Below are 140763 nucleotides of genomic sequence, written 5' to 3'. Positions count from 1 at the left end.
ATCGAATGGAGTTGACCCTCGGGAGGTCACGAGACCCAAATGCTGCTGCCCTCTATTTACTTTGATAGCAGCCATTGTTCCTGTGGGACGGAGGGTGGTGCTCATCTCCCCTGATGGCTCACTCGAGGGTGACGGTTTGGAAAGTCCACTTTGACCCTTACCGTTGCAGCTGAGGGAGTGGACCGTCCTTGCACTCTCCTTCATCCTCCGAGAAGCTCTGACTCTGCTTGTTTGACCTTTCAGGTGAACTCTGGACACTGTCTATGTCAGTCATGTCTTGACTAATTTAGGCTGAGGACAGCCACAAAATCAAGCTCATGTCTTCTCCCCCCAAACATCACTAAGTCTTACAGTCACATTTGTGATCAGACAACAGCTGCATTAACAGATTAAACAATCCTGATTTACAGAAAACATCTGGAATCCATTAATCAAGCTGTTCATACGTGTTTAAGTTGAATTCAAACATATTTATTAATAATAGCTCACCGTCTGCTCCTTGTTCTTTTAACACCAGTTTTCCACAAGTAATTTAAAAATATTACCTAATTGTTGTAGTAAAACCTTTACAAATATACACTTTTCAGGTAACGGCTTTAGGATATACATTTCATAGATCTATAGCACCTCCTGAAGCATCCAGAGGACACTGCCGCCTCAAAAACAATTTAAAATTCTGCAAAATTTAAACATACTTAAACAATATACATACATTTTATGTCAAGTTATGGAAGCAATTAGATACAGCTTTATTTTGTAAATAAAAAACAAAACTAAATACAATATTCCAAGAAAACTTACAAGGAGTGACTGACAAAAGATTATTATTGGAAAACATGTACATTTATTTTACAACTCCTGCTTTTAAACAGCAAAAGTACAGTTTCTGCCATAAGTATAAAAAAGTTTGTATTTGGTCCTTATTGAAACTACCTAACATAAAAAAATATTTACATGCTGTAAGCTCACTGCTTCACTAAGCTGCAACATGACAGTCCATGTCCACCATCTAGAGGCGACTGCAGAAACTGTCCAAGCACCAAAAATGACTGAGGTTAAAATTGTAAATAACCATGAAATTGTGATCAAAGAAAATATTAATTCAAATTCATATCTGGAATGAAGACATTTTTTTATTATATATTTTATTATCAATTAGAAAAAAATCCTTATTTTTTTTAGAAGTTTGAACACAAAAACTTTTGTTTCCAAATATTGGTGACCATTGTTACAAGCAGATTTTAGTTATTTCTTTTTTTTTAAAGCTGTATGTTGAAAACAACTCCATTTTTTTTTACTCCATTTTAACTTTAACTCAAAAATACAGCTCCATCATAAGCACACACAAAAAAACAATCACTTTATAATATGAGGACAAAAGCTGCCTAGAAACCTGTACATTTTTGTTTTTTGTTAACAAAAATATATAATACGACTTAAAGGTTTTATCAAAAGAATTTAAAGTTTTTAATATCTATACTGTACAGTAAACAAATCATGAACAGCTGCAGTCAGAATGGGACTGGGGATCTTCCCGATTTCAGCTAAGCAGAGTATTGTGAATCTTTCTGACAATCTTCGTCAAAAGGTTCTTGCCTGGAGTGAACGATGCCACGATTTCCTCAATCTGTTGCATCCTACAAAGAAATGAAAATATTAAACATACTTTGTGTGCATGTTTGTTTTTCTAACAGGCTTTAAAAGTAATTTAAGTGATGCTTTAAAGTTTTTGAACCCTTTAGAGTTTGCTATATTTCTGAAAGGTATTACAAAACAGATCAGATTTTCTTGGCGATCATAAGGTCAACAGAATGGGTCCAAATGTTAATTTTATATTTTGAAGAAGAGGTTTAATGCTTCAGTACAGCCAAACCAAGGTCCCTAAATTCATTAAAAATGAATGTGGAGGCATCTGAAGAGAGGGTATCCACCAGCTTCCAATGCTGAAGTCGTTCTCTACAGATGAACTAGACAAAGTTCTTTCAAGCTGAAGTTCAGGACTGATGGCGGTTAATAGAAATGCTTAATTGTAGATATTTTGAAAGATGCTACTGCAATGTGTTTTTTTTTGTAATGTTTCATTTTTCTCTTAGACCATGATTCTGTAGTAAATCTTTGAATTAAGCTCATCTATTTGGACTTTTCTGATAACCTGAATAATGTATCAGATCATGTGTGTGAAGAAAACTGAATGGTTCCCAAACTTTCAGCATCACTGTAATGCAGATTGAACATTGCTGAATGCTGATAGAGTACAAGCTCACTTATTTCTAAGCCGAGTTCTACTTACGTCGTGCTTCCAATCATGTTCTTGAAACTTTCTACATGAAGGACACAGAGTTGGTCGATCAAACTGGTGGCAAAGACCACCTCAAACTTTGAACATTTCTTCAGACTGCTGAAAACGATGTGCAATCTGAAAGAAAAAGAATGTGTAATATTACTTTCTTTTTGACACAATGTAAACTTACTAAAACTGCACAGTAGAAAACAAGTAACCACTAAGCACACACACACGTTTCTTAATACAAGTCCTAATAAATGTTTAGCACCACAAAATGTCATAATATTCTTCACACAGGAGAACTATATCACACTCTATGGCTTTACTGCCAAAGCTGCAAAGTCAAATCCCAAATATTCAACAAAAACTCAGCTGAAGTAAAAATGAGTGCCACAGGTCAGTGCTATGGATTCTTCTGTGCATGGATATTTGATGGGGGGGTATTAACCACCTTCTGTGGAAACAAGTTCTTACCGAGTGTCCATGCAGCTGATGTCGAGTATATTAAGCCGTAGACCCCCCCACATTTTCAACAAACGCAGCTCCTCTCCCAGCAGACGACAGCGACTTACAACTAAACTTACATCACGGAGCAGCTGAAAAAAAACGAGGGAAAAAAAAAATTAATTAATTAAAAAAAAAAACACAAAAAAAAAAAACAGATGGGCTCAAAGTTTCTATTTGACTTTTTTTTTTAGCAAGAAATTTTTTTTACTCATATATGCATTACTTCTATGCTACTTGCATGCTTCTATTTTCTTCAGTCCATCATTAGTGGTGCACCAGCTAGTATTTTACACTGGTGGACTACAGTCAAGTTGTATTTTGTACATATGTTAAGTTTTCTGCAGTTTATCATTTGCAATCGCCGAGTAAAGGTTTCCAGAAGAGATCAACCTTAAACAGGCTTGAACATAAGCTGTATATCATAGCATGCTTCTGCACATATGCATTACTCACACCTACCTTTGGAACATGCCTTTGTGTTGGGTATTTCTCCACCCAGGCTGATTCTCTTTCAATGAACTTGGAGACAAGTTTGTGAACAAGATGGGCATAGAAGTCTGACTTCTCATCTGGTTAAAAAAAAATAATAAATAAGTGTATAAAAAAATAAATAAATAAATGTGCAGAACCATTTAAAATTTTCAACACACTTTCCAATTGAATCTAATGGGAAATTGTGTCCAAACTTTAATTCTCTTACCGTCAAGTTCCAGTTTGAAGGCAATGTCTGTAACTTTCTGTTCAGATCCCGTGTCTGCCAAAAGAGGAGGACGTTTAAATGTAATAGTCTTAAAATGAAAAAGACATCACAAGTGTTTAAACTCTTTCCACACTGTGCCTAATATTGTTACAAGGTTTGTGTGGAGAGCAAGCCCACTGACAAAAGACATGAATGCCATCCCTAACTAAGGTGTTGTGAAGTACTTAGAAATCACCAATTCGGATGTAAAAATCATACCATCTGCCTTTTCAAACACCAGCTGCAGAAGCATAGTCTCATGAAGAAAAGCGTAGACTGTACAGTTTTCCCTTTTTTCTCTTAACTTCCATTCGTTCACCCTGAGGTAAATATACAAACATGGTTTCATGTTAAAATGTATTTTGCACTCAAAATAGGCCTCAAGTTGCTGAAAAAAAACCAAAAAACAGTGAACAGAGAAACTGACATATTGAGCATGTTGATGTGACTCTCCAGGTTCATCGTCTCAGCTTTCAGTCTATTAAGTTTACTTAAATTCTGCGTTTTCTGCATCTCCAGTTCAGATATTTGTCTGAAACAATAAACAAAAATAATCATTTACATATTTATATCATTCCTTTATATCTAGAAACACTCCAATCAAAAGTGAATAAAAAACTACTTTATAGTCTCAACACACCTGCTCTTGTCAGCCAAAGCTTCAGTAACGTTGTTTGTTTCTGTTAATACAACACAAAAAATGTCAAATTAAAAACTTATTTAGTTCATGACAAAACAAAAACAAAGCAATTGAAAGAATTATGCTGTATTGCAGAGCACCTTCCTGCAGTGATGCCAGACTTGGCTTTTCTTCACTACCGTTTTCTTCAACCGCAGCAAGTTCTAAATAAAGGAGAAAAAAATAAAGAAAATAAATTTCTTTAAATCAGCTGACAATCTAAGTTATTTAATCCAGTTAGTAAAAATCTTACAGAACAGGCTAAAATCACAGAGAACACTTATTTCTCCACTGTAACCATACCCGCTTCTAATTCACAAATACACTCGTCCAGACTTTTTATCATCCCGTCTGCCTCCTCTATTGTTCCTCTCAATTTCTGCTGCTCCTCCTAAAAGAAAAAAAAAACAAAAAACAAACCTAATTTAAATTTCAGACTGATAAAAAGAAAGGGCTCAATTTCAGTATTCTAGGGACTTACCTGATTAGCCCTCACAAGAGTTGAGTAGAGGACCTCCTTCATTTCATGAGACTGAATTTTGCTTGTTTTTCTGAAGAAGTTATTTTGCTCCTTTAGTTTAGCACCAAAAGATTTCATCTGTTGATTCACACAAATGCAGGGGAAAAAAAAAAGATCTTAACACAAGTTAATTAACAAGGGGGACCAGCTAAATCTAAATAGTCATACACTTGCTTTTTTTTCCACTGGATACAAAAAATGTTTTTGTTCTACAATCAACACAACATTTGCCCATCTGACAGTTAATATAACATGAAATAAATAAGAATTATTTATAGTTTTAGAAAAGGTATTCTTTAATACCTCTTTCTCCGAAGAACGCCTCATTTCCTCCCACAAATGCCTGTTAACAGTCTTAAGAGGTTTATCAAGATCCCTCATTCGAACCTTCAACCTGGAAAGAAAATAAAACAAACTTTTTGAGCCTTAATTCTATAAATTGTATTATTTTTTTTATTTTCTATAGTTAATAAAGGTGGAAAAAACAAACTTTTTACCTGGAAACAAACCAAACGTTTAGACAAACGTCCTTACTTATGAAGAGTTTCATTCTTTTAAATCCTAAATAAGTTATAAGACCTGAGGTGTACATACCCTTCAACCTTTTCTGTGAGGGTCTTGATGTCCATCTTATAGACCAGCTGTTTAGGAAGGCTTATATGCCTGCCTTTTAATAAATCCAGGGGTTTGGTATCTGTGTCAGACTGAAGCTTGAAAACAAAACAAAACATGAAGGTAGTCCATTTATTTAAAGCAAACTGTCAATATGCATTTTTTTGTATTTTTATTTGAGTGAAGAATAACCTACTTTGCCAGCAACAATACTTTGGCGAGGATTATGGATGACAAAGTCTATGTTGAAGAGTTTGAAGAACTCTAAAACCGTAATTGTGCCGTCTTCCAGTTTCTGTAATCAAACATTTAAGTGAGTCAGATATGAGACATGGAAAACAAATTTCCCCAATTTTTTAAAAATGTAAATAAAAACAATGTACGTTCTGAGCATCACTGTCGTAGTCTTCTATCTGGGATTCAAACAGACTGTTTTTAATAGCTGGAAAGAAAAAAATATATAATAGTTAGAAAACACCAATCAAATAATGACCCTAAATATACCCACTAATTTAAAACCATGACAACTCACTTGATTCACATGCAGCTTCACATCTGCTGGCTGTGTGGCTGGTGCTGGAGAAATCAATGGTGTGTGTGGTGGTGCGAGTGGAAGCTTTATCCCTGTCAAACTCAACAGCATCCGATTGAGGGGTCTGGAGAATAATAAAGCAAGTACAATAAAAAAAATAAATAAGTGAAGTAAATCTCTAAAAGCAAGAGACATTGTAATGTGGAATAACTTTTCAAATTAAAGCTGTACCGTACAACCTGCTACTTTTTATTATTATTCACTTCTTTGTTTTATTTATGTAAATAATGCTGTTTTTTTTAAACAGAAGGATATAGTGACCATTAATGAACTTTATACAGGCGTTATACGATTTATATTTAGAAGTCTACTATGAATTCATAGGATTCAGTTATTTGGGTCAGGTGGAGGTTTTTAATTTAAAACATCAATGCTGGAAGAGCTAACTTTAGTTACGTAAACCCTACCAGCAAATTAAAGTACAATTACAGCAGTGGAAATGCAAATTATTCTGATTATATCTAAATTAAAAAGGTAGTGGCTTTGACTTTACATTAAATGGAAATAAAACCCTGAAATGTAACAAGTAAATAATGATGAAAATGTACAACAAAATAAGGTCATTAAAGGAACTTTGTGTATATCTTATAATTAATGACAAGTTAAGCTTTTCTTTTAAAAACAACTTTACAATATATAGTTCTCACACTTCATTCATGCATAAACTTCAAAACTGACCTACCAGTTCAGTAAACTTAGTGGATGCTTTCAGTCTCTTCTCATCTTCCTTATTGTCTTCATCTTCTGGCAGAGATCTCTTTTGTCCATGGACAGTCCTAACAGACTCTTCCTCAAAGACGTTTTCCTCCAAAGGCTCAAACATGTTGAACTCATAGAAAAGACCCTCCTTTTCAAAGTTTTTGTCAGGACTTCTGGTTTCCAGTGTTTCTGATATATCCTCATAGCTTCCCAGCTCTTCATCATAAATATCACTGACGTTGTCAGAGTTATTTAGCTGACTGGTTATGTTGACAGTGACTGTCTTTGTAGGTTCCCCAGATGTCATCTTCTTTGTTCTTTCTGTGTTGTCTCTCTGGGGAAGTTTTGGCTTAAATCCTCCAACTGAGAGTCTTGATATAAGTGTTTTTGTCTTCAAATTGAAAGGGGTGGCAGTAGATGTAGCACAGAGTTGTTCTGCTTGCTTGAGACCGAAAGCTTGTGTGTTATCTTGCAGGTTTACCATTTCAAGCTCTAGTTCCACTTCTGGTAGAGATGTGGTTTCATCATTTGAGTTTTTATTCAAGTCCTGGTTCAACTGAGGCAAAGGAGCTGTGCAGCTATCAATGGCCATAGCATCTGGAGCTGTATTTATGATGTGACTCAAACGTCTGACTTTTGACTGGAGATTAGCTAGACTCATTCGTCTAGATTTCCTTGAACGTGAAGCGTCACCATCTTGGTCAACAGTGCTTGGTGAACTTCCCATTTTCTGGGACTGATAAGCTGTAGGTGCTGGTTCGTTTTCTTCTATGGTCTCAGTTTCATTTGAGTCAAGAGAATCTGGAGGGTTTTTGATTTCTGCATCATCAGAGATGGGGGATCCCAGTGCTCCATTGTTCTGTGAAGTCAACTCTGCTTTCAACAAAAGATCAGAAGTGGGGCCTTGTGCAGAGGAAAGACTTTGAGAAGTATCATCTGTGCACATTTGTTCCAAAATGGAGCATGTTTGAACTTTAGTCATGTCCATATTTACGCTGATTTCTGGGCAGTCTGTCGTTTTATTTACTGTCTTTTCCATGACAGGTAAAACCAAACTTGAAGCTTCATTTTCAGTACTCATGTCAGGTTTAAGCGGAACCAAAACAACATTTGAATCCGTTTCTTGAGGAAATAGAGTATCAGCAGCCTCTGATGTTGTTTTATACAGCGAGTTGTCAAATTCTTGATTTACACCGTATGCTAATGAAGGCCTATTTGAATGCGGAACACAGGTCTCATTGTCTGACTTCTTTACACCAACAGGGAAATTCAAATTTTCACGGTTGAGCGGAAATTTTTCAGAAGTTAAAACCAAGCCTGACGCAGAATTACTTGCAATATTAACAGTAAGGCTGCGGGTCATATCCATAGTTGCGTCATTTGTGGTGGATGTGGTTCTCTCCCCACATGTAGGAACAAAATCCATATTTTGATATAACTTTGAGTCAACATCGGTCATCATGTTTACAGTTTGACTTTGTGACATAATCACAGACGTGTTACTTGCAGTTAATCTCACAGGTTTCTCAGGGTTATTGGGTAATAATGCCACATTTTGGCTCAACTTTGGGTCAAACTTGGCGGCGATGTTCACTGTGTGGCTTCTTGTCACATCCATGGTTTCATCATTGGCACTGTACCTGTTTTTTTCTCCATTGGTAGATAATGGAAGCACATTTTGATATGACTGCAGATTTAAGTCAGTGGACGCATTTACAGTGGGACTTCGTGTCACATCCATGGCATCTTTCTTTGCCATTTTCTCTCTGTTAGCACTTATGAGGTTCAAATTTTCCTCTGATGGTGCATTTATATCAGTGGCAATGTTTACAGTGTGACTTCTTGTCACATCCATGGTTGCGTCATCTGCAGTCAACCTCACGGTCTTCTCTTCATATGCAGGCCTGTCCACACTTTGGTATGATTGCTGTGGTAAATGACTGACAATGTTTAAAGTGTGACGTTTTGTCACATCCATGGATGTGTCATCTGCAGGGAGTCTCGTGGTCTTTTTTCTGTTGGCAAGTAAGAGGTCCACATTTTGATGTTGCAGCATATTTAAATCAGTGGCAATGTTTACAGTGTGACTTCTTGTCACATCCATGGTTGCATCACCTGCAGTGAACCTCACGGTCTTCTCACTGTTGGCAGGTATGAGGTCCACATTTTGATGTTGCAGCATATTTAAATCAGTGGCAATGTTTACAGTGTGACTTCTTGTCACATCCATGGTTGCGTCATCTGCAGTGAACCTCACGGTCTTCTCTTCATATGCAGGCCTGTCCACAGTTTGGTATGATTGCTGTGGTAAACGACTGACAATGTTTAAAGTGTGACGTTTTGTCACATCCATGGATGTGTCATCTGCAGGGAGTCTCGTGGTCTTTTTTCTGTTGGCAAGTAAGAGGTCCACATTTTGATGTTGCAGCATATTTAAATCAGTGGCAATGTTTACAGTGTGACTTCTTGTCACATCCATGGATGCGTCATCTGCAGTGAACCTCACGGTCTTCTCACTGTTGGCAGGTATGAGGTCCACATTTTGATGTTGCAGCATATTTAAATCAGTGGCAATGTTTACAGTGTGACTTCTTGTCACATCCATGGTTGCGTCATCTGCAGTCAACCTCACGGTCTTCTCTTCATATGCAGGCCTGTCCACACTTTGGTATGATTGCTGTGGTAAACGACTGACAATGTTTGAAGTGTGACGTCTTGTCACATCCATGGATGTGTCACCTGCAGGGAGTCTCATGGTCTTTTTTCTGTTGGCAAGTAAGAGGTCCATATTTTGATGTTGCAGCATATTTAAATCAGTGGCAATGTTTACAGTGTGACTTCTTGTCACATCCATGGATGCGTCATCTGCAGTGAACCTCACGGTCTTCTCACTGTTGGCAGGTATGAGGTCCACATTTTGATGTTGCAGAATATTTAAATCAGTGGCAATGTTTACAGTGTGACTTCTTGTCACATCCATGGTTGCGTCATCTGCAGTGAACCTCATGGTCTTCTCTTCATATGCAGACCTGTCCACAGTTTGGTATGGCTGCTGTGGTAAATGACTGACAATGTTTAAAGTGTGACTTCTTGTCATATCTATACAGGCGTCATCAAAAGTAAACCTCACAGTTTTCTCTTTGCCTTCATCTTCAGCATCAAATGTGACCTGATGAAAACATTCAAGAGGAAAGCAAACTATTTTAATGGAAATATTTCCTAGCCACTATCTGTAAGAAATATAATAATAAAAAAGTCTGCAATGCATAAAAAAAGGCAAATGTTTATTCTTACCTGTCTTTGCAGTTTTGTCTTTAAAGACGTCTGCACTGAGGTTTCCATAGCTAAACATGGAGATAGAGAAATGAGAAACAGTTCAAACATAGCAGCTTCCTGATTATAATTCCAAACATTCAGTCATCACAGTAAATTGTCTCTTGCCTTATTTTATATACCACAGGCAAAAATAAATAAAAAGACAGACTGCAGAACATAAAAAATGGTTTTTAAAATCTGCTAATTCAAAGGTTAGAAGTTTTAGTGTTTCTACTAGAGTTAATTAAATCAGGTTTGAAATTTCTGTACCTTTATACTTTGATGTCCCAGTGGCTTCATTGCTTTGCTGCTGTGAAGTCATCTCTGTTTTCTTTAAGTTAACACTTTGAGGGCGCATGCCTTTGGTGGTCAAAAGACACTGAAGAGGATCATCTGTACCTAGACCTTCTGCAATGTGAACTTCAGTCATATCTATGCTTACATCATCTTTAGGACAGATTGCAAATCCATCATAAGATTTTACACTTGGTTTTGATGTATTTGTCAAGGGGTTACTAAATCTTGAGTCAGAATGGTGTGTAGATGACGATCCATGTTGAGGTGGACCACAGGTCTTGATTTCTTGTTTCCTCACAGAAGGGACTGAATCCGACACTAAATTGCTGTCTATATTGACAGTGAGGCACTGCGTCATATCCATTGGCGCATCATCTACAGTGAACCTCACAGTTTTCTCCCCGCATGAGGGTGCCAAGTCAACATTGTGGTATAACTGTAGTTTTAAATCAGTGAAAATGTTTACAGTTTGACTTTGTGTTACATCCATACAGGCATCCTCAGCAGAAAACCTCACTGTTTTCTCTTCATGGTCATCTTCAATTTCAGGTTTTTCCTGTGGAGAAGACCAGACATCTTGAGTGTACACTCTGTATAAGCCTTTCCAGTCCATAATTAAAACAAATAACCCTCTATAAATAAAACACACGCCCAGAAAAAAAAAAAGAAAAGAAAAATCAATTAATGAAGCAGGGCTCGAAATACCATGTGCATGTTTAAGTTTGTGCGTGTGAAATAGAAGTGGTGTACCTAATTTATGAGCATTTGTGCACCTGTGCAAGTAAGGAAAAAGCTTGTAACTTGCTGTGTTGCAAACATCGTGACTCCGTCGCTATACTTTGAGAGTATTTCGAACCTTCTAGTGACTCTTTATTTTAACTTATTTATTTTGTTAAGAGACTAACTACAACAACCCAGCAGCATATTCACTTCAGCACCCAGACTAACAATGAAACGTGCATATGTGAAGCTGCTGCCAGCTGATCCGCCCTGCCTTACAGTAAGATATCAATGTCTATTAATGTAGACAAAAACATTTAAAACGTTAAAAATATGTTACCGCAACATGCTGTGCTACATTAAAAATGGGGCTGGACACGTTGTTGTGCTATCGCTTTAATGCATTAATTAATTGATTTTACCACACTTTGCAGCATATTTAAATCTGTGGCACTGCTGCAGTGATCACCTGACCCAGTTACTATCAACAACTCCACACAAGTAAAACAAGTGCATATGCAATGAAAACTCACTCCTAAGGTACTGCGCTTGTTTCATGGAATTACTACACTTAATTATTTTTGTATTAAGATTTTTAAAAGTTAAATATCCTTGATACAGGCTAAACATCTCATCACCTTATTACTGAGCAATGTCCCATCATCTCCTGCTTATATGTCATAAAGGCAATTTTAAACAAAAATTCCGAATTGTATATGAACTGAATATTTATACAAGTTTGAGGTCTTTATTTGTGTCTCTTAACCATCACTTATTTCCACACATTATATACAATCTGAGTTAGTTGTTTTGTTTTTTGTCTGTTCCGGCAGGAACACACACCTGATGGCTGAAATTCACTATTGGATATTGTTTAGGAGGAAGGCAGCTTTACGCAGTTCTGACTTGTCATCTTTTAACCAATAAATATGAAATTTTCATCCTTCTTTGTCATACATTTTTAATTTAATTACATTCAATTTTTAAATTTACAGGAAATATTTTAAGAAAGGAGAACACTGTTTTTAAAAATCCGCTATTTTTTGGACAAACAAGTGCTTTTAAAACAAAATTTACTGTACTTTTGTTTATATATATGTACTTTTAATATAAAAGTTTGCAATATAATAGATTTAAATCATCACTGAATTTTGGTCTGTAGCAGTATGATTAATCGTAACTGAAAATCTTAAATTGTTACGCACACTAATAAAAACCAAACCAGCCTTGAGAAACTAAAAAACTAAAAATAAATAAATAAAACATTTATATGTGCGTTTTTAGTTTTTTTTTTTTTTTTAAGATTTTTATATGATTTTATAAGATTAGATTTAAGATTCATATTTCACAAATTTGGATTTTTGCACCTAAATTATTTTTGGTGCGAGTAATTTGTTGCCATGTAAACCAGCTCCCCTTTACTCTAAAAATGTATTTCAAGCCCTCTGAAGGTAAGTTAATTTTCACCCTCACCTGTTGTCTTTGTAGCTGTAACTTTACAGATGGCTTTATTGAGGTTTCCATGCCTGTAAGTGAAGATGGGGAACATAACAAACAAAGTAAGAAATCAGACCATAGTTCTCCTTTTAATCATTTACTCTGCAATGTCCCAGTGAGAGCAATCATGTAAATAATTCCCGTATCTGTATCAGGAACCGCAAACATAAAGACATCACCATCATTGTAATAATCCATTTCATCACAGCTTACAGAATTAAACCAGTTTCACTGTAAAATATATGGGAAATTGACCTGAATCTGACAGGAGCAATTAGTATACTAGACTTGAATCAAAATAAACTGGAGGGTTTGTGGCTTTCATACCTTGATGGTTAGGGAATCTGAATCCACTGCTTTGCTGTCTAGAAGTCACATCTGCTTGCTTCCGACTTTCACTGAGAGGGTACACGTCTTCTGAGGGAATGAGAAACTGAAAAGGATCGTCTGACCCAGTGAGTCCTGGGACGCGCCCTGTTTGCGTTTCTGTCAGGTCCAAGCTTGTATCATCTTTAGTGCCAGTTATGCCTCCACTAAATGGTTTTCTAATGCTCCCACTTGTATTAGACAGGCAGTTTTCTTTACCGGCACGTGGTCTTGGCGTTTTATGCTGTGACAGGGAACTATTTGCATCGTTGGTTGTTTTAGAGGTTGGTGAGGTGATAGGTTTTCTTCTGTGAGTGTCAGGATTTCTGCTGGGGTCACTTGGTCTGGAAAGACTTGCAAGAAAGTTATTAAATCCTGCATCCAAAGTATTTGCAGAGCTTTGCACTGGAGCTAATGAACTGCTGGCAATGTTCACTGTGTGACTCTGAGTCATATCCAAACACTCATCATCTGCAGTGAAGATGATTGTTTTCTCTCTGCATTTATCTTTTGGATCAGAGATGACCTGACAAACAAAAAGACATCAGGTTAAAGCATAGCCATGAAACCTTCATATAAATCAGGACTGTTGAGTTTTTCCAAAACATAACATGTTTTTATACATGTAGTTTAAAAAATATAAAAATAAAATAATGTCAGTCATTCTTAAACTCACAATAGGTCTTTGATGTGGAGCATGAAGAAGTGGGTTTATGAAGGATTTCTTCTCTGAATGTAAAAAATGAGAAAATTATTAGGATCCAAAAAGTTATAAAAGTTTCATTTAATTTTGTTAGGATTCCCATTAGAGGCAGCAAAAAGCTGCAGCTATTCTTCCTGGGGCCAGTCATGTCGAATTATCATTCATACAATAAGAACAATAATCATACAAAAACAACAAGTAATGTAAAGACGTATCATGATAATACAAGACAATGAATACAGGTGCTATACTAATAAACAGGTAGGCATGCACACTATAATAATATAATAATGATAATACCAAAAACCACCATTGTCATCATAATATAAATAAAAACAGCAGTAGCTTTGGAAATGCATAACAGCATGCACGGCACTAGCATCAGTACACTAATATACAAAAATATCGATAATTACAATAATAATAAAAGCAAAGCTTAAAACAAATCCATATAGCATAACAGCAAATTCCAATAATATACGACCTTGTAATATTATAATGACAATAGAAAGTACTGTTTAAGTAATAATTTGAAATTGTATTTACTGCTAGAAGATTAAATATTTATTGGAAGTGAATTCCATTAATACAGTTCTCTAAATAAAACAGTTCTTTTAATAAAATTACTTTTTACAGTAGATAAAAGTGCAATTGGCAACAGCATGTCTAGTCATATAATTATGTTAATCTTTCCTAAAGTATAAATTCAAATATAGTTTAGAAAAGGTCTTAGTTACAATTGTGTTCCTACAAAATACTAATGAATAAAGTAATCTGTTTAACAAATAACCAGTTTAAATTTTATATGCATTACTGTAACATTTGACCTGTAATTATAACCTAGTGCCGTGCGTGGTGCTCTATTCTAAACAATTTGAATTTCATTTATTAAATCAGACGAAGCACTGGTCCAGACTGCTGGTCAATAGCCAAGATATGATTATATTAATCTTTGGGTCATTTGTTTTGTCACGTTAACTGTCAAAAATAGAGCATTTCTTTTAAAATGCTGCGTAAAAAAAGTTATTAGACACTAAAAACACAACATAGTGAATGGGGCATTCAAATGCTGTCAGCCCAGTTAGAATAAGATGTGTGACTAAAAAGAGACAGATCATGAAAAGAAAGACAAACTCCTCCTGAACAAAAGAAGACTTTAAACCACAATGAAAAGGTCAATTAATACTTATCAGCAACAATAATCTGACCTTGACCTGTATATACTGTGGAGTATCTCCTAAAGTAAACTCAGTCAAGTAGTTCATTACAATGCTGAAACACTTTCATAAAAAGGGATTTCATACCTTTTAGGTCAGATGATCCCAACATTTTACTGCTCTGCTGCTGTTGAATCTCTGTCATCTGGGATGTTATTTTGTCCGTGTGGGCACACATGGCTTCAATGGGGAAAAGACACTGAAAAGGATCATCACCAACTCCAAGAATACGGCCTGTCTGAGCTTCACTGATGTCCATGTCCACATCACCTTCTGGACAAAAGGCATGTCTTTCAAATGATTCGCCAATCTTCCTGCTGGAATTATGGGACTTCGGAACCTGATTTTCTTTGTCCACATCAGCTCTTTGAGTTTTATTCTGGAACAGGGAGCTGCTGGTTTCGTCGGAGGATGGCTCAGCAAAAGGAATCATCCTGGTGGTCACAGTATCGGTGCTTGGTTTGGAAAGACTTGCAAGGAAGTTCTCAAATCCAGGATCCAAACAAGGTAATTTTGAAGATAAGTTTCTCTTCTCTACACTTAGATCTGAGCCTCTGCCTGTTGGTATTGGTACTGACCCACTCTTCATATTTACAATATGACTCAGGGATACATCTGTGGATTGATCCACAGTCACTTTTCTGTCTTCACCAGCAAGTATGTCATAGTTTTGCATGGATATATCTCCAAGTAATTCTGCATCATTGGCGATGTTGATGGTGTGACTATGGGTCATGTCCATGACTGCATCCTCCATGGAAAACGTCACTGTTTTCTCCCCAAAGTCATTCCCAGTGTCAAAATTGACCTTGTGAAGATGCATAACATTATATTAATGCATAGTCACTTAATTTAAAATACAAACAAACAATCTACTAAAAAACAGAATTGAACTTTTTTTTTTTTTTAAATCACTTCAACCATAATACTGGAAAAACAAAGTGACATCATACTCACCACATCCCTTTGTTGAGAAGCATGAAGAGGAGCATTCAGTAGGTTTTCTATACCTAAATAAGTTCAGATAAATTTAGTAGCAGTGATTTTACACCATATCAGATCGTGTTTGCTGTTCAGGGGAAAAAAAAAGAAGAACGAAACAATATTCCTACCCTTGATTTGCTGATTCCCATCTTCTGGTTCCTGGAGCCTTTTGTACAAAAACAATTTAAATTGAGACCAATAGATTTGACGGGCTCAGAACTAAAATCCTAATATACCTGAAATATGATTTCAGTAGAAGAGCTTTACCTATTTTGTGTTGTTGCAGCAGCTGCAAAACAACAAAGGTGGACAATTATAATGCTGCTTAAAACCTAAAAAAATCTCATCTATGCATATATAATGCATATAATACGTACCTGCTGCCATTAACTCTTGCAGAGGACTTCGAGCAGGGGAGGCATTCTTGGCATCCCTGACAAGGCAAAAAGAGAGAAAGTAAAGGAGTGGGTTAAAAAAAAACAAAAAAAAAAAAAAAAAACGATAAATGAATTAATGCGTGCTGATTAAGATAAAATGACAGCATCCCTATATGAAAATGAAGCCCAAGTTTCTCATTTTTGACTCACTTTGCAAACAGTAGAACATCATTGGCAGGGGCAAAACTGACTCTCCTTGAATTCCTCTTTTCCAATGGTCTGGTATTTTCCACCTTTAATAAAAATAAGAACAATATAGGAGCTAAATTACATAGACATTAACATTTGATTGTTTGTATTTTCAAAGGGGGAAATAATACTAGGTAATATAGTGGTATGTCAGTATTATCACTGTAACATAACTTTACAATTACCTTATTTTCCTGTTGCTCTGGGTCACGACAGATGGTTGACTTCCGCGGAGCTTTTAAAATCTGAAAATGAGAAGTGCAATTTTACATTTCAGGTTATTGAATAAATGTACTTTGTCCTTTAAAATATTTGCGACACAAACCGAAGAAATGCGCCGCTTGGAAAATCCGCTGCCTTCACTGTAACATGAAATACAAAACAGCTTTCAGCAGATGTAAACAACAACATTTAGGCAAAGAAAAAAAACAAATAAATTTAAAAAATAAAAACATTTATCATCTCTCAATATTGCTATTTTAACTCACGCATTCTTGGCAGGATCCAGAGGCTCCATGTTTAACTATGAGAATATATATATATATATTAAAAGAAATGCAAAATCAAAGCGACTACAAACATTAATGCTAAGAAGACACATTTTTTGTTATGGGATATTGATCAAATTTCACTGGCATACACTATGTGATTGGCTAGAGAGCATTCTATTAATTGTATTTATCCATTTACTAATTTTCATTATAACACTAAAGTGAGCCGCAGTAGCCACCTAGCCTGACAGTTTGCATTAGAACATAAGGTAACATCGGGAGACATGACTATAGACAAGATACAAGCCTTTTTAAATGTTTGGTCAAACTCAATTAATTGCAACATATATCTGCACAATAAGACCTCTTATCGGTGTTTCCTCTGTTAACGCAAGCTACTTAATCCAATGAAAAACATATCCTAAAAATCGAATAAATTACGTTAAAGTGTTAGCTTGCTAACAACAAAATTGACCAGACAATAACTAAGCACATAAAGAAACATGTCGTCACGTACCTCGCAGTAGCTGTGAGCTAAATGTCTCCTTTTACCATCGATACATTGGTGTTAGTACTTGTCAACTAAATGAAAACAGTTCTTGTTATATGTGTATTTAGCAGTGGATAAATGCGCTACAACCCGAAATTAACATCGACGAGTTTAAAAGCTAACGTCTTGAGTTTTGAATTTAGCCGCCCTCACGCATGCGCAATGGGTTTCTGCATATTAGATTCCTCTTACGTTTTCGTCTGTTCTTTACTCATTTTTTTAATCATCAATATGTAGTTTCTCAACAACATATTTCTTATTAAAATTTTAATAACGTTCATCTGCTACTGATGTAGAAATGCAAAATTACAAGATCTATGAAGACCAGAAATGGTCGATAACCCGGAAGTTATTGTAGAGGGCGGGACGTTTTTAAATTTCGTGGACCAGTTTGACTGTTGACTAAGGGTTGTTACAAAGGTAGGGATAAAGTCTGACATTTTCTAATCTTTTCGTTTTCACGAACATTTTTGTTGTTGTTTTGGGGTCTTAACAAATGTAAGTTGATTGGACTTTTATCAGACAATGAGACAAATCCGTAGTTGTAAAAACTTTTTGTATTGAAGAAACACGCGAATCAAATAAAAAAAATAACGATGATTTTAACCTGCGGGTATGATTTGCGTGTTTAATATAAACATTTCCTACCTAACTCAGTCACAATCAGTGATTGATTTGGTGTAGGTTATTGGAGAATGTATTGAGACATTCAGTTTACTTTGTTATGACGCTAGTTTGTCTTTTATTCATACATTTATGGTCACAAATATTATGTTTGATCTGATTTAAAAAATAATTAGAAAATCAGATTTCTATAGGAAATTTAATATAATGCAAACCCACAGAAATTGTGCTTTACTTTTAAATGTAATTCTTATCCAGTTAAACTTGTTTTCTTTTTTTAAATCAACACACTTGGGTCAAAATGTTCCTCTTATAGCCTTTTGTTAGGTGATTTTACTTTTTGGAATTTGCATGGGACAATGAACCCATTGACTTTAAAGGCTAAGATTTGTTTAATCACTCTCAATTCTCCCTAGGAGTGTGTGTGAGTGTGAATGGTTGTTTGTCCCTATCTGTGTTGGCCCAGTGATGGACTGGTGACCTGGTGTACCCTACTTCTCACCTGCTAAAATGCTGGGATAGGCTCCAGCTTATCCCAGCATTTGTCCCTATACAGGTGTCTTATTTACAGGTGTGTTACAAACAGTGGAAAAAGGCATGTTTTCAAAAATCCCAAGAGGTGAGCTCATTTATTTTATCTCATACTTTCCTCATGATTTTAAATTTTCTGCATTAGTTGACTAAAGCTGTTGTATTATAAAAAAATATTTCCAGGTTTCAATTTACCAACAGAAGCTAGGAAAAATGACCATAAACTTGAATCCAAAGATACAGCAACTGTATCCACAGCAGTGAATGCTGTCCATAAATCAGATGGTAACCTTAAAGGCCAAAAAGAAAATATGCCAAGGTAAGGAACAGATGATTTCCCCCTATTGTCACTTTGGTAAATTTTTTTATGGTGTAAAGAAGAATGTTTGGGATAATCTGTACCCATTGGTTCTGCCTTTTTGCTTCATAGCTGCTAAATTTTCTTTTGTCTTTTAGGAAAAATGTTGCTCCCAAAGTTATAAAAGGGTATGTTATACATGATATTACATAACCTGAACATTCAGTGGGATTAGCCTCTTTTTGTCTTTTTGATTTACTGCAACTTTATCACATTTGTTCATTTTCTGTAGGGTCTCCTCCAGGTACGGGCATCAGGTAGAGCTGAAGGAACAAAATCAGCACTTGATGGCTGTAAACGAGGACCTGCAGAAAAACCTGTCAGAGACACAGGTAAAGAAAGCAACAACTAAGAGCATTCATTTTTATTTATTCAGCATTTGCTAAAGTCATTTCACATTGCAGCAAAAAGTTTCTGAGCTGGAGCTGCATGTCAGTGAGCTTAAAAAGGAGAATGCAGAGGTCCAGAAACACCTACAGGACTGTCATGTTCTGTTAGTGTCTGCCAAAGTAGACCCAGGTAAAACCAAATATGATTTATACAAAGATCCCCAAGTGTGTCGTGTTACCTGAGAACTGAACACCAAACCTTTTTCTTAGTTTTAGGAGAAAGAGTTGGAGATGCTGCAAAGCAGAAAGAAGACCAAAGGAAAGAAGTTATGGTACATTTATTTATTTATTTATTTTTGCCTTACATGACTCTATATATACAGTCATACTTAATTTGTAATAAACATTAAATCAAACTCACACGTGGCTACAAACTGGAATACAATAAAAATTAAAAACTCATATTTGTTTTATGTCATAACTATATAAAAGAAGAAAAACATGCATAGTGGATTTCTATTCTAGACGCACACATTGTTTTGGCAGTCACAGACAGAGCTGCCCTCTTAACATCTTTATCTTTATTTCAGAGTATCTCTACAGACCTGCTAAAGGAATTAAAAGCTTTTGGTGACGCTGCATCAGTGCAGCGTGCTCAGCTAGAGGTGAGTCAGACTCAGCTTTATTGGTGTCTTGCTTTAAGTGATCAAATTCATTTCTTTGTTTTACCATGGTTGATGTTTTGCTGTGCCACATTAAATTTCAGGAAATCCAGGCAACTATGGTAAACTTCACAGAAGCACGAGGACACATGAAACAAGAAAGGGAGAATTTTTCACAGCAGGCGGCTGAACTGGAAAAAGCTCTGACAGAAGCAGAAACACTCCTACTGTAAAAGTGTGCAACAATTCTCAACAGAAAAAAGAAATTTTGTATATATTTATGTGTATAATTAGATATAATGCGTGATGTGACCCAAACTTAATAAAGAATAATTTAATGGGTTCAGCATCTGTATGTATTTTAAACAGTGATATAAACACACACACTTAGTAAGCTCTTGGCTTGAAAGAATGTAAAGTCACTTCATTCAGTCATCTCTAACAGGAACTTTTGTGTATAAGTTTGTCCACCTCTTATTTCTTTTTAGAGGAAGAGTTCTCATAGGGATTCTCAAAGGTATCCATAAATGTATTAAGGGTGCTGGTGCTGCTGGTGCTCTGTAAGTTCTTGTGGTTGCTCTCACTGGCATTTGTCCCACCTGCATGGCTGGTTTTGTAGTAGTAGATGAACAAAAAGAAACCTGGCAGATGGAGAGAGGCGGTCAAAGATGAGGAAAGAAGTTCTAAAGTGTCAGTCTAATTCTTAAAATAAATACAATGAATAATTAACAAAATATGATTTAAATAACATTAAATTCATAAACTGGTGCTGAAGCTGCAACTCAGCTTCTAAATTCTGTTTTTCCCTTACAGTAAATCATTCACAAGTTCTTAATAGGGTTGAAGTCATGTGAGGGGAGAGTATTATCCAGTCATCTTGGCACCCTCTACTGGCAAACCAAGAAATGAATACCTGGAAGTATGTGGTGGAGCATTCTTGTATTGATGTATGAAAAAGTATCTGGTTGCAGGTTTGAGCGTTAATTCAGGTTCTAGCTAATCCTGATCCTGGGTAATATTGTAAGTAGGGACCCAACATGAGCTAAAGTCCCTGCAGCGTTTTATGCCAGTGTTGACTGATTAAAATTTTAACCAACTTAGCATATGGTGACATCAGTTGGTCATTTGTTCTTCTTAGCTTTATTTTTTTTATGTTTTCTGCAGTTTATTTACATCTTTTATTACCTGTGTACTGTTTGCAAAGTTATTGTCTATTTCAGAATTTCTTTTGTGACTCATCTTAGCTTTAATAATGAAGTTGGATGATAATTATAGCTTCATATAAGCTATTAATCACTAGTTATACAGCTACACGGAGTCAGTTTTTGAACACACTTGTTCAGTCTTATAAATGGGTAGATGCGACCAAACTTTTCAATTGTACTGTGTCAGGGATGTACAATATTGCATTTTTGCTGATATTCAATATGCTATATATATATATATATATGTGTATGTATAAACCAATTGGCAAAGCTGATACAGGTGGTAATATGATATTAAAGTCTCCCCTGACTGAATTGAGATATTAATTATGCTTTTTTATGATGGCCCAAATTTGAGACACATAGCAATCCTGTAATTGGTGACAAACAAGCCAATTTTGACTTCATTTGCATGTCATGACTGATGCAATACTAAAATTTTAAGTATTTGTTGGCCAATACTAGTGACATGCTTATAAAATCATGCATCTCAATTTTGTATCTCTTAACTGTGCTTAAATCCAATTAGCATTGATACCAAATAAAGTTTGCAAATGTGCATAAAAATAAGGCTGTAGAAGTCAGTTGTCTTGTACATGCTAACAAATCAAACCTCTAGTCATTTTATTCAGTTGATAATATTAATAAATATCTTTACCTTGTGTGGAAAGTATGACATTTAAATTGTACTTGAGGATAATTGTTCAGATTATTTAGATCTGTTAGTCAAAGCTTAGATACCTTGGAAAGAATTGAGGATTGTGAAAATGTAGAGGGCAGGCAAACGGAAGGCACCATAGGCCAAAAAGGCAAAACCCCATGTGATACCCAGCACACAACACAGGCCCAGGATAATTACGATATTTTTGCCAGTTTGGCTTTCTTGTGTGCCACTCGTTTTGGATCTCTTGAGCCAAAAAAGCCAGGTTATGATGAAGATGGCCGTAGAGAAGGTGACGAGGAAGACCAACACATAGTAGCCTATGTCGACAATGTAGTGGACGGCATTGTCATTTATCCAGCACCTTGGAGAATAAAAATGAATCAGTCTTTTCTGAATTTTAAAAATAAACATGATGGTATGGTATGCAACATTATTTTCTGTCTTACATAGCCGCATTGTTTTTAGGGTCATCAGCAGAGATGGTCTGTTCACCGTATTTTCCTAAGATGAGCAGGACAATTGCAATCGTACCCGGTAGTACTGCAAAAGCAAACGGTAAAAACATGTTGCAAAGGCCATGTCCACTGTCATGTTAAACGTCAAAAAGTTTGACTTAATCTCTTTTTAAACATAAAAGAATATCAGCATTTACTCACACCAGGTAAGAACCGAGATTTTGAGTATGTAGTGTTGGATTACAATTCTTCCCCCCTTGTATATCTGCAACCAGAGATGGACGGCCTGCGCAGCAAACCAGCTGAAGGTGGCCAGCATAGAGTAGTGCATGACAGCCGCCATGATCGTACAACCCACAGAGTTCTTTAGGCCTGCTACAAAGCTGTTTATCAGGAAGGTAAAGTTCAGCAGGAACATGGACATGGCCAGTTGGATGAGGATCATTGTGGCTTTACCAGCCTTAGTCTTCCTGTTAGGATGGATAAATGAACAGAGATTATACACATTTAGTGTTAACATAATGTAATCATTCCTCTGCAGACACTGTTAAATAGATTTTTAAGCAAACAGTGTATTATAGATTATATGTTTTATTCTATTATTATATGTATTATATACATTATGTCACAAATGCAAAATATTTACTGTTTTCATCTTGTTCTCTGACATGAAGTACAGGTGAAAACAACAAGCAAGGTCAGATAGGAAAGAGATTACAAACAACTTTTTTCACTATTGTCTTTCAGAGCTTCTATATTAATCAAGGTTAATCTGCTTTTATAGAGGACAGCTTGGTTCGTAATGACTGAACAAATTTAAGGCTTCAAGTGGCTTCTTAGAAATATTGTAATCCATCATTTTGCTAATGGGGACAAATCAATTATTGGTCAACAAGATACTGATTAAGTTGGCACATTTCATCAAGATTTTTTTTGTAGTTCTACGTGCATTATGCATGCTTTAAAAATGGACTTGTTGAAACTTACATTTTATTGTGTGTATTATTAATTTTTATTTCGTGCAATAAAAAGTAAATCACTAATCCAGTTTTGTGGATATTTTTTGCCCAAATTTGTAATGTTGTTGAAATGGTTTTTGATAATTTAATAGCAACCCTCAAGGCCAAATTTCAAATAAAGCATTTATTCATTTGTTCAGAAAATTTAATGATCACTTAAATTTAACATAATCTTTCACTGTTTTCACATATTTTAGTATTTATAGAAATCAGAAGGTGCAGAAAGTAAGTTAAATAGTGTTGGTGACTCTTGACTTACAACTTTAAAGTAGCAGTATATAAGTTTCCGACCCTAAAACTGATGATTGATGGCACACTGACATTAATTATGCACATTCCTGGAGCTGTTGTTGCCTTACAGCATCTCAGGGCTGAGAAAGCTCACATTTTGCTTTATGACGCTGTCTTGCACACTAGTAACTTTATATCAACACACTGGCCATTTTGAAAGCGCATCACAGTTGATTTAACAATTAAACACAAGAAGATATTACCATAGGAAACAAGAAAAAGAAAGCAAAAAAGTGAGTATTGGACTGTATTTAACTCCCTGAAGAGAGCTCAGAGAAGGCACAGGATGCAAGATGGATGCCAAATTAGCCTTCATTAAGGGGCGCCAAAGTATTAAAATCTGCCAAAATTCAGTAGTGCTGCTTTAAACTAATTTTATTTCCATTTTAAAACTCAAGTCATAAGTGGTTTTATTTTGTATATATAATTAAGAACACTATGTGTTGCATTTCTAAGCAGCGTTTGTTACGTTTTTGACTAAGCTGACGGAAGCTGACAGGTGATGTATTTGCATGAGGCATCACCTGGATGCCTTACAGTTTTTTCCACACTCAAACAACAAAGCCACGATTCAACTATGTAATTTTCCTACTCTAAATATTCTTTTACATAACCTGACCACAGTGTGCTGCTTGAGCTTATTTACGTGAACTTACGGAACAGTAATTTTCCTAAAAAAGCAAGGGTGTTTTCTAGCTGAATTTATGATGGCTTCTGTGCAGAGCTTTATAGAATATTTCTCAGACATTTTCCTCTTTTTCTTAAAGATAGAACTAGCTTTTTGTCACTGATTTATTACACATATAAACCCTGATTGTGGTAGCAGAGAAAAGCAAAGCCTTCCTTGAATAGGACAGAGTTTTAACTAAGATTTTCTGTGCATTTATACAGTCATACAAATAAATAAACTTCATTTATTGATACCTTAAAAGGAAGTGCCTGAAGAACATCGCGGCAAGGAAGAACATGGACAAGCCACAACCGGTTTGTGTGATGATGGTAAGTGTGTTCAAGTCTGAACTTGAGATGGTTTCATTAAGAGGGGTCTGAAAGTAAAGAAGAAGTAGTAGCTTTCCCATTAACCATAACAGGTAATTGCAATGTTTTTATAGAATTCCTAACAAAGAAAGTGGAAGTGGACAGTGTAGAGCAGCACGTACCAATAAAATAGCAAAGAATGTCAAATGTGAACACTGGCATATAATGTTGCCTTCGTTTGTAATAGTTTCACATCCTTCATCTGTCCAGTTTGGTTTACCTCCTGTAAGACAAATAAAAAAAAACACAAGCATCACCTTTGCTCAAGCATCATCAAGAATTCAAGAGCAGAAACAAAAAACACAGCAGTTTAGAAAACATAACAAAGCAGAGAACTCACAAAGTGAGATTTATGAGTTATTAAGGTATGATGGGCCTAAATGTGGAGTTTTTTTTATAGCCATGTCTACATATGAACACTAAATACATTCTGGAAAATGTTATGCTGGAGACCAAAACATTTCAATACGCCAGTGCATGTTGTGTTATGACACCATGGTAACTGATGCTGACCATAGGCTGCTCTGCATGACCTTATCTTCAGTTTAGATCTATATTTTCTTTTAAAATGTGCTACCTTTTCATCGGTATCTGCTAATATTTCAGCCAGCAAAATTAGACTGAAATTAGTATCAGCTTGCAATGATCAAAGTTGAATTATTTGTTTGTTTTAACCATAGGTGACAGTAGATAAAGTGATTCACCTGTCTTGTTTCTACAATTTTTGTGTGTCCTTTACTTTAAAGGACACACAAGCAATTTAATTTACTTTACTAACAATTCATGCAACTTTATTGCAACAATTTGCTGCTCGTGAGTGAATGAAATGGTGAAAAATCGATGTATTCAGTGTGGAATCGTTTTCAAATTAAATGAAAAAATCCCATTTTGGGAACGCACACAGAACATAAATAAGATATCCTGGCTCTGACCACCTTGCTCTAAAGTACTCCCCTCAGAAAATACAACAAAAGACAAGCGCCTGCAAGATTTCAGAAAATGCAGAAGTTGGGGGGGGAAAAAAAAGGTGTTCTGTCAATTGTTTTTTGCTCCTCGTGGCCACTGTAGCTTTTTAAAGGACAACAACACACTTTCACAGCTGCAAATTCCTACACTTCCCTGTTTATTTTAGATTTCCATGATTCAAACAAAACAGATGCAAATTAGCCAAAGCTTAGTCTCACTTTTTGTGACCACAGGCTATTTCACCACATTTGTTTCTGTTTCTATCACCATGGCAAATAAATAAATAAAGAGAAAAGATCAAAGCCAAAATATTGCTTCAGACTAGACACCAATTTTTATCAGTTAAAGCTGGAAAAATCATGTAGAAAGTCCAGTCTAAGTAATAACGTCACAAGAAGACTTCAAATGCAACCCTTTTCTACATAATGACTAAAAGGAATTCAGACTTATCTGTTTACAGTCAGGAGATTATAAGAAATGCATTTTAAACTCTCTTTAAAAATAGAAATAAATAAAACCTTTAAAGTTGGGATTGGGGTCAGACAGCAGAGTATAGTGAGAAGACAATAGTAAGAATAAGAAATCAGAAGGATGGTGAAAAGTAGAAGTGGCTGTATGTGCTTAGGGGAATAACAGTATCAGATAGATGGGGCAGAACAGACATTACATGATGCAAAGCACCCTGAGAGACCTCAGTTGCTACTGCTTGTGCGAACTATACTTCTCTTAGTGCACATGTAGAGTTGTCACATATCATATATTACACAAGGAGGCTGGATTGGGTTGTTGAGTGGCATAAATTAAGTATCTTGTCAGATTTTTGTTCACCAAGTCTTTGCAATTTACCTCCAAAGGGCTGGAGAACAAAACCATCACAGTGGTCTTGAGGGAGAATCTCTGGGGACAAATTTTAAATTCTATATTGGAAGATTAAACAAAGTGCACACTACCAGTTTTACAATGAAAAATGCAGAGTGTAGCATGACGTCCCACATCATCTCTCTGTGTTGATCTCCCACCCAGGATTTACCAGCCGGTCCGACCACACGTTCATGTGCATTTATGTGAATCACCGCCCCCACACTCCTCTCGCCCTCCCTATAAAAGGCTAAAGCAAGCGAGCAATGGCAGCTCATATTTTCGAAGCAAAATGGCCGATAGCAGAATGAAATGTTCCCCAAATAAAAAAAATAAATAAAAAAAAACCTACAAAACTACAGTCATAGGTGAAGAAGTTACATAACCTGGATTATACTGGCCCTGAATTTCTAAAGATGATTGCACTGTGGAGGTAGCTCTTCTCCTGGACAGGTAAATAACAACATAAACCTTTTAAATTACTTCAACATGATCTTCAAAGTGGTGATAATGTGATGCTCGTTGTGTTCCCTCATGCAGATTCTTTGCAGACGGGTTGTGGGTGTAGGAAGAGGTAGAGGGAGGTGTTGTTCATGACACACTTTATTTTGGTCTTCAGGTCGTGCACAACAGCAAACCTCACAGGAAAAAAATTTAGCTTTTTGCCTCTTTAAAGACACAATCCGTAACTTTTCGACCTTAAAACTTTTCAAACTGGTTTGATGGCACAGTGACATCTATAATGTGCATTTCTGAAGCCCTTACTACCCATATGTTGCAGCTGAGTTTCGCTTTGCACATCCATCTCTTGCTAGCAAGCAGATGTAAACAAACTGGCCACTTTGAACACACACTGTTGCTGATTCAGCAAAGAAATGTTATAAGACATAATCAGAGGAAGAGGAAACAAAATAGAGTCAGTCAGAGCAAGAAATGAGAAAAGAGTCAACATAAGACTGTTTTCTACTTTCTGGAGAGAATTTACAGTACAGGTAGGAGGCAAAATGGATGCTGATTTAGTCAATGATAGGGGGCAAGTCACTAAGATAATGGTAAAAGTTAAGTAGTGAATCTTTAAAGGGGATATATCATGAAAAACCCACTTTTTTAGCCCTTAGATACAAACACTATTAGTGTTTATCAATGCAGAAAATTTAAATATATTCTCTCCTGATGCTGTATAACTTTATATTCTTTTTGGGTCATATTTTTTAGTCTGTTTAGTTTTCTTTATTCTCTATTAAGTTTTCTTATCTATTACGTCACAGTATTTGCCGTGGGTCTGCTAAATAAGGTCATGGACTTTCAGGTATCCAATTTTGTGATTTTTTTTTTTTTTCTTTTTTTGTTTTCTCCTCAAAGCGATTCTGTAGTCCACGTTTAGTTATGCCGCAGTTACCAGTAGACAAGTCAAAATGTGCGGTTGTTTGGTGTATCAAGCCACACAATTCCTTACATTGCCCCCCGGCATCAGAGCCTCTTCGAAGTGCCTGGTTGCATTTAATTTTTCACAGAAATGTACCAACATCAGTGGGGAAAGTTCTTTTTGTTTGCAGGAAGCAATTCAAGGATGAGTGCTTCAGCAATCTCTGCCAGTATTAACATGGATTTGCAGTAAGACTGCGTCTGAATGAGGGGTTAGTTCCTTCTCTCTATGGAAACTACGGACACAGCAAAGCAGTAAGCTCCAAATAACACTAAAATTACGTCAAGCTTTATTTTAGACGTGCATTTTGTCTGTTGATATGATGTACCGGCCGTTGTTTTGATAGTATTAGCGTTGTGCATTCTGCTTCTGTTAGTGCTGTGTGCTAACTTTCAGCTTCCTACCTGAGGATATAACTGTATGTGAGCCTTGAATAAAATTATTTGGCTTTGTTATTTTGCCTTGTGTAGGGGAAACCATGATCCAAATGCATTCATTGACTTTTTTGACGCTCGCGTTAGCTAACACCTTAACAATGTCGAGGCCTTTTTTTATCTTATTCACATTGTGGTAGTAGGAAAAGTAGTGTTGGGGGTGGGGGGACAACAGCTAGTAGAGACTGCATGGGATGATAAAAAATACATGGAAGTGTATGGGGAACTTATCAGAGAGGGACGAACAGAAAGGGAGAGAGGAGGACTCGAATATGTAAGGATGGACGGACATGTTTTCCGTTGTTGACATCGCTAGTAAACTTGCCGATAGAAAGTTTCTCTGCCGGTAGATAATCGTGCTGCTATCAAACTACAAATATGGCCGAATGGGGTGGAGGGGAACTCTCTGCGACCTGGAGGGAGGCGGGGCATGAAATGACTCATTCACATTTAAAGAGAACGGATCAAAACGAGTCGCTCTAAAGGTGCGCCTCAGACCAGGGGTTCACAAGGGGTGTGTGGAGCTAGAATAACCAGGAATTCAGACCAAAGCATTGATTTACCTGTGAAAAGGAAGAATTTAAAAGCATGATATGTCCACTTTAACAAATGAAATTACCTGTACCATTCCAAGACTGACATTGTGGAATCCCATTCTGTGAATGAAACAAAGATGGACTAAATATGTGCACTTCACTGATCTTGTTGAAATATACATATATATATCTATATATATAGATATATATATATAAGTACAAAAAATTTATTTCATGGGACTCACATATTTAAATTTGTTGAAAGTGATGTTTATTTTGTCAGTAAGATTCTTAATGGCTTCTCCCATCTCAATTGCTACAACTTCATCACCTAAAATGGTGCTGTTGGCTTCATCCTTTAAAAAAAAAAGTAAAACAAACACATAACAGATTAAAAGTAAACCCAGCATTTAAGATCAAATTGATAACTGAATTTTTTTCTTGTACCTTAGTCAGATTTAAGAATCGAAAGACAGCTGCAAATGATGTAGAGGAGTTTGGTCCCATAGCCTTTATAAAAGCTTCTTTTGACACTGTGACAGTTCTTGAAAATCCACCCAGCTTGTTTCTATCTCCTATAATCTGCAGGAAAGAAAATAACAAGGGTGCTTATTTATTTATTCATTTATGAATTGCAGAGTGCACAGCACTTGTAATGGAGAGGGCAGGAAAGATGGGTCAACAAGCACCATTAATACATTAATATAAACCAGGGACATTTGCAGAAAAAGAAAAAGAGAAGCACAAGTTAAATACAATAATAATTTTATATTTTCATACTTTGAGAATAAAGAGCAAAGACAGAAATGTACAGAGAAATGTCCAGTGTATCATGGTGTCCCCCCCAGCAGTCTAATATGGCACTGTAACTAAAGGGAGGGCTAAGGGTCACCCAAACCAATACTAACTATAAGTTCTATTAAAAAATAAAGTTTTAAGTCTAATCTAAAAGGTAGAGAGGGCATGTGTTTCCTTGACTGGTAGCTGGTTCCATTAAAAGAGGGTCCTGTTCAGAAGACTCTGTCTCCTATTTGAATTTTAGAAACGCTGAAGTGAGTCTACAGCCTGAGAGCAAAGTGTGCCATTGAGAAAATACAAAACTATCAGATCTTTAAGATATAATGGAGCTTGGACATATGGAAGTAGAATAACTTTTAATCCTATTCTGGATTTATTATGAGGATAAAGTGAAGCTAAAATCTATTGAACACGATCTCTCTTGATAATTTTCATCAGAACTGCATCATTAAAGCATTCAAATCTAAACTCATTAATTCCTTTTCAGAAGTAGTTCTGAACCACGTGTGGCCATATTCTTTTTGCAGTTTGTGCATACCATCTTTTTTTTTTTTTCGTTAAGGTTGCAGCTCATGTGTTTAATTCCTGGTAGGGTTGCAGAGTTAATGTACACTACCACTACATGTTTGGACACAGTGGTGCATAACGTTTGAACACAAAAGTTTGGATAGACTTTCCAATTAAATATAATGGGAATGTCTGTCCAAACTTTTGACTGGTAGTGTATATAGCTAGAGGTATAGATTATCTTTGTGTGTAACAGGTTGTCTCTTGTTCTCAGCTACTGTATATAAGTGGTAAGATTAGTGTTCCACTTTGATAAAATCACGTAAAACAGGTGCTCAAGGCAAACTAATGTGAAAAAATGTCATGTATTAAGACTCAGATAAATGAGATTTTCCTTTGGGGATTGTGAAGATTTTAAAAGAATAGCACAGACACTGATAAATGTCAGCAGAAATGGGTTTTTCAAGTAAAATCTGCAGACAAAAGTTACCCACAGGATTGTATGAAGGTTTGGACTTTTTTTTAAGACATAACTGCTGTAAATTACATTTTATTTCTTTAAAATTTTAGACTTTGTCTTACCTCCTTATATCTGGACTGTATGCAAAAACAAACAGGAACTCTAAGATAAAAATAAGACTTCTTGGTTTATCATTTTGAACTAGGAAAAGTACTTATAAATAAACACCCCAAGAAGATGGATTTCCTAGTGAGTAATTTTTGTAGGGGTTCACTTAAAAGCAGCCTAAATGTAAAACAAACAAAAAAAAGAAATAAATTTTGTTTATTTAAGTATTGATACAAAATTGTAACTGCAAGCTCTGACATCCCATTTTTCACATACATCAAAAGCAGCTTCAGGGGAGAAAGGACCAAGCCTAAAAGGTTGCTTTTCCAAACATTATCAAGTCAAGAGCCAGAAGTATGTCTTTAAATCCAGATATTACCAAGATTGTTGAGTCATGTTTGCTGGTTACTGAGAAAATCCTCATATTCAGAAGATATTGAAAATTACACAGCATACATATTTCAGTCAAATGAAATTAAAGTAATGAACTCACTTTTAGGTCATCAGCGTCAGAGTTATAGGCAAAAGACATTTCACCCTCATCTTTGGGGTTTGTATTTTTCACTAGGATTCCTTCAATTTCTGGTCCTAATGATAATGAAGCTGATGTTCCATTCATTTTTGAAACAATGTTGTCCATGCCCTTTAATAATTCACTGTTGACAGAATGAAAGATATTATTTCCCATAAATCTGAGGCAGTTATTACAGATTCACCTTTTTGTAGTTGTACAGATGCCATACAATGGAAAGAAAATGTTTATCAGTGTTTAACCTAAAGTTTGCAGGCAACCCCGCTATGATATGATGAGGACGAAGCAGCATACAGAAGGGAGATGGACACTTTGTTGACATGGTATGAGGAAAACAACCTCACCCTCCACAAGAACAAAAACAAGGACATGGTAGTGGACATGAGGAAGAGGAGAAGCCCTCATTCACCACTGCTGATCTGGGGACAGGGAGTGGAGAGGGTGAGCAGCTTCAAATATCTGGGGGTCCACACAAGTGAGGACCTCACCTGGACACTAAATATCACACAGCTGGTGAAGAAAGTTCAGCAGTGGCTGTGCTTCCTGTGGAGGCTGAGGAGGTTTGGCATGTTGCTAAAGATCCTCAACAACGTCTACAGCTGCGAAGTAGAATCTTTCCTAACCCGCTGCATCACCGTGTGGTATAGCAGCGCTACCATCATGGACCGCAAACGCCTGCAGTGGTGAGACTGCAAGACCATCAGGACTCCCATGCCCTCTCTGCAAAGTATTTACCAACTCAGAGTCCACAAGAAGGCTGCCTCCATCCTCAAGGAACCCACCTACGCCCAACCCAGACTGTTCACCCTCCTCACTTCAAGGTACAGGAGTGTGAAGTGCAGGACTTCTGGTATTAAGTGTGGATGGCAAAGTAAGATATTCGCTGCACATGTGTTTCATTGTACATATGACAATAAATGTTTTGGATCATGAATCTATATAGGCCTAATAAATGAAACATGCTAATTTGTATTTTTTATGTGGAAATACATGATACAATCTGTTTCAGATGTCCACATCATGCTCAGGAATTACATTCAGTCTTATTGCACTTAAATCTGACAGGCAGGTTATTCTATTGAATATGGCATGCTTTAGATATGATGATAATTTTTTTTGCTTTAAGGTTTTTTTTTCTAAACTTATTGATACACGTAAGAAATTTAAGGTTTTTACTACAGAAGCATTTTGCTGCCACCTAAGGAAAAAATGGGGCCTTATCACATTATAATGTGATAATTGTATATAGTAGGAAAGGAAATTCCTCTCTCTAACACACTGCTGTGATTACTGTGGTCACATTAGAGATATTATTACTTGGATTATCAAGTGCAAATATTTGCAAAAAGAAAGATCTATAGAAAGGTAAGTTGGTTGTTTTGTGTGGCTACAGCTCCACATTGGTATCAGTCATTCAGTGCGGGGTCTGTCTTGGTCTAATCTATGTCCGTCTTCTAATCAAAGTAAGACTGGTTCCAGGGTATATTTCTTCACATTTTCATGCCAAAGCTTACTTTAAAATCAACTACCAGCCTTGATAGCCTCCTGTTTAAATTAAACTGGATCATGTGGCTCTAGCTTAGTCAGCATTTAGTAACGCTGATACTGAGGTACTCATTGAGCATTTTTATAGACTATTTTCAGCTATTATATAAAAAATCTTGACTAACTGAATGGATGTGTTGTATCTAAATCCACTGACTGAAGATATAACATGGTTTTTATCTTAAAACAAATCTAGTGCTACCACATGACTAGATTAGCACTGCTATGTAGCTTTATGCTAAAATTAAGTCAATAGCCTTATAATATCAGTAGCTGTACTTCACAGGGATAAAATCGTTTCTAGAAATGTGCAGCCACATGTCAATATCTTTAAAGGATGACTAGTTTGGAGACCACCTGAAAATTTACTTAAAACTGGTGTAGTGAGACTGATGATCTGTACGTGTCTGGAAAGATGTCTCGATACTCCTCCTCCAGTGACCTGTAAATCACTGCTGCCAACTTCTCAGTAAGAAAAGCAGCTATTTGCTTTCTTAAATGTTGCTAGAAGTCACTAAATTAAATCATGATCTAATTTGCATAATCAACCTAAATATAATGGACACTGCAACAGAGAGGAATAATGTAATGGGAGAGGCAAAAAGTGAAGAAAAGACCCTAAATATATGTTTAGAACAGCATAAATAAATAAACTGTTTTTAGCTATAGTTTGTATTAAGTCTAGTTTTGTTTTTACTTAAGAGCCAATAACTCGTAACAGTAATTTTAACTTTTTAAATGTTTTGATGACCATAGTTTTTTTAGAGGTAATGTCAGATCCGGCTGCTTTTCGTTCCACTCTCCTCCATTTTGCTTCAAAAATATGAGCTGCAGTTGCTCGCTTGCTATAGCCTTTTATAGGGAGGGATGGTCGAGGGCTCCAAGAGGAGAGAGGAGGTGGTGATTCGCTTGAACGTACAGCCGGTAAAACACGGAGCTGAAGATCAACACAGAGAGACGGTTTTTGACGTCATGCTATACTCTAGATGAAATTATACCTGTAGTTCTTCACATAGCCATTTTTTCATTTCTGTCAAATGGCAGGCTAAGGTGGGAGCAGCCAGTAGCAACTGTGTATGTTTCAGTTTTAGTCTGGGCATGGAGCAGAGGGTAACATCTTCTCATCTTCTGCTCTGACTGCAGCTGGGGGCTGGGACTGCTGTTTCGTGAGGGCCGACCCTTTTGTTGATGCTTTTGGAAGGGGGAGTGGCTTGCGGCAGCACCTGCTGCTCATTGAGAAGAAGTAAGCGATACGTGACTTAACGTCAGTCTCAAAAGTCTTCAAAAAAAGCAGGAAAAGTCACTAAATTAGTTGCTCGTTGTTCGCTACAGGGGTCTGAAAACCAGCTAAATATAGTAACAATGTCACAAAGCTGGCAACCCTGATCACCTGAGGCTGAACTTGGGGTGTCCAGTCAGATTTTACAGGTGGCCAGTGCCACCCTGGTCACCCTTCTCGCACTGCTTCTGGTATTACATTTTATGTTTCACATTTTACTATAAAACTATAATGTTATGATGTGGTTAGGTCCAAATTTTATACTTTCTTAGGGGGCAACAATATGCTTCTGTATTTTACATCTTTGTATTTCTTGGTGACATTAAGTGAACCCTTGACTGACGTGCCTGTAATGTGTAGACTGAATGATTCTGTGTTTTTATCTACTGAGTGCAGATGTACACAGAAACCAGGAGTTTGTTTAAACTCAGAGAACAAAAGGGAAAACACTTAAAAAAATAGTAGAATTATTCCACTGAACGGGGCTTACTTAGCTTGATTTGCATTGACTTCTCCATGCTCAGATGCAGATATATTTAGAATTCCGTTCAGTTGTATTTTCTCATCCGGCCCTTTCACTGGATTGTCACAGTTGACACATTTTCCCGTCATGTTTATTATATACTTGTCATTGAAACCTGGGGTGGAAAGAGAGAAACATATGATTTAGTCTAAAGCACATGCTAACATTATTTTACACACATTTCAACAATAAAGAGACTTAAAGGGACATTGTGTAAGAATTAATGCCATCTCACGTTGGAATCGTGTATCGCATTCTAACAAATAGCACATTGTAGCATCTCACTTTCTCAAACACATATTGCAACAACAGTAGTCAGCATCCGTCAAAAAGCCTCGACAACACTGATGAAAGCATGTCATCAGATGAAGAAGTTCCCTCTGGGTCATAATTGGTCAGGCGGGAAACATCTGGTGGATGGAAATTCACTGTCAGATATTGTTTCTATGTGTTTAGAATGAAGAATGGTTCTCACAGGGGGAGCAGATCTCCATGGGGAAACTGGCCTCGACACAACGCCAGCTTATAAAGCCTTCCCACCAGCTTTTAGTCCAGCTTTGCCGTGACTGAAAGTCAGTGTTTTTCGTGACTGTGAAAGTGATTTTAAACCACATAAACATACACTTCTGTACCAACTAGGCTGGTTTATTTTAGAAGAAACTATTTTTATGCTGCCATGGTAACGAGCAACACTGTCTAAGAAAACCGAATGAAAAAGTTAGATTTATGCAACTTGAACATCCCTTTTAAAATCTTTCTCTTACTTGAGCTCCTTTCACCTGGGGAAGGCTAGCTCGCACAATGCTGATCTACCTTTTAGTATCGTCTGGTCGCGCTGTCTTTTAAGTCCCCTTTGTTGTTATTTTGGTGATGGTAAAACGGGTTCCATGCTGCTGCAGCATGTGAATAGTCCTGCATTTTTGTGAAAAGCAATATAACAGATTTTCTAATCTCCTCCTGTGTCTCAATCACTGTGCACTAGCTTGCAGGGATTCCGCATTCATGCTATTTGTCCCTTGCTGGCGACTGTATTTTTAAGATGGCAGACTATCATGGCGCTGCCCTACTGGCCCACTCATCATATGTGTGCACAAATCTAAATTTCTTCGTTTACGAGAATGTTTCAGATCATTACCGGAGGTCACAATCCACCACTTATACGTGCAGACATCGATTTTGGCCAGTAAACAAGAGAAAATGTTACACAATGTCCCTTTAAGCATTGCTTGTTAAAAGTGATTGTCACTGCAATTGGGAGAGTTTCACAAAATATCAGGAGAGTATTTTTCTGTGCAAATTATTTTTGTGTAGACATGTACAAATAATAAAAAGAAAGTCATTTCAAAGCATGTGTATTGATATATCCTGGTTTCTGACACTTTCAAGAACATTCATGAGACTGTGTTGTACCATCACTAAGTCAAAAGTATATGCAGCAGTACTTTTTGAAGAAAGTGTTCACAGTATACTCAACAGCAAGTAAAAATAGTCAGTTAACTTGGAAACCTGCAGAAGTAGATCTGTTCACTCAGATGTTTTCTTTCTGTGAAGGTAACTCACTTGTTGTATTGCAGGATGCGTCATCATACGTTGACTTGGTACAGATGCTTGTTTGCACAGTCTGATTCTTGCACTGGTCTGTTTCAATTCAAGGAAAAGATGTAAGCATACAGATTTAGTTTGAGACAAGCATACAATCTAAAATGATGGCAAAGCCTAGACGTAAGTTGGTTAACTGAAGAGTGTAAAGTATGGAAAATGCAGCCCTAAAACTGATCTGCGTTGTTTGACTTTTTAGATGCAAACATTTTCGTCATATGCACTGAAAAGTTAAAGAAAGAAAAGCAATAATTCTGCTCTGTTATGTCACCTGAAGATTTTGTTGTGCAGTTCTGATGAGTATACCAAGTTATATTCAAGCCATCCTTTTGGGCCAGGTTTTTTGGAATGTCAAGCTGGAAAAAACCATTCACGTTCTCTACTTGAGGCCAGTTTTTCCACAGGGTTTCTGTTATTCAAAAACAGAAATGTACATTTAAATTTGCTTAAAAAGTTTACATAAACTGTATTAAATCATGTATATTTCCATTGTGAAGAGGCAAGCTGAACTCACTCCATATAGTTTTGTTTTTCTGCAGAAATATTATGCAGTAGTCTCCTGTTAAGAGATGAAGAACTTGTTTTTACATGTTTTTACAGCATTTACTCAAAGACATTAGTCACAAACACAAATTAGCTAAGAAATATCTAGTATAATATATAAATAAAGCTTATTGATACACCAGTCCTGTTGGTAATGAGAACATGACACGACCACATCCCAGGATCAGCACTAGGAGTGCTGATAAAGGAAGTTTATCATCTAAACATTTAAACAAACATTAGTTAGTTATTTAGCATTTTAGCCATGTATTAAAAGAGAGCCATTGTGGAAGTTTCAGAGAGCCACTCCGCAGGTTGTAAACCCTTGGTATATGTTTTCTAAAGATTAAAATAAAAATCTCGAAACATTTTTCATGTACAAAGGGTAGAACCAAAAATCAAAAGGACAACTGTTTTCTCCCAAAGGTTCGGCAGCGGATCTGATCAGTTCAAATATTTAAAGCTGCAGTTAAAAGAAAAGAAGGTACCACACAGTGGTAAACATTACCCTGTCCAGCCATTTTTATTTTAGACATGTTGCTCAAATTAAGTTAAAGATCAGCTAAAGTCCATAAAAGAGCTAAATATTTCATTCTTTTTAAACATTTGATGTTTTCTTTATTTTATGAAACATAAGCTTAACAAATCATTACATTACATTATGTTTTCATTTAAACTCAGTAACAGTGAGGGTTGCATGAAGAACTTTTTGAGAAGAACTGCTCACTGGAAAAAGTGGAATGGGATAAAATCATGTTTGTAAAGTGAACATATCTTACCTAAGACACATTTGTAGGATATAGCAGATATACACCCATAGAGTCTAATGGTTTTCTATATTTGAAACCACTCCAACAAATGCTTATGTCTTAAAATTATATTTCTGTTTTTATTTAAGTTTTATTTGTACTGCATGAAAATGGTTTCACTTGATGTTGTGGCAGCAATTTGATAGGGCATATTTTACCTCAACCACGATCTTTTCCTAACCCAACCAAATAGCTTCTGTGTCTAAACCTAACCAAGAAATAATCACTTAACCATAACCATATTGTGTGTTTGGGTAAGAGCAGATGATAAATAGACAGTACTTATATAGCACTTTTCTAGTCATGCTGACCACTCAAAGCACTTTACACTCCGTCTTATATTCAACCATTCACACACACATTCATACAGCACTTCTACTGTTTTTGCTCTGTCACACACATTCACATCCCAATAAACACATTGGGAGGCAACGTGGGGTACAGTGTCTTGCCCAAGGACACTTTGGCATGTTGTCAGGGGAAGCCTGGAATTAATCCACCGGCTTTCAGGTTGGGAGACAACTGCTCTGCCTCCTGAGCTACAACTATTAGGTAGTTCATATTTGATATGTGAAATAAAATTGAAGCAATTGGGAAAAAAACTGATGCAACAAAAATATAGAAAAACAAAGAACTCATTCAAAATACTTAACTTTGACACATTAAACACACCTGTTATAAAGATACACATTTAGCTTACCTCTGCTGTTGTTCCAAAGTGATGCACTGATGAAGCCGTAGAAGTTATCAGGAACAACCAAACATAGATTTTTCTGAAAACAATCTGTGGGTCCCACTTGATACCACGTGGAGTCTGCTGCTGATGAAAAATCTGAATAATATAAGAAAAAAAAGTTATCCTTAAATATAATATTGTTTCATATCATATTTCACTTGTGATGGACTGGCGACCTGTCCAGGGTGTACCCTGCTTCTCGCTTGCTAATTGCTGGGATAGACTCTAGCCCCCTGTGACCCTAAATTGGACTAAGTGGTATAGAAAATGAATGACTTAATGGATTGGTGACCTGTAATAAGCGGGTATAAACACTGGATGGATAGACAGATCATATTTCACATTGACATTAAAATGGCCAAAATAAATCAAATTATTCTACCACTTTTAAATTTCATTCTACCATTCAGTTTGATTTAATTAAACAACAGCACATATAACATCCAAACTCAGATACTAAGATTCTAATCAAGCTACAGATTATATTTACTTACAAGAACCCGTCCACAAGAAGCTCACTGACACAAACTGAATGAGCCAGCAAAGTCGGGTCATGATGTTCTGATGGATTTAAGTCTCAGCCAGTATACGTGATCCTTTAACAGCCACTGTGGACAAATAACGTGAACAGCATTGCTACAAACTACTGCTTCATTCAATATTTTTCAGCCAAATGTTTTCTGATTCCTACCGTTGTCTGGTTGAAGTCAAAGCAGTGGTTAGGAGCAGTGATCAAGAGCAACTGAAACTTTTGGATAAATGATGTTTTTAGACTTTGCATAGATATATATGTTATAAATATTTTGTCTTGCAAATTTTTTTTTTTTCCTGGGTATGTCATGGAGATGATATGTTATCTATGCAAAACAGGAAAATAAAGAGCTTTGTGCTTGATCAGGGCTGATGACAGATTTAGAAAAACATGAACTACTGTATTCATCTTGATCAGTATACCTTTTCTTTTTTATGATATATTTCTACATTCATCCACTTTAATAATTACATAAAATGAAGCACTTTTAAGATTTATTTTAGAACCTCACCAAACTTACTTAATGACATTTTAATATACTCTGACTTATAAAATAATTTCAGCACGCATTTCAGACCTTATTGTTTTTGTTAAACATTACAATTAAACACACTGATCTTGCAGATTGGTGGTAAAATCATATAAAATAGCTTATTTCAGAAAATTGCTTAATGAGAAAACTATATATATATATATATATATATATATATATATATATATATATATATATATATATCAATCATGCTCCCATAAAATGACTCAGAGCGTGAGCTTTCGTTAGGATCCAAGTTACTTAAAAAAAAAAAAAAAACAAACAAACAAAAAAAACTATTGATATTATACCTATGTGAGCAAAGATGAGGCAATAAAATAGATATAGAAAGCCTGAAATCGTACTGGTAAAATCAACTATTTAACCACTATTCCCAAACTGTAGCAACAATATTCAGTCAAAAGGTTGAATGCAGTTTTTCGCTTTGCATCCATGAACAGATATTTGCAAAAGAACTTCTATTTTTCTTTGCAAATGTCAACCTTTTTTTTTAACAACCACATAGATCCTCTTCTACACGTTAACAATCTTGAATTTGTTAGGCAGATTTTCTTACAGGGTGACCTAAATCGATTTTAAAAAATACAGGTTGAAATAATATGCAAACACAAAATCTTCATGACTTTAAATTGAGCCCACACCAGTTGCGTTTAGCATACACAGCAAAAATTCAGAAAAAAATATTTTGTCAAAATTCAGCTAAGAGAATTAAGATAAGAAATCTTTTCTCCTTACCTCACTTTCCTTATGCGGTTCTACAGGTTTAGAATATTTCCATGTACCATCACCTGATTAAAATTAAATGGCTTTACTCAATAGCTTGTTGTCAAGTTTTGCCAAAGCGGGCAGACCCCTCAATCTGATCCAAGTGCGCTGCAGTAGAAACATCCAAAACCTGCAGCACAGCGGCCCAAAAGGACCGACTTTGGACACATTTCTGTAGACGCTATGCTGTTGGAGTGAAGTTATCCTTCTATTAAAGAAATGAATGACTAACGCTGCGCTTTCTGGCTTGTCCACTAGATGGCGCGCTACACTTCTTATTCACATGTAGTTCCATTAGACGAAGAAGAGAATAGCGGAAGAAGAAGGGGTAACAGTCACCCTGCAGCCACCGAGTGTAAATGAACGACGTTCATCTACTGTGAGTTTAAAGCAAAAACACAACGAAATCACAACCTGAGGCAAATTAATTGCTGTCGCAAGCTGTTAAATTGGCGCAACTGTCTGATCTGCGCGTTTTAGATCGTTCATAACAACTAATATGAATATTTCTACAATATTGGTCACTGTGTTTTTCAGCCAGTTTGCAGTGCCTGTGTTTAGGATTGACAAGAGGCACACCCAGGATAGAAAATAGACTTTCTGGCTCATGTGCCATGTTTCTTCTCTTACCAGCTGTAGATTTACGGTTGATTATTAGTGGTGGTAGTAGTGGTGGTAGTAGTAGTGGTGGTAGTAGTGGTGGTGGGGGGGGGGCAGAAAACCAAAACATATTTATCATTACTATAAAAATAGACACAATTTTCATTAACCAAAGCCAATGAATGAAATTATTGCACTTTATCCTCCTTACTCATATTTATACTATAAATACTGTTAAACTTAGTTAAAATGACTTTTTATATCGGTTTAATTGTCTGTCAAACCTTATATTATGTTCCTTTTTGGATCTTGTCCACAGCAAGTAAGTATAACATTTAAAAAATATATATATTATGGATTAAAAAAGATGTATGCACATATTATGCCTGGCTGAGTGGATTTTAAAAATGACAGAAGATGACATTGTGTCAGCAATTTGGTTTGCAGCAGACATGTACAATCATATATCACATTTTTAAATCATTAGACATAAAAAAAAAACATAAAAATATATAGGTTATGAGCAGCTAATTAAAACAGATGTGCCAAGTGCTCAGTCCAAATAATCTAAAAACAAGGTACATAATAAAAAAATGAATAATCAATAAATAAAGGTGCAGAGTAATTGAAATACAGAGCAGCTACCTCGTCATCTCAATTGCACTTAGAGCCTGGATGGAGAGCAGCACAAGGGAGAACTTGTATCTATTTTTATTAGCTGGAGGAACAGACAGGCAGAAACCAGAAGGTGACCAGTAAGGTAATCTCCAAAGAGCTACTTGCTGAAAACTTGGCATAACTCAGCGTTGTGTGTAGTGTAGTTTGTAAAAAAAAATGTAGATAAAACTGGCAAAAAGTGAAAGAAAAAAGATGAAGTGACCTAAATAACTATCTACAGCACCTGAACAACATCCAGAAGATATATTCTTTAGAAATACTAAAAGAAAATCTACTGAAGACCTGACACAAGACCTGAGATCTACTTCTCACTGAAACTTCATCATAAATTGTCTCCATGGAATGGTGGCTGACAAAAAAAAAAAAAATTCTTAAGGAAGTGAAACAGGGAGAAAATGTTAAGGTATGCTAAATGAGAACTGGACCGGAAATCAGTGGCAACAGGTCTACTGGAGTGATAAATCCTCCCCAGAGCCTGGATTTCAACAATATTGAAGCAGTGTGAAATCATCTGTACAGAGAACAAAACAAAAAGGCAGCATCCAGAATGAGCTTTAAAATGTCCTTCAAGAAGCTTGAACAACTATTCCTGCCTACTTAGAAGAAATTGCAGGAAAACCTTTGCCTTAAATACGCTTTTTCTATTTATGTTTTCACTTTTCAGTAAACAGTTGGACCTGTTTCCATTTTCTGGCAATACTTAAAGATATGAAGAGTAGCTAAGGACTACTACAAGTTAGACTCTAAACTCATGGAGTGATTTTATGATAAGCATCATGCATAACCTATAAATTACTTTATTCTATATAAAGCAAGTTTCACATGATCACATCTTCTCTTTTTAACCAGGATATGTCTGCAGGTTGTGTGAAGTGGCTTCTAAGTCACACAGTGAAAACTGTGTCCAGCACCAGGCCTGGCTACTGGACACCAGCATCACAATTAGCAATATGCTATAAAAGACATAACCTCATCGCTGCCTCATGGAGATGGTCACCTTTTTCCACAGAGGTTGAAGGTACAGAGCAGACGCCTGCACCAAAGAAAAAGAAGCAGGATCCCCGGGCTCGTGTCTCAGTCAGCAGTGTTGGCCGAAAGATCCCTCAGCGAGAGATTCAGGTGATCAGCGAAACTGGTGAGAATCTGGGCATCATGCATCGAGCTGATGTAATCAAAGTCATGGATGAGAGGAGTCTCAAATTAGTACTACTGAGTGAACACAAAGACCCCGCGGTTTACAGACTGATGAGTGGCAAGCAGATCCACGAGGAGCAGCTGAAACTGCGAGAGAAAAACAAGGCGAAAGCAGGTACCCGAATCAGTTAAATGCAGCTTCTCTTCTTCATGAGTTAACTTGCTTGCACATGTGACAGTGAAAATCTTCTAAATGTAGTTTTGAATTAGTCCAAACTGCATCACTCTGCAGAGAAAACCATCACGTTTTGTCTGTGTTCTTTGCTCAGTTCCTGTGCAGGTGAAGGAGCTCACCTTTTCAGCTGGCATGGCAGCTCATGACCTCACCACCAAACTGAAACAAGTAGAGAATTGGTTGAAGAAGAACCACCACATTAGGATCACTCTGCAGGCAAAAGGTGCAAAACCCGCTGTTGACCTGGTGAGGATAAAATCAAAAATTATATTATAAGCTGATTTTTTTTTTTTTTTTTTTGCCTCCCTAATTGTCCTATTTTCTCTTTGTGCCCTTTTCCAAAAGTGCATACTTGACTTTTCACTTAATGGCATGCTTGATGATGTCAAAGTAGGAAATATTCCCGAAAAGAATTAAACCATTTGGGTTTTTTCTGCAGGACACGGCTCTGGAGCAAATGGTGGAACAGATGGAGGTAATGGTGGGGTTTGTTGCCAAACCAAAAGTCATAAGAGATGGTCAAGCAGCCACGTGCATCCTCAGACCGCCGTCAGCGAAAGAACTGTCACAAAAAAGGAAAAACAAAGCTGAGCCACAGTCCACACAATCCCCGTCTGAGGCACATCAGAGTCAAACGCCTCCTGTTAGCAGCACAGACAAAACAACAGTAATGTGATAGAAATAAAACTTTTTCACAAAATGAAGTTGGTGCCTAAATGTCACAACCTGGTTCAGCACTTGGACTTATGTGAAAGGGCTGAACAAAGCACATGGATGGATGACTGGATGAGGGTAAATGTGAGTGGGTTGCTGGAGGGAGGGTGCATGGGGGTGGGTGAGGGGAGGAAGGAGGGAGTGGGTGATGGTGCCCTAGTTCACGGGCTGTGCAGCTGGAACATTGGGGTAAGAGCTGGCTGGCTTTAAGGCTCTTGGGGCCTAGCACTCATCCCTCTCTGGATGGTCAGTAACGGCGAGTGGGGCTCTGGCTGAGGCTTTCCCCTGCCACCTTCTGGGCAGTTCCAAGGTCGTCTTGGTGGTGGGGTGGCTTGGGTTTGTGCTCCGGTATTGCTGCCGATTGCCCGGGTCTATGGGCCGCTCTAGTCTGTCTCTAACCTTCGTAGAAGCGTAGTCATATTTGCATGATCACACTCATTTTTGAGTCCTCATGCTCTGCATCTGACAGTCACTGCATTGTCCTGTAGGGTTTGTTGCAAATATTTTATAAGCATTTTGATTCATTTACTCATTTAAGCATTCTTATTCATTTATTCATTTACATTTTATCCTTAGATTTTAGTAACATGCATTAGGCTCTGCTTTTAATTAATAGAGCTACATTATTATATTGTGGTTGTTATTCCTTCACAGCTCACAGATAATGCATTCACAAACAGGACACAAACTCATATAGGGTTACTGAGTTCAATACTGACAAAAGAGCTAAGAGCTAGCGGCCTTGACAATGTTCTGGATGGCCAGTAGGGAGTAATCGTAAATATTGTTACATCTCTTTGCTTATCGATTCACTCCTAGCAGAACGGAATTTCCCAGTAACTCAGAAATCATTAAAAGAACAGCCTTTGTGTAAAACTGTGGGAACAGGTAGAAGAAAGTCAGCAAAAAAAAAAAAAGGCAGACAGATAACAGGGCAGAGTGAAGCATCTTCTTTCAGCTCTGACGTACCCCAAAAGGAGGACCTGGAGGAATCAAATTCCCGGAAGAAGGAAGGACCACCTTGCAAAATACACATTCACATGAATGCTCACCACATGCACGCAGATAGCCACAATGCTTTGTATCACTATAAATGAGGAGGATAATTTAGTTAGGCGGGTCTTTTGGCTGAACCGAAGGGTCCAGACACTTTGTGTATTAGTGATCAGAAGCTAAGCTAACAGGCCTCCTTATCGAGAAGATATGTATTGTTTTCTTATTACTGGCTTAACAAAGAATTGTCAATTCTACTCAAACTCTGGTGTTTTTGCCTTCTTTTAAAAATGTGGATTTTTGAACACTCTTCCTTTCTGATTTACAGGTGGTTAATAAATCTTTAAAGCCAACAAAGAATATTTTAAAACTTCAGTTCATACACTAAGAGCTGCTTTTGTTTTTTGGGGGTGTGTTTCTGGCACTCTGATTTTTGCTGTGATACATGTTTGTTTTTTCCAGCTTGCTCATCTCTTATAGGTGCTCCTGATGATTGTAAGCTTAGTTTCCTGTAAAAGCCGTAGGAAATTCTCTGTTTCAGTACAAGTGTAGCATTTGGTTGTCTGGTGTTTGGATTGAAGGGTCATAGCCTTCTCTCTGTTATTTCTTTTTTCTACTTTTCATTTCTGTTCATGCTTCTCCTTTTTTTATTATTCAAAATAAATAAATAAGACTTTAAATAAAAAAAATCAGTTTATCAAGACAACAGACAATAAATGAAAATGAAAAGTAACAGATAACCAAAATGCCCTTATCCTGTGGGGTGAAGTCTGACTGGTACCCCATGTGCCACACCAAAATTAAACCATCATATTCTAACAAACATTCAGTGTAGACCAACTTGTACACGGGTGAACCTCAGTTTCTCAAGTGCAAGTGAATGCAGCATGCATTGTATGTCGTTCTACATCAACACTACCAAGTTTGTGATCATCTAGCATAATCTTGCTAACTGCCTAAATGGGTGATATTTGTCTTTCCATACAATTTCCAATTTATGAAGATCATTGTAAAAGTAAAAAAAAACACCATATTTGATGACTCTGCAAAAAAAAATGTTTGGACCTACCCCTTCCTGCCTTTTGGTGATTAAGAGTGCAGTTCTGTGTGTTGGAATCAACCTATCATGGCTCATCACACACACTATCTTTATCTAAAAGTATGTGAGATGTGAGGAACACATCAAACAAGCATCAGTGTGAATATTTCTCTTTATTCAAGGTTGTTTTTGGTAAAAAATAAAAGCAAATTTGGCATACGGATACATTCACTTGTCACAGATAAACGTGTTTGCTCGACTTAAAAGTCATTTCAACACTTTATCAACACTTCTCTCAGCAGAGATACTGTTTTGGAACAGTTTTCTTTTAATCAGAGCCATTTTCATTAAAAAAAGGAGAGAACTTAAAATGATAAAAACCACCTTAAGGCCCCCCAAAACAAAAATTCCTAGATTGTGTTAGACATAAAAAAGAATAACAAAAGCAGCTCAACTAGCATGCATTAAAACATTTGTCAATAAGCCTCAAGCACTTTGTAGGAGGAGAAGGGTTTAACAAAGTGATAGTCCAGGTTGCCGCAGTGAGGGCACTGCTGGACGTTGCTGTACTCGGAGAAATACTGCATCCCAACTCGAACGTCCACCACCGGCTTCCCGCAGTGCTTACAGTTGAGACGAGCCTGAGGACACACGGGACACAGGTCAGTGGAGTTAAAGTTGACATAACAATGTCAAGCCAAAGGTTTGACAACATCTCATTACCTGGTGAAATCAAGGTGACAGTAACAGACTGAGCATCTAAAACAGACATTTTTTTCAGCACTTTTGAAACAAGTTGTTTGCACTTGATCGAGTACTTAAAGTCCAGGGGCCTTATTCCTAAAGGTTCTCAGCACAAAGGAGCCAAATTCTAAGAAAATTCTTAGAATCATAATGTTTTCTTGGAATTTCCCCTAAAAGTAAAGATTCAATCCTAGTTAAGATAAAAGGTATTCCTAAGAAGAGGAAACAATGTCAGACATAAGAGGTAGGATTGATATTATCCAAACAATGGAAGACAGTGAACTAATTAGACGCTACAGATTGGATCTTGCAGGAATCATATTCATGGTTCATGAAATCTACATGTCGAATCAGTTTATGCTCAATGGACAAATTGAGCCAGGAGCAAACACTGTTCATCTGGCCATTTGGGCTTCCTTCTCCTTTTCTTTTCCATTGCTGTTCACTGGTTTGTGGTAGATTTGAAAGCCAACCATCACTGCTTCTTATAGGCTGGTCAACAATCACAGACATTGATGGAAGCTGAGCCATTTTTCCCTCATTAATATAAGTGCAAAAGCTACCAGCAGTAAACAAATGACAAATAAATGTAAGCAAATAAATTTAACTATCAGCATGTGAATACTGTGCAAGTGGGCCTGAGTTCCCACACGGTCTGTAGGAGTATTTAAGTATAGCTTAATATTATTTTAACAGATTTTTTATTTAAAATATTATTTATAATTACACAGTCTTCATAGAGATTAGATTCTATGATTGAGTCTGTATTTGATGGTCCATTGTATGCCCATTATCACCAAAAGTGTATTTATATATAGCTTTTAGGATCAACCAATCACAGCTTTTGAAATGATAACTCATATATAACAACAGGGTCAACCACACCTCCCTAAAACAGGAGTTTCTATCCATTCCTTGGTCACAGTTCTCTGATGTCCTAGAATCACTCTTACGCTAAGACTCCTTACTGGGGATTTTTAGGCTGAGTTAGGAGCTCTCTGAGAGGGTTCCAAGAATCTCTAGGAATACGGACCCCAGTTCTTTATACTTCTACTGCTCTAAAATTCAGAGACAAGCCCATTTGCTCTACATTTATTTGCTTTGTTTGTAGTAACTTTGCAGCTTCAGTTCAAAAAAACTGCAAACTCTAGTATGTCCATAATTATTCATGGAATAATTTTTTTCCCCTCAGACTTTTACAGGTCAACATAATTGTCTTTTTGGTTTGTTCATTTTTTTTTATTTGTATCTACTGTATTGCGCAATAGCATTTAACAACTTTCACAACAATGTAACAAGGACCAGTACTTCCAATTACGAAGTTGTTTACATTAGCTGAAGTAGTGACATGAAGTCTGGGTCTGGGGTACCTAGATTTTACTTAAGTGTCTAAAATTAATTTTTACCTCTTTATACTCCTGCGGTGCTAAATATAATAGACATGCTTTGACATATAGTTTAAAAGAGGGATATCGTTTATGCTTGTGTTTGACACTCAGGCACAGATAAGCAAAATTTAGATAAAAAAAAAGCCACAGATGTACGACTGGCACCTGATTTACACCAAACTGACATATGCACACATACTGCAGTGAGATTCTGAATCCAGTGGTGTTCCCATATTTCTAGAATCCAGGACCTAAAGCATGAGGAGGAGGTACCAAGCTGTGGCTGTTTATGGATCTTTCACAAACAACTGAGGTCCCTGACAGTGTAAAAAAAAATATGTGATGTTAATCCCTTATTATTGTGGGAGGACAGAATCATCCAACTCGCGAAGAAACACGGAACAAAAGCGCATACTAACAGAAGAATATTGCAGGGGATTGTTAGGGGCACTAATGGAATTAGCTGAGTTGCTCATTCCACAGAAGCATGATTCTTACAAGTTATACCTGGTTGTAAAGGTGACCAACAAAGCTTTTCAACAAAGTATAAAGCAACACCAGCTGGTATTATTACAGGGGAGATAACTGTGTAAGACATTCTCTATTTTTTTTTTATTAATGCGCTTATCAATGACCCTCAGAGATCAGAGTGTCTACCTGGCAACACGGCGAAGCAGCTAGTATATCGTAGGTGTACATGGTTCCCAGCTGGTGCCAGCTTCCATCCCAGCGTGACTTGCACTTTATACACACAATCTTGTGGACACCCTCCAGACAGTCCACACAAATGGCGTAGAGATGCATTAACCGACCTGTTGCAAGAGGACAAGGAACAATTAGATTACTCAAAACACAAGATCAGTTTTTTATTTTAATTGATTCATTTGTGCAGAATGCAGACCAGAGAGCTACTTAAACTAAATACCTTCATTATTGACTTTTGTTGAACTTTTATTTCAATATCCAAATGTCTTTAATTTTGTGACATTATTGCTTGCAAACTTATTTGATTTTTTTAATTCATTAGAAAACTTCTTGAAACTGTTTGAGAGGAGTTTAATTAAACTTTTGTGAACATTCAAAGCTTGAGTCATCATCTGTTCTGTTGTTTGTTGCTGCATTTGCTTATTAGGACCACAGTACATGTGCAATCCAATTTTCTGAAGGTGAAATTAAGCTCAAAACGTCAGTGGAAATTTGAATATATGGTAAAAACCGCTCTGTCTAAATTTGTTTATTCAAACCTTATTTTTAGATCTGTACAAGACCTTTAACTCTTCTCCTTCTCCTTCATTTCTATTATGCCAAATAGAGAAGAATAAAAAAAGACTGGGTATATCTTTATTCCATATTTATGCATATCAAGGATACAGATATCAAAGCTTGCAGACTAGCACATCAAAGATGCTCTATGTTGCTGCTGTACTAATTCACATTCATGCTGGACTGTGCAGAAGCCAGCAAAAACCCTTTCATGTCTATAAACACAGCATGGACTGGGCTCACTGATGGATGCATTTTCCTTTGTTTGAGGAAAGATACAACACAGAGGGGATTTATTGTGAGATACATTTTTATTCTGGGACTCAACTGCAGTGGATTTGCATGAGAAAAATTCTTTCAAAATCTTTATTTCTTACTTCCTGTTATGATGCCACTCATTGACAGGTTTGTCTGAAAGAAAGAGCTCCTGTCTCTTAAAATGTTCCACTCCCTGAAAGCCTGTTTCCAGTGCCAAAGCACCAGCTTTACAATCTTACTGGTGATCCAAAAACTGTAAATATACCAAGTAACTAAACGCTTTGCTACTGATTTCAAATCCAGCCAAGTTCCAAAATATTCTGCATGGTTTCACTTCATAAAACATTTGTTTATTTTCTGTGGCAGATTCAGCTTGTGTCATTTTTCATGTTTGTTTAGATTATTGATAATCTCAGACAGGTTTGATAATTAGTTTCCCAGGTGAGTTTAACTAAAAGGAAAATGTTCAGGGGGGTTGTTGTATTAAGTAAGTCCCAGTTTCCATGCAGGAAAAAGACGGATCTTTCTGCACATGAAAGATGTGAAATAATGCAATGCTCTGTCAAAAGGAATGAAAAAAACACACTGATGAGCAGCAAGCACATTTTTTAACCTGCTGGTGTCTCTACAATCCTAAGAACCTTCATGCAGGATACTCCGAAAGCTGCAGTTGTGCATCAAGTTGTATTTCGGCCACCCTCAACCAATGTTCAAAAGAAGAAATGTTTACAGAGGGCTCAGAAATACATAGACTCATTTTGAAACAGTTTTGTTCACTGAAAAATGCCATGCCACACTGGATGGATTTCTGAATGGTTGGTGGATAGTCACCATGTCCCAACAAGGCTGCCACATGGTGCAGAGATGTTGTGAGCTGGAATAATGGGGGATTGAGATTGTAGGCCTATTTAGGGTGTCTGGGGTGTCAAAATAACCTCCGCTTAATGTGTGCAGTTTCTATCTTGCATTGTGTAAAATAATGTTAGATTTAGTTTTAAAAAAAACATTTCTACAACTGTGCTTGACAATAGAGATGCTGATTGGGTAAAAAAAAAGGTGATGTAACTTTTAAATGACACTTAAATGACACTACCTCCCTGCATCTGTATGTAGCTGTATTCTAAATGTTTGCAATACAGCATAAGTAATGTATAGAGTTTTTTTTTGTTTTGTTTTTCATTTTAGTAAGACCAATGTGTTTCATTTATGCGTTGTGTTTAATGCCATAATTTAAGATGTTGCTCTTAAAACCTGACCTTGAAGGTGGCAGGGCACATCATACTCAATTTCATCGTGGCGAGAGGGGCTGAGAAACAGCGTCCCATCCACCAGAGGAAACTGTTCGAACACAGGTAGTGATCGGTGGCACAGCGCACAGTTGACCACATTTCTCTGGCTTGCACTGAGAGCAGACAGGATAAACCTAAAGGAAAAGATCAGAGTAAAAGATCATCATAAACTCACTTCAAATGAACAGCAATGGTAGATTTCAGTAGTTATTGTTTTATAGGACGAATATTACACTTTAAGCAATGTCTTGTAATATTTTATATTTGTTAGACCAAAACAATGATTCCTCACATATTAAAAACAGATCAGTGAATACTGGTGCACAAGGACATGTTTACTGATGGACATGAAAACACAGTAAACTTTGCTGTTTGAGTGAAATGAAAAATGCATTCATAGGTTTGCATCATAAAAAAGAAGAAATGAGTCGAAATCACTGCAGACTAGTTAGACTAGTTATGCTAAACTGGAACATGTTAACTTTCTCCTCAACCCTGAGTTTATACCTTTTCACAAGTCACTTTAAAGACTATTTCCTCAGTATCTTCTCCAAATAGGGATTGAACCAGCAACTTTAACATTTAATCACAATATTCTGATGCAGCAATTTTTTTTTAAACTAATCATAACTAATAAATCATAACTAACTATACATTTCCCAGAAGCCTCACCTGCGCAGCTCCTCTCCCTGGCCTGCCTGGGCATCATCCTCCATGCGAACGTGGTACGTGTTCAGTTTGTGGCGAGGAATGTGGGTGAGGAGCTCCGAGAGGTCCAGCCTCCTCAGGAACTGCACTGGGTGCGAGTGGACACCATCACCTCCACTCCCAGGGGGCAGCCGGTGATGCAGCGGGAGGGCAAAGGGGAGTTGGAGTGGAAGAACAGACCCGGGGTCAAGGTGAGAACCACTAGCTGAAACGCTAGGGGCTCCTAAGGAGCAGCCACCCCCCCGACCCAGAGCTCCTCCAATCAGGAGGTGTTTTCTCTGAGGGTCCATGTGGACGGCTGATTTAAGGAACTCTCCCAGCTGACGGGAACCCCGCAGACCTGCTCCTACACCTCCTGGTCCGAGGATAGGAGTTGGGGAGAAAGGGAAACAAGTCGGAGGAGACTGTCCTGGGGAGTCACACGGAGACTTCTGAGAAGGTACCAGGGGAAAAAAACCCCCTCCCCCTCCAGCTGCTCCTCTCTCTGTAGAGTTCTGTCGGTCCAATGATTGTCTACGAGGTAACTCCTGACTGGAGGCCCTGTGAGCTAGTTTGCCTCCTCCTGCTCCTGCTCCTGCTGTTGGTTTGCTTTTCTTGGGCTCCTCAAAAACACCATCCCTAGAGCTTGTGGCCCCTCCACTGGCCCCAGTCCTGCCAGTACTTCTCTCAGACGGCTTTTTCTTGCGCTCATCCTGCATGCGTTTGACCTGATACCAGTCGGTGTCCTTCTTCAGATGACCCTGTCCACACCGGCAGGAGCAGAACCTGAAGGCCAGGTCATAGCCCTTCTTGGTCCACATGTTCTGCCGACACTGCTTTTCGTTCCAGGACCGCGCACGGCCGATGCAGTTGAACTGGACGAGGATGGAGCTCTCCCACTCGTAGAAGCACTGCAGATGCATCCAGTTGCCGTAAGGACAGAGCTCGTTGTTGCAGAGCACCCGCTGATAGTCATCCTTCTCCAGGTCGATGGAGCAGCCGAAGCTGCAGCCCAGAGGAGTGGCACACTGGGCCTCTGAATGACAACAGGTGAGACAGGAAAAGGGTTATTATGTTCTGTTATCACAAAGAATGAAATATCATTAACTGGTTACAAGTCTAGACTTTAACCAGGACTGTTTTACCACAGAGCCATGCTGAAAATGTTCAGAATGTAGTTAATGGGTTTTTTTTAAATAAGAAATGCTTTGGTTTAAATCATTCAACATTAATGTTTCCTTCCCAGATGTGCAAATAGCCTCAGACCATAATAGATGCTGGCTTCTTAAGTGTATAGCAAAGGATACAGCACTCATAATTTTAATAAGAACAAAAAAGGAAAATTAAAATAAAATATAATAAATAAATAATAAAAAAAATAATTATAAAAGATTTTAGGCTGGCTTTCACACATGCTGCATCTCTGACCTGCAATCACCAGCAGTACCATCAGAGCGGTCTGCCTGGCATCAGCAATAGGTCTGCAACTGAGGATTTTTTTTTAATTTATTATTAATCTACAAGTTATTTTTTACCTTTAATAGACCAAACTTGATCTAACTAGTACAAGGTGGCGGCTTTAAACTGAAAAAAAGTTAAAAAAAAAAACTCAAAATTATTAAATCTATAATTATATTCACAGTAATATGATGAGAAGTGGTATGAAAGCTAACTGAGAAGCTGGAGCCAGGAAATGTTGGTCATTTTAGCTTCATCAAAGACATTTCTGATACTTTCAGCTTCACATTTTTATGCTGAAAGTTTTGGTATTTTACAGAAACTTTGCGATCTGCAGTCTGATTATTAGTCTCTGCTGTAAAATTTGGAACAATGTGCAAACAAAAGATTCTCATTTTTGGTGATATTATATCAGCAAAGCCAACTGAAGCAGACAACTGAGTCTTTACAACAGTTTCTTCATCAAAAGTGTCATATCAACAATCAATAGATGAGGTGAAAGTGTAAAGCAATGTCTTCAGAGTCTTTATCTGCATGTATTTACGAAATTCAACTGGGCCATTCAAGCCTATGATAAACTCTATTCAAGTACTGCCAGCTATTGACGCTGGATGTGAATCAAACAAATGTGGGCACACAGTTTCTACAAGGAGTAGCTCATGGTAATACACTGTGGGTGTGTGGGGGGGATGTTTCCTCCTTCCTTTTCCGGTGCACTGTCAGCTCTCTGTCTTTGTAACTCACCACAGAGTGGAGAAAAATGTACATTTTTAGGTCTGTGTCACAATTTACTGTAAACAGCTTATGGCGTACAGCAGAAAGTTAAAATATCAGCATGAACTAATTTGATCACAACTCTCGAATGCAACAATTGTCACAAACCTTCATATATCAATTAACCTTACAATGACTTATAAGAAAATGCATCAAACTACCACATGTGAAAGGCTGAAATGATCTAATGCTAGGCGTTTCTGCTTAAATTTGACTCAGCGTTTAAATCTCAGCAGCGCTTCACAGAGATATTGAGGCTGAAAGCTAAATATATAACAAGTAATTATGACTTTTGCCATTACTAAGACTCTTTATAAGTCCCCTGTATAATCAGATAAGTGCACTGATTTGTTATTTTTATTAAGTGATATAGATCTTTACAGTAGTGTCAGGAAGAAGTTTTATTCAGCTGACCTGCAATATTGCTCTCACCTAAACATGAGTGCATTAGTCATGCTGTTAAGTTTGTTTAAAGCTATATTAGTTCAGTTTGTATGAGTGCAAATAGCCCTGCAGGATGACTTCTCCAGCTGTTGTCAGACTCTACGGGTTGAAGTTGAATTAGAGTATTACTGATAAGAAAGAAGGCCACAAAGTGTGTGGAAAAGGTGCGCGTCAGGAAAAAGCTCAGCCTCGCAGGAGAGCCTAACTTAATAGAGTGCAGGAATCTGTGAGAAATATGACACATCAAGCAACGCCTACTTTGACATGATTTCAACTGGTTTCCACAACCTACTTCTGCCAAAACAAAGCACAGTGGCCTTTAAAATTAGTCACCAACTGAGGTTTCAGCGCACTTCAGCAACTACTACTAGCTGATTCATGAAAACACAAATCAATAAATGTATAAGGCCTTAAATCGATCCATGAAGTCAGGGTTTCCCAATCTATTTTTTAGCCTTCATGCATGAGTGTAGAGGGGTGCGAATATTTGCAGCGTCGCAGTGCATGCATGTTGTAGTCGTGTAGACATTCAGGGCTTCCCCTGGCAAGAAGGTAGCATCTCCAAACTTCACCACATCTGCGCCTGCTTCCCCTCTTACCACTTGAGCGCTCGTTCCTGGGTGCAGCAGCCGCGGCCGCGCCTCCTGCTGCGGCCGCACAGGCTCCATTTTCCTGCTCATCTCCGCTACTGTTCGTGCGTTTGCTTTTCTTTCCCTTGCTGCTCTTCTGGTTGGGCATTTTACAGGATTCGGATGTCGGTGTTATTTTCGACCTCTATCAACGGCTTCTGTCAGCACTGTCTGACATTTCCGTGGACTCCATTTCTCCAGTGGATTGGTGGTGCGTTCGACTTGTTGTCTTTGCGCGGTCGCTTTTAGTTTCCTTGTGGACGACAAGCAGGAGGGTTGGTTTTTGCACCAGGTATAACAAAAAAGCTGCTATAACCTTTAAGAGCGAAGGCGTGTCCGTCTCTTGTTTTGATTCCTGCTCTGCTGTTTTCTTCCACATCTGACGTCACGTGGCCCCGCCCCCGGCAGTGAGTGTCAACCATTAATGCGACATTCAAGTATCGTGGGAAAAATATTACAGTAATAAGCGTGCAATAAAATACAAACGTGTGAAAGAATTCAGTTATGATAATTAACACAACTTAATTCAAATACAAAAGTAAACTTTGAAGTATGAAGGACAGTGGTGATACTTAAAACAATATTTGAATATATACATATCCATTGCGTGAATGAATGAATGAATGAATGAATGAATGAATGAATGAAAATTCTTGACACCTCTAGCAGAGGTAAACATCTGCTCTGACTGTAGCTGTGTGTTCTTTTGGACGGGGGAGGGGCCTGAGTCGGCACCGAGAAGAGTGTTGCGTGCTTTCACGTCAGTCTCCAAAAGTCTCCACTAACACCAGAAAAAGTGGCTAGATTTGTCGCTAGTCGCTTCTCTGAAATAGAGTCAATATATGGGTCCGAAAACTCACTAAATTTAGCGCCAAAGTAGTTAAATTATCAACACTGCTTTAGCTGAGCTCTGCCGTGTGCATTGCTCTAATTGGTGTACCGGAAATGGTGCACAGATAAACGTTCCGTGTTGTTTTGAAAGGAAACTGAGTTGTGTGTGTGTGTGTGTGTGTGTGTATATATATATATATATATATATATATATATATATATATATATATTCTCTGTATTCACAAGTGAATTGAATTTGACTTTCTCTTGAATGCTGAAGTTCAGGGATTTTTATAGATCCACGGTGATTTGTCAGTTGTAATGAATTTAAATGAGTGAATATAAATAAAAATACAGAATAAATTAAACATGTAAATAGAATAAATAAAAAATAAAAATAAATCATAACAAAATACATAAAAATTTTATATAGATAAAATATAAAATAAAATGTATAATACATTTAATATATATATAAATAAATGTTCTAAAAAAAATTGTAAAATTGATTCATTTTGTAAATACATTTTAGATTTTCTAAAAATTCCGTAGATGTATATATAATTTTAAAAAGAATATAAATAAATAGGAAAGATTAGATATATAATGTATATAATAAGTAAATAAATAAAAAATAAGTGTTTGGCTTCAATAAAGTTTTTCAGTAAAGTTCAGTAAAGAAAGAAAGAAAGAAAGAAAGAAAGAAAGAAAATTTAAGAGACACAGATACACCATGGACCAATTCTTAACACATGCACTGACATAAAGTAAAGACACAGTTATAAGGCTGAATGAAAACCAAAAGAGCAACTAAAACAACTAAAAGCTGCATCCACTTACCAGGACTATTTGGTCCTTACCTGAAAGCAAAACATTCAGGTCATATGGGTTTTTATTTATTTATTTATTTTAAGACATGATTTCAAATTTTAAAAAGCACAAACAACAAATGAGTTTCAAGGCTTCAAGTGTAAAGATTTTATTCCTCAGAGTGTATTCTACCATAAATGAGACCTTTTTTTCTTTTTTGTAGCAATGTTATTGCCAGTACAAAATACAGTAATGATGCACTTGAACACATCATGCAGGCATCCCAGTAGCTCACAGACATGGCTTGAGGTATTGGCACCATTCTCATACAGACTAGAAAGTCCCCTGACTACTCACTTCAGAGTAACAGCAGGATATTTGTGACATCTTCATTCCTCGCTCTAATTTTTCTGCGTCATTTCCACAATTTCTAAGACTCTTCAGTTGCAGCCCGTCTGTTTTACTTAATTTCAACAACGTTTTGATCCATTTTTGATGCATGCAGACAGTCACACATTTCAAGTATTAACAGCCAACATACAATACTTTGTAAGGTTGACAAAACAGCAGTAAAATGTGTCTAATAAAACTTGTGGACCAGGCTTAGCTTCAGAAAGATCATTTGCTTCATGAGAAGCAAATAATGTGTAGAGGTCCACACATGGGTCATTTTAATTAGAAATTGTATAAAGTTACTTATGCAAATTAGTAATACACATACCAATTAGAACATATGTCATTCAAACTAAAAGTTAGGGATGGTTGGTCCATCAGGTGCACTCATTCAAACATCGGCAATGACATTTAAAGTAAGGTGGCCCAAAGTGTTCCAATTTAGCCTAATTAAAAATACATTATGTAACAAATTGCACAAGCAAATAATGTATAAACATTAAATAAAACCATTAAAAGCTTTAAAACTGCTTTCCTGTTGCTATTTATATTTTAACAGAGAAACTCATTTAAGAAATGTTTTCATTAAAATTCTGACAAAATGGACCAAATCAAATGCAGTCCATGGTGTGGTATTTGTAAAAGTCATAAATTAGCTTACATCCAAACTTTTAGAAAATCTACATGATAAAATTCTAATTTTTGTGCATTGTCTACCACTGTTGATATGCATGCATGCTAACCACCACTCCACTGTGCACCCACTTTTTGTAATATGTCAAGATTATTCCAAATTTTCTGTTTTCCATTTGCAGCCTGAAAATGATGCACCACATAACTTTCTTATTCCCAGCTGCTTTTTAAAAGTTGTTATTAAAACAGGAATGTATTTTTCAACTATTGCTACAAGGAAGGAGGCACAGATCATCAAGCAGGAAGTTTCTCTCTGACTGAATCAACAAAGATTTAGTTTACTTTTTTGTTTAATTTAAAACTTTAATTACTTAGTAGACATTGCTTTATCTATTTTATTCATTTTGTCAGCTTGGGCTACCATATAAGGCTCGGTGCATTTTTTATATTACTTAATATGCACAAAAAAAGACAAAAGAAGTCACCTAGAAGTGAGTAGTTTTGATATTAGGAAATCTGAAGATGTGGTTATGCCTGATCTGCGAGTTTCATCAGACCTACAGTACAGAATTAAACATATGTACAGTAATAATGATAAAACACAGTAAACTAAATTAAGCCACAGGACAGTCGATAAACATATTTTGGCTGTGATTTTGGTCCTGAGAATGATTAAAAATCTAGTTTTGCATTTGCACCAATCACCCTGTAATTCCACAACGATAAAAATTGCACAAAAAATACATTCACCATTTGTTCGTCAGGTATTTCCATGAGGAAAGGCAATTTTTGGAGTTTGTTTAGAGGAGAAAATCATTAATGATCACACATTAAAAAGTCAGGATAAAAACAACTTTTTGCACGTTGCAATGAGTAATAAAAAGCTGAGAGCCTTTTTGGAAATGCACTTGAACTGTTTGTGGTCAGAGTCACTCTGAAGAAACGTTTCGGATTTCAAAAACCACAAATAAGGTCCTATATAAGTCCACAGGAGGTAGCAGAAGTGGCTCGTGTAAACAGTGAATGGAACAATCATTTGGTGAAACTGATGGTGAACACACACTGTCATTTCTACCATTGCTGCATCTAATATTTCTCTTTTTTTAAGCAATACCCATCAGAATACCTGATATTTAGGTGATGGGATCATAATGGCTTCTAGACAGTGTAAAGGGAAAACTTGCCTCATGCAGCTATCACAAAAAGAGCTCCAATTAAAAGTGTAAAAATGAATGTTAAAGTTGTCATGCTATATATTTCCTAACACTTAACATTTAAAGAGAGGCATCTGAGATCCACATTTTTAAAAAAAAATCCAACGTGTTAAAAAATTACATTCCTGATTCATGCATGCGCAGTCTTGAAAGCATCAAAATTAAACCTGTGGTGGATTAAATGGCAGTCTGTAAGAAAAAAAATATTTCCTTGTGATTTTAATCTAAAGCTGTTTTCACACAACTGGTATTTGTGCAGAGGTCCCAGGAGGCTGGCTGTGTTGCGCAGGATAGTTGAAAAAGCTCCTTACTTTTTCCTGTGATGAAGATACAAGACTGCAGAAAAGATTGTTAAGTGACTGTTATCAACATATTTGCTTGCTGTGAATTCTCAGGAGAGAATTGTTGACTTAATACTTAGGAAAGGTTAAGTTTACAAAAGTCTGGTTTGACTGATGCATCACTACCAGCAAATATCTAAAAGACTTCTGGGCTGCAGTGTAAGTGTGAAAGGAGCTTTAGATTAAGACCACCTAAAACCTGCCAAGCTCATGAAAACCAATACCGGTTATAAAATTTGGCACATTGAAATCAAACATATGCAGATATGCCTGTAACTGTACTGTTAGGTCTGATCTGATTGGTTAGTGTGCTTCAGTATACACAGCTTTGCTAATGAAAGAGGATGGCAGAAAATACTCAGAGCCAGGCTGATGCACTGCAGGAGTATTTGAAAGGATTCAGCCAGACCTGCAGCTCCTAGAAGGCAGTCTGATCCAAAGACGCATCTCACTCTTGCAGCAGGATGATGTCAACGTTGTCATGGACGCCCTGCAGAAGCAGCTCTCCCTGGAAGTCAATCACCTTCTTCTTCTTGGCTGCCTTCAGGGTGCCCACCAATGCCTCAAAGATGTTGGCACAACGGTCATCATTAAACAAGTCTCCAAACTTCACGCTGGTTTGACCACTGGCATCTGAAATAAGAAATTAATTAAGGTAATTTTTAAAAATTATTATTGAAAGACACATAGGATCTAGGGTAGGTTGTAGAGTTTTGATTATCAATTTATAAAGTTTTTTAGTAAAGACAAAGTGGGAAAAAAAAGGACATCCTGAAGCAGGTTATAACTTTAACAGGGTTTAAAGTGATCAACTAATATAGTTCCAGTGTTTATCTGGTGAGACGGAACTGGTGATGGAAATCACCTGACTGCACGCTTGAACTCATGATATGACATGACATCATGCAAAATTCAACATTCAAGAGTAAACACGCCATCCTGCAGGAGAAGAGCCCAACCTGCACTCACTTTTACTGCCAAGACGTTGAATCTCCTCCACCAGCAAGTTTATTTCATGTGAGACATTCATTGTTGCTGAAAGCAAAAAGAGAGTAGTCAAATACATCAATGCAAACAGACTAATTAGATGTAAGCAGGCCTGTTCTTTATCTGAGGATTTTAGACGCAGAAAACCATCATCTTACTTTTCTTATTAACTAAAACAAGCCTTTTTTCATAGCATTTTTAATTGAATTACTTCAATGCCATTTTTTTCTCAAGTGTAGTTCTTTAGCAACAATACCCACCTTCCCAGTCTGTACCATCATTCTCCGATTAATTAAAATGTAAGAAAATGTGCATATTTGCAAATAAAGTTTGGAGTTCTAATTTTATAAGACGTGTCACGCTATAGCCATTAAAACAATGTAGAGTATTATATTTAACTTCATCGTGTGCTTACAGAAGAACCAGACTGAGCTCTAGAATTGGCTGCAGTACTGAGATCAACATGTTTCAATCTGAACAGGGCGTACTATCACCAATGCGGAAATAGAGGATTAGCGCTCAGAGCTAGCCGGCACAAGCCGAATATGCTCATTGTAGCGTCTTAATTCTTAAAACAGGTATTAATTCTTGATTATGGGTTGTTATTGGAAAGCTACTGACATTTTAGGAGACTTCGGGAATCAGTACGTTTTTTTTCTGTGAGCAACAGACATCTGCTCTGTGAGCTACTGACGCCAGACAAATTATCTGCTGAAAGCGGACGGAGTTCTACCAGCTAACCTGACGTGATATATCATGGGAAAACGAATTCATAAAAGCTTACACAAAATAAATTTAAACACAATAGTATGATATTATTTATTACCTTGTGAAATGAGGTTGTTTAGCCTATAATGAAGTGATGGACGAGTTCTGATGAGTCGGCACTGGTGGAAAATATTGCTACATTCAAGAAAAGCTCGGAAAAGTTCGTGTTAGCACGCAAGTGACAGCTGAGGGACGGGTATCACAAAGCACAATTTATCAATGTGCTCAAGTTGTTGGATAAAAATGTTATTAAGTGAAGGTAATATTTAATCACTCGCAAATGTAAGATGTAAGAAATGCACATTTATTCATTTATTTATTTCTTTTTATAATAAAGGTTTTGTCTATTTTGTACAACTTTCCTATAGCACCCGAAGGCAGCACTAGAGCTCATCTGACTTCATCGTGACACAATGCCATACTTTAAGGAACACTGTCCCATGTTAGGTTTCAAAGAGCTAGGAGAAGTGTTGAATATGTGTCGGCCACCTTGTCTGTCTCTGCAAGCAAGAAATGTTTTTGTAGCGATAAAAGAGAGCAGTTTCCCTAGATGCTCTAAATCATAGTTCTAAAGTAAAATAGATTATATTTTATATAAAAGAATATAATAAATAAGAAAGCACTACGTGTTTAATGTATTTAAATGTGTGAGCCTCCGTATATCAATCTTCAATCTATCATCAGTTATTTATTGCTTGACCGCATGTTCAAAAAGTGGATGACTGGCAACGGGATAAAGTTGACGCGATCACATTCAACAAGTCAACAGTGAATTACCATAATTTTAAGTAACTTCTGAAAGATAAAGAGATTAATCACAAAGTGTGACATGTGCATTCTCGCGCTGTTAATCGTTCACGCTCAATTTGTAGTAATAGAAGAAGTACAAATTTTATTTTGAAACCGCTCATCCGGGTCCCTGCAGGCCAAGCAAGCTTGCGCTGATTCGGATCGTAGCAAAGTGACGTCGCTAAACGTCAAGTTAGTTGATAATACACCTGGGATCATTCCGGAAGCTGTCTGTTTAGGCTTTCAGAACAAAGCACAATTCAAAAAAATGTGTGGCACTTCAATAGCAATACATTTGTATATAGTATTTATAAGTACATTTATGCTTTTAGAGTAATTATTACTGTCAAACTTCTTCCTATTTTTCCACATAGGCCATTTCTGAAACTTTTTAAAATCATCTGAAGCTGATTTGTGTTTATTCTTCATATTCATACAAAAAGCAAGCATCTTAAATGGTTAAAGTGGAAACATCAAGAAAAGACTGTTAAAAGAGAGTAAATGTGTTTAGGTTACATGTTGCTTCATTTTGATCAAATTTCTTATCTAATAGAAAACATAACATATCAAAGTAAGGAGCTGGAGCTGTACTAAAGTACAAATATATGAGTCCTTAACTAAAAAATACATTCCTCTTCTTTTTCATTTGTGTAACGGAAAATGAAGTTGATGTTTTTTTATGCATTAAATCACATTAGATTGATTGGCATACTATGTGTTTATGGATATTCACATTGTAGATGTGTAAATAGCAAAAGACAGAAGTGCAGGACAACTTAAGACGTATCAATCATAAAAGAGACATGGGTTGATACAAAGCTTCACTATTACTTCTTCTCGCAGCATTTCCTAGATAATCACATTATTAGTAATCACAATAGAAATAATGACATTTGGGTCCCTTGCCTTTAGTTTGAAGGGCTCAACCAAAAGTAATCATTATACTTTTACTGACTTGACAGTGGAGGCAGGAATGGCGGCTATGATTGCCAGGGGAAGGAGCCCAAAGACCCTGAAACTTTATTTCTAACGGCCCCGCAGAGGAATCTGTCCCTTGCGAAACGCAGAACCATAACCCTATAGCGGATTCAGGGGAGAAGAAGTTCTGTAGTGTGAGATTAACGCGGTCGATGTCCAGATCCAGAAGGTGGACGGACTTTACGACTTGCTAGTTAGCCTGCCGTGAGTGCCACTGACTTTGATTCAAGGTAGCTGTTAGCTCACTGCACAACTAGCCAGCTGTTGGCCACTTGGCTTGGCAGCCTAGTAAGTTCACTAAGTGATTAACAGCGTGAAATCATTCCTCATTTGAACCGTCAACTTGGTAACGATACTGTTTGTTAGTGAATAATATTAAGGACGTTTTTAAAAAAGAGTGGGACCACACGACAACAAGTCGACACAGCGTGTTGTGAACATTATTACAGCTAACCTCACCGTTAGCTAGGAAGTAACGCTAGCTAAGTTGGGATCTGAAGTCTCGCCCATTTTTGGATCTCGGTCCAATCATTGGCTAAGGGCTAATCAACAGCCAACTAGTCTGGTTTCCCGGTTCACTTGGTACTACGATGGAAAGTCTAACGCTGAGTGATGTCGAGCAGAAATATTATTCGGAATTGTTCGTTTACTGCGACACGGACAACACCAAAAAAGTAGCTTCCAATGGGAGAGTTCTTGACCTTTTCCGGGCGGCCCAGCTACCCAGCGAAGTTGTCCTGCAGGTAAGCTAATAGCAGGTATCAAATCTTAACTGCTGTCACCACACTGTGAAGCAGACCACAAAACATGACGTTTTTAACAGATGAAGAATAAACTTAGCTGTCTGTCAGCGCTGACCTGCCATCCTATTTAGCTGAGGTTAGCCTTGCTGGTTAGCAAAGATGCGCAGCCAGAGACACACCTTCTTCTGGCTAATGTTAGCAATGCTAAGAAATTAAGTCTCAAACAGCCATCCTAATGCAAACACGAGAAGCTTTTAAGTCTGCTTTATAAATGCCTTTTTTGTGGTTGTAAATTGAGCAACACTAAATCCATATAACGCAATAAATACTGTGCTCATCAGCCCTGTGCTTCACATTACTACCCACTTTTCCGTCCTGCCTTCACGAACATCTGCCTTTCTGTTATTGGGTTGAGCTGACATGATCGAAACACAGACTTAATGTCACTGTGTCTACTTCTCAATGTGATTTATTAAAGTAATAACCTCAAATCTGTCTCACAAGAGTTCTCCTGAACAGTCTTTATTAATCAGCCTTCAATTATGTTTGTTCCATCTCGGAATGCAATAGTCATGATGTACCACTGGCTGTACAAGGAGCTACCTGGGAAATAATAATAATAAATTAAAGTGCTTATCTTTCTCTCATAATGCTTTAGAGTTGTTTTAATCAGGGCAAGCCAAAAAGCAAAGGAGTACTAACCATTCTTTTGATGCATTTTAAACAGTTGTTTAATATTCTAATACAAATTTCCTGAGTGATAAATCTAACTTTTCATTATTGTTTTGTTGTTTTGGTTTAGACTGAATTAAATCAGATACTGCACTCTTACAAAGTTTTGTGGTGGTCATTTTAAATTATCAAACTAATTGGTGGTGCTCTAGTAATAATTTCAAGGCACTGCTGACACCATCCTTCCTGTCAGCATATTATTTCCATGGAAGTAATATTGCACTTGTCTTAATAATACAATCTTTTCTGGATTCCCCTAGTTCTTCACCCCTTTCATTGTACTCGCACACAGTCTGCTTGTGATTTTAAGAGCTTATCCAAGAATCCTACATTTGAGTAAATTATGTCCCACACAAAGTTTTAGTATTATGATGGGACTACTGTATATCCACACATTGCAAAGTCTGTGTTGAAACAGTATATTTTAGTTTAATTTCTGATAATCTTATTTACAGTCTCTCTGCTGTGTCAATTAACTGTGAGTCATGAGTAGCAGTTTAAACCACAGCAGCATGTTCTTGTGACTCCAGGTCTTCAGCAGTATTTGCAGTTTGTGAGTCAGCATCCTTTTCAAGGTCAACAAGGGGAACTGTGTGGTACAAGAATCGGGCAGCGTTGTGGTTGTCTACTTTGAAAATCTACACTGAGCTCTGTGCTGGCCCATGAGACACTACAGTGTTGTGTTGTAACAAGCTAAGAAAAGTGACTGCTGCTTTGTATGCTCACACACTCAGATTAAGTCCTTTGTCAGCAAAAGAGGGATCATTCAGCTGTGGTGGGCTAACAGCACTGAAGGACTCACTTGAGGGGGGATTGCGTTATCAAGTTAAACTGTTGGTATTAAACACCAACAGTTTGCAGACATTGTTCACATTTTTAAATATTTTCTTTTTTCTGCTGCTCAAGCTACCATTTTGCACAAGGCTTTCTCTGGAGGATGTAAAAGCCCAGCCAAATATGTGATAATCAGGCTTATAACTGCTGAGACCCATTATACGTCTGCTAGTAAACACAATAAATGAGAGGATTGCTTGTGTTGCATTTGTGACTAAAAGCAAGAACAGTTTATCAAGTGTTTAGTGTTTTATTTGACTACAGAAGAGAAAATAAGAAACCCAAACCCTTGACTAAACCATGAATAATAGTTATGTCTTGGTTATCCTTTTTTATTTCTTGGATGTTACATTTACTAAGGTGCGGATTGTTAAAGAGAAGAAAGCCTCTCCTCCTTTCAAATAAGTACAATGTTGTTAACTGTTCGTCCTTGTCTTTGTGTGTGTGTGTGGTGGGGGGGGGTTTAGATCACAGAGCTATGTGGAGCCACTCGGCTGGGTCACTTTGGACGGAGCCAGTTCTACATTGCTTTGAAGCTCATTGCCATCGCCCAGTCTGGGCTGCCCCTGAGGGTGGAAAGTCTCAACTCGGGTGAGTCCAAACTTGAATTTACTCACTGTCACTGCTTGGCACCTTTTTGGCCTCTTCTTTCTCCTGGCATTGCAGGAGCACAAATTAAGTTCTCTGTTCAGCTTCAAACTTTGGGCACATTGAGATGTTGTTTTGCTTTTTGCTTCACCAGTGTGGTTAAAAGCTTTCATTGTAGAAATAACAGCTAGATTAATTTGAGGTGAAACAGAAAGATAAAATGTCAGTTTTCTCTCTCTTTATTGGTATTATTTTAGCATGTAAGTAAACAAAACATAAAGACTTTTAACTTAAGTCATAACTAAGCCTATTGTTGCTTCTCTCAATAACAACATTTATCTAGTGCACACATATGTTTAGCCCTGAAATTGCAACTTGCTGAAATGATTTTCTAGTTTGATAAGTACACAGCACAGAAGCGATTTCCTCTCAGAAAGATGGACACTTTGTGCAACGTGACAGTTATTCCTTTTGATGTTGTTTAAACTTTCGAAGCTTGTCTCAGAAGTCGATGCAATTTATTATGAGCTGAGTTTGATGTAGGTAATAGATCGTTTGACAGCACAAAACGATCTAAGGACAGATCAGTTGTGTCCTGTGTGCAACAAAAATTGATTTAAGGACTATTTGAACTTTTATTTTTAGAGGTGGATTATAAGCATTCAAAAAGTAAATACTCATGTTAGAATATGGGTGCAGTCATGATTTGTTGCAGTTGTTTTGTGCTTAGTCCATATTCCTGTTTTCACATGTTCTTTTTTTGTTTAGTATGTATGAGTTGTGAATGGATATTTTTAGAAGTTTGTAGCATAAGGCAACTTTATATTCTGCTTTTCAGTTTCATTTGCATATTCACAATTAAAAGAAAAAAGGAAAAATGCAAAGCCTAACCCAGCTAACATGGTCATTGCATGTTTTGCAGTAGCTAAAAGATGTCTGAAAACGAGATAAGTGCAAAAAAGTTTCATGAGTCGCAGTAATCTGCACATTATAAACTTTTCTACTGGGGAAAAAAAGAAGTCAACCCACTACTTACTGATTGTATGACTACATATGCTGATGTTGGTGTATATGTTGGCTAAAATTATGTCAAACTGTTGCATATGTGGTCTAGAAATAACATTGTGGTTACAGCGTATTTCCTTTAAACCTTAACCCCCTGTGTCCATGTTTGTGCTTCGTATCTGTTTCATGCCCTCTGCATTATGGTGCACTAATTTCTGCCTTTTTCATTTTATTTACACCATTGTTGTTTCATTACTTGTTTTATGTGAAGAATCTGTTACAAAGTTTCAGAGCGAGTTCAAAAACCAGAGCAACAGTATATATTTTCAGTGTAGCAACATCTAAAGATAAATTTTTCATGTTCTACTCTGATATTCAACAGAAACTGACTTCAGAGAACACAAACATGGCATACACTGCACCAGTTTGTGTTTCATTTTGAGGAAGTAATGGTCCTGAAAGAACCCTGACACTGTTTACAAATTTAAAGCTGTCAGCCTCTTTATGAGCCATAACACCATCAGCTGACTGTGACAAGTGTATGAATCTCCTAGACATTGTGGGAAATGTAGAAAGTTATTAACAGGGGTGAACAGTAGGGCTCCTGGAATCCATCACAAATCGATTAAAAATGACAATATCAGTGTCTTTAAGAGTAATTCAGTCATCAAGATTTGTGTATTATGACTCCTTTATGAAACTAAATTAAATTTCTGTCTCTCCAGTTAAAGATCTGCCATTGCCCAGGTTCGTGGTAGGGAAGAATGAGGCAGAAGCGAGACACGCTGCACTGTACCAGGATACAGACAGCCAGGGTTTGTACCCAGCCTCTGGTACTGCTGTTATACCCAGACCACCAGGCAGGGGTCACCAGAACAAGAAAGGCCCCCCCTCATCCACTTCTCATCCTGTCCATGAGGTCATCCAGCCCATAGCACCCAGCATAGAACAACAGGTTAGTGACTAACGGCCCCCGTTTAGACATGCATTTACACACTCTCCTACTGTATTTGTTGTTTTTACATTTCAGTGTTTCCCCTCCATGTTACTTCCTATGTTTTTCCTGCACATGTTGGATCACTTGTTGCTCAGGCTATTTTCTGAAGTTTTCTGCTGCTGACTTTACTTAAAGTGAGTTTTAACGTGCCGGGTCAGTCATGCACATCTCTTCCATAACTCTTGTTTTCTTGTATGAGTTGTGTAACACCTACTTGCTGCTTGAACATCTTGCAGATAACACATTTGAAGTAGGTTTTATTGGCCCTTACGTAGTTTAGATGTGCTGTACTTAATATTGAAGTCAAGCAGTAAGAGATATAATCTAAAGACAAGTTATCATAAGTCGGTTGTCCAGCTCCATTTTTGTACACACAAATTTTATTAGATCAGTCCTGGATATTTCATTTTTCAGCCATATCTTTAATATTTTGATTTATCTGTAAAAATACTTGACATGTTTGCTTGTGTTTACAGCCCGAACCGACATCGCCGGTCGTTTCGCCACACCAGTCTCCCCCCACCTCCCCTCCCACCTGGAGGAAACACAAGCGGCAGCATAGTGGAGGTAACATAGACAGACAACCGGCGGTGGCTGCAGCCGGAGCAGTGTGGACGCAGTTCAGAGAACAACAAACGGGTAAAAGCTACACCTCAGCAGTGGTTTCGTATAAACCCAATCAAACCCAAGTTCTGATCAGAAAGTTACTTTAACCTGAGCATTGTTTGAAAACAGACTCTGAAACCTTGACAGGATTGTCAATGTTGACTAAACCTTTTTTTCTTTTTCTTTTTTTTTTAATTGTTTAAACCTTTGAAGAATCTACATTTATAAAAAGTATTTAGAAGGTTAACAGTTTAATTTTTTGTTGTAAGTTATGAGCTTTTATGAGCAAATTATTGATGGTGTATCTTAAATGCTATGACAAGTGGCATCTGTTTTGAGAGCTGACAGTGTGCACATGTTGTAGAAGTCCAAAATAGAGATGGTTGCAAATTTTCATCTCATCTGAATAGGTCGGTTGTAATTCCATGTCTATGTTGTACTTTCTCTTATATTCAGGCACATTTGTAGAATTTAGTAGGTTAGGAAAATAAGTCATGTTAGTTTTCTTAGATTATTTTTGCTTTTTGATGTTTCAAATCATTGTAAACTGAACATCTCTAAACAAATGAAGGTGCCACATTTGGCATTTTTCTCATATTTTATTGTGAAGAAACTTTGAGGAAATGATCAGTGGACTGATAAACACAGGTAGTCCTGTATTAAAGTCAAAAGACAGAGATCACAAACTGAATGATAATGGGAATAACATTACACGCAAGGATTTCACTCTGGAGTGAAATGTCCTACAAAGTGAGAAGAAAAAAGTGACAGATACAGAAATAAGATCATCTTAATTGTGACTTTAAGTGAGAAAGATTTGGCACTAAAGCATATTAGTTGTCTTGTTACTTCCTGGTATTTGCATCGTGTAGATACTGTTAATATTTGATGAGGCTGCAATGTTTTTTTTTTTTTTTTAAACAGGAATGAAAATAGTACTATTTGAGTAGTAAAGCATGTGGGATGTTAAAGCATGCTTTGCCTTTGGTCTTCCCTCCAGGTCCAGTTACCGGTGATGGCATGTGGTCGTCACATTCACCTCCTCCTCCAAGTCAGGAAAGTTGGGTCAGTTTTACAGCAGACACCCCTCCCTCCACGCTCCCAGCAATGCACCCCTCATCAGTCCAGGTAGAGTTAACACATCCTTAGGCAAGATACTGAACCCCACATTACCCCTTAAATGTGTTTGTCACTTGTATTGCATCAACTAAATAAATATAATGTAAGCACTAATAGGTGCATGACTCCACACTGTATTGTAAAAGCCTACGTGCAGCCTGATGGTGAATGTCACCACCCTCTTTCATCAGATGAAATTGTGCCATCTGTTGCTACAAACTTAAAGCATGACATTAAGCCACAGTTGTGGCTTTAACACAAGTTAGCTTTTCATATCATTGGTTTGTCTGCTAGCAGCACTAGACTGATATTTGAGCAGCATGTGTGCCGCTGTGCTGACAAAGACCTCTGCATTTAGTGGCTTATTTCAGGTCGACTTCCCTTTTTTAGTTTCCTTTTATCATAATGGAGTCAAGTTGTTTTTACTGAAACAAAAGAAAAAACATTTTTGCTATGCTTAAATTTCTGGCAAAGTAGTCCAATCATTTTGTATTTCCTTTAGGAAAGCACAACGATACGAACTGTGGCTTCCGCTGCAATGACCAATGAGATCCAGCGACAGTCCAGCAGCTACGACGATCCCTGGAAGATCACAGATGAGCAGAGACAGTATTACATTAACCAGTTCAAAACCATTCAGCCTGACCTCACTGGCTTCATACCTGGTATAAAATAAACGCAAACACACTTGCACACAAGAAGCTTTTCTTGTGTAATAATGCAAATTGATTCAACTGTCTTCACTCTGTGTGTTTCAGGTTCAGCAGCAAAAGAGTTCTTCACCAAATCTAAGCTACCGATTTTAGAGTTGTCACACATTTGGTGAGTCATTGCTGACTGGTTGCTTATTATTTCTACAGTTTTTTTTTTCCATCTGAACCACCAACGTAGTATTGATAATCAAATCGTTACTAGGTAGCTATTATTAGATCCTGTTACTACTCTAACAGGCTTATTTATTTATATCAGAACAGTCCTACTTGAAACAAGTAAAACAACTAGTTTGTAGGACTTGTTGCTACCATTTTCACTATGGTTATCACTAAATGCTGTCTATTTGCATCCATGAGCTATCGCTGCACATGCTAATACTTTCTGCACATATGGAGACAAAGTCAGGTTTAAAAAGTTGTGGTTTAGTCTGTGTGATTTCCCTGATAAAGCTTCACTCATCACAGTTTGTTATATGCTTAAAGGGAGCTGTCAGACTTTGATAAAGATGGAGCGTTGACCCTGGATGAGTTCTGTGCGGCATTTCACCTGGTTGTAGCCAGAAAGAATGGCTACGATCTCCCAGAGAAGCTACCTGAGAGCCTGATGCCAAAACTGATTGACCTGGATGATTCAGCAGGTACACAGGCTCACCCTTTGCCTCTGCTGCAAACTCTCTTAAATTCTCAAAGTCAGATCTGGGTTGTGCTCTCGATTATTGAACATCAGACTCTGTTGCCCATGAATACATCATAGAACATCACAGACAGTTAAAAATGACTAAGATGGTTGTAATTAGTTATGGTTGTATTTCGAAGAGAAAGGTCACAAAGACACAGAGCAGGAAAGTATTATTGTTTTGCTTTTACGCAGCAATTGTTTAAATAATCTTCATTCAAGTGTAGATTGTGACATCTCTAATCCTAAACTAACTTTAAAAAGCTGTTTTCTGACTGTAAAACAGATCTTTCTATGGAATTAACAAGAAAAAAAAAAGAATAAAAAGTTAAATATTTTTTAGAAATAATCACAGATATGATAGGATATTATTACTTGTGCAGGTCTTTCTGCATAATTATTTCAATCAACAGAAAAACATGGTTAGTGGTTAGTCTGTTATTTGTATGGTTTCCAACATGTGTGCTAAGCTAAGCTAATTGACCACTGTAAAAGAGCTTCACAGAAAAACTTGTTTGTTTAAGAAACAACAACAAAAAATTAAATACAACATTGGATATTTTTAAGAATATTAGTGATAAGTAATTGAAGCAACACAGAGAAATCAGTGACTGGATTTTTGTTTTGTTTTTACATATTCAGAAGGCCCGGAGCCAGCTGCTGATGTTGGATACTCTGCGTCACCGGTAGAGGTCACCCCCAACAAGTCTCCCTCCATGCCTTCACTCAACCAGGCGTGGCCAGAGATGAACCAGACCAATGAGGTTCCAACATGCACTCAACACCTGGCTACATCGCATTTTTTTCACAACTCATAGCTCTTTGCCTTTGTTTTAAATTTATTTATTTATTTTTTATTTTGCTTTGTCTGCAATTACAAAGGGTCACTTAGTTGCAATTGTTCTTTCTTTATCCATCTATCGTGATTTGATTGCCATCATTCTACTCATCATCAAACATAATGACTGATAATTCAGCACTTCTTCCTACTCTCCTCGGGACTGTGATTGTAACCCGCGGTTTGGTATTAGAATTTTGTGTCCATGCCTGCTGATGACGTCGTGTCACCACGCTGTCGGTGACGGATGATCTTTCATCAGCATACAGGCTGAGACTGATGATGTAATTGTGTGATGTCACTGCACTGGCTGTCTGACGTGTTTTTTATTTTTTATTTTTTCTCACTGTCTATCTTCTGCAGCAGTGGGAGACGTTTAGCGAGCGCTCCTCCAGCTCACAAACTCTGACCCAATTTGACTCTAACATTGCACCAGCTGACCCTGTAAGTCAATCACTTAGTCCGCATGGTTTCACCATTAATGTGAAACATTAACATTAACCCTCTCTGGATCTCTCTGCCTGTCACTCTCTGTGCATGATGTTCTTTCAAAGTATTATTTGGCTGGCTTAGCTTCTATTGGGCATTGCCTTGTTTTCTACAGTGACATCCACCATTCACAAATGCATTTTCAGATGTCAGTAAAGAGATTTATATGCAGTCTTGTTTAAATATGCAATCATTTCTTTTCATTGTGATTTATTATTATTATTGTTTGTTTTGTTTTTTTTAGCTGATCCATAATTCTGGCCAAAACCCCAGTAGGAAAACTGACATATACAATTTTTTTTCTGGGGTTGATGCAACACAGATATGATGCAACCTCATATGAGTGTGATAAAACTAGCTCGCCCTGACTGGGAGAGGCTGCTGTCTACAGAGCCAATTCTGCCTTAAATTTGTTTGTTTGTTTTTTTTAGACGGATAAATCTAAAAAAAAAAAAAGATAACCCAAAAAATTTGTCTGTATTTATGTTCTTTAAATTAAAGTGAAGAAGCTCACCTTGTAAAATTCAAGTCGTCACTTTCTTTATGTTGGATACATCAGACAATGATGTTAGTCATAGTGCAGGTCATTTTTCCTTCTGCCAATCTTCTGACAAACTCATTTATTTAAATCTCTTTGCATCCATCTGTCCTACAGGACACGGCTATTGTCCATCCAGTTCCCATCCGGATGACTCCCAGTAAGATCCACATGCAGGAGATGGAGCTGAAGAGGACCGGCAGTGGTGAGATTCTCAATCTGAATCCTGATTTTCTTTTAGCATTGTGTTGGTTCATGTGTTCATTTCACCTGCATTGGCTTTTCACTATGATTCAGGAAAAAAAATAAAAAATTAACTATGGGTATAGTAGTTGAGACTCTGAATTGGCTCTGAATTGTAGAAAATGAATTGAACAATGAACAATGTTAAAGTTCATGTTAAACTTGTGAATGACAGGTGTGAACACCCCAGATTTGACGGAAGTGCTTGAGAGCCTAATGTGTCCTGCTGAGTTTGCAGGGTAGAAAACATAATGACAATCCAAGCGTTGGAATTTGAAGCCAGTAAACAGACCCTGATGTATCATTAAACACAACATCACACACTTTCTGTTCAGAAGCTTTCAGTGGAAATGTTTTGTGTTCAGGCTTATTAGCTGTTTTTGCAACTGGAGCACATTGGATCCAAAATAAAGGTTCATTATTAAGGTTTATTTTTATTCCTGACCATAGACTTTTATAATATCAACACTCTCCCTGTGTTTCTAACCTTCAGACCACAATCATCCAACCAGTCCTCTGCTAGTGAAACCTCCAGAACTCTCTGAAGAAGCCAAGCTGCCTGCTTCCATGAAGTTTGTCGCTGCCAACACTGTGGGTGAGTAAAAGATGAGCTGCTCTGTCAGAAAGTGGCTGCTGATTAAATTTGTCATAATGTTTGCATTATGCATGTTGCGCAGACTCATAACAGACGGTTTAGGATTTAATCTATCTGGATGGTATCGACTTTAATGCATCTAAACCTTTCTTTTTTGGTTTGTTTGTTTGTGTTGCCACGCTTTTTCTCTTAAGTCATTGGCAGCAGCACAGCTCACTGTTGTGTACGGCACTTGTCTCTGAGTGATCATCTTATGTGTAAATGTAATCAAAATCAAAGCACATCAAAAGTCTTTGCAGCTTTGAAATTGACAGCTGATTTAAAATGTCTTATTTTTTCTTAAGTGAAAGCACTGATGCATCACTACTAAAATTTAGAGCTGTCAAATTTAGCATGTTAATGCAAACAGATTAATATGCTGAATTAATCTGAATTCTGGTCCACACTTCTTACCAGTTGGTGGTAGTAATGCACCAAATTGTTGCCTGCCAGATGCCTAGGAAAAAGTAACAGTTGTTGCATTTATGTAATGTGCAGGATAGAAGAATCTGACAAACATGTTGGCCCATTAGACAGAAATTTTGAAAATAAAAAACAAGGAAAGATGGAACAATAAATAAAATGTTATTTGCAGACAGTGGAGAAATGACTCTTCATTTCAACGAAGCACCTCTAGCTTGAATTGCCATCTGAACACCAAGCACGCATTTGCTAAGACTTTGATTTCAGAAGCAACACCTAGCTTAAGGCAGACCACAACCTACGTGTTTATACTTTGGAATGAGATGATTCATAATTAACCCACAACTATCCTGTGATTAATAAGTGATTAAAGGTTTTAAATGTGACCCAGACTGCACTGTTCTCACAGGCCAAAAAGGTTGCAAACAAACTATTCAACACAGCCCCCGTGATCAGCATCGGGAGGCAATGTGGGGTTAAGTGTCTTACCCAAGGACACTTCGGCATGTAGTCAGTGGAAGCCTGGAATCGATGCGCCTACCTTCCAGTCTTAAGACGACTGCTCTTCCTCCTGAGTTGCAGCTTCACAGTGGAATAGCATCCCTCTTCAGTCTGGAGTCTGTTTAGTCTAATTTTTATCAACTTTATCTACATGAGTAATGTTGCACCATTCCACTAGCTCAGAGCGAAGTAGGCAATATCCTCTTAACCCGTCTGTGTTATTGCATTTTGTGTCAGTGCAAAGTTCTGTTTCTATACTTCATGATATGAGTTGAATAGTGTGGGTTGAGAGGGTGATTTGTTTTATTGTCTTTTTCCTTAAAGGTGATGGTTACAGCAGTTCAGACTCCTTCACCTCAGACCAGGAGCCAATCCCCAGGCAAAGGCCAGTATTTTATATATTTTATATTTAATGTGCTTTCTTATCATTACTACTTCAGCCAGGTTGATGAAGACCGTTTTTTGATTAAAAAAAAAAAAAATAGTCTTTAAATTTTATCGTTTGTTCATTTAGACCCCTGTTGATGCACCACATTGTAAAGATATTATATCTACAATTGTAAATGTTTGTATTCAGGTCTCAGTCGGGTACGTCTCCAGAGGCTCTGAAGGTTGTAGCGCCACCTCCCCCTCCGCCCCGACCCCACCCTTCTCACTCTCGGTCCTCGTCTCTGGACATGAATCGCACCTTCGCTGCCACATCCTCCACAGGACAACCACAGCCCTCAACAATAGCTTTTCCCCCTGCAGTGCCTCCGCGACCACTACCCACACAAGTGAGTAAAGAAATATTCCCCTCTTTACACAAATACAAACCATTACCTATCTTTCTTCTCCTGCTTTCTCCTTAGACATCAGTACCCCTCACAGGGCATCGTGTAGAAGCTGAAGGCGTGCCTGGTGGGGGTGCAGTGCTAACCACCACCTCCCCCCAGCAGATTCCTCAGCAGCCCAACTTCGCTGACTTCAGCCAGTTTCAGGCCTTCGCTGCCTCTGAACAGCCCTCCAGCCTACCTGAGGTCGATAAACACAGTGAAGCAGGACAGGTAGGCAGCTAGCTGGATCCAGAATTTGGGCTTAATATGACGTCTGCTTCAAAACACTGCAATATAAACTTTCGCAGATTTAGCTGAAACACATACACTGACTGGTATTGTAATTTCTCAGGTTCTATCGTTGTAGGTAAACTTAATGGAAATTAGACTAAATAGACTCCAGACAGGAAAGTGAATATATGTTATATGTATGCCTGTTCCCTGGTTATCTTTTGTGTAGTTTTGACTAAAAAAATTTAAAAATTTGGGTCAAAAATTGAATTAGAGCAAAACAACCTCATTAGAAATCACACTAGAAACATTTCACAAGCGTTGGGTTAGTGCAAAAGTAAAAAAATCCAGCAAAGCTGATGAGCAATTTTACAGCACCAAGCTGTAACAAAAATATTTAAAAGTGCAATTTGATGTGTGTTTGACACAGCCAAGTTTTTTTTTTTTTTGTGCCTGTTGTGTGTTCTAAAAGATTTAGTGTGTTTCCACGTTTTATGAATCTGCAGTTTCGTAGTTATAGATTTTACATAAATGCAATTTCTTTTCTTCAACAGGTGGACAAACCACCAGAAGGTGCCGGCCCTTTAAGAACAGTAAAGAGTGATGGTCCAGCAGATGAGAGAACTTCAGCTACAGTAAACTCTGTACGTTTTCCTATAAACTAATTATCTAAAGGTAACAACGATAAAAAAGGGAGTTTGTTTTGTAATCGCTATAAAAGGACAGCATGAGCACAGGTGAAAGCTGTTAACTTGTAAGCAGCCAGTTCCTCTTAATAATAGTGAGGTTTTCATTTTAATCTTGTTTTATTTTTTCCATCAGGCCAAGGGCTCGTCAGGCCCGCTGGCTCCACCACCAAAACCTGTTCGTCGGAGGTTAAAGTCCGAAGACGAGCTCCGGCCAGAAGACGAGCAGCACGGTCCGCAGAAATCCAACCTTATAGCAGCCGTCCTGGCCACTCAGCCCTCAATCCCCAGGTAGGAAACGTGTCCATTAAGGAGACTTTTCAGCGTTTTGTAAATGTTTAGCAAAAAGTGTGTTTTAGTTTTGTTTTTTTTCTTTTTTACTTTTAGATCAGTAGGAAAGGACAAAAAGGCGATTCAAGCTTCAATCCGACGAAACAAGGAAACAAACACAGTGTTGGCACGACTTAACAGTGAACTACAGCAACAGTTGAAGGTATGAGAGATTGGGTACTATCTGTAGCATTTATTATGACTCACCTCGTGACTCTGTGCTCACGCCTGTCATTTTTCAGGACCTACTTGAAGAGCGAATATCTTTGGAAGTCCAACTGGAGCAGCTTAGACCATTCTCCCACCTTTAACCAACATTTGGTGCAAAACCCAGCTGTAGTTAATTCGAAGTAAGGCTGCGGCCCTTGATGTGACTCCCTCCCGTCCTCCACTTCTCCGTCATCCCGGCTTTCACTGGCGGCGCCATCCTGCCGTTCAGGGGGTTCCATTAAAACGCTCATTTTCAATCACACTGATCGACCAGAAAGCAGACAAACCTGAGAGCACGCGTGGAGGAGGCAGAAGGGAGTTTTACAAACTGGCACTTTCAGTGTTCTCTGAAGAGAGGCGAAGGCGAGGATGATGGCGAACTCGGAGACGGTTCAACCAAGAGTCCAGTGTGAAGATGAACTGCTGGTGTCTCAATACTTTACTCTGAGTGACTGAAGAAGAAATGCAGTGTATTTGTTTATGTATGACTGTGTACTTGTGTTCCTGTTTAGTGACTTGGGGTAGCACCAGTATGTTTGGCTCTGCCACACCAAACTACTCAAAATCAGTTTTCTGTCTGAGTTAGAAAAGATATGAAATTTCTTGCTAGCTTAGCACACATTTCAAGTGGCATGGTATTCCCCAATTTAGAAGGAGCTTTTGTTTTTAAATGTCTTCCAGCTTTGTGGCGTGTAACCCGTCTTACTTCTGTAGTACTAATTTAAAACTGGACATCAGCTATCAAGGCATTTCTTCAGTGACCATCATCAATAGTTATATTAAACACTTGCCACTTGGAAGTTATTGGTTGTTCAATATTTACAGGTTTTGCTGGACAGAGTTGGGTGTAGTTTTGTTCTTAGTAAAACATACTGGGCTATTTCCAGACAGGACATCGTCTGTGTGTGTGTTTGTGTGAGGCCTTTAAAGGCTCAATCAGCACGGTGAAGGCTTTTTTGACTCATCCTGTGACATGCATTCAGCCCTTCCTCATATTGTTCCTCCTAGTATACATATAAATATATATATGAGTGTGTGTTTTGTGTGGTTGATGGTGGGATGCAGTATGGAAGTGCTGTGTCTTCTGTTTTTCTTCATGTTACAGTGTTCGAGGATTGACATGACTGAATGGTTTAACTTTATGCCAAATGACTGAACTATCAATGTTTCTACTCTTCTGGGGTTGTGTTTGAAGACAAAAAGCAGCCTCTTTTTTTTTTTCTTTTAGTTTGTTTCTTTATTCCTTAGCTCAAGATTTCAGCTTTTTTTAAAGTTTTTTGCGCCACCGTTATTCTTCCCCTGCTTGGGAAAGCTTATAGTGGAAACAAACGTTCACTTGAAGGGTATGAAAATTTCCAGCTGCTTGGCTGCAAAAGGCGGCGTTTATGAAGAATCGTGTTGCTGATCAGAGAGAAGTTTTCCTGCAATTTCTTTCTTGCCAACACGTGTGCACAGATCCAAATTGATGGTGCAGGAGTTCATGTAAAAATTTAGCTGTTTCCAATCAGGATTGCAGCACTATGCAAGTACAGGCGATACATCTACACAGACCAACTACACTTTAGCTGTTTATACTATGACAGTAGCAACTGTGTGAACAGTATACTCTGGTTTTTGTATCGTAGATCTTCCAAAACACCATCTACTGTATGTTTGTGATTCGTTTTGCCTATTTTTTTTTTTGTTTTTTTTGTTGTTTTTGGTACTGATGCACAGTCTGCTTCCCCCCGCTCCCAGCTCCAGAGGGAAGTAAACTCCAGCTCAGTGTTTTTATCAGGGCAGTTTTACCTGAAATCTGCAAGATGTGACACTTTCTGGGTGGAGATGAAGCCCAACAGGAGGTCAGTCAACAGAATGGGAGACCTGAATGATACAACTGCACTTTGAACGCCCCCCCAACCCCAACTCCTTTATTATCTGTTTGTTGCTTATTTCTGACCTGCATGCTTGTTTTTGTCTTTCACGTGTTGGAAAAACATGCTTTAAGAAAAAAAAGCAAAACTGTAAATTCTTGTGCTATTGTCCTAACCCAACCCCCCACACCCCTTTCTTTCTTTTTCTTTTTTCTTTTTCTTTTGTTTCTTTCTTTGGATCGGTTCATTTTTTTTAAATTGCCATTTTGTCCCTGTGCGTTGGTGAAGCATCAGTCTTCTTAAAAGCCTTACTCCCCTACTGGCATTCAGGTTTCCACAGCGGCTGACTGACCTCTCTTCCTTGTTGTATCAAGGCTCGCCTTCTTTTTTTTTGTCTGCTGTTTAGGATGATGGTGTACTTTGCATGTATGTATGTGTGTTTGTGTGTATGTGTGTGTGTGAGAAATTGTTTCCAGAACTGGAACTAATACCATTTAAAGCCCAATTAAACACCTTCAAGTGGGATTGTTTAATGTTTGCACGCACAACAGCTCCCTCTTCACCCATAAACCCAAAAGGCAATCCAGGCAGGCAGAAGCAATCAGTCATTAATGAAGTCTTTGATTGGATTTTGAATGCTATTTGCTCCCAGATCTGTGTTGTATATTGTATATGATACACACTTTTGGACTCTTGTAAATTTGCATTAATTGCTGACTAACAGCGAAAGAATATTCTATTTAATTCCTTCTCTCTTGGCTGTGGGATCCTAGATGTTTAACTGCATGGATGTACTGTATCTCTGCAGAGTTAATTAGCAGCTGTGTGATTTTTACACAAATAAAAAAAACAACACAATATTTTAAACATGGCTCCCTGCTTTTTATTCTTATAAATAATAGGTTTGTAAATTAAACCTTAAATAAATCGTACTACACTTCAAGCTAAGCTGGTGCTAAAGATCGTCTTGATACATAATCAGTCCTATTGAACATGTAGGTTAAAACAATGTTAAGGACTTCAGATAAAGCTCATCAGGCTGGGAAAAATGTACACCAACAAATGGTTAAAGTAGAATTAAACTGATGTTTTGGAATCATTAATTCAAAGTCTTGACCATAACCTACAAACAATAGAGTAGAAGGACCAGAAGTAGTTGGGAAACTAAAATTTCCAGAGATGATGCTGCTCTGTGGGGAGGAACGGGCTCAAATTAGTCCAAGTTGATGTGCAACACTGAGATGCTGTTTGTAGCTAATTATACCTCTGCTGATCACAGGACATAAAACCCATTTTTAAATAAACCACAAACTGAATGATGGACAGCAAAGACGCAGAATATGTTTGAGAAGGTTTTATTACATCTATGTATTGCTGTTTTAAAGAGCGGCTCAAAGCAATCACTTTACCACTTAGATGTCTTGAATGAACAGTTGTAATTTAAGTCAATCAACCACTTAAGCCATCATAGATAATATTTGACATATGAACAACGATGCCTCTGCAATGGATGGGGGAGAAAAAAACTTTACTGTGAATTTCTACAACAAATGAAAACCATATTTAGCTTAATTGTAGTTATTAATATCCCCAAAACAGAAATGTTAAACATTAATACATATACTTTTTGCAGTGTGGCCCCTGTTAAGGAGGCCCAGCTCAGATACAGGAAGGCCTTACTGTATTTAAGAGGTACAACAGACATGAGTCAGGGCTGTTATCTACTATCTTCACTTATAGCAGGGCTAATGTACAATATGAACCTCTGAGGTTAAACTGTGCTGTGTAAAAGCAGGACTTATGGAGGAAAGGTGGGATCAGTAGGTTTGCTTCAGGGTTTGGTTCCTGTTGGGTTTGTTGTGTTCAGGTGTGTTTTGATGAGTTCAGGACATTCCCTTGTCAGTCAAAGCTGCAGATATGGTTGAAAATGTAGCTGATGCTTATTTGACCACACTGGGGAAAAGAAAGAAATCTGAAGTTACCAGAGCATTATTATCCTCTGTGATCAACATCTGCTAAGTTAAGCGAACCAGCTGCTGGCTCTATCCTAACTGAACATGAGAGCTTCTAATCCTCTTTCCTGAAATGTTGGACTGTTTCTTTAAATTAAATGCACACTCACACGCTGGTTTCCTTGTAGCGGTCCAGAGCCTCCTGGGCCACCACCTCAGAGAACTTGGGGTCGGTCCAGGGAATGTCGCCCGGCACGGTAAAGTTCATGGGTTGAGAATCGAAAAGCTGCACTGACACGTTGGTCTCTGTGGGCTCCTTTTCCACTCCTTCTTTCTCCTCATTGTCTCTGCACATCACCTGAAGAAGAGGGGTTGATCACATCTGATAACATTGCAGGTTACAGCTGAAAAGATCAGTCAAACTGCTGGTCTGCAGACATGCTCCATGCCACCAGCGTTCATACAGGGGTTGTGCTATGGTTTGGGGGAGCTGAGTTCAGTGGGATGGTTGAACTGGTAACTACAGATTAAATTAGAATAATAGAACTTTATTGTCATTGCAACAAGTGCAACGAAATTACAATATAAGGTGGAGCAGAAATTGATATCTGGAAATGGAAATGAGGCATGGCAAGGGTTAAACATTTTGATGGACAGAACCCTAAACCTGCAATGGCACACTGTCCAGCTCCCATCTTCTTTGTGGAGCAACTCAGTGCTTCCTTCACCTGATTTAACAGTTTAACAGCAACCAGAAGGAACTGCCCAACTGTGGTCGAGTTCCTACCAGTCCCTCACCATCAATAAGCAGCTGGTGTCCTCCTTACTAAACCATGTCCACTCACACAAGGCCTCTGGCCCTCACACGGTCAGAGACAGGGTGATCAGGAGAGCCACCCTGATCACAGAGGACTCTTACCCAAAATTACTGCCATCAAGCAAACATGTTAGAAATTATTACATTACAAAAAATACATTTACAAAAAATCCTTGTCAGACCTACATACCCCCTGGATGCGGAAGATTCCGTCCTTGGTGTTGTTGGCCAAAGATGACACCCAGCCAAATTGACTGTTGAGCATGTCCAGGATGGAGGAGGTGTTAAACATCTGCTCTTCAAACGTCTTGAGGAGGGAGTTGTACTGCTGGGTAAAACGCTCGGCCGTGGCAAGAGCCTCCTCCAGCTCCTCCTTCAGTGGGCCCTCCAGAGGTTTCTTCCCAGAGCAGTCTGTGAAAGAAACACAAATCTTCAAATGAGCCCGGAGAAAACCCTTGCACATCAGACCTTTGTGGTATTTTCTGAAAATTATTTGTAACATTATGATCTATTTATGTGTTTTTCTCCACAGACAAAAACCAGTAGCAGCCTTTTACCACAGTGTTTTCTCACCAAGATGCTGGATTGCTTTGCACTTCTCACACTCATCGCGGAACTTGATGCAGCCGGCGGAGTTGCGACGAATCTCTCTGCAGGTCATCCTGCCGTCACCGAAAGGTTTAGTGATGATCACGTCCTCATTCACACTGCCATCTGTGGTGTACAAACACACCGGATGTTTCATAAATCCAGTGTTCATATGCATATTTGAAGATAATTTTCTTTTCTTTGCATCTTTACTGGTGATATGACTGCACTGTGAGGAGGTGGGTCTCATGTCTAACTGGTAATTAACCAGCTGCAGCCTTTGCAGTTACTTTAAGCTCTGTTATGTTCTGTATGAGACACCCAATGAAACAATTAGCTAAATATCAGTAAAGTATTATTTTAAATTACTTTTACTTGCATCATCTGTGTCCTGCTCCACTTTAAACTACCTGCAAACCCTTCACATGCAATGACAACAAAGATAATATAGTAATGTGGTGGTTCATCAGCAAACCCTCATTTGGAGGATTGTCGTTGTCCACGTCCATCATGGAGCTCATTGAGTCAAAGAAATTCCTGCCCATTCCCATCATGGGGGAGAACAAACTCTGAAAGTTATGGAAAGGATCTTGGAATAGGGAGCGAATGCTTCTGCTGTGACGAGTGTACGGCACCAGGAATTTAGGAAAGAAGAACATAGGAGGGTCGGTGTGAACGTGATCAGCCACCTGAAATGCAAACACACAGAAAGAGCTGAATTTATAATTAGGACACACAGTTCATTGATCACTAAACTTTTCAATGTTTCACATGTTCTGCTCTTTGAAAGACCGGACTGTACCAGAAAAATATGATGTAAAAAACAAATTTTTTTACATCTTTTAAATGCTGTTATTACTTGAAAGCTGGTTGTTTTTGGTTTGTCTGCATCTTTGACACAAAAGGGAAAATCACAGTGTATCACAGATGGCTGCTTTCCACTTCTGGTGTTCCTGGCAGGTGGGCACTGGCACTCTGAAACATTCAGGCTAACTCCAGTCCTTCAGGACTGACTGCCTGCACTGTTTATTTTGCAAATGATCAAAGTTAGTCACATTTCAAACCACCTCAGAATGTGGTTTCAGTCAGATGTGCAGAAACTGGATTTCATGCATTTACTTTTTCTCTTCTGTCAAGACCAGAAACAAGTTAGGATATACCAATTTAACCAACTTTATAAATACCAACTTTAAACAAAGACTTTAGAGATTTTCTTTAAAAAAGAAATGTAGGAAAAGGCATTTAAATGAGATATTGGTAGCTCCTGCACTTCTTTTTTGTAAATATATCTAAGTTCTCGATTCTGAATCTGCTGTCTTTTCTAATTTCTTGAAAGTATGTACATGTTGTTGTCGCCTCAATTATTTAATCATCATCCTTGTGTTTTTATTTAAAACATCAAATTAATTGACAGTTCAGCCATACCTTCATGCTATCTGAGAATATGCTGTCCACTCCGTGGGCCATCTCTGTATATTTTTCCTCCAGGTTCTTGAACTCTTTGTTCTGCCGTTGCCCCTCCTGCTCCAGAGTGTCGATCCTCTCCCCGTTGATCCAGATGGAGAATGGAGATGTTCTGTTCAGCACATCTTCAAGCTGTAGATTTTAGGAGCAAGTTTGGCTTCAAATCAAACCTAAAATATCTCTCAGAGCTTACCATGTGAGGGAAGTGTATATGAGAATAAATACTGGAAGATGTGTTCAGTATACTGTATCTCAGTGTCTGACCTGGCGTCCCACCAGTCCTGATCCGCTGCTGCAGGTTCGGGAATAATATTTAACGCAAGTGTTCTTCAGGCAAGGCTTACACTCCTCCCACAGAGCCTTCATGGTCTCATTGCAAACCTCCTCCTCCTTCGCCAGCTTGACCTCCATCTCCTGAGCCTCACGCATCACTTCCTGCATCACAACATGTAAATCTATTGTTTTGCTGCCACATTTGCTCATCTTGTGTCTTGTGTTAAATGTAAGATTGATCATTTTAGAGCTAAAACTGCTTACAGCTGCTCCTTTAGACAATTTAAAACATGCATGTTGTTGAACTATGGGAGAATGAACCCACCCATGCACAGGGAGAACATGCAAATGTTACACAGAAAGAACCTAGCCTAGCTTCATCACATGACAGGGCAGCCTAGTTTTTATTTAGAAACATTAATGCTTTTATTTAACATGTGTTCACCTCTTTCTGCTGCTTGGTTTTCTCCAGGGCATCAACAAACTTCTTGTGGTCTTCTGAGGATTTCTGCATCACAGTGTTCATCTCCTTTACTCCATTAATGGCATTCTCAATCTGTTGATCCAGATACTTCTCTCCTTGGAGGGAAATCTCTGTAAAACACAACATACAAAAGTGTATCACTGTCTAACTCGGACTCTGGATCTTATATGTGGTATTTTTTGTTTATTATTCATATTAGTTAGTCTGGCCCTGCCTATAGGCAACACAAACAATGTCACCAGCAATCTATTGTACCATATTACTTGCATATTAATTATTCCTCCATCTATTTTTGGATTTGGTTGTTAGTTTTATGATCTCCCATGAGTTTTTAACACTGATGTGAAAGTTTATTTCAGTGGTACACACTGCTACTGCCTCCTCCCTTTCAGTTATTTGCAATCTGCACATCAACATGAATATAAATGAATCATTGCAGGCCTCAGATCCAGACAGTCTCTCTTAAGGCTTTTATGTATCCATCTGCAGAGGTGACTCTTAAGGGTCACTCTTAGAATCTAAATACAATCTTATAAAGTTGTTACGTCCATAACTCCTTTTTGGAATTTCTGAAAATGGGGAGGAAACTGTCTCAATAATTTTGAATTGTATATATTTTAAAATTGAAGATCTATTTCCATTGTAAGATTTTACCATTAAGATCTTCTTTTGATGGTGGTAGGACACAGCTGGCTGAGGCTATTAGAAGAGCCAATAAGGCCAAAGATTCCTTAGACCCCTTCCTCTTCATCATCATCATCATCATTAACATCCTCTCTGACTCAGGGGGCCAGCAGGCAATGATGAGAAAGACCTGAAAAAGACAAAAAACAAAAACTCTTTTTGTCATAAATCTGTCTCCACCAGAGGGCGATGCAAGCTGTAGGGACACCAGCTGAGGAGCTACGCAGCAGAAATATAAATACGCTTACTCAGCAGATTCAGATCTTACCCAGCAGAACATAAAAATAACCATGTGGATCAATACTTATAAATAATTCAAAACCACAGCAGGCGGACTGCTTATTATGAACAATCTGACCTCAGACCAGTCCTTCCTGTGACACTGGCTGTCTGCGCCTTTCAAAATTATTATATAAGGAGAACAGCAGACCCTTTCTCTGTTTTCCTATTTTTTTTCTGTGGTGGTGCTTGGTCAGATGACCGCTTTGATTCAACAAGGACAGATTCAGCAGAGAGTGACTGTGACACTGTCAAGATGGACAAAGAGTGAGGAATTCATCTGGATGAATTGCCCTTCTCTCATATATGAGCAGCTTTTCCCAGTCAATGTAACTCTCAATGTAAGCCTACTCTCTTAGCCACAATCCTCCCTTTTCTTTGGAACATTCTCCTTCAAACAGAGGAACTTGTACATGAATATTTGTTTTTAAATCCGCAACCACTTTGAGAAGGTTTCAAAGCTTGGCACACACAACAAAAAGGCCACAATGCACTTCTGTGTTAAAAAGTCATGCAGCGTTTGTCATGTTTCTTGGCTTTGCAGTTGTCAAGCTATTACTGCCTGAGCAGGGTATTTTTTTCAGGTATATATTTTAAAATAATAGAGTATAAATGCTAATTAACAACAGAGGAACACTATATTACAGTATGAGGTGAGTCACAGCATTACTGGTTAAAATGAAAGGATAGATTACAGGTAGCATTCTGTCATACATGCGTCAGATTTGTCTAAGGGCATCAGGTGTGTTGAAACAGGACACGCTCTTTCATAAACTGCTGAGGACACAGCTGGAGGCATTAAATCCATATCCAGACACTTTGATATATCATGCTTTGTTTGTTATCAGTCAGTCTAAACCAGTCCTTAATGCCAAATGCATATTTGTTTCTGATGTTTTTATCATTTCACTCAGACACTATCAAAAGCAAAAAAGCTATCTGACCAAAGCCCCCTCTTTTAGTGAAGCCATTTGGCAGAAAAGCATTGAAACAAACTTCATTGTTGAATTTCATCACATCTAAATCTCAGACTGATTTGACCCTTTTTTTTTTATTTTGGCCTCATATCCTAGTAAAGTGGATTTTCTCAAGACTGATATCTCACATTTCTCATGTGAACCCAGCTGCTTCTCAAGGCTGTGTTTGAACGTTAATATAAACAATTTCTGTTTGGTCTGAACCAAATAAAAGACATTACAAGCCTCGATGTCCAAGCTTCGATCAGATTGCAGTTACATGCAGCACAGAGCTGTTTTTATTTTTTATTGTTTAATCAATATGGAATATGGCAAAAAAAATATATAATTTAAAGAAAAAAAGGATTGATGTAATTAAATCATCTCTGCAGTGTTTTCTTTTTTTTAGTCACCTGCTCGCCCACCATCATCTCCTGTTGTTATGGTAACAGGCAAAGCACAAATTCTACCTAATGCTTTTGTTGGTGTTGAAAAAAAAACTTGATTTAAATCTGTAGAGCCAACACAGAAAGATTTATAACTATTACATTCATTTGTTTGTCTTGTTTCATCCAGTTGTCAGTTTTTATATTCCACATTAGCTTCTTCTATGATGCCTTGAGGCCTACACTGACAGAATTCAATCTTAAAATCTGTTGTAACTCAATTTTAGACATACTTTTTCAAAATTCTGCCTGATAAGACTGTCATGTTTGGAAACTTTAAACCTCTACACAGTGATTACTCTAGTATTCATCCATGGAGATGACAGAAAAGATAAGAAACTTCAGTTTCATGTAAAGGCTTCTATTAAATGGGTACTGATACCTTAAAATTGTTTACCCAGACTGAATGGTGGGGCATTGTGTTATCAGTCTCTGAACAGATCAGCACAATTGCAGATATTACTCATAAACTCAAAAATAGTGCAACCTTACTGGATCTTTGTATCCTTTAGTTTGCAACTTCAAATGTTCCAAACCCAGCAAGACCACAAAGCCACCTGGGAGCACAGGATGTCCCACTTTTTCCTCCCTGTTTGAACTCACGTGTTCATAAACTCCTGCCCACACACTGAGTTTATTATTCATATGATGATAAACCTGAAAGTGGAAGGTTTTTAAACTGATGGTGACCACATTCAATTAGTTTATTTTTAATGAGAGAAAAAAAAAACTTAAAATGCTGTGATAGGAAACAATGAACAGTAGAGCAGAGGGAAGAAAGCCAGATAGAGCTAAACAGAAAGAGAAGGAGAGACATGGAGAAAGTTAAACAAGCAAAAAAGACATTTAAAATGCAGAGGCTGAGCTTCATTATTTGCTGAGTAGCAGCTGCAGTGATCGCAGTTGCACAATCGAAATACCAACACTCCTCCTCTCCAGATGTTGCCGTGAGGCCTTCCAGAAAGTTCAGCTTTTAGCTTTTAACACTGACTAGCTTTAATAACAACATCATCTGTTAACAGCATCACACATTGTTTTTCTTATCTTCAGATCAATTTCACAACTACTTTAATTTTGTTAACTGGTTAGAAGACATTAGTGGAATAAAAATGATCTTTTATTAACTGATATTTGGGGATTTTGGATTGACCGGTTGGCTAATCATTGCAAATTTCTTTGCTTTCATTTGCAGTGATTCAGGTAATCGTTTAAAAATTAAATTAATTTAAAAGAAAATTAATATCAAATCTCTAACACAATATTTTAAATCTTTTTGTCATTTTATAGTTTTGATGAAGTAATCGTGAATGTGTTTTGGTCGGCTGTTTTACAACTAGTTGGTGTGTTTTCAAGATTATGTTTTTAATGAAAAATAATTCAAAGTTGTTCTTCTAATTTGTGTGTATTTTATGGCAGTTGATATAAGAAGTAGTTCATCTCAATTTTGCTCAGATAAACAGGTCTACACAAACTAACATTATCCTGCTGATGCTTTGTTTCCGGTGTTGTCCACATCAAACCATCCAACTGCTTTTCAGATGCTGGAATAAGACAATAATCTGGATGATCCAGGCTCTATTCTCTCTAAATGGGACACTGGCATATGTGGCCTCATTTCAGTCTTATTTCAAGTATTTGGGGATTTCTGCACCCAGAGGATGCACTTGTCATATGGTCATGGAGAAGTAAGGGTCAGATCTAAATTAGGAAATCTGAACATTGTATTATAAAGGAGGGATTTTATGTTCCACCAGTATAAAAGACGTAACATAGCATCCTGCATATACCCCCCTTCTTCACAATGTCAATTTGATAATAAAAATACTTAGAACTTTATCATCTAGTTCAACTTTTACATGTCTATTCTGCAGTGTGCACTAGTGCTGCCTTTAAGGCTTAAGTGCATTGTAGGTAAACCAAAAACAGAATGACGTCATATAGTAATCCAGTTGTTTTGACCCAGAGATGGTGGTTACACCCATGCCTGAGCAATATAAACAGTAATTAACAATGGGCAGCATTTTGGCATAATAAAAAACAGATGCTTGAACTGGAAAAAAAGAAAAAAAGAAAAAATCATTTTTAGGAAGATTTCTTCAATAGTCTTATATTTCATCAACCACAGTTAATAAACTGAACAAATGTCTGTACTACCTCATCCCGTTTTCTAAAAATATTTTTTATATATATAATAACAAAACTATTACAGCCTGCATAAAAAGGATCATTTGTCCTCTGCGCATCACCGAGATGCAGATACTGAAAAATAAACCCCTCTGTGACTCACCTCTGTTTGTTTCCTGAGACTCCAGACCGTCTGAAGCTGCACCAGCGTCGCTGCTGCCAGTATTTATACCATCGGATAACGGGACAGCGCAGACATGTGATTCACTGAGCAAACGCACTACGGCTGCATCCAGTGTCAAATTCACCACTGTGTGAAACCAACTTCCTGTACGAGGCTTCAAAATAACTTTATTAGCAGAAAACAACATTATGACTATTCAAATGTATAGGCTATATACTAGTTATGATTATTATTATTATTATTATTGTTATTATTATATTTTTAAGTGCTTGTTATTTGGGGAAAATGTGGTTTCAGCTGGTTAGCTTAGCATCATGTCTATCACAAAAACAATTCTCAAATTGCAGGATATAAAATTTACACATTGTGTTAGAACTGAACTAAGTAGGCTTGCTGTTTGACTTCAAGGGTCATGCAAATAATTAGCAAAATATCTAGCATAGGGGCGTCCAAGTCCAGTGCTCCAGTGGTGCTATCCTGCAACTTTTAAATGCATCCATTCTCCAACACACCTAAACCAAATGTTTGAATTCCCTTATGCATGTCATTCAGCTCTGCAGAGGCCTTGTAATGAGCCATTCATTCAGGTGTGTTGTAAAAGGGATGCATGTAAAAGTTGCAGGATTTTTATGGACAGATTTTTGTTTGCAGATTATAAAACCTTAAAAAATATTAAGGGCAGAACAATAAAAGCAAAACCCCAAGAGAAAAGTGTGAAAAGTGGTTACAAAATGTTTAATCTTGCCTTAAAAAATGTAAAGGAAATAAAACCCATTTTCTCAATGGAAACCAAATATTGTAGAGAAAAAAAATATATATAAAAAAGGGGAAAATATTAATAGAAAATGTTAATATTTAAAATGTAATTTTGAAAGATTTAAAAAGCTTGAGCTTCTACCATATAGTGTTTTTGTATTTTTATTAATTTCACACATTAAATTAATAAGTGATAGTTTCTAAAAGTTGACTTTTCTTCACTTAATTAATGATGCGAAAGTTAAATGAAAAACAAACTCCAATTAAATTAGAAAATATAGTTCTATTTATTTTCCTTAATTCATTAAATCCAATTACAATTAGTAGTTTTTATAGTTGAGCCCACTATGATTAACTAATATACATATTTAATTCCTCGCCTCGTTCATAAAAACACAAACTCAATAAACTTTCATTTTGAAAAATGACTTGAAATTCCTGTAATGTTGGTGTTTATTTCCTGTAACTTGACATCTTTAAGGGTTGAAGACTTTTCCAGAAGTTTTGTAATTTGCTGGCAGCACACAAAGCTGCTGAGCAGAGAAGCAAACACATGATTCACCGACTGTGACTCATCATTTAAAACGTTTTTCTATGTGCTTATTATCAACCGCATTATTCAAACACAGTCTCAAAACAGTCTGGGGAAACATTTCCACGAATAAAATATATTTGAGGTAAATACATTTCTATGCAAACCATTTGTTTACAATCACGATTCCAAAAAGTTTGGATGATGTGTAAAATGTAAATAAAAACTAAAAAACAATAATTTCAAGTCTAATAAACCCAAATTTTGTTCCCAATAGTGCAACATTTTACATGTTGAAAATGTTGAATTTCACATTCATGGAAAATATAAGCTAATTTTGAATCTGATGGCAGCACATCTCTAAAGAATATTAACAGGGTGGTGTTTTACAATTGTGTATCATCTCCTCTGTTTTTAACAACCGTCTGTATGTGTTTGGGTGTGAGGGGACCAGTTGCTGCAGTTTTAGGAGAAGAATTCATTCCCATTCTAGTCTGAGGCAGGATTCTAGCTTCTCATCAATCCTGGACCTTCACTGATGGCTTATTTGTTTAATGGTGCACCAAATATTTCTTACTGGCTACTAGTATGCATTGCAGACAGGCCAGTTCAGCACCCAGATTCTTTTCATGTGAAGCTATGCTGTTGTGATGGATGCAGTGTGTGGCTCAGCATTGTCTTGCTGGAATTTGTGAAGCCTTCTTTCCAGGATATGTATGGATATTGCTCTAAAACCTCCATGTACTTTTCAGCATTGATGGAACCTTCACAAATGTGTAAGCTTTCCATGCCATAGCCACTAATGCCCTACCCTAATAATCAGCTATCTTTTATTCTAAAACAGAGCTGTCAAGAACTTGTGACAGAAAAGTCCAAAAGTTACTAATTTATTTATAAAAGTGCCAGTGACATGTATAAGAAAGGCTACATGCATTTCAGCAATGTTTAGTGTTATGGATTACACTTGTGCATTTCATACTCACATAGCTCAAATTGTTTCTTGCTAAAACAAACAAACAAAGAAACAAACAAACAAACTGATTTTTGTTTTTAAATTTATTAATTTACAGAGCAGTTTAAACAGAGGAAAGTGTAAATTACTAGTAAGTTGTTATTGCTTCTTTTTCACTTTAGTGCAGTTAAACACAGCTGAATGTGGAGAGAAGTCAAACAGCTCAGAGGACAATGTGTCCCAGAGTGTTTTGAGACAAAGTCCACCTTCACCACCTTCCTGTAAGTATGGAAAACAGGAAGAACAGAAGAATAAATTGGTTAGAGATAAAAGTGCTCACATATACACACACATACCAGCTATCATCCCTGTGAATCCCTGTCATCTCAGGGGGTTGGATGTTCCAGTAACCCACTCTCACACAACGGTGCACACACACATTGTATAATAATCACACAGATTATTTTGCTCTGTGTCAGCTGCAGTCATGCCTTTGCAAAGGAGCATGAGTTATTTGTATTGTGTTTATGAGTGCACAACTGGTTTTAATGCTAGCTTAGACCGCACATAAGGCAGTAAAGAAAACACTGCCAGAGTGCATGATCATCTAAGTAAGCTATGTGTTCTTGTGCTTCTTCAAATGGGTGTCCAGTGCTGGCAGAGGCAACATTTTCTCTCAGACATAGTAAAGATGAGAAGACTATGTACTATGAGTGAATGAGTGAGGCAGAGGCAGAGGTTAATTCTGATTACGGAGGACAATAAAAACAGACCTAATGCTTTTTTATTGGAGTTTTGTTTTTTATGAGACTTAGAAGTAAAACCCAGACTGTTCATTGAGGAGGGAGCAATGTCAAACAATCACAATTTTTAAGAACTAGTTGGTGAAGAACAGAATGAAGTGAGAAATAAGACAGGACCTACAGATACTGGAAACTTTCAGTAACTGAATTGAGTTTATAGTTGGCTCATGAAAACTTGGGTTGAGATGTCCCAGACAGCTAAGATAAGGTTGATATGGGGAGGAGGAAGATGGCACAGGAGTGTGGGAAATGGTTAAGATAATAAAGCAGCTGCAACAGACTCCAGACCTTGAAGGATGAATGAATGAAGACAGGTGTGAAGGAACAGTTCTTATTGAACTAATGCAAAACTTCAGACATTTCTAGTCATTGCAGAGGCACATTTAGCAACAATGACCTCAACAAAACAAAACAAAACAAAACAAATTAAAAACATGATCTGCAAGAATTAATGATGCCACCAGGTTTTTATCAGGTGTTGGGACTCCAGATAGCTAGAGTCATTAATTAAAAACAAGTAAAGACACATGTAGTCCCTGTGAAGCTGAGGTAGGCCTCACATGTGTGTGAAAAATACACAGAATGCTAGATATTTTAAAACAGTATAATGGGAATGATGAACCAATGTTCATTTTAGTTTTACTGTTAATTTTCTCAAGAATTGAGTAATTATTTCTACTATCTATATATCTTATTTTGTATGTTTTCTCAGAAGAATTGCACATATAGATGCATTGTTTCCCTAATTTTTCCATCATAAACTGACCTTTGATATGCTTGACCATCAGTGTAAGAACTAGATGTAACACTAGGTGGCAGAAAAATCCTTCTTAGGAACTGTCCTCCCTTCTGAGATAAGTTTGATATTTGGCTCACAGTGCATTTAATGTTTGAATTTCAAGTCAGAGCCTTGCTTTACCCCCAACAAACTCAGAGTACCTTTAGGTATTACAGGGCACAACTTGACAGCAAGCTGTTCAGGAAATCTATTTAATTTAAATCAGGTGTGGCGGAGAAAGAAACCTTGAGGATTGACATTAGACATCCCTGGGTTACCATTTTTAAATAAAAAGGGTCCTCTCCTCACCAAGGGGTGCATTGTCTTAATTATTTTAATTAGCTCCATCTGCTGCACCTGTAAAGGTGGGAATAAAAGGCCTGCCTGGTAAAGCTTCCAGCTTTTCTTATTGCTGGAGCTCAGTGTTGCTTTTCTCCTCCTAAACTGTGTATAAATAAAACATTATTCTTATAGACTACTGTCCATTTCCATATTATCCTGTGGCCTAAAGAGTTGGACCATAACACAGTCAAGAAGGAAATACTGAACTTTTTCTTCAGTTACAGCTGTGTTAACACAACTGGGTACTTTAAAATAAGAAAACTATGTGCGTCATTATGACACTAACATGATACACTGAGAAATACAGTGTAGTGAAAACTATTATAAAGGCTGTTTTGAGCATTTTGGCAAGGGTTTTCATTTAAGTCTCAAAGGTTTTGTTGAGCTCCAGATAAATGGAAATGATGGTTGTTGATAGCTAGTATAACAGGTGCAAGACGGTCCCTTTGTTTCATGGATAGTAATTCACGTAAAAAGGGGATAACATCTGGTTTTCAGTGTATTGTGGGTTAAACACCAGTCTCCAGTCACGCCAGGTTTTAATGAGGCTTATTAAGAAACAAAATACTAAACATGAGAGGAGTTATCCAAATTCCAGTCACCATCCAGATACCAGACATATCAAAACTCTACAGCACAATTGTGTAATGTCTTTGTCAGTGAGTGGTATACAGATGATACAATTTTAAAAAATAAAAACAGAAATAATGATATGGCTTTCTCATTTGAGCTGGACATAGGCTTAGCTGACATGACAGCAGGTGTAATCCATTAAAGCGTCATCCATCAAAACACAGCAAGGAAGTGTGACATTATCAAAGTCACGGTGACGCCTAGTTCTGGAGTCTCGTCATAAACACTGGAGGAAAACTGATCACATCAAGATGGATCTTGTTGAATTAATTGCTGCCAGAAGGCAGTAAAGGATGAGATTCCTGAATCTTCTTGTGGTATTTGTTCTCTACACTGATTTATAGCCTCACTGAAGTCTAACCAGAGTTCACTCACAACATGGAAATGCGTCAAAAATGCAGCTCATCACACTGAAGGAGAACAAAAACCACTAAATGATACAACATGTAGCACTTTCGCTCTTTTAAAGGCAAAAATATGTTCACTGATAAGTAAGATAAAATTGTAGCAATAAGGATCACACTGCTTCAGATAAACATGCCAGACAACACATTGATTCTTTTAAATAATTTTAGCAAAAGTGTTGTTTTCTAACATTGTTTTAAAGATAAATGTGGACTCATACATGTTAAAAATACTTGAATGCATTTACACATTATATATAGCAGCGGATATATCACAGTTATATGGAGAGCTTACTCAAACTACAGTCTTTTAACTGGACTGATATATTTGGCCCAGTTAACACACTCAGGAAGGAACTGATTTTTTGAATGAACAATGTCGGACTCTGAATCTTCCCTTTTTGCAGAGTGGGTATGCATTAATGCTAGAATGATATCCTCGTCAAGCTGCCATTGCTACCCTTTAATTATTCACACAGGCCAAACAGAGGGGGTCGAGTGAGATTACTTCCAGGGCGGATTTATAGGCATATCCTTTTAGCACATTTTGTCTCTCTTCTTACATGTCCTTTCATTTACTGGCATGATTAGATCGGACAGCTTTACGTCTTTGGACATTTGGGTACATGATGCAAGCTTAGCTTTTACAAATGACATGCCAATTTTCCCCTGTGGTTATGTTCTACTGTTTGTGACTTCTTCTGTGTAAAAGATTTTGACAGAAGCTGCAAAGTATGCACAGACCACCAAGAACAGTTTGAGACCAACTGGATGTATATGTGAAAGTATAATTTAACTTACAGACGCATTATCTGGATAATGAAATTCTGGTGTAATTGTTACTCGTTAAAGGGAATAAAATAAGACATTTCAGATTTTAATTTGCCTAACGACACAAGTTAAACTAATCTCACTCGACTGATGCTTCCTTATATTAATATTTATTATTATGGGAATATTTGTGCTTAAAACACTACATCACAGCAAAATCCCATAAACAGTGCACATGTGGAGTTAAAGCCTTCTTTAGATTTAGTTTAGCATAAGTTGAGTGTAACTAACTAACTACTACTAACTAACTACTAATCTGTTGCAAGATCCTTTGCCAAATTGTTTTATCCCAGTTTTTCTCAATAAGAAATTTAGATGATCAACAGAATGTGCTGTTCTGTAATGGACAACCATTAAACCCCAGTCTTCAACCAGTACCACGATCTTTGACATTTTAACACACACTGAAAAGCAAAGAAAGCTTCTTTCACTGGGTTCTAACACAAAATATAATCAGAGCTTATTTGGTCCCTTTGGTGGTCTGTGGAGTCAGCTTTGAGACTGTCTCAAACACAGCTGTTTTGTAAAACTGGCAAACTTTCACTAGTCCTACTTTCTTTGTCCTATATTGTACATTAAAAAGAAAATAGGCATGTCAAACTACCACGGTTGCAGAATTTGGGGGCTAGAGGCTGCCACAGTACCGTTGTTCTATTTGCTTTCGATTCATTTGCTGTTTGGTTAGGTTTAACCACTTGAACCTCATGGTTAGGTTTAGTAAAAAAATAGCTTAGTTACATCATGGCTTCCCTTAAAATAGGAACACAACATTTTTCTGCTTGTTTTAAATCTCGTGGTTTTAGCTTACTGGTTGAAAAGCCCCTCCTCATCTTAAACCCACACTGACAAGGTGCAGCATCTACCAAATTAATTACATTCCTTTGAAATTTGGATGCAATTCCGAACGTCTGAACACTGCCTGGTGGATTGACTCTAAGCTCTTTTGGTCCTGAATTGGATAAAACATGCATGGAAAAATGGAATCAAATTATACAGGTCTATGCATGTTCATGAGTGTAGAAAATGCCACAGTGAGTGCAGGAGAAGAAATATAGGAGCTGAATTAAACAGCTGCCAGAAAGCCGCTGGAGCTGCTTCGTCAGCTGGTTGGACGGATGTGTGCGTCGGTGCGAGAATAACACCTGCCGTTTTCTAACACACTGATAGCTGAGGTTACTGGGAGCAAGCTGAGAAGACTGCCCCAAAGGTGCCAGAAAGGGATTACAGCTTTGACGCCTGTGTTACTGTGTGTTCATAGGTGTGTGCTCAGAAAAACTTTTTTCCCATCTCATATGCCAAGGCCACAGATTTCAAGGTGCTTACCCCACAACGTTCAAACATTTGTTAGCAATTAGCCTCGGCCACAAAACTGACTCTCAACAAAACACATGGACACTCCCTGTTTCTTTCCCCATCCTTTTTTTCTTCATCCTGTCCCTTTTCCAGTCCCTCCCTCATTTTCCACTTTCTTTGTTCCCCTACCATGTCTCTCTCTCTCTCTCTCTCTTCTGTCTCTCTTTCTTCTTAATCTCTCTTCCTTTTTTATATCCCTCCTCCAACATTTTCCCTCCCTTCTCAAAGTAGCACATGGTTTCTGTCTGAGGAGGTTTAGCGTTCTTGGGCTGCATGAGAGAGGGAGGATGCCACAGAGCTGCATGCAAACACATGTTCAAAAGTGAAACATTGAGCAGTTTTCTGCAGAAATGTCAGAAATTTATTAACTGAGATTATCCTAATACCAATTTTTTGTTTGTTTTTCTTGGGATGCTGAGATGTTTTGTATTTTTGCCATATTGGATGAGGTAAAATCCAGTTCTGTGCTTGATGTGGTTACTTCCTAATTTGTGGAAGTAAGACGTTGCGTGACTCTGGGGCTCTCTTTATTTAGAGATCTGGTGACAGTTGGAGCACGGACTAACAGCTTTTTTTTGTGGGAAAAAACGTTGAAGAAGACTTCATCATCATCTCCACCATCCGCCTAAGGATAGGGAAACTGGACCAGCATCTCCATACAGGATTCTGGAGTCAGAAATCATGAAAGGTAATAGTACTTCCCCATTATGTCACATCTTGCCAATTATAAATATCCTATTTTTTTGCCTTTGTTGGCCTACCATCAGCTGAGTGCATTTCCTTAAGTGAAAAACATTAAAACATGTAAACAGGAACTGGATCTGTCATGGTGCCATGCAGGCCGGCACCTGCACAGGCCACAGGGTCACATATGCTCCTCATCAGCTTTGAAACTTGGCAGCATGGATACCGAGAAAGCGCGCGGTTGTTGTTGTTGGACGTGAGACTTTGATCAGTCAGCTTTAAAACTCTGTGTGTGTGTGAACCACAGAACCATTATGTAAAACATAAAATTTTCTCTACCCTGCCAATCTCCCACAGTCTAACTTAATATTCCCCCTAAAAGGAGGAGAGGGAAAACACAAGAGTTGAATTGGAGAGTTTTCACAACATGGAATGAAAGGAGAGCTGCCAGTAGCTTTGAAGAGGGCAGGGGCTTTTCATGCTTCCCAGACTTACAGTATGGGAAATACAATGCTGACAGACAACATGATAAGTGCTGACTTATTCTTCACTGACAGTAACTGGAATATTGCAGAGTTGTTTGTGTTATTGTTATTATTAACTACAAGCTTCATTGCTCTTTTATCATAATTTAAATGGAAATTGATCAACAACAGCTTGGTGACCACTGGTCTACTGTTTATTGGATGTTTATACTATAGTATATGATCACAATCACTTGGTTTTATTTAGAGTTTGATGTTGTTTACCTGATTTGTATTCAGGAAGTGTTGTCTGCAAGGAGAGACCAGCTACTATCCAGTGACAAACTGTAAAAAAAGAGTAGAAGGAAATTTCTTTTTTTCTTTTTACACAGAAGAATGTAGTTTGTTGATGGGGATTAGGGTGGGAAACATGCAGTGAACCATCTGTTTTGAGCAAATTCAACTCAAATTACTTTTTAATTTTGAAAAGGGCTTTCACATGCAGTTGACGCTGCACTCCACTTTCAAACCAATTTATGTCTATATGTTGTGTGATGTAGGAACAAGTCTGAGTTATGCCAAGCTGGGTGTAGGGCAAGGTCAGATGTGTCATCCATGTGCTCTACAGTCTACAAGTCTAATCAGGGGAAATCACAGATCTAAACAAATCACACATATCAGACAACTGGCCAGACATTGTATGGAGTAATAAGCTGTTTTTATTTTGGTAAGCAACTCTCACAAACAGGCCGTTAATGTATTCCATACTCAACCTGAAGTAAACTTGTCTTGCCACGAGAATATTTTGAACTCACACCCTCTTATTTGCTGCTCATCACCTTTCCAGGGCTTTTCTCTGACAACAAAATATATCCTGCATCAATGTCTGGGAAAACTAGTAACCTCCTAGACATGCTTTCAGTTGCAATGCAACTGGCACTGAACTGGGATGTGATTTGTACACCTTTCTCCCTTGCTCTGTGCCCTACCTACCCAGTGGCTAGCGCACAAACCACACCCAAAGCCCCCAAAGCCTATGCAAGTGTTTTTTGATATCTAAGCCTACCAAGGCGGATTTTGTGCCACAACCTAAACATTTGGTTTTAGTGCCTAAATCTAATCAAGTGTTATTTAATACCTTAGTTTAGAGCTTTGCTCAAGTTTAACCCAGCTGCCATCAGATGAGACAATTTGCCAGTCCATAACAGGGCCAACACAGAGACAAATAAGACAAGCCATCACGCTCACTCACACTCACTACAAGTGTCAACTTTGAATCAGCTGTGAACCTAACATGCATATTGTATGACTGTGGGAGGAAGACGGACAACAAAGCAAAAACCCATGCATGCAAACTCCACAAAGAAAGGTCCCACCAAACTTTTTGTTTCAATGTGCATGAAAAATGCAATAAATAAGAATGATTCATCACAGAAACTTACTTTTCTGTGGAGGGCCAGAAAATCCCTACCAGTTGAAGAGTAATGTGTATCATGTATGAGCAAATAATTACTACTTAAAATGACATCTTCAAGTCCACAGGAACAGAACTAAAGCTGAGCAGTAATGTGGACATAGTAGTAACATCATCTGAAATCACATGGTGTACAATGGCATGTTTTAGACCACATATGTCAAACTGGTCCAGCAAAGGGCCGTGTGGCTGCAGGTTTTTGTTCCAACCAAGCAGCAGCACACCAGATTTGACTGATTCAATCAACTGATCTCAGTCTTCAGACAGCTGATTGGTCAAACTGTGTGCTCTTGGCTGGCTGGAACAAAAACCTGCAGCCACACGGCCCTTTGCTGGACCAGTTTGACATGCCTGTTTTAGACCATCAATTAGTTTAAATGTAGCGATTTACTTTGAATTTTAGATTCATATTAGAAACATTGTTGCTGCCAAGTGATGCATGAAAACTCCTGCCATCGATCATCTAATAGTATCTAGAGGATATGTACATCTTCTATAAAGAAATGCAAAGTCTACAAGTGAGCACTAAACTATGTGTTTGCTCTCTGCTTGTTTTAGATAATTTAAAGTTGCTGGTACATTCAGGTTCTGCTTAGTGTCTTATCCAGGATTTTAGTTAATTTGATTTTGAGGTATTACAAATGAAAAACCTAATCCAAAGTCAACTGAGCTGTCACTGTTCAGAAAGCAGCAAAATATTTCTTCTTTAATGCTTCTTGTTTTGTGGATTTTAACAAGTTTTTCTGCTTCTCCTTTAAAACATAAACAGTTTTCCGTCTTGTGTTTTACATGATGAAATTTAAACAGGTTAGCATGAAATAATTTTACTTGTGTTACATAAGAGAGCTAATTAAAGGAAACTGAGGTTTGCTTACAAGTAGAAATTTACAGAAGTTAAATAAAACCACAAGACGACATTGCAAATTGACCTACTTAAGAACATACAATGATCCTGTCAGCCAAACTGTGCAGGGGTACTGTTAATGTGGTTTCCAGCCTTGCCCAAGCAGAACAAAACATGCTGCCTCATACATTCCTAACTGAGCTGGAGAGGAGGGGGAGAAATGGAAGGCACAAAGGAGGACAGGAGGCAGGTGCATGGCTGGCAAAAGCCAAGGAAAGAGTAGGCAAAAGGAAATGGCTCAATGTGTGTTAGATTTTCTGGTTTTCAATAAGAGTTTCTTTCTTTTTTCTTTTAAATAAATGTTATTTACACTTAAATGTCTTGAAATATGAACTAAAAACATGGAAATCCTAACATTGTATTACTGGAAGTTTTTTTTTTAAAACACCAGTTTTAATTAGCAAAGAAAGATGACAGGACATTATGAGAGGAAACAAGAAAGAAAGAGAAAGTGACAAAGCAATGGATAAGATTAGTCAAAATCTAACTGACTTTTACTGGCCGGAGAGGACTCAGAAAAGAGACAGTATACATGAAGGATAACAAAAAGTCTTTAGAGGATGCCAAAGTGTGAAAATCTGCCAAAGAACAGTAATGTTTCTTTAAAGCTTTAATTCTTTGCTTTAGCAACTTAGGATAATGACATAGAAAGTCATGATCATGTCAAAATCACGTTGACATGTGATGTTCAGTATTGATAAGTGATGACATGGTTTCTGACAAAGCAATAATATAGACACCAGTGGAGTGATATTAGGGTGGAAATGCACAGCAAAAAGGAACATTGCTTAGTGATGGTTTAGAAAATATGTTCTTTATGATTTGTCATATGTTTTTGTTTTTTCTGCTGCCAGCCTTTATGATTTACCAGAGGTCCTTCATATTTGCTATCTTGTCTCCTTTCATCACCTGCTAGTGTTTCTTTTGTTAGTTTTTTTGTTTTGTACAATTGGCACATCTATATCAACTTTCCTTCTTACCCTTAGTAGTACAAAAGTTTGTCTACTGTACTTCCCAACAATAAAAGACATTTGAAATTGCAGTAATAGTATGTAATAGTACAGACTTCTGGTCACCTGAATAGTTGGGTCATATATTTTCATTTGCTATAACTTTGTTGTTTTGCCAAATCTTGAAAAATAATTTTTTCCCCTTTTCTTTGTTCTGAAAAATACAGATTTGTTGGGTGTTTTAAGTGGTTCAAATACAACAGTGAGGCTGTAACTCCAGCTTTTCTGGCATTTATGTACCTCTGAATTTGTGGTCAATGCATGAAATTGGTGGGAAAGAAATATACCAAATTGGCTTGAAAATAAAAAAAATATACTACACACCCTTTGGCCTTGCAGCCTTGTAAACCTAACCAAGCATGTCTGTTAGTCTCAGCCCTGAGCTACAAAGCAGCTCAGTCCTGAGAAACCCTGATGTTTTTACAGGATTGTGAATCTGAAAATCTCCAATTTCAGTGTCAAACCACAAGAAAAAGAACATTCTCTTGTAATGGCTTGACTTGGAGACAGCAGCAACACATACCATGTATTTAAAGTACTGTAGAGATCTCACATTCCAATCAGAGGGTACCCAAAGGTCAGAGATGTCAAAATTATTTGGAGAGCAACTTGTATGCCTTCATGAGTTGTGGTCACGACTTTCTCCATGGTAGCACCCATCTTCCGACTCTGGTTGGCTTGGATTTACTGATGTTTTTAATGTGTGTGTTTTTTTTTAAATCAAAATACATCAATAAAGTACTGGGCATTTTAATAGCAAAGCTGTTTCTATAGATCTTTATGTAACGTTGGCATCTCTGTTGGTGAGTTAGATCTTATTATGGACTAAGTGATGTGGTGAGGTAAGTGGACATTTGGGGCAAGTGACTCAAAAGGATAACATTACGCACAATACATTGGCAGAATTAAAGTCCATAGAGGGGTGAAGGGAGGGAGAGAGGGTTGGGAAGGGGTTTGGAAAGTCCAAACCCCCTAGAAAGAAACCACAGGAGAAAAACCACAAACATGGGGTGGTGCTGATGGTTAGCAGACTTGGCACTGCAGTCAGAAAAAACATGTTTAATGGGGAAAGAGGAAGGATGGAGACTCCATGGGGGTAAATGGCAACATCCTGGTAGTTGGAGTTTTATACATTTATTTACATCTATAATCTATTCATTGCCTTTTTTTTACCTACACATTTCTTCATGGAACAGTAAGACAAAGTAATGGGGGGGGGCATTTTTAAGGACAGTGATTTTCCTCTCCTTCATTCTCAAAATACCACCTTGGTCAACATTAAAATGCACCAACACAGTATGAAGTAACTATTCTGACTCAGAGGTGATTTCAAAATGGTTTCTAACCTTCTGGTCATGTTGGCATCAGGTTCAGTGTCACTGGAGTGTTGTTTTATTGTGTACTCCATAATGCATTCTGATGTCTCCATTACTCCAATTGCTCCATGTTGGCTACGTTTACCATTTACATGGAAATAAAGAATACCAAGTAGTTTATAGTGTTTGTTTCATTAAACCAATGAGGTACTGGTGCACAATCTCATGTCACAAGCCACAAATGTTGGTTTACATAAATAAAAATCAGTGAAAATCTTCAGCCTAGAAGACATTTTCTGAAATGATCAATTCCAGTGCTCAAAACAGACATTTATATGTGGATAGGTGCAAATGCATTGAGAAGTATACAATTATAAAAATACCCATGCTCGTGTCCAAAAGGTCTTAAAAATACATGGTCTTATCTGGTTGTTGCAGACAGGTCATTGTAAAAGGGACCACATAAAGAGCCAGTATAGATTAAAAAAAAGGTTCATTTTGAACTTTAAGCAATGCTAAGCTACTCTAGTGAAGCCCTGCAATGAAAATATAGAGCTGATTATGTGCATTATTGATCCTTTTGAATCAAGTATTTCAACAACACTTAAACAACACTATAGATGAAAGATGCCATTATTAAAACATTTTCACATTATTTTTTATAATATAAATCCCCTTCTCTGGTGATACATTTGAAATTTACATGAAATGTAGTAGCAGCATTGTCAGACTTTTATTTTATGGCTTTTGACCTTTAAATTTTAGATGACAAGTTTTATATCATGTTAAATATGTTTTCTTTTCTCACCCTCATTCCTCTCCACCTTGCAGCAGTTTTGAACACAGAAGGAGTTTCTGTGCCTGAATGCAGTTTGTTTAGAGAAAAAGATTTCCAGAAACCAGTTGGACATTGTTGTAAGAATAGTTTTGAATAAATAATAAGACCCAACCCAGTGACAGGAAAGTAAACTTTATACTTTGAATGATGTACGATGATGTTCTGTTTAGTTTAAGGGGATATATTTTGCACCAAATATTGACAAATTTCTGCTCAGATTATAGCATGCAATGCAATTTCTAAGAAAAAAAGGAAAAATAAGTCTTTCCATTGAACCAAATATGCTTTTTAGTAGTTCCACTGTGTTTTGCCTGACTGAATAGGTGTGACCTGGCTTAGCTGTGCTGCTGTCAGGTCAGCTCAGTTCTGCTCTGTGTGCATTGGACAGGTCAGCTTCCTCACTAACGAGACAGACATGAGTTTCTGTCTTGTTTTTCCCCACAGAGAGCCGTGAAAACAGGAGGAGAGAAAAGTGAAAGTAGGAGAAAGGCAACCACAGGGCTGGTGGATATTTGAGGGTGGATACAGATTATGATATCTCAGATTCCAATAACAAATAATGTGCTGACATTTAAACATTTTAATGTGGCATTTTTTTGTACCACAAAGCCTAAAAAAATGACAGGAATTCAACTTCTGCCCCAGATTTATCTGTTAATGAGGGTGGAAAGGTCTCTGAAACAGGATTAAGACTAGTTTGGGACATAAAAACTTTTCACCACAATCCAAAATAATGATAGTGTGCAATGTTAAAACTATACAAAGGAGCTGAGAGATGATTAAAAAAAATCTCTTTGGAGTTGAATTGGGATCTGGTGAAACTTTAGCACAGCTTTTTCAGACACGATATATGTATCATCAGTCTGTTAAAAGGACAGCAGTCTGACATTTAAACATAATTAACTTTTACCTTAAAACTACCCAAAGCTGCATTTAGAGATTCACTGGATGATGACAGCGTGTCATTTCCCATTAGTGGCAGGTGTAATGTATGCGCTCACTACAACATGCCTTAAACCTTCAGTTTTCCTTGTAAATTGTTTTGCGTTGTCCCAAATATTCAGCTAGATAATAATCCTTGTGGACATACAGTTTCTCTTTTCTCCCTCTCTGTCCCCTCTCCATCATTATGTAAGCCCTGGAGTTTTGTGACTGGTCCACCTAGACCTGACCTCAGCTGTTCCACCACTGACTCATGTAAACATTTGGCTCACTGTGCCATTTGCAAATACAGAATTAAAACTTCACTCACATTGTGGATACATATGATGTCATTGTCTTTATTTGGTTTTGCCTAACCTAACATTTCTCTTCTCCAACTTCATCCTGGTTCCAAACCTGTTGACTTCCCCACATGTCAAATGATCGTGATTAAACACAGTTGTTTGAGTTAGGAATGCTGAATTCTTGCCACGTGCAGTAACTTGAACTGTTGGTTTAAAAACAGAAGAAAATAATAACAAATGAACTCAGGAAATCTGATATTGTAAGAAACTGCTGCTGACATTCTCCTACAAGCAACGTTTTTCTTCACTATCACAGATTATAATGATGTGGTTAACCACAGAGACAGACCAACACAAGACATTTAGCTTTCTGAAATTCCACAGGAAAGCAAAAGACTCAAAAATGAACAATAAAAACCAACATTTTTTATTTTGATAGAAAAGCACAAAGTAAATGAGTTATGTTTGAACTGTAGGAATGGAAGACAATTGTGACCACAGAATTGTAAAACCAATTCTTGACTATTAGGTCTCAGGCAAACAAACTGAAGTAGCAAATGTGTGAATTTGACAGGAAGTCATCTGGAATTCCCTATTTTTAAAAAAAAAGTAAGGCTATATGTTGTTAAGTTAACTTTGGCTTCATCAAAGGACAGGACGTGCCAGAATCCATTATTCATGGTGAGAATCTCACTTTTGAAAGCATAAAACCAAGCATGGTTTCAGCATGGGGTGGGGCAGGGGGGTCCATGGCTATTTAGTATTTGCATGAAGGGGATCCCCAAGGAAAACAGGTTGGGAACCACAGGTTTAGGAGGTGTGCAACTTTAGTGTTTACCTGATCCAAAATCCATTAACATGTAAGAAGAGGAAGAAAAGAAACTTTTCAGAGTTGCATAGTTAACCTGCTGCAGAATACAGTATCTAATATAAGCAAGAAGACTCCTTAGAGTTCCCTTTTGGGTTACAGTTTAGTTTAATCCTGTTTTTTCTCAGCCACAAAAACATTATCTTCTCATTTCAAAGTCATACTTCATGAAACATGTCAGAACATTAACCAATATATTTTCAGAATCCTAAAAAAAATATTTTTTTACAATCTACAATAGTTTATTCACTCTTGTGTTGAACTCACGTCTCCCTGACAGATGTCCAGCATTTTATGTCACAGTCACCCCTCCAACCTCCAGTAATAAATTAGTGCTTAGTTGCTAGTTTAGCCAGACAGCTCCAGCTGTACTGCTGTTTCACACGTGATCTGGTGTGAATGGCACAAACCATCTAGTAAATGTATGCTTGGAATGTGGGTGGTCAATGTTTGCTGCTGCTGTCCACTTAAGTTTGCACTCTGGCTGCTTTTCCTTACAGCCTGTCCAGCCTTCCCTGTATTTGTGTGTCGTCTCTAGGGGCAGAAATTTGCTTGTTGCTCTATTATCTTTTTGATGAACATATTGACTGGGAGTGAAGGGATTGGAACCTATTAACCAAACTAAAATGATGCTCTACATTAAAGATTTATAAGAATTCTTAACTTTGTCTGTACAAGGATTTGAGCTAATGCAAATATGTGGATGTTGTTGCTGAGAAACACTATACATATCATTTTCTGAAAAATATTGACATGATATTTATTCATCACTGAGGAATGTTAATTTTATACATATCTGTAAGTGAGAGGCATTAAGATTATTCTTATGCATGGTTGGGTTGTATTAAACACAAATTGTATATATCTTTGTGTAAAATACTTTGAGATTTCTGTGTTTGATCGATGATATGACTGAACATCTGTAGCTTAAAAACATTAATTCATAATGCATCTGTGGTTTCTAGACATGTAAAATGGTAATGGAAACTGGGTTGCATGACATGACTGAAATGTATAACACTTTCAGGTGCAAAGGAAGAAAAACATTTTCATTATGACTATATATCATAATATTCGAGCTGTCTGAAAACCCACACAGCCAAATATCCAAGTATCTGTCCTCAGCTTTTCTCAATCTTCTTTTTTTCCTGTGAGGGGGAAAAAAAAGGAAAAGTAACTACACGCTTCCTAAACTTCCAGCTCCACATCAGTAGTGCTTCAGGTGTGGTGCTGGAAGGTGTACTGTTAATGACATATTCAATAAAGTCTATCAAGTATGCATACAGCTATAAAAACATGAAGTCAAACGTATTGTGGGACAGTTAATACCATCTGAGGGTATCTGGTTTATAAGCCCTCTGGTTAAATCTTGTCCTGCTTTCGCTTCCCTTTTCCAGTATGTGATGACAACCTCCTCAAACACACATAAAACTCCCACATGAATCAGCACACAAAACCCACAGCAGCTCTCATGCTTCTCTACTGAGTGTGCAAAAACTCAGAAAAACATCTGAGCCAAACAAAAACATGCTGGGAGATGGCAGCCTCATGCTGCACATCAGTGCAGTGCAGGGGGGAAGATGGATTGTAAGGCAGCTGGTTTATGCGATTAATGGCAGAAGTGATAAACCTTGGAGACCAAAAAGGATTAAATTTCAGTCACCTTCATAATTAAAATATCTGCTGTGTCTCTTCCTCTTGTTTTGCAGATATCTATGGTGGATTCGAGAACCAGCTTTTCAAAGGTAATGATCAGAATATTCAGGTTTCTGCCACCAAAAATAATAGAAATAACTCATTTTATTGCATTTGATTATCAGTCTCCTATTTCTACATTCAGTCATAATGCTCCGCACTAATGAGTAAGAAGGTTTTGACAAACTAAACAAACTAAATTACAGCCAACATGCTTGTCACTCACATTACAAAGACAATTCCAGCAGATTTTTCAATGGCTATCTTGCGTACAAGTGACTCAATAGCCCTCAGATCTATTTAGTTTTATCACAAACACATAAAAAACACATGCCTAGAATAAAAAAATGTCCTCCTGGCTGCAGAACAAGTTCTGTGCATCTGTCAAATTTATATAAAGATGTCAAACATCACATTGGTTCTGCTTTATGACACCAAAGTTACTAAAAACAGTTTACAACATTGTTGTTGATGCAAATTTATAGAAATTCTACATCCATTTCTTATCACATGCATGTTTAAGAGACTGGTTAAAAAAAGAAAAGAAAAAAAAAAAAAACACGTAAATTTTCATGGTCTCAAACTGCTTTTTGCATTTTCTGTTCTTCAGACGAGGATTTCACTGCAGAGGAGGAGGAGATGCCCTCATTCAGAGGTGAGGTTCATATGCACACAAATCTAGTTTCAAAACACATTACTGACATGTTGTATATCTCACACCAGAAAGTGTCATAGATACATTAGTCCACAGCACTAAACAAAGAAGAATGAAAAAATTAAAATAAACTACACTTCAGGTAGGCTAAAATGCTGTAACATGTCTACATTTTGCATTACATAAAACTGTTGTGCATGCTAAGAAAAAAAAAGAATCAATTTTGCTTGCATAACTTCCATTTTTAAAAACGTTTCCCAGTTTTTCAAGTTTTTAAGTTGTTTATTTGTCACGTGCACATGCAAGACGGCAGTGAAATGCAGTTGTATGCATGCAAGAATTAAGCAGTAGGAGGGATGTAAGGTGCTGTTATAACCACTTTCAAGTCCCATCTGACCCAATAATCTCCAAGGATATTTCACTACCTCAAGTAAGCTGTTTGTTTAGGTAAAGGCTATAGGCACAGAAAAAAACATGGTCAAACTTAATCCTTAATAAATTCATGGTTACAGGTTTGCATCAAAGAACATTTCCATTTGCAAACAAAGTTGACATCTTCTTGTGACACCCAGTGGGCATACAATATTTCTTTATATAGCAGCATATTATTGTTTAATAGTGTTTGCTAACTTGGCTGTACTACTTCTTTGCTTTCAGCCATTAAAAACGGATTTTCTGTATTTTCAGGTCGTACTAGAGGTGGCTGTGTGAGATGCCAGCAGAGCCAGTCTCTCCAGCTGGCAGTCAAAGTGCTCTATGGATTTGTTGCTTTCCTCATCATTACTGTTGCAGTGTTGGCTTCACTTGGTGAGCTCTGTTTAACTTTTAGTTTTCACTCTGCAGCCACACTTGCAGTAATGTCATCGGCTAAGTCTGGTTACATTCAGCTTTGTGATTTGTTTGCTAATTCCACTGATTAGTGCTGACACATGCATTGAGCAAAAGATACTGAATGGTAAGTTTTTCCATATTTTAATAAATCACATACAGTTTAACTCCCAAAGATCAAATGAACATGTTCCCTGGTTCTACATACCATGTTTTACCCGACAGCTGCTCAGCAGCAACAGATGCTTTTTACATTAACATCACTTTTACTGGGGCTGAAAGCTGTAAATCTTCATTTTATACTGGTGCTCAGGGATTTTCAGATGGACGAGTTAAACCTGGTGCGTGAGGCAAAATACAATGAAAACAAACCTGTATTCAGGTACATAACATAGTAAAGTTTAGTTTTGTTTGGAGAGTGCTGTTGACTGTGTGTGGCCATTTTATTTATTGGTGCACATGTGCAGGAAATATATAGATATACTGTACATGTTTGTGCTCTGTTTTAAGCTGAACACTGATGTTAGGGACAGTTTAGACCAATTAAATTAACTAACAAGAATTTATTATCCTTCAGTGTCCCTGATGAAGAGTTGCTCCATTATATTTATGTTTGCTATTAGTGTTGTTAACTTAAATACAAGTAGTCATTTCACAAGGCTAGTTGTTAGTCTGGGGCCAGATGCTAAGCTAAATACGAACATGTATCTCCTCAAACTGTTGAAGTAAAGAAGTTTTTAAAAGTTAGCTTGATCATCTATTATGGTTTCAAATTCTTTATCTTTACATTGAAAGTAATGTTTTAAAATCTTTATCAAGCCAAATGAGAAAACCAAGATCTTAGAATTATATTTTTATCTTTGTTGTTTTCATTTTGGGTGTACACCAAAGCTTACTCCAAGATAACTGATATGCCTTTTACTGGGTTTTCAGCAAAGACTGCAGAATTCACACACCATTTAACTGCAGATTTACTGTTTGCACTTCATTAATCTATGTCAAAGGTCTTTTGAGACCAGGCTGTTTTCCATTTTTGTTCTGTGCAGTGTTGTCCTAAAGTCTTTTCATGATAACCACCCTGCCCTTAGAATTGATAAACTAGAAAAGGATTTTAAATAACTCAAATAATTGACCTTCAGTCAGATTTTTAGCTCTAAAAAGGTTAGATGCTTCATTCAAACTTGCTTTGTAAATGTAGTTCACTGCATATTTTTTATATGGAGGGTGGGAGAATGAGACTTGAAGTGATACCAGATTTTAATGCAAGCAATCACATATTTTATTGAAAAGTCACACATAAAGACAAACTGTCTTAAATTGTAACATCTTGTGAAAAAAATGCTATTAGACACATGACACATAATTATTGTATTGTTAATCCTTCATTAATTATCCAAAGTGAAAACTAATAAACAATGCAAATTAGTATGCATGCAAGTCAATTTCTTTACAGCAGCTACACAGAGCTCTTAAGGTTTATGTTAAATTCTGCCACAGCTGCTGAACAACAATAAAGCTTAAGAAAAAGAAAGAAAAGAGAGATTAAAAATATGATGGGTAATAAATGTAGAATGATTTCAGTGCTTTGCTTCATGAGGAAAAAATATTACTAAGTGCATTTGTTCATATCCAGATCATGCAAACATTGTATGCATTTGTGCCTGATTCGGTGGAGCTATTGTTCTTCAGGCTGCCACAGAGGCAATTTGCCAATTTCATAATCACTGTCACAGCTAATACAGTAGGACATAAGGTATGTGCAGAACATGTGGAAGCATTTATATGTATGCAGACAAACTATGGTTCAGACCTTCATTAGTCCCCTGGCTCAGAGCTCAGTATGCTGAAAAATCCTGAAAATACCTATCACACAAACTAGCACTCTCACAAATGTACACTTGTACACACCAAACACTCATAAAATGGCTATCGCTCTATTGGGAAATATGCAAAGGCTGCAGAACTTGGCCAGCTGGCAAAACCATCATTCATCAGTGTTTTGTTTGCATTTGCTTGCTAATGAAAACTTAATGTATTTTGTTGTCAAGGCCTGAATTACAACTTCCTTTTTTTTTTTAGTTTTTGTGCTCTCTGAAACACTTCCCAATTCTTGTTAACAGTGAATTGCTGTTGATGTTAATCATTTCTGTATCCCTTTTATTCCCTAATGTTTTTGCATTTTTGAATCTAATGATTTAATTTCTCATTTCCCCAAACATCGAACTCTGACAGCTTATAGCTTAATGTATCATAATCGCTCCCTTCTGCAACTGAAACAGAAATTAAGGAATAATTGTGAGCAATTTTCTTACCTTTGAACATTTCTGTTGTCAGTGTTCAAAAAGGTGGACAACTTGTCTGAGGAAGAATTAGTCTACCACAAGAAGATCACCAAAGTTGAGCAAGGAATAACGGGTAAAGTAACTAAAATTAAATGAAAGATCATTTTTATCTTCACTCGTGTTATATTGCAGCTTCAGTTGATATCTTTCCTGACAGTTAATAAGGTGGTGGTTGTATCTCAACCTTTATCTCCTCTCAACTTTACAAAGCTTAATATAAATTTTCAGTTCAATGTTTTGCTGACCAGTCCACATCTTTACAGTTTCATTTCACTCTCAAGCTTTGCATGCAAATTTATTAAAACAATTTTATGTGTAGGACAAACTGTCTCCCTTATTGTCAGATGTGTTATTATAACAACATTGCTATTAGATTGGGAGTTGTGTGGGACCAGTTTGGCACTGTTACCTATCATCTTTTCGCTTTTATGTTTTTCATTTTATCTTCACATATTGTTTTCCATTTTGGTTTCAATACCAGCTTGTCATTTGATTAGGTTTAGGAATTAAAGCAACATGGTTTTGGTTTAGAAAAGAAATCTAATCTTTGTTTATCCGGTGCCTTAAATACTGGCTTGAAAAGCTTTCCTGTGTCCTGCTTTGGGATGCCAAGTGGGTCCTGACATAACTGCAGTTTACTATGGTATCTATGTGAGAACAAGCAGTCTGAAAAAGAACTAATGGCTCCCATAGCAGTTTTTAGGGCAATTTTAAGATGAATACACAGACAAACACATAAATAATACAAGCCTTTTTGCAAGGTCTGATAAGAAGTTTGCCATATTTTCCTTTAAATTAGGTGTTTTCTGTTCTTGTCTAACATATGAGATTATTTATGGTTCATTTTATTCTTGATGGTGACTAAACAATTTCATTGTAAGTTCAAGTTCAAGATTACATCTAATATCCAAGGACATCTTGTTCACATAAGAACTTCCATAGAAAAATCTATTTAATTGCTGTTTAGAGCAATTTAAACACCACAATACCTAAAGAATATCTGTTCAGCATCACATGAACAGCTATTAAATTTGTTTGTCAGGTAGATCCTGCCTTTACCATATGTTTCAGGGTTCATTTATGAAGTGTACAGCCGATGTTGTGTTTTTTTCTCTCACGCACAAATATACATATGGTCTCAATAAGTTACATTATGTACAATCTGTGATAACAGTTTCTTCTTCCCTGTTACCTCGTTTTCTTTCTTAATGTCTTAGATCTGAGGTCCACATCTAACTGTTCAGGCTGCCTGGATGCAGCATTTTATAGTGAGGAGATCAGCAGGCTAAAAGGAGAGTTTGAAGACATCCAGAAAATGATACTGGGACAAGAACAGGTATGACAAACCTAAAAGCAAGTTCACAGTGATACAGGTTTCTTTTTTTTTTGTTTGACCAGCAATTAAAAACCTAAAGATGTTCCATTTGTAAATCTGATCTCACCCTTTCATTGCTATTCTCCTCTAGGTACTGGACCAAAACTCCCAAACACAGGCCACCATAAAGTCCACCAGCAACCAGCTGATGCGGGAAGTCCAAAACCATCTCGTGTCGATCAAACTTCTTAACCAGTCCCTGGAAAGGTACCTGGATCGGGTGGATGGCTGGAAGGAGGTGATTGAGGAAACTGAGGAGAAGATGAAAACGCTGACTGAGGATCAGTATGACATCAAAGCAACAGCCCAGCAAATTAACACAACAGTGGCGCTCAGGTGACTGAAAACCATATATAAGACACACATAACATACAAACAGAAAAATATATTGCTGGGGCTTGATTCAGCAATCAACAGTCTTATCAGCGATTACAATGGAAGTTGAACATGGATATACGAAAAAGTTCTCAGGAAAACCTGTTGAGTCATGCTGCAGCCATTTTTATTGTTCTTCTGTAATGTTTTTCTGTGCTCTCCCTCCTCTTCAGCACAATGTGGATTGATGCCCTGCAGAGAAAAGCTGATGAGGACAATTTGGTTCTCCAGAAGTTAACCACTGACTGGCAGAACTACAGTCGAGTTATTGGAGCAATGAAATCCAACACAAGCAGCAATTCACAGACCATGCGTTTCCTCCAGAACAGCATCATGATAGATCGACAGAGAATCGCCATGTCCACTGAAGTGTTATACGACCTCACACACCAGGTTAGTGCGTTACTTTAACTAGACTTATATAATCATACAAATCTGTAAAAGATTTTCAGCAAAGAATTTTAACTGATTGTGTAGCTGATGCTAATACATCTTTATGAGGATTCTCACCAACATATGTTTTCTGTAGGTTATGAACCTCCAGATGCAGCTCGACAATGTGACGTCTTTCATGGATGAACACGAAGAGAACATGCATGACCTTAACTACCATTCCAGGTAATATATGTACCAAATATGAGTGAACATTATTTTGATTTATAATTTCTCAAAGAGTTATTATAGTCTTAAACTCTTCTTGGCTAGAGCCCCCTGTAACAGGAGGCAGCATGATATATGTGCAGTACAGGAGATCTGTGCCATCTAACATGAGCAAAGATCTCCTGTACTGCACATATCTGCACATATCTCAACCAAAAATGTCTGGGAGACCCTCAGCTGAAATACTCTACCAAACATTGCCACCCAAATGAAGCACAATTCAAACCACAATCAATTATATGGGAATGGAACAAAAACAAATGAACAGCGCTGTCCACTTTAGAGCTTCTGCTAATTTCTGCACTTCAAGCAAACCACACAAACAAGATGGCACTTTACATGAAGATGAAGACGGTTTTATAGTCAGCTAATGGGTTCCTGAGATATTTACCTGCATAGCACTTGAAAAAATCTATAAAACTGATGAGGTTCACTGCTTTAGCTTCTATTTTTGCATTTACTCATCAGACATTACATTACAAATTCCATGAATTGGGCTGCTATCCTCTAGTTTTTATTGAAGATAATCTGGTTTTCTTTTAGAAGGGAAAAACCATTTAAATTTTCTAAGATTCTACATGTAGCCCTTGTAGTTGTAAAGACACACTTCATTTGTTTGGAGTATGTCATTTCAGACAGGATGCAGAAAATATAGGCCTATTCAAAAATATGTTAAAATCCCTTTCGTAATCTTAACTCAGGTTAAACCAGTGCTTTATCATAAACTATAAGTAATTAACCTAATTAACCCTAGTATTTGATTGTGTGGAAAGATACCACCTATAATGAGAGACATGTAACAAAGAGTTGGATCCTTTAGTACAAATTTCAACTGTTTTTTTTAGGTATTACGAGAACCGGACAGGTGAGCGCTTCTCTGCCTTGGACAGTCGTCTGAACTCCATCGAGATGGAGATTGACACCATTTCCTCAAGCATCAACGCCACTGTCAGCCATGTTCAAAGCATGTACAAGTACATCAACATCGAGAGCTCATCTTGTCATTCTCGCCTGAGCAGACACACAGAAGATCTACAGGTTGTAAAGAACCTCATTATGTGTGTTAACAAACTGAATGATGACCTGTTGACAATCTGAGGCATTTGATTGGTCTAATACTACAAACTAATTTTCAATCTGGTGGTCACCCAAGCTAGTTTGTTAGCTAAAAGGCTAGTTGTTATTTTTGATGCATGAACGATCTGCTACATAGAAGTTTCTATTTTATTTTTTTGCTTTTTGTTTCTTAGTTTGCAACTGCTTCTGTTCTTTATCCACATGTCATCCTGCTCTCCTTTATACAGAACATGAACAACACGGTCTTGTTACTCCTCCACTTAGCCGACACGCTGAGGCAGCAGAACATGGTGCTGAATGTCCGACTGGATATGGATGTGAGAAACTTGTCTATGGTGATGGAGGAGATGAAGCTTGTTGATGTTTTTCACACACAGCTCATAGGCAACTTCACTATACTAAAAGGTACAGCAGATGTCATGGAAAAATAAACAGAGAACATGAGTCTGCTCATTTTTTTAATTAATATATTGCTATTATATCATCAGGTGCTCCTGGACCACCTGGGCCAAAAGGGAGCCGTGGTGAGGCTGGCTCTAAAGGCCCCATAGGACTGAATGGCAGCAAAGGGGACAGAGGTCCCATAGGAGGCCGTGGATCTGTTGGGGAGAAGGGTTCTCCTGGCCCCAAAGGAGCACAGGGTGAAGCAGGGCCTAGTGGCAACAGAGGGGCACCAGGTATCAAAGGAGCCAAGGGTTCAATTGGTCAACCGGGGGCCAAAGGTGAAAGAGGCCAGAAAGGTGATATGGGGTCTTCTGGTAAAGATGGAGGACCAGGACCAGCAGGGCCTCAAGGGATCCAGGGCCAGGCAGGACTCCCAGGGATCATTGGGCCACCAGGACCAAGAGGAAAAACAGGGCCAGCAGGGCCACCAGGACCACCGGGCACCCCTGGACCCCCTGGTTTGCCATACATTCACGACCGCACCCATATCCCTCAGCAGCGAACTGTTACACCTGCTGCTGGCTCAAAGAGACAGTAGAGAGAAACACAGAGTCAGAGATGATTTGTTTGTTGTAAAGAAGCTGAAGAATTGTGATTAGACAAGAAATCAAAGAATTTCAATCATTGTGATTGGAAACACAAATGTCCTTTTCTACGGGATTATACAAAACAAACAAGACCTTTATGAGCAAATGTAACAAATAAAATTCAAGATGGAAGTTAAAAGAAAACATTTTGGATGAAACAACATGCTAACATGAAATAAAATGAAAGAAAAAGCCTGAAACATAAGAGGACATAATTGTCCTAAAAGACTGATGTGTTGATAGGTAATGGAAGTCCTACAAGGCTGCAAATGGACTGTGTTTGGACCATCTTTGAACTCTTTATAGTAGTGGTCTTAATCCAAAATATGTATATGAACCTGCTCACATAGAATTTGAAATATTGATATTAACTGTACAGAGCACAATTAGGAATTAGATAATGAGATTAACCGGAATATAGAACCATTTTTCTTTTAACTTGTTTGTTCAGTGAACTGGAAGCAAAGAACGTTATTGATGACCTCCTGGGAGCTTAATAAATAAGAGGGCTGTTAACCAAAAATTAGGACTTGAATAAGTGTGTTTTCTGTCCAGACTGCAAAAACATTTACAGTCCTGTGCACTACGTAACGTTTTACATAAAAAAAAAAAAAGGTCCTCTTTTTTTGTTTTTAAATGCATCATGTTTCTAACACATCTCCAAGAAAGGCACTTTACTGATTCTTAAAGTGTAACAGGTTAAGCTAGTTGTCAGAGCAGGCACTCTGAAGACTTCCCATCTACTAGACCTGTGTGTGGTTACAGCTGCAGAATTAATATTTGATCCGATTTCTGTTTAAGAAAACTCACAAAACTATTAGAGTGAATTAAAAGGAAAAATACAAAGTTAATCTTTGTTTCGTCTGCAGTCAACTGTGATAGTACAGTAATAACTCTAGTAAGCGTTTGGGTTTTATGATGCACTAATAACCATTTTTATCTCAACGTAAAAGTTTTCCAAATGGAACACACATTTTTTGTAAACCTGGTTGTTGTAATGAAATGCGACTGGCTTGCATTGAACTTCAATAAATGCTCTTTTTTCAATCATAGTCGTTGTCTTAGTATTTAGTATTATGATGTTCCTCCAAACTGCAGAGTTATTGTTGCACTGAGAAGGAAAGCGGGTATGTTGTCATTAATGGAAAGCAGATGTCCATCCGTCCCATTTGATTCCATTCTATATTTGGCCTGTTGTTGTACTTAAAGCACTCTACCAAAAATGTGTCCGATTACTGACATAGTTTGGATAGAATAGCAATCACATTCTTTTGCAAGCTGAATCTCACCTGGTTTATGTTACAAGAAGCAAACTACTGAGTATGACTTATCAACAATGTATGAAATGCTGATCTCTAACACAGGCAGAAGCAAATGTAAAATAAATAAATAAATAAATAACCCCCCCTTGCACTGATCTCCTGCTGGACTTTACATTCAGAGTGCTTCCTTCTTTTTCTCAGAGGTGGAACATGTCAGACCATCTGGGACATTAGAGAAACCAGATCTCAAACCGAAACTTCCCCTGCAAAAATCCACCTTATTCCTGCGGTTGCATGACATCTTGTTAAAGGCATGAACATTTGCTCTTTGCCACTTTTTGCTCTTTTTGCCTCAGAAACCTGACGCTGACAGTGTAAATCAACCAGATCAGAAAAGCAGCAAGACATTATGGAAATTGGGAAAAGAGGGGAAGAAAAATCAGTTAAACTATTACAGATGTGGCAATGATTGATTATCGAATGATCATTTTTTTATCACTATGAGTCTCTTTTAACCACTACGACACTGTCTTTAGATATACAATTATCCCATAGGTCACACAGGCAAGTTTCTGTTGCATCCATTCTTACAATATATTTTTAAAACATCCCCCAAGGCTACAAAGAAGTGAGTGAGGGGGTGCAGATGAGAGAAATTTTAAGGGAAAACCTAAACCATCATCAAGAGACCAAATGAGGCACCACTGCTCCAGTACTGTCCCAAATACTTGTTGAATCAATGCCAGGGAACACTGAAGCTCATAGTGGCTCATTACTTTTAATAAGCATTTTATATCTTTTTTTTTACCCATTCATGTTAGGTACAGCGTTACAATTACAGAGATGAAATAGGGAGGCGGATGGGGTGGATGTTTGGGCTAGAATAACACTGGAAATAAACATTAGAGTCTGCTGTTTGTTTCCTATATTAAACCAAAAGTTGCTCTCCAGATATTTGTCTCAGCATGCAACAGACCTTAAGCCAGAGTTACAATAAACAGGCATAATCTGTTGTCAAGGAACAAGATATTGATACCAGAAGTAGTCTATTTTTTGTCTCCTCACCAAAACACATCAGAGAATTTCCTACGGCTTTTACAGGACAACAATGATGACAATCATCATGAGCACCTAAAGGGGATGCAAGAGCAGAGCAAGCTTAAAAAAAACCAAACAAATACGTTTCACAGCAAAAACCAGAGTAACAGAAGCACACAAGCAAAAATCCTAAACTAAAGTAGCTCTTAGTGTATAAACCTACAGGACAATGCAGTGATGATGTCAGCATGCAGAAAATGAGTTCTTAAAGACGAGTGTGATCATGCAGATGCCTCCACGCCTCCACGAAGGCTAGAGGCAAACCGGGGTGGCCCAGAGACCCGAGAGATCAGTAGAAGTACTAGAGCACGAATCCCAGTCACCCCACCTCCAAAACGACCCTGGACCCACCCAGAAGGTGGCAGAGGAAGGCCCCAGCCAGTTGCAGAGATAAAACAAAAATATCTGCGAATCTTGGCCAAATCTTTATTGATACATGTCAACTTAAGTCACATGTCTCATGCTGGCTAAATTAGTCTTTGGCACTTTTGCAGTCTTAGTTACAGTCTAATTTTACATGTCAAGGTGACAAACATTTAATCATTCACCTTCTTAAATGTGAAAATTTACTGATTTAATTTGACATATTTCTAATAATATTACAAATTACGCTCTGTCCAAGTGTAATAAAATTGTGTTGCTATTTTAAGGAATTTAAGACAAAAATTAGAAAAATGAAGCTAAAGATAAGTATAATGGCATGAATAATAAATTTGAATGATTTACAAAGTACAAACAAAATTGTTGCATTGAGTGATATTAGTCGGATAAAATGTTATATGAACAGCCACAAGAGCCACTTTAGGGTTCCTGAACTGGTTAATTTTGCCTTAATATTTTAAATCCATATTCCTGATCAACAGGACTGACTTGGGCCAATATATTTTTATTTACTTTTTTTTAAAGTATCTTTTCCTTTGCATGGCAGCATGCAGGGTTTTATGTCTTAGCCAAAGTCCCAATCAAATGAGGTTTGCTTGAGTAAGAAGGGAAAGGGGGAGGGGAGCTGATTCCTGTTTAAAGTGGCAGGAATCCCTTGTAAATTTCAGTTCACCATTTGTACCACATGCTAACTTGTTAGGTATACTTGAGATGAGGATTCTGGTTTTTCTGAAGGAGCTAAATCATTGTTTTTCTTCTGTGAGATAGTGGTGCAGCATCTCCAGTCCTAGACTATAGTAAACATACTGCAATGAGAAAAAGACTAAACTTACAAATGCTCATTGGGAGGAAAACACCTGCAGGTTCCTCCTTGCTTTCAGTGTATGCAGTCAGGTTTGAGAAAGTCTGATTAACCTGGTGGTTGTATAACCTTTTGAAAGTGCAACAATGAGTAAAGTTAAAACCTGAAAATCTCCAGCAGCTCTGAGAGAAGGCATGGTGTGATGAACACAGAGCCAGCGTAAATCCTACCTTCCAGATGTGCTCTCCTGAACATCTGACAAGGCTTAATTTGCCAAGAGCAATACATTTAACTTCATGTATTATTTTTTTTCTCTCCCAACAGGAAAATAGCTTTAAAATCCCCCCTCCCATGCAAATATCATTAATGAGGGGATGTAACACCTCTGTGTAAGTGAAAACTTAACAATTGATTGATTGTGAAGGGGGTTAGTTGTGATGTGGTGTAGAGGAGTAATGGGGTGTTGCCTAATGTGCCCACAGGACCTCTGCTTTCTGCTGACTCAGTGATGAAATGTCATACTTTCACATGACTAACTGACTTTCCATGTCTATAAATCATAAACAATCTTGTCTCTAACTATAATTCAGATTTAATTGTAGAGGACTTTGCATTTAGACAGCTTCTGCACAGGGTTTTTGTTCATCCCTTGACTTTCTGTCTCGCTTAATTCAGTTATTCTGTACTTCTCGGCTCCTCTTGGACCAGTTTTACTGGTTTAGTTCATCGTACAAACTAGTTCTTGCAGGAGTAAATTTTCAGTTGTCAGTGAAATGACATGCTGCTGAGGAAACCTACAAAACTAAAGACATTCTAATGAGCATCAGCTGTTTGTGTTAATGCTAGGAATGGTGAACATGGCAAACCTCACATCTGCTGAACATTAACACATCAGTATGTATCAGTAATATTGCTTCATGCAGTCCCTAATTTATATCTAGATTAATTCATAGCCCTTGCAAACTACCATGTAATATATAGGACATGAATAACATGTTTATCGTATGTCATTTGACCTGACCTGACCTGACTGTCACTAAATAAAATTGATCAACTGAAATGCATTGAAAAACTCCAGAAATGTCCAGAATTTTATGTAAGATTTTCCAAAGTTATGACTGAACTACACTAAATCAACTTTTAAACAATGTGATCATAACTGTTACTGCACTTTTTTTTTTCAAATGTTCTTCTTTAACCTGTAAACTACATGACTGTGAGGACTTTTGTGCCATATACTGTAACAGAACACATTTGGCTGTCCTCCTTTTCAAACAGTTGTCAAACAGGCTTGTATCCGCAGGCTTCATGACATCTGTTTATCTACAGCATGATCAGACTGCAGGAAGAGCACCATGGAGGGATTATGCTCTGAGTTATGTTAAAAAGAGGAAACTCAGAATGTTCAACTAACATTAGCCTGTGGTTCTCTCAAGACAAGAGTTATAAATTAACATTTAGAGAATGTTTGCTCAAGCTTGTGTAAGATGGCAAAATGTTCTTTAAAGGTAACTAAAAACTCCAACATTCTCCCAGAGTTGCGTTGTGCTTTTTACACGATGACTATGTCGGTGTTTCTGACAATGATAATAAAACATCCAGGGAACATTTCGCAGGGGTTGATAAGTTTAACAGTGTTTCAGGGACGTATTTCTAAGTCACAAAGTCTAAAACATTCTCAAAATGCAACTAGACAGTCACAGTTTGGAGCTCAATGTCGTAGTCCTGCTGACTCCATCGTCCTCTTTCTGTTCTCTTCTCTTGGCCTCTCTCTCTTTCCCTCATTCCTGTCAGTGTGGGTGTGTGTTTCAGAGCCATGCTCTGAAACCCCTCCACCTCCCAGTCTCATACACCTGAAGGCCCTGGGAAATTTCACCTCCTGTTCACAATTAGACAATTTTCTGGTGGACATTTAAGGTTGGAGTTTTACACAAGTTGAAGCCTCTCATGGTAAACTTTCTTGTTCAATAGTTTATGAAATCAATAAGAAGCTCTCAGTTTAATTGCTTGTGTTTTGGAACTTAACTGTCCTTTCTTTAATAAATGTCTCTTGTCTTGTAGAGCTTGCTGAGAGAGAAACTAAGAAAAAAAAAATCAGATGAAATGCTCACCTTGCATTACAAAATCCCCACCTAATTCCTAACTTTTTTTTTTTTTTTTTTTTAGTCACTGTTTTTTATGCCCTAAGGAAATACACTGGGCTATTTCCATGTTATTAAAAAGAACATTATGAAAGATGTCACTGTGATGATGAATGTTACTTTTCACAGCCTCTCGAGTGATGCATGTCAGCCCGAACTAATGGTGTATGATGAAAATGTTCAACCTTGATGGTCACGTTTACATTATTTTATTTAAACTGACTGGACTACTGGCAACTGAACCATGGACATTTTTAATCTTTATGTCGCTCATTAATAAGACAGCTTTATAATGCTCATTCTCCTCTTTTTCCATTTCAGGTTTAAAGATGAACTGTTTCACACAGGAAAAAGTAAACACCATCAGAGTAAAGTTTCATGATCTCAATCAGCTTTTTGGCTCAGGTTGTGTGATTTCAGTCGCTTAGACGAAACCTGCCAGAAGTGGGAGGTGACACAGGGAGACGTTACCTAACCAGCACCATCACATAAACACAGACTGTGCACCGCACAATTTGAGACGTTAGCTAACCGTTAACTTGACAGGCCCCCAAAGAGCTCATTACATACACAGCTGTGAAAACACACTTGGCCCTTCAGTCCTGCTCAGGTAATTCAGTGTGTATGTGTGAAAGAAGGGATGTTAGTAGTGACTCAGCAACTCTGAAAATAAACTGATATTAGGTAATTAAATAGAAGCTGTTGTGGTAAAATGGCACCTAAAGCTTTCCAAAGTTGTGTTTTCTTCAAATGTTCTCTAACACACCTGGTCGCCAGAAAGCTGAAGATGATTTAAGCAGTTTTCGGAGCTTCACTGTTTCACCTTCCTGTCACGTCTGTCACAGTAACAAACTTCCAGCTTCTCTCCACTGTGAAGAGGTTCTTCATTCAGTCAAGTTTGGAAGAAAGTGTAGAGTATCTGAATTTGGTCCTCTGTCACTGGGATGATGCATACAAGTTATAAAGATGTAAGCAGGGTACTTAAGACATGAAAAAATAAAGCCTGCTATGACCTTTTGACCCCCTTGAGTCATTCAGCTGGAGAAATTATTGCTGTTGTTGGCTGTGACTAAAAGTAGGAAGCTGGGAACTCTGCAGATTTGCTCAGTGCAAAAAGCCTCTATGAGAAGTTTGATCAATCCAGCAGCAGTTTGAACTCTTTTTCCTCCCTAGTAATGAGCTGGGAAAAGGTATTAGATTTGTTAATTGTTTAATCATGTTTGAACACTGTAGATTACAAGATGTTAGAATCTCAAGTCCCTATGTTTGTTTCTTTAAGGATTTTATCTCAGTAACACGAGTATCATGTGTATCAGTATTATGTAAAGATAAATTTAAAGGCTGCTTGTTTCATGACTGATTATTTTGGTGTCCTGTTTAGACTTTAGGAGAGCTTCAGGTGTCAATGGCATCTTGGCAAGTGTAGGAACTGATTTAGGTTTTTAAAAAGTCACTAATGCAGACAATGCTGATTTCCACAACCTCCAACATTTTTGAAGACAGAACTTGATAAACCAGGTTCACGGTTTTCAACTACTTTAGTAGAGAATAAGAACTGCTATGGGCAGTAGCATCCATTCAGTTTAATGTAATCTTTACAGTCTTAAGTGTAGACAGTAAAGCTTGATTATGCAATATCATGATCGTTAAAGTAATCTTTCTTTTTCCACTGGTTGAAACACCAGACTTGTCAGTGTCAGTTTTTTCCTCGCAAACTGGGACAACTTTGCATCTTTGCACCACTTCCATATAAACTTGGCGCAAAAGTAAAAATAGATTGTTTGGTTTAATAAAAGCAATTGGTGTTGTACTATACATTGTTGGTATGCATGATCAGTCGCCTTTACAGCAAGGTGTAACTAAAGAGGTGATTCTGTGGAATGAGCATCACAATTAAACATGTGAGCAGTACCCAAAAATATCCCATAATCCCCTGCAATATTTTGCTGTTTATCCCACAAGTGTTCAATTGGGTTAAGGTCTGAACTCACGGCAGATTATTTCATCCTCTCAACTCTGAAATTCCGAAGGTACTCTCTGTGGTGGAGAGCATTGTTATTCTGGAGGATAAATCAGTCAAGCAATCAATCTTTATATATAAAGCACTTTTTCATTCCTTATAGCTTGCTCGGGCTTTCTAGTGATGTATAATACAACACCAACTGATATTAAAGGGGAGAAGTAATCAACGAAACACATATTTCCTCACTTTTTGTACTAAGTTTACATGTAAAATGCTTACAGAAATGCTAACAAGGCTACAGCTGTTTTTACAAGTGATAGTACTGCTAGTTTTTAAATTAAATATTTTTTGTGACTATTTGTGATTTGCTAATTGTGATAAAAAAAAAAAATCATTATCTTTATCTTTGCTGTTGGTATGTACTTGTACTTGGACATATTCTGAACCACAGAGCTAAAAATGGTGGGACACCTCACTGTTTGACATCTGCTGTTTGACTTACTTACTGTATGCCTGATTTCACAGGCTGAATATCCATTATGCTGGGTGAACATCTAGTGTTGATATGATAGAGAACTGTTCTTGGAAAAACTAACACAAATGCACAAAAATCTCACATGAAAATACAGACTTGCAATTTTCCTGTCACACACCTGTTTGCCTGGAGCTCTCCTAACCCACTCCTCGAGATGTCTGGTCCACCGGAGTGGTCCTGCACACACTCTGAAGTCAGATTATTTCAGTAAGTAACCCTACAGTTTACTTTTAAACTAAATTAATGTAACATTGTGAGTTAGAATGTCTCGTAAAATAGATGCTTAAATTTAGGATAAAATATTTAGGACCCAGTAATTTTCTTTTGAAAATATCTCCACAAACTTTTGCAGATCTCATAACTGGGTCAAAAACTTTGGAAGTAAGGAGGGGTTTAAAGTGGATCACATTCCACAGGAGTGTTTTGTTTATCTGTGGGAGGGCCATTTAGATGTTGTAATTAAAGTGGAAATTGATCATCTGAGCCCCTAATTTGCCTTTTTAAGTCCTTTGTTTATTAACTAAGTTTATGCTTCTATTTTGTTCTTCAGCTTTGCCAAACAGCTAATTTGAATCTAATTGCTAAAAGCTCTGGGTTCTGGATATCATTATTGTAATTTAGCAGCAACATAGTGGTGGTCTTGTTGTGGGTTGGTGGGTTTTCTCTCATTGTATTTTCTGTTTGTTTAAACGGGTCGCAGTCTGTAGAAGCTCTGAGTGGCTTACAGTTTTGAGGATGAGCCGTGACAGTAAAAAGCTTTGATTGGGTTACTTAAATAAAAACACATTTTTAAACTTGGCCATTATGGATAAGCATCGTCATGTTTTTACCCACAAAATACTTTACATTTTGCAACTGCATTTTAAATAATGAAGACTCAAATCCAACTCTGCAAAGATTAGCCTGAATCAGCCACAGTGCACATTCGAAATGGCCAATGTGTTGATGGCATGTAACACAGTGTGTAAAGCAAAACTCAGCTGTAACATGATGTTCCAGTACTGATGTCCAGTATACAGGATGCCATTATGGGTCATATTAAAAAGTTTAAACAAATTACCTACATGTCGGTATCCATTGGAGGTCTCTTCTAAATTTGTCACCAGTTAAGGAAGCTGGTGTTGCATTACAATAATAGAAGGTGCTTTGCACACAGTAAACTGATTAAGATACTGGATTAAAATCAAAAGGGATCCAGTAATCAAATGCTGCAAAGCAAACGACGAAGAAATCTTTAAAACAAAAACAGCATCCAAACACAGAGAGCTGTGAAAGTAAAATCAATATGCAGTGTTATTGCAAATCTTGTAAATGTTCCAATGATAAAACCAGGAGTGTACGAGTTTTTTTTTACCACATACCAAATGTTTGTCACACACTCCAAAATAATGATGATTCTGAACTTGTAGGTTTTCAACACAAATGACAAGAACATAACTCTGTATATACTTACACTGTATATCCAGTCTTCCACATCTGTAACAGATTTACCCAGGCGGTGCAGATCAGAGGTGTTATTGTGCATTATGAGGAGATATATCTGTGTAACAAGGAGAAGCAACAGCATGCTAGCATATGATATGACCTTAAAGGCATGAAAAGTACTTCCTATCCAAAACATTGTTCTTTTTCTTTTTTTATTAACTTTTATTAATACATCATGTGACCTTACACAGACCTTTGGTTAACCCTTATCCAAAAGTTTTGGGAGGGGCTGTGATTTAAAATCCTCTCTTCATTTCCCTTCCTCTTTAGAATAGCATCTACTACAAATGGATACTGTTGCTTTCAGACACTAGCTCTGCTGTCAGACATCTTTACCTCCTTTTTCTCTGCTTATAATAAACTGAAGCTGGATCTCAGTTGACTCCTACAGACCAGCTGCTTCGAGGAGCTTCAGCCTCTGTACAGGAGGCAGCTGCTCAACCATTTGGGCGCCTTAGATTGTTTTATGTTTCATTTAATAGAATTTATCTCCCTGTATTGTGCTGTACTTCCTTCCTGCTACAACTGGTTTTCAGTTGCTGATCACCACAATAGCTCAATCTTTCAGTTTATAATCTGTCTGGTTTTCTTTGTTCTCAGCTACATCTTTGAGCCTGTTTACATCCACACCAAAAATCTGATAATCATCTGATTTCTGAAGTTAACACATTATTCAAGTAATCCTGTAAACAGCATAATTTGACATGCATTATCAGATATCAGCTGGAATCTTTCATACTTGCTGTTTGGAAACCAGCGGTCGGTTTATTTTCATTGAGTACGTTACCATCAAAATCCAATAACTGGGAGTAATCAGATAATTGCATTAATCTGATGTGACACATCTACATATAGTTAAAATACATTTTCCAGTAGATCATTGTGTTTTTTTCGAAGTACAAACATATGGAGTGACATAATTTGCTGTTATTTCCGAAACATCCGGTTTCTGTTAAGCATGGTGATGTCCATAGTCATAGCGTTAGCGGCTAATGTGGGAGCTAACGAGCCTGCAAACTGGCTACATGTAAATCTTTTACTTCATTTATACTCCAGCTTCCAGCTGCTGCACGCATGTATGTACTCCAAAGGAAGTCCAACAACAGATAGGAAAAACATGGTTTCCCAATCATGATTTTCTGCATCATATGTAATCACATCAGCTCCAATTGTTGCAATCATTTGATTACTCATAATTAACATTTTTTTTATGATCATGCAAACAAGCTCATTGTTTCTCAATCCTGTCATTTTTGTTGTTTTTAGTCTTGTCTTGGTCCCTTCCCAGTCAGTCATGAGATACTTTTAGTTTTATCTTAATTTTGAGTCTAATTTTCTGTTCCTCCGGCATTAGCAGAATGTTTTGGTTTTTCTATAATAAAATGTTAATTTTGTCCTTCCTGCCTCTCAACTTATCCTGCACTTGGATCCAATCTTTTCATAAATCATGTGTTATGACAAGATAAAGTTGCTGTCTTTTTTTGGTTTGTTTGTTTGTTTTTAGCAAGGCCTCCAATCTAAACTACCCCTTAGGTTTTGTCCATACCTGGAAAACATTAGATAAATGTTTCTTGAATAACAACAATGCCAGTCTGTGACCATTTAAATCCAAGGACTACTGATACTGCTATCAGATGTCTCATTTTCAATATTAGTTTTTAATCATCTTTGGGTAGATTTATGCACTGAAACCACTTAATTAGGTTAAGGAATCAAAACCACAAAAGGATATGATTTGGGCTGACAGAAATTCCTGCCACATTAAATTTTGTACACTGCCTGAATTATGTATAACAACAGGATAAACATGCAGTTGTTCAAACTAATATAGTTTAAAACTAAATAACCAAAACAGTACACTAAACTAAAAACTAAATATTGGTTGCACTCCATGTTTAAAAATAGACTCATATGGAGATCTTTTGGATGCAATCCTATTGTTTTTTTCAAAAGAATACACAATACAACTGGCTGTTTCTTTAGTCTAGGATTTTTGGTAACATTGAAATATGTGAGTTATTTCATCAAAAGCAATCCACTTCTTGACAGATAAATATTTCTGTGGGGAGGAGACTATGGTAAATAAGATAGCAGCTGTATGACTGTGGGCTTGTGGGAATCAAACAGTCTTCATGTAATCATAGATAATCATGGGGTGTTTATACTGCCATTGCCTGAAACAAATAAACATGAACACACACGCAGTCAGCCACCTACATAATGCAGTCTCTTACACACACTTACATAAGCAGAAAATGGACACGAGATCATCCTCTTAATGCAGTCAGATCCCTTACATTTTAGTGATGGTTATCAGAGTATTTTAGCCCAGCAGACCCTTTTTATTAAGAATTATGAAAAGAAAATCTCCTGCAAAGCCAAATTGAGGATTTTCTGTATGCAACTTTCAGTGCTGCATCACATCCTTTTAGTTAAAAAGCCTCTTCAAACATTCCTCTTCCAGACTCGCAGGAATCTCGCCTCCACCGAGTCGACCTGGCTGGCTCCTATTAGCGTTTGGAAACCGTTCAGATATTTGTTTCTGTGACTGATCGTGGGGGCCTGCTTTCCATGGAGAAGTCACGAGTTAAACTGCTGACACTTCCTCCACTCAAACTCACGCTCCAAGAGCTTTAAAGTAAATGTTGGCCACAGTTTTTGGCCCCTGCCTGACTCAGAAAAGGCTTTACTTCGCAGCCAAGAAGATATAGTAAATGAGAATTTGAGTGCCATTTGTACTGGGGATGCAAGAGAGCTGGCAGAAAGGAGAACACTCTTTATCTATTCACTGAAATCTCTCATGTGGAACATAAATCCACCAATTAAAATAGAAAAGATAAAACAGGAGTCACACATTACTTGTAGTTCTATTTTAAAATGGCTTTGTGTAATTTTTTCCTGCTGCTGCTAGCATTCAAGCACTGCAGAAACAACAGATGCACAAGTAAGATGCAAAATTAACCACAAAGTCTTTTAGAAAACCATATTTATTAATTATATATGTTTCTAACCCTTTAATCTGACAGCAAATAAAATTAAATGAGGTCACTTCACTCTGTTGGTGATTATCCATGTAGTTATTAGCATGTAACGCAGAGGAACACACACGCAAAAATACAAATGTCTCCCAAGCTGAGCAGCAGGAGTCCACATGTTCAAAGAGAAACGATCTCAGTGAACTTCCCACAGCATCACCTGGAATGTGTTAGCTGCTTGTTTTCAATAAGTCTGTCATTTGATCATAAACTTAAAAACAGAAATCATTCACTAAATGAGGAGAGTTATAGTCTGTGCAGCAAACTCAGCTATTTTTAGGAGAATGATGCACTTTGGGAATGAACTGTTTACATGTGAACAGCTCATCAGAGGGAGCAGGAAGAACTGCTCATTATTTTAAGTAAATGCACTCTTTGTTCAGGGATAATGAGGGAAAAGCACTAAAGTAGATGAAAAGAAGATGAAAACTTGTGTATCTCCCAAAATAAAAGACATTTAATGAGTAATGCAGAAATGATTTATGTTATAGTATGCTTTAAGATTTGTTTCATCAAATATTTGAGGCGTTATGCGTTCCAAATGATATCTCTTCTGATTCAGTTCTGCACCATATATCCATTGTCTATATATTCGCTTCTACCAACGCAGGCTCACGGGGACGGGGTCCTACATCCCAGCAGCTACTAGGCATGAGGCAATGCACACTCTGCACGGGTGTTCGTACATCTTATGAAGTTATGTAACAAGCTTAAATATACAGCAATCATGTGACTCCAAAATATAGAAGTGTACAGTATAAATATGTATAGTGTGACACATAGTGTATAAATATCCCAGTTGGTAATTATACGCATCACATGCTTGTTGGGGCTCATTGCATTTAATCTTAATTCTAAAAGTTAAACTTTTAGCAGAAACTCATGAAGAAAAGGCACAACTTGGTTCTCTGCAGTCTGTAAAAGTGAAAGCTGAGCACTCCATGTACCCCTTTTATCGTTCTTCAGACTTTACTTGCTGTAAATATCTATTAAAATAAAATGTGTTTGTTAAATCAAACCTTTCTTTCAGTTCAAATGCATTTTGTCACTTCCGTTCAAATTTGTAAGCATTTTCACTTCTTTAGTTTTTGTTTTTTAAAGTTTTCTCAATTCTACTCTTAAAGGCAGCTCCAAGAAATAATAAATGTATATGTTTATATATAATTCTTTTATTTGATTTTTGTCAAGGAATTTTTCTTTCCACTCTTTATAAGTGCTGTAATTCCCTTTGACACCAACACTACTCACATCAAATTGAAAAAAGTGTTTGACATGAACTAATAATGCATTTGAAAATTGCTTGTGGTATAGATAAGTTAAGTTAATAAAATTTTAAATATGCAATTTCTGTAGACCTTGTGGTTGCAGAGATACTGTATATTAATTTAATTATGGGCATGCAATCTTTAAACAGAAGCCATAAAACGGTTTTTTCTTTTAGATATAGGTTACTAAAGTTACTTTGGTTACTGAAAATAAACTGACACAACTAGAGCTTTCAGTGGTTATTAGTGAGGAAAACCTTTTGCTGTCTCTATATAGATCTTAAAAGTAATAAAAATTCAAAGGAAGATATCAAAGCAAATGGATTTGTGATGTTCCATGTCATGGTGTGGTCTCCTGGGGAATTTATGAAGTATTACAGTAATAGTTACAGCAGCTGGGCTCCAGATCTTTAATCTGATGGGTTATCGACAACATAATTTAAGAAACTATTCAAACCACATTTCTTTTGTTACTGACAACACACAGACACGCTGGTTAAAACACATGAGTTTTGACCTTTGGGGCTCATGGTGGGTGAGTGGTTTGCATGCACAGTAAAGCATGTCGTGTATGCACATGCACACACTGTCATGGGCCAGGTTGCCATGTCAGTTCAATTATCCAACAAAAGTAAACAGTTCTGTTAAACACTGACTTGAAAAGTGTGTGTGTGTGTGTTTGCAGCTCTGGTTTAAGGGAGGTCAGTATAGTTGGCATGTGGTACTGGGATGGTTTTAATAATCTATTCCAAAAAGGGTGAAGACAGCAGGATTGTGGTGTCTTTGGTATTCTGGGTGTTTTGGTAACGACAAACTCCAGGATGGTTCACTGCCCTTCTTCCAATTAGAGCTATGGTGTGTAGATGTGTGTGTGGTCTTCCTTTAACATGTTCAACCACCAGCAGATGTTTGGGTGACCACCACCAAGGCAGTGTAGGCTATTTCCAATGTGTGAGTGTGTGTGCATGTGTGCGTGTTTCTACAGGGGTGGCAGGAGTTGTTGTGACTGGAAGCCTAGCAGATAAAAACAACATGGCTGAGGCCATCACAGCCCTCACACTAACTCTCCCACACAAACATACAGCAATCCCATTTGTTTCATAACATAACGCTGAACCTGAAGTCTTCATACTTATGTTTGATGAAAACTTGTGTTATGTGCCCAAAGGGTGGAAAGTCACTATAGTGACTATTTAAACAGATTTATGTCCCCTCAGCATGAGTAATACAAGTTTACTCACACACGCATACACACAGTGGACAGACTACTGGGCACTGTGTATATTTTTACTATTTTACATGATTGGAGTGAAAATGTTTCACTTTCCATTTGAACACATCTTCTCTGTCTCTTATTTAAAGTGGGTGGATGATGGACTGTGTTATGGAGAGGATGACAACATATTTCAGGAGGGGGTGTGGTCATCTTTCAATCAGAAAATTGTCATTTCAGTCAGTTTTCCTAGTCTACCTGTCAATGACACTTTATTTCTACAGCTATTATCCACAAACATGTCACTGAGGATGGGATGTTTAAAGGAACTTCAAAGAAGTACTTAATATAAAGATGACTTAAATTAAACATGCAATTCAAATGGGTGCAGGAAAGAGGACTTAATTTCCACCTTAAATCTTCTGTTTGAGCTGCCTGAGCAGACGCCCTGCGTCCAGAATGAGTCCTTTCTTTCCTCTGCGCCGCTCATGCAGGTGGAAGTTCTTACTATTTCACCATTTTTGGCAGCCTGAACGAAAGGTTTTCCACTGGCGAGCAGCCACTGTGTTGGACCAGATGGTGACCTCTGGAAGTTGGCAGTAATAGGTTTTAGAGGCCTACTCTGAATCTTCTTTTTTTTTTTTTTTGAAGATTTTATTCATGAACTCTTTCTATTCATCAAATAAAAGAAGAGCTGCTCAGGTTGTTTTGAGACAAACTAATAAATTTCATTAACATATGCAGTGTGGATGATAGATTAATTGAACTGATAGATGGTTCTTGGTGTGGAAGTGTTGGTTACGAGATTTTACTGAATATTTCTAAGTGTTCTCAAGATCACTTGGAAAAAAATATGATTTAACGGGAAGGTCCTTCAAGGACTATTTTTTATTACTCCATTAAGATTGTTTATCATATTTATAGTTTTTTTTTTTTTTTTTAGTGAAATTTATTTTTAAATAGGCATTACTGAACCTTTTTCAGATTTTTGCACTTTGCACCTTAACAAAGGCACGTCTATCTTGCCTCCTGTCTCTGCTCTGATCTTCCTCCAGCTCAGCCTGATGTTGAGTTTTGCTCTGTCACTTTCTCTCCTTCTCTTTCTCACTTCCTCTGATAATGTCCTCTTGGGTTTCTCTGCTGAACCAGCCGTGGTGAGGGTCCAAAATGGCCAGTGTGTTGATATCCAGTTGCAGGCACGTGACATGGAGCCGTAAAGCAAAACACAGCTGTCACGTGATGCTCCAGGCTGGGAAAAATAGTTATGAAGTGATGTTTTTCAGCCTTGTGATGCTGCAGGGTGAAGTGTGTGGCTAATTGACACAACAGATTTAAACAGGAAGCTATAGAATAACAGGAAATTAAAGATTTCATCTACAATGAGAATAACTTCTCAGACCATACCCATTAAGGAAAATATCACCCATTTTGAAAGCCCTGCTTTATTTTCCTTGTAAGCTTTTTGGCTGTGCTTTTACAATGTGTCCACAAACATGCAAATACCAGCCAACGTATTCATTCTTTTTCATTCATCCTAAAACTAAAATAGTCTTTGTCATAGTGTGTGGCATGTTTTTCCAATACCAGCTTCATACCTGCAGTGATTATTCTGACATACGTGAATGTGATGTGCAGGTCATAATTAGCCATCAGTTAAGATTAAACACAATATTTAATACTTTCTTTTATTTTGTATTGATATATTTAATCTATAAAGTTTAGGTTATAGTAGCTAACAAAGATAAAAGTAAATTACTTTACAGTAACTACATTAAAATGTAAACAGTAGCAGTATTAAGTATTTATTTTAATGCAAGTAGCAGAACAGAAGGTTTACTGTATTAAGTCTGATAAAGGGTTGTTTTACCGGCAAAAGGTGAAAAGTTTCTACTTACAAGAGGTGGCTGGTCAGTCTGTGATAACTCCTATTTTCTAAACAAACACAATATAATTTGCAACAAATTCCCTGCATTTGTTTTGACTGGGTGGTCAAATGGGTGAGATAATATTGTAAAAATCCTAAGGTTCATTTGCAAAAAAATGTTCTTTCAAAAATGCATCAAACGTGCCTTTTTACTTCAAACCTGCACCAGTGCATCAGGGAAACCATTCTTAATGTGCAGAACAATACTATCATATGACTGCAGAAAAACTGTCAGACTGGAGTCATCCACATACATAGTACTTACAGGAGACATGAGTTACAGGAAATGTGGGTGTTTGGCAGGACACCGTGTCACATTTCTCCATAAATATGAAATTAAATGTCAGGGACAGAGCTGGACCTGCTCCCTGCTTGGAAAGTCTGTCCTAATTTATTTCTGCATCACCGCTCTGGCTTGCGAGCATCATTGCCAGCCCTTTAATTGAGGCTGCTTGAAATGGCCTTTTCAACTCCTGCTAATTGGTAAATGCTTCCATTGCCGGTATTTTGCCCCTTCATCAGTGTCACACAATGTGGCACGTGGTGACCAGTGTGATGCTTTCCAAAGTATTCTACATCACTTTAATATTGAATACCGGTCACAATCTGGGGGTGTTCTGAGAAGAATACCATTAAATGCTTATACCTTTCAAGGCTTAGCTTGTTTTCTCTGTGAATTTAGAGGCTTTGCACACCCACACAGGTGTTCTTTGTTATTCCGAACACTTTGCACATGGAATGTTTAAATCCAGACAAATAACTTCAAATGTTTGTGGTGAAATGTGGGTGTTTTGTAATTTTATTAGCCCTTTTCACAGACATAGTTTTATTTAATCTTTCATTATTGTGCAAAATAAGACAGACATAGCATGCTCTGTTTAGAAGAATATGAAATAAAAGTCGAAGCTGTTCTACTTTTAAAATTTATTGTGGTAAAGCTTGCTGCACAATTACAGCTATTTCCATTATGTTGTGAATTATTTTCCATATACTGCAAAGGAGCCTGCAGACAGTTCCTCAGTCACAAACAAACTACAAAAGACACTCCAGACACCGGACTGTCTTAAATAACCACAACTAAGCAACGCATTTTTACTTTATGACACATTTTACAACAATATCAGAACAAAGGCCTTCCTACAGCCATAGTAATTATTTCACACAGCAAAGAGAAGTCATTATTTTAAGTATATTTAACACGAACATTGGCTTAAAAAATATAAATGCCACTCATAGCCTTTCTGTGGTGTTTATAGAAAGACTCACTGCACCACCTAGTGTTTAAGATAAGGTAACCCTTATTATCCTTGAAGAGCAACCTTTTGTACAGCCAGCACTCAGTGAATAAATAAATACAATAAATAAATACACATCATGAAACTCATAGCATTTAAAGGGTAAACTAGAAAAGCATCTACTCAGGCATCCTTTACTGGCAGCATTAGAAACTTAATTCTTCCAGTAAGTGTTGGCTCTGCAACACAGTCTAAGCTGAGTCACTCACCAGATGGAGAGTGTAGAGCTGTAACCAGTGGAAACCTGCAAGAAATCAGTCAATTATGCATGGTTTACACTGCCAGTTGGATTGACTACTTCTCCCCTTTAATAATACTAACTGGTGTTGTATTATACAGTGATGTAAAGCCTGATCAGTCACCTTTACAACCAAGTATAACTCGTAAGGACCGTGCTTCTGTGGAATGAGCAACACAACTAAATGTGTGGGTGGCGCTCCTAAAAAATGTACCAAAATCCCCTGTAACATTGTCCTGTTGGTGTTCCAGTCTATGTTCCTGACTGATAGACAGTTTTTGTTTTGTGCCTGCCATTCATTTGCATTACTGACTTTCCTTATTCAGTCAGCAAACCTGATTTCATGACAAGGAAAAAATACAAATAATACAGATATGATTTTATTTGTTAAACTAAGTAGGAGAGTTGACTCACATCCTCCTAAAGTGATAATTATTCTTGGTTGCTTCGTAAAAGATATTCAGCCTGCAAAAACAAAGCACAACATACAATATTAAGTGATGTATTAGTTTGTTGATGTTTACTGTGTTATATAGAAAAGAATGTGTGGTGTAAATACCACAAAGTCCACTGGATCCTCTGGTTTGATCTTGCAGCACTCTGTCATGGCCTCAGTGAGTGAAGGTATAATGTACTTCATCAGGTAGTTCCTCAGGGGAAGAGAGCAAGCTTCCAGCAACTCGCACTCCTGCCGGGTTACCTCTGACAGATTCTTCTGCTAATGAATATATTTCAACTGAGTGTTAGCATTTTATTTCTGTATATTTTCTAAAACAAAGATAAATGCACAGTTTCTTTCTTTCCCCTGCGCTGGATGTACTTACCCACTCCTCATACTGAGCAACCATCTCAGCTAGGGCAGCCTCTTTCCTTTGTTTGTTCTTGGCAGTCTCTGCAGTCAGTTTCTGCTTCCTCTCGTCTTCTCTCTTTTGGTCTTCCTCTTTTTGCTTTTCAGGACTTAAGCCATAATTTTTGGGGACCCCCACACTTTCCATGATTTTCTTTATAACATCTGTGTACTCTGGATCATCTGCATTGACCTCTGAAGATGAATAAGACACAATGCAGAGTAACAGTCTGTGAAACCTAATGAGAAAATGATAATCATTCTGTTATGTTATTTAAGGTTTCTTTAAGGTGCTTCTCTTTTATAAATATCAAGAGACTAACTATAGGGTAATGTGTTCTGTAATTAGTGATTCTGGCTTTTCAAACTGTACCGATATGCTCTGGGTGAATCTCACGCTGATCAAAGAAGTCCAACAATGTCTCCTCAGCATTACTCAGTTGTCTATATCTGGATAGACGAGGCACAAATTCATCCTGTGTGTAGCGCATTTTTACAGCAACGCTCTCTGGAAGTCCTTGTACTCGCTTCATCAGGAAGTCATCAGATGCATCAAGCGCAAAAACATGCTCTGCAACCCACATGAGAAATACAAATGTAGGTTAGCAAATTCTGACTTTACTGATGAATCTGTGAGGAAAATACAACCTGGAGTGATGAGCTTGTTGTACTGTGGTTTGTTGGGCATCACATCTGAATCCTGTCTTTCCATGTCTGAGCAAAAAACAAACAAAAACAAACAAACAAAAAACAAAAATACACTACATCACAAGGACTGTGTTGCATGTTGACAGCAAAATAAACAACTCCAACTCACCAAAGAAATGAATCTGTGCTTGTGAGTAAGTCTTAGGAAAACCATCAAGAACAAATCCTTGGTTCCTACATGGCTTTGAATATAGTTTGTTTTGCAAAATGTCAAAAACTTGCTCTTCAGTGAGTCGACCTGGTCAAACAGAGTAAAAAAGGACAGAGGTGCATTAAATTTAGCTGTTTAAGTAAAATGCCTTTCACATGAGCTCCTAATAGATCCCAGCACTGATGGTATTATTTTACACTTTATGACCCCAACTCCTCCCAATAGTAAACCTCTTCACTCACATATTTACTTTTCATTTCTCAGCATAAGACACTCAAATGAACATATGAACTTCCTAAACAAAAGCCTGTGTGTAAAAAAAAGGTAAGAGTTAAAGTCTTTTATAGTTATCAGCCTGATACACTGAAAACTTTTAACTACTTCTGTAGTGTTTTTGACTAACCTTGATTGATTTCCAAGCTTTTGTTAATACTTTCCAGTTGTTTCTGAGCAGCAGCTGCTGCCTCCTCGTTGACACATTCAGGGTCAGCTCCACTTATCAGACCGTTCTGCAACATGTAGAAAGAACAAATTAATACAAAATGAGAAAAAAGATAAATGAATACAAAATATGTGCTTACATACTTCATGTGCCAAAAGAAACTTTTCAGTGCAGCTGCTACTTTTCAGCAGATATTTTACAGAAAGCTAACCACAAGAGGGCACTACGACTACATGACATCCATGAGAGGAAAATCAGTTTAATAGAAAATTATTATCAAAACCTGTTCCTGACCAGTTGAGTAATCTTCTCCTCAATGATCCCTTTGATGGTGATGTGGTGTATTTGGTAATGCTGGCAGAGCTTCTCAGCAACAGTGGTTTTTCCCACAGCTGGAGGGCCAACCAGGCAGATTCGAATTGGCTAAAGAGTAAAGGAGGAAGTATTTTCATTTATTTTATGCTACATGCACAAGAGACATGAGACTTGTGCAGATGATAAAATTATCATGCGTACACTGACACGGATCCAACTAGACACAGAGATGAGGAAAAACCATGAAACTAGCCCTAAAATCTTCCTATTTGTAATGTTTAAGCACATCTTCAAATGAGCCAGGGTTGTCTTTCTGCTGCAAAGACAAACCATTTTTTTTCAACTATCACACATTTAAAGGACTTGAACACTCACAAGAAGCTGTCTGGTGTCTTTGTATTCCTGCACAATTGTCTCCATGTTTTCAACCATGCCAGTTTTAGATTTCCAGTTGATGTTGAACTCCTTCACGATATACGCATCCAGCTGGAGGTTGATACTTAGACAGTCCAGTTCCTCTGGCTAAAAATGAGATGCAAACTTACTGACAAATTTGTAAAATATGCAACAAAACACTACAGAGCAAAATTATACATTTATTATTAACAGACATAAAAGTAGCTGACTCCTTCAAAGCAAAGTACTCATATTTCAAGCGTTTTATGCATGCAGTGATAATATCATGTTTGTGACCATGAAAGCAAAAGTTTTGTTTGTGGCTGGCAAACATATGAAGGCTAATGTTTGGCTACGTATACCCACTGAAGGAATTGTAAGAACTTCATTCAATCATTTTTTTCTGGAGAAAATGAGTGACTAAGCATTACAAATAATCTATAAATGAACATTGAATCACAATGTGTCTTAAAAGCTAAAATATGTACCTTGAAAGCCTTCATTGTGATGGCATCTTGCAGTGAAAACTTCTGAACCTTTTCTGGCCCCAACACGTCACTTATTACCTAAAGAAAAAATATGTTTATGATAATGATGACTATAATATGTTTTAATTACTTTTCAATTTGCAGTTGAAAGATTAGAAACATCAAGTCAGATAAAGACATTTTTCCTCACAACCGTAAAAGCTGAATTCATATTTAGGGGTTTACCTTCACAATTGTCTGCAAAGTGTTTTTGGAATCATCAGTAGCAAGAATGTACTTTGACTTTGGCCTCTGTTCAATGATGTTTTGAATCACTCTGTAAGGAAACACAGTCAGCTGATCTGAACTGATAAATCTCTGAACATATGGAAGTATAGTATATCTAATTTACCCTCCAAGGTCATATACATGAATCATGGGGATGTGGTTTGTGCCCTGTCCAAATATGGGGACCTTTGGGAGCTGCATCAACCAAGAAACCTTAAAAATACAAAACATAAAATACAGTACAGATATAAACAATGCTTGCAACATACAATAGATAAAGACATGTAGTCCTACAAAGATTATTTAAGTGTTAATGTCTTAACGTGTACCTTGAAAAAGTAGTGAAAGAGGTTCTCTCCCATTCCATACTGGATACCAGAAGATATGACGTAACATTTGAGTTTGGACTTTTTCTGAAAAATTTAAAACTTACAGGACCATTCGGTTATTTTCAAGCATCTCCTATCAAATTAATGCCCAAATATAATTTAATTTGGGCCTGAGCCCAACATAAATGGAAGAATGACAACCACTGCTACTATTCAGTTGGAATATACTGTATTTTGTAGGACATTTTGCGTATTATTCACAATATTAATAATACTGACCTCTCTGGCCAATTTTAGAACAAGTTTTTCCACTTTGTTGTGGTTTCTGAAGCTGGGGTGAGGCATCTTGTATCTGAAGTCTTCTTCTGATATCAGAGGTTCTATGTCATCCTGAAAAGAAAAAGTTGTGTACATGCTGGTTGGGTTTCTGAACCCTGACAAGATCAGGTTTGCCTTAAGTTTTCTTAAGTCTCACCAGATGTGGAAGTTTGGTCATGACCCAGGTCATCACAGTGGAGACTAAGATAAACATCTTACGAGATTTGAAGTTCGCCATCTCAGCATGAAGAGCTGTTTGTAAAAAGACAGAGGAAACATGCACAGGCAACATTTATCCTCTACGTTACCCTATATCTGGATTGTAAGTGATGTCAGTGAATACGTCTGGCAAGTAATTAGCCCCATGACCTTACCTGTAATTGCCCATTCTGCTTCTTCAACCTGCTGTTGTGTAGAACTTTCAGAGATGTTGTACACCACCACATCACACTCCAGCAGTAACTGAAAAAGCTCATCTCTGGATGGGAACTACCAAAGGAGAATGTATACCCTATCAGAAAACCATTTTTATTCATATTCATAAGGTAAAGCTTTTTAAGTCCCACTTTTTTTTTATTATAATATAATTGGTTTGAAATAAATTAACAAATTCACTTAAAAGTATTAAATTAAATTATTATTAAATAAAATTATTAAAATTAACTATGCTGAATGCTGCCTCATCTGAATCGACTGGTAGCCTATCAAGGATCAATATAGGATACAATTTAGGCAGCACTTTAATGATCGTGTTCTTTGATTTCTCGAGTGCTTTTAAACAATTCAGCCTGCTTTATTATGCGAGAAGCTCCATAAATTCCATGTGGATACCTCCACAACCACCTGGATTTATGACTATCAAACAGACCACAGTTTGTGAGACTGAAAGGTTGTGTATCTGAGATGGTGATCAGCAACACTGGAGCACCACAAGGGACAATTTCTCTTCACACCTCCAATGCAACTCTGAGTCCTGTCATCTGCAGAAATACTCTGATGACTCTGCAGCTGTAGGGTGTATCAGTGATGGACAAGAAGCTGAGTACAGAGAACTGGTTGGTCAATTTGTGAGATCGTGCAGAAACAATCATCTCATCTTGAACACAAACAAAAGAGATGACTATTGACTTCACGAAGAAGAGCAAACAAAACACTGTCTACATCATGTGAGAAGTGGAGTTGGTGGAGGCATATAAACACCTTGAAGTTAATCTAGACTACAGACTAAACTGGAAATTCAACACAGAAGACATATACAACAGTGGTTCTCAACTTATTTTCCTTGAGGACCCCCTTCATGCAACTACCAAAAAGCCGTGGACCTCTTCTTCCACCCCATGTTGAGACCATGCTTGGTTTCATACTTTGATTAGCTATCTGGCTATCTTTTTCTAATTAGTTATTATTGTTTTTGTTCTTTTTTTTCTTCTTCTTCTTCTTCTTAATAATAATAATAATAATAATAATAATAATAATAATAATAATAATGATAATAAAAAAACTCTACCACAACATTGAAATTTGCCTCTGTGATAAATAAAATATTTTTCATTTTAATCACCTCACTCACCGTGTACTGTTCACGTACAAAGTCTAACTTTCCATCATTGGACAAGGAAGAAGACACAGTTCCCACGATGTAGAAAGGAGGTTCCCCTCGAAGTGGGCCCAACTCTGCTTCTTCATCCTCAGAAGTCTTTCCAGCTTCACATTTTGATAACAACTGTTGTGGTAGGTTAGAAAAGTTACTGCACAATAACGACCGACAAACCCCACAAATTAGACGTTTTCCTAGTTACCTTCGCGATGTGCTTGGAAGAATAACTATCGACGTCGTTCACAAAAATTCGTTTGGGACGACTTTGTTGCTTTTTTTCTGCCATTTGAAAAAAAAAAAAAAAAATGTAGATCAGTCAAATATACGACCGAATATACAATCAAAACTCAGTTTTACAACATTAACAATTAACATTTATGGGAAAAAAACACATCTTCCTCGTTGTCCGCACCATTGCTATGGTGTGGACTCAACGCGGTTGCTAGGTGATGAAACGTAAACTGAAAAAAGTTAACAGAACGTAACAACGTAATCCGTCTTTTTGTACGTCCTCGTTTAGAAACCAAAAATGTTTCGGAAATGATAAATGCAAGACCTCATGCATTTAAGCTTTTTATTTTCTTTAACTGTAATTAGGTATTGTAAATATTAGTTCAGATATTACCAACTCAGAGTATTTAGCAAATAGAAATCTGGAGAAAATGTATGTATTTTGGAACAGTGGATTGTACTCTAGTTTTTAATCTCATTGTGAAAGTTGCAGCGCGTAGCCTACGTATCATTATTCTCTTGTTAATGTTTGACAATACAAACTAATATAAAGGATATCAGTTAAGTTCAGTTCAGTTTATTTGCCATTTGCAGTATAAAAAACACATTGGAAAACAGTTGCAAGAAGCTCAAAGTGCATTGTCAACATATAAACAGACAAAAACATAAACACAAGCCTAAAAAACACACATGGATAGATCATAAGAACACATAGATGCTAGGAAACAATAGAACAAAAACACTGTATAAATAAGTAGCGGTAAAGAGGTAACTAAAATAATAAGGTGCATGTTCAAGGTATTCAAAGTGCATTGTTCAAAGTCTTCACAGCTTGTGGAAAAAAAATGATGACTAATATAGTAATATCTTAATTGCCTTTTCCTCTCATTACCTACAAGATTATAGGATCATTGTATACACACAGTTGATTTGTTGTAACTCAGTATAGACCCCCCTGGGTGCAGGACAATGGTGCACAAACATGGAAACTTTTGTAGCATCACGTATATTTATAGAGCTGACTTTATCTGAGAACTGCTGGCTCTGCTTGATGGTGTCTGCTTTACGTAGATCTCAGCACTCAGTGTAACACACCCCTTCACATATTCAAAGAAGTAATACAGATTTCCATGTTTAGTAATAATAAGCTCTTATCATTAGACAAGTTGCTCTTAAGAACAACTTGTAATGAACAACGGTAATGCACATCAGTGTTATATAAGTGGTAAATGTTGGTTATTGTAATATTATTTAGGTTGGGGGTGGGGGGTATAAATGTAGCTTTCTGGAGATCTTGGGAAAATTATAATGAATTGTTTCACATTTATATAATATGGCATTTTAGAGTGGCAGCTCCAGTGGGTTGTCTGCCTTTAACTTTGGCCAACAATTCAAAGGTCATAGTCATTTGATAAAAGAATCTAAAAAAGCAGAGTTTCTATTCTGAAGATTACTCATGTATCTGATATAACATGTTTTTATAATATCCTAGATCAGCATTCATGTCATGGAACTGCACTCTCAGTTTATTAGGAATGGGTCACCAAATCCCAATAAATTTGTTCTAAGTGAAGGTAGTAATTTTCAGTTTTTGAAAAAAGGAAGGTTTTTTTTATGTGTGT

The 140763-nt window shown here is 37.4% G+C and overlaps 10 protein-coding genes across 23 annotated transcripts; 4 read left to right on the top strand and 6 right to left on the bottom strand.

Moving 5' to 3' along the window:
* Positions 1-732: 732 nt before the first annotated feature.
* On the bottom strand, positions 733-17580 carry knl1 (kinetochore scaffold 1). 4 transcript variants are annotated; one of them, XM_041976256.1, is made up of 35 exons: positions 17366-17580; positions 16846-16880; positions 16683-16719; positions 16543-16602; positions 16319-16401; positions 16109-16164; positions 15999-16020; positions 15860-15897; positions 15705-15757; positions 14835-15555; positions 13504-13556; positions 12789-13353; positions 12438-12490; positions 10218-10800; positions 9927-9976; positions 9706-9801; positions 9260-9456; positions 8748-9133; positions 6616-8498; positions 5874-5997; positions 5725-5783; positions 5538-5636; positions 5324-5439; positions 5033-5123; positions 4691-4807; positions 4513-4600; positions 4311-4373; positions 4171-4210; positions 3958-4062; positions 3750-3850; positions 3492-3545; positions 3251-3360; positions 2759-2880; positions 2291-2416; positions 733-1637 (listed from the first exon to the last, which is right to left on the bottom strand). In XM_041976256.1, exons 2-35 carry the CDS (start codon positions 16872-16874, stop codon positions 1541-1543), a joined length of 6477 nt encoding a protein of 2158 aa, XP_041832190.1. In that variant the 5' UTR covers positions 16875-16880; positions 17366-17580; the 3' UTR covers positions 733-1540. The 4 variants fall into 4 exon arrangements, with proteins under 4 accessions (XP_041832190.1, XP_041832192.1, XP_041832191.1 ...); XM_041976258.1 differs by lacking the exon at positions 9260-9456 and adding an exon at positions 9509-9582 and having other exon boundaries at positions 8748-8884; positions 9706-9807; positions 9930-9976; XM_041976257.1 differs by having other exon boundaries at positions 8748-8884; positions 9134-9456; positions 9706-9807; positions 9930-9976.
* Positions 17581-17724: 144 nt separating this feature from the next.
* knstrn (kinetochore localized astrin (SPAG5) binding protein) lies at positions 17725-20235 on the top strand. 4 transcript variants are annotated; one of them, XM_041976261.1, is made up of 9 exons: positions 17725-17818; positions 18545-18641; positions 18737-18872; positions 19010-19039; positions 19144-19243; positions 19316-19430; positions 19511-19572; positions 19831-19905; positions 20007-20235. In XM_041976261.1, the coding sequence occupies exons 2-9, from the start codon at positions 18620-18622 to the stop codon at positions 20133-20135; spliced, it is 669 nt and encodes a 222-aa protein (XP_041832195.1). In that variant the 5' UTR covers positions 17725-17818; positions 18545-18619; the 3' UTR covers positions 20136-20235. The 4 variants fall into 4 exon arrangements, with proteins under 4 accessions (XP_041832195.1, XP_041832197.1, XP_041832198.1 ...); XM_041976263.1 differs by having other exon boundaries at positions 17761-17818; positions 18579-18641; XM_041976264.1 differs by lacking the exon at positions 17725-17818 and adding an exon at positions 17844-17896 and having other exon boundaries at positions 18579-18641.
* Positions 20236-20367: 132 nt separating this feature from the next.
* LOC121633923 (adhesion G protein-coupled receptor G3-like) lies at positions 20368-40192 on the bottom strand. 2 transcript variants are annotated; one of them, XM_041976259.1, is made up of 18 exons: positions 40054-40146; positions 38925-38981; positions 38728-38841; positions 38198-38329; positions 36660-36704; positions 36417-36554; positions 36107-36184; positions 34514-34661; positions 31161-31323; positions 29242-29376; positions 29040-29150; positions 28878-28914; positions 24697-24797; positions 24461-24582; positions 22428-22696; positions 22218-22311; positions 21849-22132; positions 20368-20543 (listed from the first exon to the last, which is right to left on the bottom strand). In XM_041976259.1, exons 3-18 carry the CDS (start codon positions 38786-38788, stop codon positions 20377-20379), a joined length of 2085 nt encoding a protein of 694 aa, XP_041832193.1. In that variant the 5' UTR covers positions 38789-38841; positions 38925-38981; positions 40054-40146; the 3' UTR covers positions 20368-20376. The 2 variants fall into 2 exon arrangements, with proteins under 2 accessions (XP_041832193.1, XP_041832194.1); XM_041976260.1 differs by lacking the exon at positions 38925-38981 and having other exon boundaries at positions 40054-40192.
* Positions 40193-40391: 199 nt separating this feature from the next.
* On the top strand, positions 40392-43430 carry mtif3 (mitochondrial translational initiation factor 3). The gene is made up of 4 exons (XM_041976052.1): positions 40392-40462; positions 42211-42670; positions 42825-42976; positions 43170-43430. Exons 2-4 carry the CDS (start codon positions 42214-42216, stop codon positions 43404-43406), a joined length of 846 nt encoding a protein of 281 aa, XP_041831986.1. The 5' UTR covers positions 40392-40462; positions 42211-42213; the 3' UTR covers positions 43407-43430.
* Positions 43431-45630: 2200 nt separating this feature from the next.
* Positions 45631-54961, bottom strand: heca (hdc homolog, cell cycle regulator). Its single transcript, XM_041976441.1, has 5 exons — positions 54381-54961; positions 51091-52141; positions 50386-50552; positions 48266-48420; positions 45631-46117 (listed from the first exon to the last, which is right to left on the bottom strand). The coding sequence occupies exons 1-5, from the start codon at positions 54517-54519 to the stop codon at positions 45953-45955; spliced, it is 1677 nt and encodes a 558-aa protein (XP_041832375.1). The 5' UTR covers positions 54520-54961; the 3' UTR covers positions 45631-45952.
* A 1165-nt stretch (positions 54962-56126) lies between these two features.
* abracl (ABRA C-terminal like) lies at positions 56127-60549 on the bottom strand. The gene is made up of 3 exons (XM_041976470.1): positions 60446-60549; positions 59602-59667; positions 56127-59265 (listed from the first exon to the last, which is right to left on the bottom strand). Exons 2-3 carry the CDS (start codon positions 59660-59662, stop codon positions 59081-59083), a joined length of 246 nt encoding a protein of 81 aa, XP_041832404.1. The 5' UTR covers positions 59663-59667; positions 60446-60549; the 3' UTR covers positions 56127-59080.
* Positions 60550-62149: 1600 nt separating this feature from the next.
* On the top strand, positions 62150-78472 carry reps1 (RALBP1 associated Eps domain containing 1). 4 transcript variants are annotated; one of them, XM_041975794.1, is made up of 19 exons: positions 62150-62897; positions 64931-65054; positions 66782-67011; positions 67530-67692; positions 68660-68724; positions 69281-69443; positions 69537-69600; positions 69975-70129; positions 70810-70931; positions 71369-71449; positions 72150-72237; positions 72769-72870; positions 74158-74218; positions 74411-74609; positions 74685-74879; positions 75434-75523; positions 75702-75856; positions 75953-76058; positions 76138-78472. In XM_041975794.1, the coding sequence occupies exons 1-19, from the start codon at positions 62745-62747 to the stop codon at positions 76204-76206; spliced, it is 2385 nt and encodes a 794-aa protein (XP_041831728.1). In that variant the 5' UTR covers positions 62150-62744; the 3' UTR covers positions 76207-78472. The 4 variants fall into 4 exon arrangements, with proteins under 4 accessions (XP_041831728.1, XP_041831727.1, XP_041831726.1 ...); XM_041975793.1 differs by having other exon boundaries at positions 68660-68787; positions 71372-71449; XM_041975792.1 differs by having other exon boundaries at positions 68660-68787.
* An 825-nt stretch (positions 78473-79297) lies between these two features.
* clu (clusterin) lies at positions 79298-88298 on the bottom strand. The gene is made up of 10 exons (XM_041975796.1): positions 88189-88298; positions 84191-84350; positions 83498-83646; positions 83044-83214; positions 82741-82911; positions 81791-82004; positions 81301-81441; positions 80918-81138; positions 80081-80268; positions 79298-79911 (listed from the first exon to the last, which is right to left on the bottom strand). Exons 2-10 carry the CDS (start codon positions 84306-84308, stop codon positions 79899-79901), a joined length of 1386 nt encoding a protein of 461 aa, XP_041831730.1. The 5' UTR covers positions 84309-84350; positions 88189-88298; the 3' UTR covers positions 79298-79898.
* A 7511-nt stretch (positions 88299-95809) lies between these two features.
* scara3 (scavenger receptor class A, member 3) lies at positions 95810-115467 on the top strand. Its single transcript, XM_041976822.1, has 13 exons — positions 95810-96042; positions 96129-96281; positions 106087-106122; positions 106683-106727; positions 107415-107534; positions 109890-109970; positions 111115-111233; positions 111364-111608; positions 111821-112040; positions 112177-112265; positions 113153-113345; positions 113612-113789; positions 113873-115467. The coding sequence occupies exons 2-13, from the start codon at positions 96275-96277 to the stop codon at positions 114364-114366; spliced, it is 1827 nt and encodes a 608-aa protein (XP_041832756.1). The 5' UTR covers positions 95810-96042; positions 96129-96274; the 3' UTR covers positions 114367-115467.
* A 16967-nt stretch (positions 115468-132434) lies between these two features.
* LOC121633222 (adenylate kinase 7-like) lies at positions 132435-139342 on the bottom strand. Of its 4 annotated transcripts, none has more exons than XM_041975050.1 (18): positions 139113-139342; positions 138884-139036; positions 137688-137802; positions 137471-137565; positions 137275-137385; positions 136996-137079; positions 136791-136879; positions 136625-136715; positions 136400-136477; positions 135891-136037; positions 135495-135623; positions 135162-135267; positions 134717-134845; positions 134548-134613; positions 134273-134470; positions 133877-134094; positions 133612-133770; positions 132435-133517 (listed from the first exon to the last, which is right to left on the bottom strand). In XM_041975050.1, the coding sequence occupies exons 1-18, from the start codon at positions 139194-139196 to the stop codon at positions 133485-133487; spliced, it is 2085 nt and encodes a 694-aa protein (XP_041830984.1). In that variant the 5' UTR covers positions 139197-139342; the 3' UTR covers positions 132435-133484. The 4 variants fall into 4 exon arrangements, with proteins under 4 accessions (XP_041830984.1, XP_041830985.1, XP_041830986.1 ...); XM_041975051.1 differs by having other exon boundaries at positions 133612-133767; XM_041975052.1 differs by lacking the exon at positions 135891-136037.
* Positions 139343-140763: the final 1421 nt, after the last annotated feature.

The sequence above is a fragment of the Melanotaenia boesemani genome, chromosome 22, assembly GCF_017639745.1.
Source record: "Melanotaenia boesemani isolate fMelBoe1 chromosome 22, fMelBoe1.pri, whole genome shotgun sequence".
Lineage (NCBI taxonomy): Eukaryota > Metazoa > Chordata > Actinopteri > Atheriniformes > Melanotaeniidae > Melanotaenia > Melanotaenia boesemani.
Note: the sequence above shows the minus strand (reverse complement) of the source record. Positions and strands in the feature narration are given on the sequence as shown.

What these genes read in the sequence shown, in the direction of transcription:
- knl1 (XM_041976255.1), bottom strand. Translation starts at nt 16,874, where the DNA reads ATGGAGCCTCTGGATCCTGCCAAGAATGC. An exon ending in CAGAGCAACAGGAAAATAAG is followed by an intron (nt 16,402 to 16,542) that starts GTAATTGTAAAG and finishes TTTTTATTAAAG; the next exon opens with GTGGAAAATACCAGACCATT. An exon ending in GGCGTTCTTCGGAGAAAGAG is followed by an intron (nt 4,808 to 5,032) that starts GTATTAAAGAAT and finishes GTGAATCAACAG; the next exon opens with ATGAAATCTTTTGGTGCTAA.
- knstrn (XM_041976261.1), top strand. Translation starts at nt 18,620, where the DNA reads ATGTTTTCAAAAATCCCAAGAG. An exon ending in GTTTTCAAAAATCCCAAGAG is followed by an intron (nt 18,642 to 18,736) that starts GTGAGCTCATTT and finishes AAATATTTCCAG; the next exon opens with GTTTCAATTTACCAACAGAA. An exon ending in GTCTGCCAAAGTAGACCCAG is followed by an intron (nt 19,431 to 19,510) that starts GTAAAACCAAAT and finishes CCTTTTTCTTAG; the next exon opens with TTTTAGGAGAAAGAGTTGGA.
- LOC121633923 (XM_041976260.1), bottom strand. Translation starts at nt 38,788, where the DNA reads ATGACCCGACTTTGCTGGCTCATTCAGTTTGTGTCAGTGAGCTTCTTG. An exon ending in AATCTCGGTTCTTACCTGGT is followed by an intron (nt 22,312 to 22,427) that starts GTGAGTAAATGC and finishes TTGCTTTTGCAG; the next exon opens with TACTACCGGGTACGATTGCA. An exon ending in AATCCTCAATTCTTTCCAAG is followed by an intron (nt 20,544 to 21,848) that starts GTATCTAAGCTT and finishes TCCATCTGCCAG; the next exon opens with GTTTCTTTTTGTTCATCTAC.
- mtif3 (XM_041976052.1), top strand. Translation starts at nt 42,214, where the DNA reads ATGTCTGCAGGTTGTGTGAAGTGGCTTCTAAGTCACACAGTGAAAACT. An exon ending in GAAAAACAAGGCGAAAGCAG is followed by an intron (nt 42,671 to 42,824) that starts GTACCCGAATCA and finishes TTCTTTGCTCAG; the next exon opens with TTCCTGTGCAGGTGAAGGAG. An exon ending in CAAAACCCGCTGTTGACCTG is followed by an intron (nt 42,977 to 43,169) that starts GTGAGGATAAAA and finishes TTTTTTCTGCAG; the next exon opens with GACACGGCTCTGGAGCAAAT.
- heca (XM_041976441.1), bottom strand. Translation starts at nt 54,519, where the DNA reads ATGCCCAACCAGAAGAGCAGCAAGGGAAAGAAAAGCAAACGCACGAAC. An exon ending in TGTGCCCTGCCACCTTCAAG is followed by an intron (nt 48,421 to 50,385) that starts GTCAGGTTTTAA and finishes CTCTTGCAACAG; the next exon opens with GTCGGTTAATGCATCTCTAC. An exon ending in CTGCTTCGCCGTGTTGCCAG is followed by an intron (nt 46,118 to 48,265) that starts GTAGACACTCTG and finishes GTGTGTCCTCAG; the next exon opens with GCTCGTCTCAACTGTAAGCA.
- abracl (XM_041976470.1), bottom strand. Translation starts at nt 59,662, where the DNA reads ATGAATGTCTCACATGAAATAAACTTGCTGGTGGAGGAGATTCAACGT. An exon ending in TCAACGTCTTGGCAGTAAAA is followed by an intron (nt 59,266 to 59,601) that starts GTGAGTGCAGGT and finishes TTCTTATTTCAG; the next exon opens with ATGCCAGTGGTCAAACCAGC.
- reps1 (XM_041975792.1), top strand. Translation starts at nt 62,745, where the DNA reads ATGGAAAGTCTAACGCTGAGTGATGTCGAGCAGAAATATTATTCGGAA. An exon ending in AACACAGTGAAGCAGGACAG is followed by an intron (nt 74,880 to 75,433) that starts GTAGGCAGCTAG and finishes TTTCTTCAACAG; the next exon opens with GTGGACAAACCACCAGAAGG. An exon ending in AACTACAGCAACAGTTGAAG is followed by an intron (nt 76,059 to 76,137) that starts GTATGAGAGATT and finishes GTCATTTTTCAG; the next exon opens with GACCTACTTGAAGAGCGAAT.
- clu (XM_041975796.1), bottom strand. Translation starts at nt 84,308, where the DNA reads ATGTTAATGATGATGATGATGATGAAGAGGAAGGGGTCTAAGGAATCT. An exon ending in AAACCAAGCAGCAGAAAGAG is followed by an intron (nt 83,215 to 83,497) that starts GTGAACACATGT and finishes GTTGTGATGCAG; the next exon opens with GAAGTGATGCGTGAGGCTCA. An exon ending in TATTCTCAGATAGCATGAAG is followed by an intron (nt 82,005 to 82,740) that starts GTATGGCTGAAC and finishes TTTGCATTTCAG; the next exon opens with GTGGCTGATCACGTTCACAC.
- scara3 (XM_041976822.1), top strand. An exon ending in GGAGATGCCCTCATTCAGAG is followed by an intron (nt 106,728 to 107,414) that starts GTGAGGTTCATA and finishes CTGTATTTTCAG; the next exon opens with GTCGTACTAGAGGTGGCTGT. An exon ending in TATACGACCTCACACACCAG is followed by an intron (nt 112,041 to 112,176) that starts GTTAGTGCGTTA and finishes TGTTTTCTGTAG; the next exon opens with GTTATGAACCTCCAGATGCA.
- LOC121633222 (XM_041975050.1), bottom strand. Translation starts at nt 139,196, where the DNA reads ATGGCAGAAAAAAAGCAACAAAGTCGTCCCAAACGAATTTTTGTGAAC. An exon ending in AGCAGAATGGGCAATTACAG is followed by an intron (nt 137,566 to 137,687) that starts GTAAGGTCATGG and finishes TTTTACAAACAG; the next exon opens with CTCTTCATGCTGAGATGGCG. An exon ending in CTTTGCAGACAATTGTGAAG is followed by an intron (nt 136,478 to 136,624) that starts GTAAACCCCTAA and finishes TTTTTTCTTTAG; the next exon opens with GTAATAAGTGACGTGTTGGG.